Below are 144,179 nucleotides of genomic sequence, written 5' to 3'. Positions count from 1 at the left end.
GAAACGGGAGTTCTTAGCAGCATTCAGAAATACAAGAAATAGGTAATTTTCCATTTAAAAAAAAAACAACAAACCGTTTTGTTCTTCAGTTAGCAGTTTGGGCCGTATGCCTCAATAGGCTATACAAATGTTATAGACACTAAGGTAATTGATTTAGGTTTCAATTTCATCTATGGTGAGTTAGATGATGATGATGACAGACACACAAAATCTGCATTTTATAATTGGCCTGCTCCCTGAATTCCTCTGTAGATATATTGCATATTGCTTTGGGTTCTAAAGAGGAAGTGGAGAAGCACCATGGCTTTCTTCAGTTATAGCTTTAAGATGTCCCTTCATCTGGATTTTTACCATGCTGTTCATAATTCAACCTAAGATGGTACTTGTGCAGTAAAGAAAGTATTACTTAAAGAAGACAGAAGTTGCTATACTAAAATGCTGTGTTAATTGCCCATGTTCTTGTTGAAGAAGATAGAGAATCCTTGATGGGGAGACAGTAAATTAAGCTTAAGTTAACCGTGGTTCTTGTGTTCTTGAAAAGCTGCAACAGGCTTTAATAATTAAAAGCTTTCTTATGTAACATGTCCAGTTTAGGCATTGAAGGCAATTTATCTTGATGTGATCTTTGAACTTTTCCCTCTTAATGCCTCAGATCAATCAACAGTTTTCCCTTAATATCAGTAATGAAATTAATGTCTAAAAGCTTTATGTGAAAACAAGGCAATAGCCTTCCATACAAAAACATACAAGGATGGAACTGGTGGTGTGCGGCCTTTGTTTTGGTGGTGATGGTGGTGGTTGTTGGGTTGGGGGTGGGGGGAAGTCAGTTTTTCAAAGAGAGAGAAATCCTCCTTATCCAGGAGAATATGGGGAATACAGGCTTCTTGATCCATAGCTCAAAGACCAGTCCTGGTACTGGTGAAGGATTAATTAGAACATTGTGGTCTGAGTTGACAAGGAAGTGCAAGGTATGGTTTAGCTACTGTTACTTAGTATTATCATGGGTTGACAGAAGTTAGGCATTTTCTGACTTATACTGCTGTTCTGCAGTATACTAGTGAAACTGCGTTAATGAATTGCCTTGTGATATGTTTTATATCACCATATGGAGATCAGGCCTGTAATGAGTCAGAGCAGCTAGCTTAACAGTAGAACCCTTGATTTTAACGACAGTCTAAAATTAGGTTGCTTTATTTATTTATTTAACTGTGTGAGCAGTAGATTTTGGTCTCCCCAAGGTTCTGGGGAGTCATCTTGGAAATTCTTGCATTTGCACAATTGCTCCTAATCACATATAATGATGGAAATATGGTTTGTATGCTGAAATGAATTTCAAAGTAAAAATGAAGATCTTTATTCTTTCTGCTTTCATAATTTTAGTAAAATTATAATCTAGGCTTATAACTTTCTTTTTTCTAAAGCATACTCTTCTGTGAAAGATGACAGAAATAAATTTTCGTACATCTTGCTGCAGGAGGCATGAACATACCTGTGAGTAGGTCTATGGATGAGCTACAACTTGGCACCTGCACTATGGAGAAGATAATGTTGCTTTTTTTTTCGAAGCTGGGATTTTTCACAAGGGTTTCCCATTACTTGCAATTTGAGAATATTGCCTTAATAAAGTAGTTTGTCTGTTTTCTTGAGTGCATCACTTTGTTTTCCATTGAAAACAGTAGTTTTTGGTAATTTTGCTTGACAAAGATAGGTGAAATGTCTGTTAAAGTAGTCCTGAAAACTTGACATCCACTGCTGTTACTTTACAAAAGTCAAACTTAGTGCCTTTGTGAGAAGATTTAGTCAGTGCAGCCCTTAAAATGTCATGGCTTAAAAATATGTACGCATGATCCAGAAATTGTAAGACCTAAGATGTCATTTTTATATCCTGAGCTGGAAGAGTTCAGACATGAGTCAGGTGTATTGTTGGAGGGAATTGTCTGAATAAGAGAATAGAAAGCTGACAGCACTGTTCTGTATTATGCTTTTTTGCTTCTGGCAAATTTCATAGGAGAAGACAAAAAAACTACAAGTACAGCCCTTTTGCTCATCTGCCCAAAATCTAATACTGTCTCTTGCATATAATCTAGCCTTGTCCCTTTATCCCTTGAAACTACATCTTGGTGGAACTGAGAGTCCTGATGGTGGTTCTGGTGAAGTTCCACTTCCAGTGAAACTTCTGTTTCAGAAATTGTACTTTCATAGAATCATAGAATGTTTTGGTTTGGAAGGGATGTTAAGGACCATTTAGATCCTCCTGTGGCATAGAGGTTGGAACACCTTCCACTAGACCAGGTTGCTCCAAGGTCCATCTAACCTGGCTTTGAACACTTCCAGGGATGGGACAGCCACAACTTCTCAAGGCAACCTCTGTTAGTGTCTCACCAACCTCACAGTAAAGAATTCCTTCCTTATATCTAATCTCTACCTCCTTTCAGTTTGAACCCATTATCCTTTGTCCTGTCACTAAAGTCCCTGATGAAGGGTCCCTCTCTGGCAAACTTGTAGGCCCCCTTCCAATATTGGAAGGCTGCTGTGAGGTCTCTATGCAGCCTTCTCTTCTCTGAGCTGAGCAAGCTCAACTGTCTGTTTCCATAGAAGTGCTCCAGCCCTTGGAGCATCTTTGTGGCCTCTTCTGGACTCACTCCAAGTACACATCCTTCTCATGTTGGGAGCCCCAGAGCTGAACACAGGACTGCAGGTGGGGTCTCACAAAAGCAGAGTAAAGGGGGAGAATCCCCTCTGACCTGCTGGTGATGCAGCCCAGCCCACGATTGTTTTCTGGGCTCAAGCATACACTGCTGGGTCATGTTTTGCTTCTTACTGACCAACACCCACCTCAGGGCTTCTCCTCAGGGCTGTTCTCAATCCGAGCTGCTGCCCAGCCTGTATTTGTGCCTGGGATTGTCCCAACTCAGGTGCAGAACCTTGCACTTGGACTTATTGAACTTCATGAGGTTCACATGATCCCACTTCTCCAGGCTGCCCAGGTTCCTCTGGATGACATCCCTTCCCTCCAGTGTGTCAACTGCACTGCACAGCTTGAGCTTGGTTTCTTCAGAAAATTTGCTGAGGGTGCTCAATCACAGAATCATAGAATAGTTAGGGTTGGAAAGGACCTTACCATCATCTAGCTCCAACCTGTCTGCCACAGACAGGGACACCACACACTAAACCATGTCACCCAAGACTCCCGCTATCCATGTTCCTAACAAAAGTGGTTGAACTGTCGCATTACTGACCCCTGAGGAGCAGCACTGGTCACTGGTCTCCACTTGGACATGGAGCCGTTGACCGCAACTCTGAGCACAACTGTCCAGACAGTTCTTATCTGCTGATCCATCCGTCAGTTCCGTGCCTTTCCAGTTTAGAGGCGAGGATGTCACGTGGTATAGTGTCAAAACTTTGCACAAGTCCAAGTAGGCGATGTCAGTTGCTCTTCCCTCTTACCAGTGCTGTAGTCCTATCACTGTAGGCCACAGTAGGTTTTTGTTTTGCCTTTAATGAAGCCATGTTGGCTGTCACTAGTTACCCCCTTATTGTTCATGTGCCTTAGAACAGTTTCCAGGAGGATCTGCTCTGTGATCTTGCCAGGCACTGAAGTGAGACTGACCGGCCTGTAGTTCCGTCTTCCTTTATTCCTTTCTTAAAAATGGGGGTTGTATTTCCCCCTTTCCAGTCAGTGGGAACTTCACCAGCGTGCCGTGACTGGATAGTGGCTTGGCAGCTTCATCCACCAGTTCCCTCAGGACCCATGGATGCATCTCATGAGGTCCCATGGACTTGTGCACCTTCAGGTTCCTTAGATGGTCTCAAACTCCTCTTCCTTCCAGGTCTTTACCCCATGTCAGTCCGCGAAGCAGATCTACCAAGAGGCCAGTTTGCTCTCCTGACGTCCAGGGTAGTGAGCTTGCTGCACACGCATCTTGTCACTCTAAGGATCTAAAACTCTGCCAAACTCTACTCTGCATTTTGTGGTCACTGCAGCCAAGTCTGCCCTTGGACTTCACAATCGACACAGCCCCCCTGCATTGGTAAGAACAAGGTCCAGCATAACCCCTCTTATTGTCTCTTAGTCTCCTTTATTACTTGGCGAATGAATTTATCAGTGCATTACAGGAACCTCCTGGGCTCATGCTGTGCTGTGTTATCCCTCCAACAGATATTGGGGTGGTTGAAGTCTCCTTCATGAAGAACAGAGCTTGTGAATATGAGTCTCTGCATATCTGCCTATAGAGGGCCTCATTCACTCAGTCTTCCTCGTTGGGTGGCCTGTAGCAGACGCCCTCCCCTGTGATGTTGCCTGCGCCTGCCCTTACTGTAATCCTGACCCCTAAGCTCTTGGTAGACTCCTCATCCATCCCCAGGCAGAGATCTATGCACTCCAGCTGGTCATTGACACCCCGTCCTCATCTCCCCAGCCTGTCTTCCCTGAAGAGCCTCTATCCTTGTTGATGTTCTGGTCGAGAGACTATTTGTCTTTCAGTAAATAAATAAAAATATGAGTAGCCTGGCATAGTGAAAGGTGCACCTGCCCATGGCAGGTGTTTGGAACTGGATGATCTTTAAGGTCCCTTCCAACGCAAACCGTTTTGTGATTCTATGATATAAAATTGTTAATCACTCTTAATGAAATTTTGTTTGAGATGTTTTGGTTTCTTTAGAGCACCTCACAAGTTTAACTGCTGTAACACCTTCTGTTAGCATCCTTTGAAAGACAGTATTTCAACATACGATTTCCAACCAAAAATTCTTTGGCTTGAAGGTGTTCTATGCCAAACTGTCAGGTTGAAGTAATTTTGCAGGATGTTAGCAAATACTATAGTGATTCATAGGTTTTTATGCGATTCTAAAAATAAAGGTTTTGTGCTATTTTCCTGCTTCAGAAGGACAACAGAGACAAAAAAAAGACTTGTTTCCATAGGTACCTGATCGTACAGACTTCTGAAAGTGAAGTGGATAGTATGTACTTAATTCTCTGTTCGTATTTTGTATACAGAATTAATATTGGAGCTTTGGGGAACAGATTTTCTTCAGGCTGTGTACTTTGTGTCTAAATTATGTCACCAGCTTGCTTTACTCTTACTGTGGGCTTTCCAGGCTGCAGCGCCCATGGAAGAGAGACTTCTTAAAGGAAATACCAAACTGTCAAACTGAGAGTCTCAGCCTGAGAAATTACGCAAGTAATTGTGTTCAACACTAGAGATGAATCATAGAATAGTTTGGGCTGGAAGGGATCTTAAAGATAATCTAATTCCAGCCCCCTGCTATGGGCAGGGACATCTTCCACTAGGCCAGGTTGCTCCAAGGCTCATCCAGTCTGGCCTTGAACACTACCAGGGACAGTCACAGCTTCTCTGGGCAATCTGTGCCAGTGCCTCACCAGCCTCACAGGGAAGAACTTATTTCTAATATCTAATCTGTCAGTTTAAAGTCATTACTCCTTGTCCTTTGCATACATGCTCTTGTAAAAAGGCTCTCTCCAGCATTCTTGTAGGCCCCGTTGAATACTGGAAGCTGCTCTAAGGTGTCCGTTGACCCTTTTCCAGGCTGATCAAACCCAGCTCTTAGCCTGTTAATAATCTTCTTACTAAATGAGATTGAGGTATGGGAAATATGCTGTTGATAACTTCTATGACATATATGTGTCATAATGCACATGCATTCTTTTATAACTGTATTGTCTTACTGTTCACTGTTACAGTAAACAGTCACATAAAGCAGGAATGATCATGCAGAACGGTCATGGTGCAATGAGGAAATGCAATAGAGAGGGCACTAAATTACGATGGTGCTTCAAATCCTGTTCTTTCTGTTCTTGGCTTTGTCACTGGTTGTTTACATAACCTTCAGTATATTCATTTAGTTGTCTGTACTTTTCGTTTCCCAAGCTTCATATCATTTGCAGGCATGACCTTTCATTAGTTGGTATGGAGCTTCATGCTAGTGGTTTCAACCAAACACTGTAGTAATACTTAAAAAAAGAACAAACACAAAACAACAAAAAAGTGCCATGGAAATCATGGGCTAAGAAGTGAAAACTTTTTTTTCCCTCCTCTTTGGGTAAAGTAGTTTTGAAGGAGGTTTTTGTGGTAGGAGATTGGAAATGCATCACACCTGAAAGATATGCCAATGACACCAAGCTGTGTGGTTCAGTTGATACGCTGGAGGGAAGGAATGCCATGAGAGGGACCTTGACATGCTTGTGAGGTGGGCTGATGCCAACCTCATGAAGTTTAACCATGCCAAGTGCAAGGTCCTGCGCCTGGGTTGGAGCAATCCCAGGCACAGCTATAGGTTGGGCAGAGAAGAGATTCAGAGCAGCCCTGTGGAGAAAGACTTGGGGGTGTTGGTTGATGAGAAAAATGAACATGAGCCGGCAGTGTGCGCTTGCAGCCCAGAAAGCCAACCGTATCCTGGGCTGCATCAAAAGGAGCGTGACCAGCAGGTCGAAGGAGGTCATCCTGTCCCTTTACTCTGCTCTTGTGAGACCTCACCTGGAGTATTGTGTGCAGTTCTGGTGTCCTCAACATAAAAAGGACATGGAACTGTTTGAACAAGTCCAGAGAAGGGCCACGAGGATGATCAGGGGGCTGGAGCACCTCCTGTATGAAGACAGGCTGAGGAAATTGGGGCTGTTCAGCCTGGAGAAGAGAAGGCTGCATGGAGACCTCATAGCAGCCTTCCAGTATCTGAAGGGGGCCTATAGGGATGCTGGGGAGGGACTATTCATTAGAGACTGTAGTGAAAGGACAAGGGGTAATGGGTTAAAACTTAAACAAGGGAAGTTTAGATTGGATATAAGGAGGAAATTCTTTCCTGTTAGGGTGGTGAGGCACTGGAATGGGTTGCCCAGGGAGGTTGTGAATGCTCCATCCCTGGCAGTGTTCAAGTCCAGGTTGGACGAGGCCTTGAGTGATATGATTTAGCGTGAGGTGTCCCTGCCCATGGCAGGGGGATTGGAACTAGATGATCTTAAGGTCCTTTCCAACCCTAACTATTCTATGATTCTATGATTCCATATTCCTGGCTCTGGAAAATTAGCTTACTTCAGAGTTGTCATTCTCTTATCACATGCTGCTGTCAACGCATTTTACAAATGTATGTATTCATTCAAGTGAAGTTGGAGACCTGACTGGTTTCTCTCTGACTTATTTTTAATTGCTATAATGCTTTTTGGAGAAAAATATTGGACTACCTGGAAACCATAAAAATTTACATCTCCAAGAGGACAATGGCATGGTATTTTTCTCTTTGAGATCAGTTACAAGTGAAAACACTTCCTTATAGAAATGAAGTGATTTAACTACAGTTGGTAATTGACATTTCCTCATCCCATTGATGGCAAATCTAATCTACAGTGTATTCACATAGTCATAGTCTGTTCTTTTACACATAGATAATGGGAGAGTGAGACATAGGCAAGGATATTTGAGTTCTGTTTTCTTCTGGAATGGATTGTTGCTGAAGATGCTGAGTTAGCTTTCCTGTTAGAAAATATGGAAATTCAATTATTTTCCACTTAAGTTGGAAGGCATGAAGAATTGTTAGTGGTAAGAGTAGGAAGGGGGCTGAAGAATTTTTTAATGTTGTTGATTTTTTATTTATTTTTAAGAGTGTGCCCACTAGAGAGCAGCAGAAACCTGTATTCCTAGAAGCTTTGGTTATTCATCTGATTAGGTATTGTTTTCTCCTTTTAAGGCAGCGGGAGAGTAGCTTCAGAAGGAAGTAAGGATACATTTGTGCTGAGGAAACTATTCAGTTGTGTGTGACAGTGTACTGTGTTCTGACAGGAGATTAGAAGGTACTGGCATCAAGGTGGAGCAGAAGTACAAATTGTATCAAATTACATTCATTGGGAATTCTGTAGCAAAAGAGAGGTGGGAACAAAATGAATGAGGAAGATAAGACACCAAATGCTTATTTAGTCATAGTGGTATCAGTGTGTCTCTATAACTTCACCAGGTCAGGAATATGAGTAAGTGTAACAAGGTCAACCCAAACCTCATTTGTCACTTCAAGTAACTTGGTCTTTGTACAGTGACCCAATGTAAATATATCTTACTGAATAATGTCTCTTACTGTAGGCATTCAGATGCATGTGCTGTTATGATGAGCCAAGAATATTATTTAAATAGGAAAAAAAGTCATGGAGGATGCAGTGAGATAAAGTCATGCTTGTTAAGAAAGTTGAAAGAAATATCAATGTGTGAATATTTTAGGAAACTTTAATGCTTTAACGGGTTTAAAAATAAAGTGTAAATTACCAAAGGGACACTGACAGGAAAATAACTGTTTAATTTTCTCATAGTTAAACTCAGAATAAGACTTGCCTTACTACTCTGATGGGGGTGTGCGAAATTATATCTTCAAGAAGTGGTACTCTAAAGAAGCTTTACCTTCCCATGTGCCAGTTCTCATTTTATATATATTCTAATTATTTTTTCAGTAATCTTAATACTAAATAATTTTGCAATTCCATTTCTGCCTCCCTCCCCTCCTTTTTTTTTCTGACTGGTCTGTGGGCTGATGAATCTCTCAGAAACACGGGGTTTCGTTCTGTTCCGTATACTTTATGCTACAGCATAAAGCAGATACTTTACCATGTTTTTACTCTAACAGTAGAGGATGATTGTCAGTAATATGTTTTGACTCAAGATCTGAGGGGAAGGAGGTATTTTCAGAGAAATGGAATCAAGACTTTGAGATGGAATGTGTATTTGAGATTAGATTGCCATTTATTTAAATCTGTGATATCCAGTGATTGAGGAGAGTGTAAAATCAGAGACAGTTCAGGTGATTACCTTAAACTCGTGAATTTAAGTAAAGCACACAAATTGCAGATTTTGGGGCATCTTTTGCTTTGCCACCAGTTAATCCTCACACCCTTGAGAGAGGCTTGTTTATGGCTCAGCACATTTTTGTATTTGGGGCGTGGATGTTTAAGATTGTAAATTTGTCTAAATTTCTGTATTTTAATCTTTCTGTGTGCATGTACACAAGCTCTAGGCAAACCTTTGGTGTCCGCCGATGAACAAGTCAGTGTATTGATATTTTTATTGTTGCTACTGCACCATTCCCTATCTGGCTTTGGTCCTATAAATGCAGGAAGAAATATGGAGAAAGAAAGCTGAAATAGTAAACTTCCATCTCCAACAACTTCTGCAATGTAAAGAATGTAACCTGATCATCTTAGATGTGATTAGTCTGTCATTCCTGCTTCCCTACCCATGCCTTCTCCTTTCCTAGTGCAATTGATAGCTTTAGTAAACCAGCAACTTGAGTAATGCAAAGCAGTGTTTTCCTGTGGCTTCATAAATAGCAAGTCTAAACCATTTTCTGCTTGCATGAAAGCATATGTTCTTTGGTCATTCAGGGTTTGTATTTTTAATGAGGATTAAGCCTTTATATGACCTTTCCTTGGTGCAAAGTTGAAGCCATCAAGTCATGTGTAAAGTATTAATCTTAGGTAGCCAGCAGCATTCTTATTTGTCACTTACTGAAGCTATTCCCCTGATTGTTGTGGAAAAAAAAAAAAAAAAGGCATTATTTGTATTCAGTATGAAAACAGCAAATTGACATGTTGTAGAGGATGTGGTGGTGTTAAAAAGTCCAGAACTTTACTATGAGGATCTGTAATGAAACTCCTTTACCTGGAGGAACATCTAGGATTGCAGCCTTTCTCTGTTACTACATAATTGTATAAGGAGAGATTATGTCCGCTATAAATTTTACTTTCATCTGATCATCTCCTAATTTTGTTTTTTGTCCTGCTAAAAAGCCTTGTGTTGTTCTTCAATGTTGCAGTTCTGTGTTTACGCAACCAAAAAGATCATAGGCCTCATGGTGGTTTGAACTCTATTTCTTTAGTCCTTCAAGTTATTTCTTGGCTCAGAACATGTACCAATACTAACATTCATGTTTTTTTTCAACACAGAATTACGGTGTTACTGCCACCTATGCGCGAAAGACAACTTTACATGTGTGACAAATGGGCTGTGTTTTACCTCAGTAACACGAACTGCAGACAAAGTAATACACAATAGTATGTGTATAGCAGAGATTGATCTGATTCCCCGAGACAGACCATTTGTTTGTGCCCACTCCTCCAGAGATGGAGTCTTTACTTTCCCTCATTGCTGTGACAGAGACTACTGCAATAAAATAGAACTTCCAATTCCAACACCAGGTAAGGGGTTTTAACTTATTTGGGGGGGGTATTTTTTTTTTAAATAGAAAATTCTGTAAGAGTAGAAGCTTCAGTTTTGAAGTTGGAGGTGAGTTTGAAGGCCTAAAATACACCTTAGATTCTGCAAATAAAATTTAAAGATATTTGGAACAAGAAATTTAATCTTCTGGATAGGGATGTTAGGGACAGTGTTGAAGACCTATATGCAAAGTAAATGGAAACTGTGAGTAAGCACATAGTTGCTTTTGTGCCTTTGTAATACTTATTTTGATTCTTGAAAAAGTTATTGTGCAAAAGTTATAAACAATACATTGAAATAATTTGCAGATTACTGCAAAATACAGTCAATTTAGTATCATAAAAAGAAAGAAGTGGTTTTACTATTTTCTTTTGTTTTTACTGTCAGGCCCTACTCCAGGAAAACCAGCTTCTAATCTAGGACCCGTGGAACTGGCTGCTGTCATTGCTGGACCTGTGTGCTTTGTCTGCATTTCACTAATGTTGATTCTGTATCTTTGTCATAATCGTACTGTAATTCATCATCGTGTGCCAAGTGAAGAAGATCCTTCATTGGATCGTCCCTTTATATCGGAAGGAACTACTTTAAAGGATTTGATTTATGATATGACAACTTCAGGCTCTGGGTCAGGTAATGTCGCACTTCTAGTAGTAATTGTTCTGGTTTTAAGAAACTTATAAGGCATCGATTTTTTTATATTGTCAAATCTACTTAAACTTGCAATTAACTGGAGAAATTACTAGAAAAGCTACTTCCATGCAGATTCATTCAGTATCAGTGGAAATTCAAAGTATGGAAATAAGTGAAATAAAAGATACTGAGTTGCTGCTAGTGTTTCTCTTTCTGAGATTGCAGTCTGATATGCAGGGACTGTCAAGCTATTGTAAATGTTTTGTTTTCTCTATTAGTAAGATCAGTCATTCACCTTTTTGTTCTGCATGGCATATATATATTACTGTCTTCTGTGGTTTTGAGATAATTTGTGAAGTTTTTATCTTTAACCTGAAAATTCATTTATATCTGTAGCTATCGGTATATGAATAATATTCTGAATTCTGAGTTAATATTTTAGCCAGTTCTCTCCTTACTGAAGATCTTCTTTGAGTTGCAAGTAGCAGTAGCTATGTGTATAGAATGGATGGAGTATGCAGACCATGTCTGAACAATTTCTGTCCCTCGATTTCATGAATTTTTGTTCTAATTCTGACTTTAACATGTGTTGCTCTGGAAGATGATGTAATAGTCTGTTCACTGCATATAGTCTTTGCTGTCATAATCTTGACATTGTTGCCTATAGGATTGTGGTGGTCTGTGTCACAGAAATATGGCTTAATAGGTGTTGATAGGGGATGATGTGTCATATAAATAATTTTATAAATTATATAATTTCTGGTCCACGTTAAGGAGAGAGACATCAGATTGTGTACTGCAACCTCTTATCAACTTTCTACTATATAGAAAGATTAAATAATACTGAAAATTATTCCAACTACTTGCAAATGTATGTGCTGAATTATACATGCCCTTTCAGCATACTTTCTGCAAAGAAATATCGGTGTTTGATTCTCAATTGATGTATTTTTTAATTTTCCAGAACTGAAAAGATTTATATCAACAAAACCTAAGCATCTAGGTTGTGTTTCTTTCTCAAAGGCAGTAACTGGTAAAACTGTTCAGAGTCCATTGCTCTATCAGGTAAAATCAATGTAACTTAGCTGAGCATATTTAGAATATAGTTTAAATAAAGAGTAATCTTCAGCCATATCTTCACTGAAGAAGGTTAGGTTGCGCTGAGTGTGTAAGGGGGTTGTTTCAATTGAGAAAGTGTCCAAATAAGATTTGATAGGAGTAAGCTGCTCTCTGGTTAGAACTGGAGCTTTAGTAGTTTGTGGTAATCTTAAATTTTTCATTTACTAATAGCGATAACTACTCAAATAATGAAAGTGATTATAGATTAAATGAAATAGGTGTTGCAATATATTGGGCTAGAACTTGATAAATGCAAACACTGGACCTACTCCTCCAGTTATGTCCTTTCTAGGAGGGGTATACAGAATTAAGAGACTTGGAGAATGTGAAGGAGTTGGCGATTTACATTTCTTGGAATGCAAGAACCTATGATATATAGTTGTTACATTATTAGGAGCATAAAACTCTTAATATCTGCAGGTACAGACTTTTCTTAAAGAAAGCTGAAAAGAAATGTAATGGAGAGAGGGGAACCCAAACAAACAACTTAAAAGAGCAGGTGTATGTTGTTTTAAAGTACTGTCTAGTTGATAGTTCCCTTTTAACTTCTCAGATAATCACAGCACTTCTGCCACTTTCTGCACTGCTGCTTTCCCACACTTCTTTGTATCAGAAATCAGGCCTATGATAATGTTAATTCAGACTTAGTTGTCAATTGGTCTTTCTGCTTGTTATCAGGAATATTCCTTCCTTTTCCTCTGGCCTTCCTCCCTGTGGTGTTTCTGAGCCTCTCTTCGTGTTTGAAGACTCTGGAAGTGCTCCTTCAAAATACGCTCTTGAAAAGTGGGGAATCCCAGTTAGAAGAAACTTAGGATTCTTCCTCCAGAGCACATGGTTAGAAACTACTGACTCTTCCCTTGCCTATTTGTGAATTACATTTTAAGTAAAAGCAGCATGCTGGAGAATTACTTTGTTTTCAGATCTTCAAGACACTCAAGCTGGTCTAGACTCCCAGAGCACCTTACCTGCTGCAGTATTTGAGCACTAGCTAATGATGAAAGAGAAGGTTGTGTTCCCTGTAAAACAAAACTGGATGTTTCCTTAGAAGTGATCTCTTAAGTTAAGCTGCAACAAGTTCCATGTTGTGAATCTGTTTGTAAGAGAAGTATTAGCTTTATTTAGCAATCTGTAGTTCCCTTTTATTATCCTAGAATGGTTTGGGTTGGAAGGGACTTTAAAGATGATCTAGTTTCAACCCCCTGCCAGAGGCAGGGACACCTTCCACTAGACCAGGTTGCTCAAAGCCCCATCCAGCCTGGCCTTCAACACTGCCAGGGATGGGGCAGCCACGACTTCTCTGGGCAACCTGTGCCAGTGCCTCACCACCCTCACAGTAAAGAATTCCTTGCTTATATCTAATTTCTGTCTACCCTCTTTCAGCTTGAACCCATTACCCCTTGTCCTATCACTACAGCCCCTGATGAGGAGTCCCTCTCTGGCATCCTTGTAGGCTCCCTTCAGATATTGGAAGGCTGCTATGAGGTCTCCATGCAGCCTTCTCCAAGCTGAACAAGCCCAGCTCTCAGCCTCTCTCTAGGAGAGGTGCTCCAGCCCTTGGAGCATCTTTGTGGCTTCCTCTGGACTCACTCAAACAGGTCCGTGTCCTTCTCATGTTGGGTGCTGTGGAATTATGGCAGTGGGATAGGAGGTGCTTCAAGTACTTTTCTGTACTGTTGGCAGCGTATGTATTTGCAATGACTTTTATCACCTTGTTTCAAAATTAGTCAGTCAGTGACTATCTAAATTCACAGTGCCTTAGCACTTGCACTGTTAATTTTCTTGTGTTCTGTAATATGCCTGCAGCAGTTGAATCTCGTTGAGAAGACTGTACATTTATGGGATAAACTGGGGTGAGGGGCATGGTCACTGGAGGGAGAAAATTCAGAGCTGCTAGTTATCATAGTGCTTAACCCTGTCAAACTTAACTGTGTGAAAGGAATGCTGCTAGGCAAGAGGTTGCAAGAAACATAATGGAAATGTACAGAACAGACAAAATAATCCAGACCTAAGAGGCACAGCTGAGGAAGTGTTTAGTCTAGTGACCTAAAGTAGATGTTCTACTTTAAAATTCACGCTGAGGGACCAGAAGGGATTGAAGTCAAATAAAAAGGATTCTGCCAGTTTTGGTTTGTGGTATTGTCGAAGAAAAGCATATAAAATAGAACTGAACAAAACTCTAAAAATGAGGTTCCTACTCAAAACGGAAGTAGGATTCATTTTCTGCAATGATGGAGAGTAAGCTGTTATTCAGTCTTGACTTGTGTTAGTATTGCCTTGTTTCATGACAAGACCTGAAAGAGCTAGAGGCTTGATGAAAGGAATTGATGAAACACCAGAAATGCATTCTTCTGCTGAACCTACAGCTTTTAAGAGAAGGATTTCGAAGTCTTTTGGAGCTGAGAACAATTTTCAGATCATGATGGAAATCTCTTTAAGTATCAGCTACATACTATATAGATAGATTGGGATGGTCAGCTGTTACTTTCCAACTTACAAATGACAACTGTTAAACTGTCAGAAGGTTTGATTGAGGGTACTTTGTTACGATGTATGAAGGTAATGATAAAGGCTTCAGGGATAAATTGGGTGACTATGGCTGAAGAAAAGGTGCTAAATGTTCTGAGCTGCTGTTGAATTTAACAGGGTCTTGACTAGCAAACTGACCGTCATCTTCATGCACAGTTAAAAGAAGCGGTACTTCAAGAGCTTGCAGTACAGTTGTGCCCAATGTGTATGTCAAAGGCTGGTGTTGTAGCTATTGCCAGTTAGCTCCTTTTCAGGCAGTCTGGTTTGCAGTAAAGCAGTTGCTCAAGTTCTTGGTGATACAGGGCTGTGTTTCCTCTATAGCAAAATGAAGAGACTGCTCAGTTACAACAAAGTCTGTAAGGAATTCTTATGGATGTAAGATAAATATGGATTGCAGTCTTACAATTTTGTTTAGCAGCAGTAGTAGGAGAAAGCACAGTTGCAAAACAGGCGAGTTGAATCTTGTAAATACTGCAAAAATAACTATAGGAGCACAGTGGGTAGATCAGTTAGCAGGGAGTTTGTTGTACTGTGACATGTTAATGTGATGTTTGGGCACTTGTAACGTGAAGTTGAAGTGCTTCATGTCTGGAAGGTTTAGAGCTTAGTAGCTATCTGTTTAGAGGTTCACTGATACCCTTTGACATCTTTTTTAAGCAAGAAGGGATGTCTGTAAATGGCACAGCAACTCTGAAAAAATACATTTGAAACTCAAAATGTACAGTTTACTGAAACAGCCGTAGAACAAATATTAGGCATCTTGCCCATTTCACTTGTAGGAAATAGGCTTGTTTTTACCATTTCTCAGTGGAATTTGCCATAGCACATAAGTACTAAGCAGAAAGCTTTCTCTGGCCAACAAAGTCAAATTATACATTTTTAGGGTTTGGTTTGGTCCCGTGTTTTTTCTAGTCTGTTTTTTTCTACATTTCAAGAGTTTGTCTATAAGGAATGCAAGTTAGGCTTCACAGATGAGCCTTTACAGTTTGGGCACACAGCACAGTGAACCTGAGGCCAGCTGTTACAGCAAAAAAAAAATTAACTTTCTCAGTAGGAATTATCACAGCACCTGACAATAATTAATCACTGGCATGGTGTCCATTTTTTCCCCTTATTTCATGTAGTTATGTTGTCAGCACAGGTCATACAGAAAATTCCTGTAGGTCTGTAAGTCTTGAAGAATTGCTCTGTACACTGCTGTGTTTTAGGTTGCACTCCTCAGACTGAGATACAAGCATGGCAATGCTGCTTACCAGATCAGATGTCCTTTCAGTGCTGTTACTAGCAAAGAATGACCCGAGATGGACTCAAAGTAGTTATTTGAGCTATTAGTTGGTATTTATTTTCTATAGCATATGCAGATGTTCTTCTGTCAGCTATTGTAACAGTGATTATGGAGTAATAGATTACTTTGTGAAGTGTTTTATTTAAGTGAAATAATCCTATACCAAAAGAGCTTATTGTGAGCAGATAACCTGGCTGCATTCATCCTGCAGCTTAGTATCACCACAGATTCGTGTGATAAGCTTTGCAGTTACAACAGGAAGGGTTTAAAATAAACCAGCTATGGTTGGGGGATGCCAGTGCTCCTTGTTTCTTGTATAAACTTACTGAAGCATGGTATGAGGTGCTGTGAGTTGGAAGCATGTAGATATTCCAAAGCTATACAACCTTCATGAATGTAAGTATTTTTCTCAAGTATAATTACAGTGAGGTTTACTAGAATGGCCTGTGAAATGGGAAGCTTGTGTTACAAGAATGTTTTCCTATTTTACGCTGGCTTGAGAGTGCTGACAGGCTGCTGGTGTACTTGGGCATGAGCGTAAACTTTTGACAGTATTTCTGATAAGCATGGTTTAATTTTAACTTAGAAGTGCTCTTGAACTGCAAGTTATGGGCAGATCCAATTGCCCTCCTGCCCTACCCCCCCCCCCCCCCCTCCAGTTAAAAAAACCCAAACCCCTAAACCTCAATCCTGATCCCAATTGCTTCATGGTTTGAATTAAACCATCAAAATTCTGAACTGAAAGGAATTTTGTATCTTCTTCTGTAGAGGCAGTTTGTAGTATAACGTCTTGTTTTGCTGGCCGTTAAGGTTGAAGGCAGCATCATACTAGTTAGCAGTTCACAAGAAGCTCTTAAAATCTTAAAGAGAGTTTATGTACCTTCTAAGAGAAATATGGCTGGATCTTACATTTAATACTTACCGTGTTTATTTTGTTAGAATGCTTTTTAATGTTAAATCTTCTTTTTAGGTTTACCTTTACTTGTGCAAAGAACAATTGCAAGAACTATAGTACTTCAAGAAAGCATTGGTAAGGGTCGTTTCGGAGAAGTCTGGCGAGGGAAGTGGAGAGGAGAAGAAGTTGCTGTGAAGATCTTCTCTTCAAGAGAGGAACGCTCATGGTTTCGCGAAGCAGAAATTTATCAAACAGTTATGCTAAGGCATGAAAACATTCTTGGATTTATAGCTGCAGACAACAAAGGTTAGTGATACTATGAATTCATTTTGCTGATTGTGTATTCAGAATAGATGGTAAATGGAGCGGAAAATAAAGTTGTGAGGGTCCAATTAAGAGTAGAAAAAAAAATCTTGTTACTGGAGATTTCAGGTTTTGACAGGGTTTTCATAGCCTTTATGAAGGAAAAAAATACATTTTCCTTTTTCTGGAAAACATGCTTTGTTTAATTTTTAACTTTTATTGCATATTTAATATGATTTCTGCAAGCAGGTTAAACTACTGGCTAAGATTGGTACCAAAAAGGAAATGCCTTGTCCTGTCAGCCCACACATCTGCTGAATACATGTACCTGTACTTCCCTTATAGCCTAATAAGATAGATTTGTGGGACCGAAAGAGGTGATGTCTAATCCTGTTGTCCTAATAGAAAATAGGAGTTAGAGAATTTGTTTTAAGGCTGAGATGTGAGAAGTTATTAATTAAGAACTCCAGCTAGAAGAGAATTTGGAAAAGGGGAATTACTGGTTTGTTCCTAGTATGAAAAATTATACCTGTTTCCTGAAGCTCTCCTTATAAGCTTTTAAGCATCCACTAAGAGGAACAGTTTAAACATTTTTTTTTTTTTTTTAACTTGATTTGTTGAAGTTTCAATCAGATGAGTTTCCTGGGTTTTCCTGCTGTCCAGTTTTAGACAGAAGAATTTGTCAAAACCAACAGAAGTTTTGAATTTCTTACATTAAGAGGAGCTAAAATGTTATACTGTTTCATTCAGTTGTTTTAATCTGAAATTACATGTTTCACCATAAGTGGCTTTTGACTTTTTTTGCAGAGAAAGCACTGACAGAAAATTCTGTCGTGCTAGGGGGAAGTCAAGAATCCACAGACATCCTTGGCTTCTAAAAGGGCTCTCAGTTTTGTGGGAAATTCCTAAATAGTTTAGCGTAGTTGAAATACACACAGAAATAGAGTTATTTTTAATTATCAGTAGATTAATGTCAAGTTTCTACATCTCTACAGATCTCTAGAATTGGAACAGAACCAAAGAGGTTGTGTGTAACACTTCCCTTCTCCAGGAAAGGGCTAGCTCCTACCAAATCTCCAACAGCTTGCAGATCTGTAGCATACCAGGCAATGTTTTCCTGCAATTTATTATGCTTACCATTAGAAACTATCTTACTTTCATGCCTAAGGTTGGATTGGATATTACTAGCACCTGTGAGAGCTTGAATTTTTCTGATGGACCTAATGGAGTTTCTTCAGCCTGGGTTTAAAATTAATAGAGCAGTTGCATTAAAGACATAAATGGAAATCTGCCTCTGCAGAAGCCTTAGATACTATGTCTCACTGAAAAGCTTAAAGGATATATTGCAATACCTTAGCTATGACTTTTAACAAAATCTCTCTGTGGTTAAGCATACCAGGCTCCCATTTTGCCCCAAACCCGTAGATAGTTTGTCTAAAAAATATATTTGACTACTGTGTGGAAGAGTTACAAGGAAGATTTCCAGAATAAGTAGGTTCCTAAAATAATTTCTTGAGTGCTGGTGCAGGTTTCAGATGCAATAGGAAGAAATTCCATTTGGCTTAGTCATCTTTAGGTTCCTTGTGATATAATATAGTTTGATATAACATTATTCCTTGATTCTGTTGTTGATATGCTGTACACACAAAGAAAAAATCCTTAGTTGATAGGTCATGCCATTATTTGAGGCTTTAGGGGTTATGGCAAGACTCCCGTTTTCTTGAGAATTAATTGAGAAATGAGTAAAGACATGTTTTGAAAATGCTGCTGTTCTTGGCTATATTTTCTAACAGCATTGCTCTCTGAACAGATGTGGAAAGCTGGATTATTATTTTTAACCCACTGATGCAGAATTCTGAGTATAACCACCTGCATCCTCTCAGTGAGGAAAGATATACACACCATTCTCTCTCTAGGTTAAGCATTTGGAAGTCCTGAATATTGAAGTTAATACTTCAGCTCTTGTTAGAATACTTTAGGCCACCTGTATCCCATTAAATTGGAGAACATAGTGGAGAGGGACCATTATGGAAGTAGTTCTTCGAGTTTGTCAGGCGTGCACTGTCAGGGTACTCTGAAAGGAGCAAGTGTATCACAGTATGTCTTTAGAGACCACTGGCTTAAAACCCACCTATTTTCTTCCACTATAGATGCTGGTTCTAACTGCTAAATGCTTATTAGGTGCCAGGGGCAAGATGAAGTATTAGTTCACAGCAATAATAGCTTTAATGGATTTGCATCCATTTCATAGAATCATCGAATAGTTAGGGTTGGAAAGGACCTTAAGATCATCTAGTTCCAACCTCCCTGCCATGGGTAGGGACACCTCCCACTAAGCCATGTCACCCAAGACTGTCCAACCCTGCCTTGAACACTGCCAGGGATGGAGCATTCACAACTTCCTTGGGAAACCCATTCCAGTGCCTCACCACCTTTACAGTAAAGAACTTCTTCCTTATATCCAATATAAACTTCCCCTGTTTAAGTTTTAACCTGTTAACTCTTGTCCTATCACTACAGTCCCTAATGAAGAGTCCCTCCCCAGCAGCCTTACAGCCCCCTTTCAGATACTGAAAGGCTGCTGTGAGGTCTCTGTGCAGCCTTCTCTTCACTAGGCTGAGCAGCTCCAACTTTCTCAGCCTGTCTTCATACAGGAGGTGCTCCAGCCCCCTGATCATCCTCATGGCCCTCCTTTGGGCTTGTTCAAACAGTTTCATATCCTTTTTCTGTTGAGGACACCAGAACTGTACACAGTACTCGAAGTGGGGTCTCACGAGAGCAGAGTAGAGGGGCAGGATCATCTCCTTCGACCTGCTGGTCACTCTTCTTTTGATGCGCCTTCTGATTTCTCCATAAGGTGTACTGTTGAATGCATTCAGGAGTTACTACAGCCTAGCTGGAATGCACAAAGTCATGAGACTAAGAATCTCACTGTGTGTCTGAGACTTTGCAAAGTTAACTACAGAGATGGAGCAGTAAAGTGGTTACTTTCGCAATCCCAGCTCAGTGTTTGCTGAAGGCTTTGGTGATGCATGTAGAATTCTCAGGAGCAGGTTCTCATGTATCCATTATGAATGCTTAGGACTCTTGCCTCCTGGCATGTAGCTTGTGCTGTAAGTTTGGGCCAGTGTTAATGCTGCAAATCTTTCTACCAGCAAAGGCATTAATTAGGTCTCTCCTCTTCACACAACAGCTTATTTTTCACAGCTGCTGGGGGACATCTGGCTGGCCATTGTAGTTGTAAAATTGTGGGGGTTCCTTCAAGTAGAAAGGTGCATGTATAAGATTAGGAAGTGTTTACAAGTGCAGGTAGATTAGCTAAGTCGGTGGTGTTCAGCTCAGATGGTGGAGTCAAAGCTTGTGACTGAACTGCTGTCTTGACTCCTTGTTATGCTACACTGTTCAATCTTTCCATATGCCTTAATGGCACATTCTCACATCTCATTCTCTACCTCCGCTTGATTATATGTATTCAGAAGGCTACAGGTGCTGGTCCTGTCTGCTTTCCCATCCCAAAATTCACTGGGGTAGGTGCTGCTGGAAATCAGTAAATTATTTTAACTGCAGTTGTGTTCTGTCTGGCTAGCATGTTTGTGTTCTGGTTAGCTCTTTACTTATCCAAGAGTGTATACTAACTTTCAAATACTGCTGGGTCATGGAAATTACTTCCTGGACCATGTGTTGCCTTGTTTTGAAACATCTAAGAAGATAGTCTGGGTTTTGGGTGGGTTTTTTGTTTTGTTCTTTTTAACCTAGATACTTAATTGTAAAGTGTATCGGGGACTACTTATCTGCAATATTCTACTAGCAGAAGAGGAGTGGCAGCAGGCAGCAACCTCTGTTTACAGTACTAAAGGCTTCCCTTGATTAGTTGTCTGTAATCATACCTGTCTGTAGTCATGTTACAAGTAAGGTGAAGTCTTGTACTGCACACTTTCAGATAATTTTGTGCACTAAAATACTTAAGCCTCTCCATACATTCCCCTTAATTGAAAGCTGCCCTTGACTAACTGAAAGTTTTGTTCAGACTACCTTATGTGATAAGTAGATCCCCAAGAATATCAGGCAGTATGCTTTGGAGAAATGAGCAGAATTCCTTTATCTTGAGAAAAGTGATATTTACTCTTTCTAAAGCTCTGGTTTAGCCTTAGCAGTTTGCCTGGAAGATCTTGCTAATCTACACAGCTCAAGCACTTTTCATTAATTTGATCATATGACTATCACATTGAGATAGTCAAACTGTTCACTGACAAAATATCAGCCCTCTTTCAGCCACAGACAAAAGTATTTTCCCTGACATCTCCTTGAGTACCTCATTTCTAAGAGTTTTCTAGTTATAGATCCTATCTCTGTCTGATCTTTTCAATCCTTCTCCTTTGGTTTTTGGTTGGTATTTTTCTTTTTACTTTATCTGCATGCTAAAAAAGGCTATTGTATCTCACTGTCTGCTTTGAAACACTTTTTACTATATGACACTGGAGAGCACATACAATTAGGCAGTTTTCATAACTTCTTTTGAAAATTCAAGTTGGAACATAAGTCTGGGGTTCGAAACTCTTGTATCAAGCAATACTATTACATCTTAAAACCTAGTATTTGGTTTGAAAACAAGCATATGATATGCCAAGTCCTAATTCTTGTTTTGCTAATACTAATGTGAAAAAAGTGTCTTAAGTAAATTCAGTCCATTCAATTTTAATTCAAACACGATTATATATTTTATAGAGCATTTGTTATAAATCCCTTTCTTCAAGAGGCAGCTTGTCTAAGATGAATGTTGCTTCAAGTGCACTAATGTTTCTCTGAAACTAACCAGTCTTCTACCAAATCTGAAAGCTTCTTTACGCATAATTTCAAATTTTGTTAGAACTGCAAAAGAAAAACCTGTTACTTCTGAGTGATTTTGATAATCTAAAATGCTTTCATGTTTCATGCAAATAAATGAAATAACCTTAATTAATCTCATTACAGAAATTAAACAGGTTTCCAAGAACATATGTAATGTTTTTGAATGTTCTGAAATTGCTTGAGATTCTTGATCAGGGTGTGTATATGAATTAAATTAGGTTATCTTGTTATGGAAGGCTGTGCTACTGTATGTAATTACTACTTAATGTAATTACTTTTTATTACTTGATAATGCATATCCTGTAATTGAAAGCTTCATGGCAGATGCTGTTTACTGTGCAGCCAAAAATACTCAGGGTCAGGTTAATTATTACTTGGTAATAATTAACTGCTGTCAACAGTATAAGAAGACTTAAGTTCATCAGAATGTGTTCTTAGATAGCTGAACAAATGCATAGCTTTTCAGATATAGCAAGGTAAAGAAAATGTAGTATGTCTCACCTAATAGCTGGACACCATATTTATTACTTCATTTCATCTTGTCTGTAAGTAATACTATTCATGTAAGCTTGGATGTAACACTGTCCCTCTTAAAATCTGGTTGAAGGGCCACAAGTAAGACATACAATAGGGAAGAACTGTGACAGGATTGTTTTTTTCTGGGTATATTTCTAATTCTTAGGTAACAAAAAAAAAAACAAAAAAACCCACCAAACTTTTACCCCATCCTGATTGACTGTTCCTTTAATAGTCAGGAAAGTCTCTCTGTGGCTTAAACTTCAAGGTATTTTGTGTCCACTAGTTTAATAATGAACAGTTTAGTTCTTACCTGTCATTTGTGTTTCTTGGGATATCTGCATATATATTATGGCCTGTCTTGTTCTTCATAGTTATGTGTAGTCTGGACAATATTGTACTAGACCAACAGTGACAGGGTTAATTTCGCATCATGCATTCAGCACTGTTCCCCCCAAGCAGAAAAGTTAAGAGCGGGCAGGGCCTGGCTAATGCTACAAAATAGTTCTCTTCAGAATCATAGTGACATCAGATTTCTATGATCTGTGTTTTAGCCTAAATAAAATAATACTCACTAAGGTATTTGGAAAATCTTGCATGGTAGTCCCAGCCCTTATATGGGCATTTAAATGTTACAGGGATAGAAGTAAAGATTTTAGAGTCTAATTGGCTGAAGTTACTTGCAAATCATAATTCGTATTTCATAAGCATTGTATTAAAGTGGCGTATATGGTTTGCTTGTCGTTTTGTGTGTGTATGTGTGGTATTCATGCCAGTGTTGTTTTGCAGACAATGGTACATGGACTCAGCTGTGGTTGGTGTCTGACTATCATGAGCATGGATCACTCTTTGATTACCTGAACAGGTATACAGTAACAGTGGAAGGAATGATAAAATTAGCTTTGTCCACTGCTAGTGGTCTTGCTCATCTTCACATGGAAATTGTTGGCACACAAGGTAATCTTACCACTATTCAGCCTGTCATGTGCGTAGTATTGGATTTTTTAAGAAATTATACATGCTCTTTCTACTGTAATTCTTTTCTTTAATTAGAACATTCTCAACCTGTAGTTGCTTTGCACACAGCTACTTATGTGATGATAAGACAGCTAAACTCAGTGCAGGTACTCAGGTTAATCCCTTGTGGAGCTGAGGGAATTGAAAAATGTCTGTTTGGGGCCTGTCATAATATCTGAACAAATAGAACTTCTTAATTTGGATTTTTTTTTATCTTTCTGTGGTGTATCCAGGTTTTGTGATGTGACAGTCCTTCCTACAAAATGCCTATTAAAAGGCAGTAGGTAATGGTGCCTTTAGAATCTTCTTTGATTTGAGACAGCACTGTGTGTCTGTTTCCAAAGACATTAGAAACTTTTCTGTGGCAAGTAGTATTGGGTACACAGTAAGTACTTGCAAGAAGAGGAATAGGAGCAGTAGAGTGGCGTAATATGGCAGGCATTTAAGGTACTTTTCTGGACAGACAGCCAGTCCACAGTGAATGGTTTCAGGAGTTACCTTAATGTACATGAAGCAGCAGAACTGGAAGGAATTCTGTAACATAAAACAAAATCTGCACCCATTTTAGAACAGTAGCAGTTATTTTTTTACAGATGTGTTATTTCTGTTTTGGTTTTTGTTTTGTTTCCTTACAGGCAAACCAGCGATTGCTCATAGAGATTTGAAATCAAAAAATATATTGGTAAAAAAGAATGGAACATGCTGCATTGCAGACCTAGGATTGGCAGTTAGGCACGATTCAGCTACAGACACAATTGATATTGCCCCAAACCACAGAGTGGGAACAAAAAGGTAAAATCATTAATGTGATGTGTCAGGTGATATTTACAGTAAAATGCTTTGGATTTTCTTGCCCCATATAAAAGATTTACATGTGTACAAACACAAGCAGCAGGAAAATGTAAACAATGGCAGGTAGCGTTCCTAGGCACTTCTTTGCCAGCTGGTTTTCAGTTAGACAGTAGGTGCTTAAAAAGCATATTGAATCTTGGCATCTTCTACTAGTATGTGTAAAATACAGAAAACTTTCAAAATATTGTACAGTGCAAGTATATCCTAAAACACTTAGGAGACTATGAGTGACAGTCTTGAAATTTCACTGCTGAATCTTTATTCTTTGTGCCTTGTGTTGCACGGAAATGATTGCAGCTCAATCTGGAGTGTAAAACAGGATATTGACAGTGAAAGTTAAAAGCTGGATTTTTTTTCAGTGTGAAGCCTATGTGGTAGATCATACAAGGTACAGTCTTGGATACGGGCTATCATAGGATCGTATTTTTGAGAGAAATATGAGAATGTAAAACAGCATTCATCTTTGTTATCTAATACATAAGTAGAATTATCAGTACATGAGTCAGTATACTACCTTTCCTAAGTGTACTTCTGAATTTAGAAATGCAGATCTGTTTTTTTGTCCTCAAAAGAACTTGGAGTTTTTAACTCCATTGACACTAGTGCAGTTTGTTATTGGCTGTAATTTAGCATTGCTGAACCTTCAGAGAATAATAATTGGAAGATGTTCTGAAGAGAAGATTAATTTTCTTTAGCAATCTGTGCAGCTATACAGCATACGGAGATGACAGCACTAACAGTGAACCACAGCAACAGAGTTATGTGATACAGACAACATTTTGTCCTTTTCATGCCTATAGGTCCAGTACTATGCCATACTAAAGTTTGTATGCCTATCAGAAATGTGTGGAAGCCCAAGTGGTTCCGGGCTGTATGCGATTAACTTCAGCATATGCCCTAGCAGGTTTTCAGTTATGTATCTCTTTAGTGATACTGCAAGGGGACTTTAGGGATGAGCATAAAGGATGAACTGGGATGGACCTGTAGCACTGTCTTTTTGGAAGAAAAAAACAAACTTCTTTTTTAAGGCCCAGTGAACAAAAGTTTTTAGAACATCTACTGAAAATTTACTGACAATTATATTGCTGACATTACTTTATTCTAAAGCTCTTCTGTACTAGTCCTTTGCCAACTTTAGAAATACCACACAAACGGCCAGATGAAATTTACTTTTGAAATGCTACTGGGTTACAAAGTACTGGGTGTTATTCCTTCTCAAAGTCTCCAGGAATCATTGATAGTAAAACAGCAGACTGCTTTGGGATTTGTCATTGCAGACTTACCTGTGTGCAGGGTGCATTTTGTGTCACGGCATTTTTTACTATACCTACATGCGAAAAAAAAAAAGTGCAAATCTGTCACTTTCTTTAGTCTTTGGAGGAAGCGTCCTTTCAGCTGTGTCTGTAAATCCCACTTACAAGCTCTATTCTTGTGAAGGCGCTATTAAATCTGTATCTGAATGAAGATGCAGCTGCCTTATGCTTCTTTGCAATGGTAATGCTGTAGTAACTCTTGCTTGCTGCAGTGGGCAGCAGCAAGACCAAGTTCATTTCCCACTTCGAAGACATTAGTCACTTCTACCTTTCTGAAAACTGTTCATTCTCATAAAAGTCTTGGTCTCCTCTTCCTCCCTCCTGTGCGTTCTTGGTAAGTAATGCTGCACCTGTGGCTAATTTTTCATAATACAGTTCAGATCTTACCTTAACTCCCATTGATTACTGCTGCTGGTACCTTTTCTGCACATGGACACTCTGTGTGCAGGTTGAGGGAGATTTGGCTAAGTTTATATTTTTCTAATGATTGTCTGTTGTAAGGATGTATGGCCTAGAAAGCAAGCAAGACTCATTCTTGTTTGTGTGATGTAGGTGCTGAGTCAGACTGATGATCCTTCTTTCTGAATGAATCTTTATTTCTTTTCTGTTCAGAGGCTTAGCTTTATCCCAGAGGGTGTGAACTGTGTGCTTTCACAGCTCAGCCTGCAGTATAAAGCAGAGAATATGAGCTTTAAACTGAGAAGAAAATACAATTCCTCTCTTACTCCCTAAGGCTCAAATTCCACTTTAACATGGGGGCTTTTCTGTAGTTTATCCAAGCCAAATATGAACAGAATCCTAGTTATGCTTGTTCAGAAGATGGAAATGTCATACTCAACTTGTTGTGTATGCTTCCTGTTTGATGACACCAGCCCTATATGTGCAAGAAGTTTAGGCAACTAATACAGAGTTTTCAGACTAAAAGAGGCGGGGACGTCAGTAGGCACCCAGAGTGCCAAATGTGACCCATGCTCAGCATTTTTAAACTTCTTTGTAGACTTTGCCTGTCAGTCTTGGAGGGTATTGAATTGTAGACCTAGTTCAGAAGGGTATTGAATTGCAGACCTAGTTATGGTCTGTGTAGAGTAATTCTCTCCAAAACCCAAAATACTGTTTCTGACAAGCAGTGCATTTCTAATATATAAACTGTAAAGGAGATGTATGTTTCTCTCTCTTTTGTCTGATAGCCATTAAATGGCTAGTCTGCTGACTTCACTAGATGACCTACTTGCCTTTCGCCTCTCTTGTTCCAGCAATAATCTCTCAGACTTTTTGATCAGTCATTTACCATTCTATGTTATGGACACCAAAGCCAATCTAAATCCATTGATGGAAGATCATGGTAAGAGGTCAATTTGCCAATAAATTCGGTCAAAGTCACTTTTGGAAAATGTGGGGGGTTTTTATTTTCTTTTGAGGGTATGAATTCAGCTCCATTGACACATGGAGCCTCTTTCAGTATTTCCTGTGAAAACCTATGTCCTTAGGCCAATATACAGAAACTGATACAATCTCCTTTACTGCTTGTATAAGTGATTTTGGCTGACAGTCTCGCAGCGTGGTTGGGGGTTTTGGTTTGGTGGCTTTCCACCTTTATTACACTTCACATCCCCATGTGATCTTAAGACAGCTCAAATACTCTTCCTTCTAAACCCAAAGCTGATCACTATACTGTCAAGTGCATTAAGATTATCCAATAATGCAAAATCCGTGGAGAGCATTAAAACGCTCATCACAGTCTTGCATTCTTGATTAAAAAGTTTTTGATACAGGTGGCCCAGAATAATTTGAGTCTTGATTATGTTAAAGATTGTGACATATATAAACTTAACTTAGAATTCTGCTTCCATTCAATTAATACTGTCAAACCTTATGTTCCTCTTTAAACAGTTGTCCTCTGCTTGTGCTGTGTTTATCAGTTGTGGGGAATTTCTGTGTCTGTACAGTGCTTAGGAGAACTCTCATGACAGCAGCCCTTGTTGAAGTTCTGGATAGTCCAGAACGAACACAACTACTGGGTACATTTTTGCTCTTTTGTTTATAGCCCATGCTTCCTTGAATGTATGGCACTTCTGTAAGACAGTAGTGCTGAGTGTTGTTGAAGGTCTCATAGTCATGAAATTTAAGTACTGTGTCTTGTGTTCTGCCTCACATCCCTATGGAAAGAAAACCCTGGTATTATGTTGATAAAATGAAACTCTGCATAGGCTTCTGTGGCTATTCAAGGTTCAGCTATCACCTGACATTGTATTCCATTCCAGTAATCTATGTGTGTTGCTTTTTTACCAGTTATCTGTGCTTTCCAAAGCCCTAGTGGTGGTTCTCCCTGCTTCATTAGTATGGCAGCTTGAGATTGACAAGACTGAACTCTGTTAAACATTACATATTGGATTTAGTAGCCAGAGCTATACCAGATTGAGAAAGCAGAAGTACAGCTGATGTTGACTGCAGCAAATACCATTCGTTCCTTCCAGCAGCCAGTGAGGATGCTGCTAACTTTCACAGTGCAGTCCACACTGACATTTTGCTTGATGTTCCCACACTGGGCTTAGTCGCTAAACAAGGTAACAATGCCACGACCTGTTTTCAGTCTTTCTTTCTCAGTTGAAAGTCTACTGAAACCAGGAAAGTCTGTCACAGATTTTTCTGTTGCAGGAAATGCTGATAAGATATTCTATTAAAAAAAAAAAAATCTTTGTGATTTATAATGGAATAATCAGTTACTGTAATGGCAGGGAGCCTTTGTTCCCAAGGGATCCTTATCAGTGCTGCTTTTTTAATCAGCTCTTCATGTCTGTTCCCTCTGTGGTCTTGCTAAGGGATGTTGTAAGTGGCTGCTGTATGTTGGCAGATTCCAGGAGCTCGGGCTTCCCTCTGCCTGGCTTCTGCCAGCCTGGTGTGTCCTAAGGGCTGGGCTCTGTCCATTCCAGGTCCATGGATATAGCTGCTGCTTTCTTTCTTGGGCTTCAACCAGTAGTGAGGCTACGCATATACAGACACATACAATACTGACTACAGACACATACAATACTGACAGGGCTGGTTACACAGATTGCTATATACCATGTGCTGTCTTCAACACCCACATAAAACACTGTCAGAACTTGTATAAAATATAAGTGTTAACAGCCAAGTCTTCTTCCTTCAGCTGGTGAGGATTGAACTTCATTAGTTAAAATGCAAACTCCCTGCTGTAGCCTGACAAGCCCATGTATGCTTATGAATTCCTCCCATGTGAATGCAACCTTTGGTCTGTCTAATGCCCTCTTCTGTGCTCTGCATGTCTCCTACTAACCAGCTGGGCTAGGTTAATGCACAGTAGCAAACAGATGCATATACCTGTATGCACACCTATATGCATGGTTTCCCTTTAATACCAGTGTATACTTGTGTGGTATTCCCTCGAATACCATCCCTGCGTGGGTCAGCTCTTTGCTTGCTAGACTAGCTTGAAATTAGCTAGTGAATGACACATATGCACACCTGCCATGCACGCCAGGTTTGGGGGAGGTACACCCCAGCAGCTGACATATAGATCTTATGACCTGTTATTCCCACTCCAGTTGCTGCTGTTGAGAGCTTCTTACTCTGCTTCTGTCATCTTAGTTCTTCCGTGTAGCGGTTATCTTTAAGCTGGTGACTGTGAAGCCTGTGACATGTGGTCCTACTTCAGTGGCTGAAGCAGAGACCCTCATTTGCTCCAGTTGCTGGCACCAGAGGTATCTTCACGCACTGTCTGATTGCAGTTGCTGGTACCCCCACAGCAGCTCCAGATACATAGTTCTAAGACCTTCGGACATTTGCTTGCAGGATCTGCAGTTCCCTTCCAGTTGCTGGCACACCAGGCCCAAGGGCAACTTAATCCCTTGTCTGACTCCAGTTGCTACCCCTGAACTCCCTCATGCCTGGCTCCAGTTGCTGGCATGTAGTCCTTAAAGCACACGTGCACATGGGGTTGAGAGTGAGATTGCATAAAAAGATAGTTAAGATTTAGTAAGAAGAGAAGGTACACTGCAGCAAGCCTTTGGAGGTCTTGGTCAAACAAGCATAGTTACTGGCAAGTGTTTATGCAAGTGGCTCCTTGCATAAACCTTACTGTCTTTTGCTCACTTTTGTTCCTCTCAGTTACCCTTCTCCTGAACATTCCTTGATAGGCATTGCATTGTCCTACAGGCCTCCCTCGAATATTGACAGTCCTCATGTTCCTCTTGCTTCCCACGTATCAGCAGTTACAGCATGCAGGCTGGCCCTCCCTAAAGCTATGCCTGGAGTTTTTTAATAGCACATCAGTTAGCAACTGAGACTTTGGGTCTTTGTTATTGTCTCTGTTATCCCGTGTTTGTCAGGCTTATGGCTCTATTTGGTCATTATTTCCCCTTATTCCACTATTGCTTTGCTTGTTTCTCTCAGTTTACTTATCCCCCTTGCATTGGAGGTCTTTGATTAATGAAGCAGATTTTCCTTTGTCTCATACTTACATTTGGTTTTGAGCAGCTCAATAGCATTGAAGTTTTCTCTACAGTACGTATTTATGAAATTAAATGTTCTGTTGTTTATTTGGTGTTTTTTTTTGTTTCATTATTGCAAATAGGTACATGGCTCCAGAAGTTCTAGATGATTCCATAAATATGAAACATTTTGAGTCATTCAAAAGAGCAGACATCTATGCCATGGGATTAGTGTTTTGGGAAATAGCTCGGCGATGTTCAATTGGTGGTATGTAGCACTCTTTACAAAAGTGGAGATACTAAGGAATTGTAGCTTACAGAACCGGAATAAGTTTTTGTAAAGTCTGTTCTAAAAATGGTACAAGGTAGTAATATCTAATGTTTTTCAGACTTTTTAACTGCTAATCCTTTAGATGATGGTGGGTTTATTTAGCCTGTTTTTAAATTGATGAACCATACCTTTTGAAAAAAATATGAAATGTCCCTGTCTATGTTTGGTGGGGTCTTTTTTCCCTAAAACCTTTACATACATGGGAGAAAAGGGTGAAGCTAAATGTCCTTGAGAGCAAGGGGCAAACACCACAAGTAAGTGTTAGGTATAATGTGTTCAGGTAACATCCATACTGTATTTAAAATAAAACATGCTATTACAAATCATACACTTCCAAGAAGCATGTCTTCAGTATAGCATGTGGAAGATTCAGCATAGCTTTCACCTTTTCCAAATACATAAATCTAAAAATTGAAAATTCCTCAAGGGTAATATGAACATACCAAAGGTATGGTTAAGGTGGTGTTCGGGTTTTTTTTAATATTAGTCATTGTAATGTAGTTTTTAAAAATGAAAACCAAAAAAAAAGAAAATGATAGGGTACTGATAAGGAACACAGTAAAATGTGAAGAGTATGTAATTTAGTGTTACCTAAATTAAGCCATTTGCAATCTGTTACAGGAATCCACGAAGATTACCAGTTGCCATACTATGACCTTGTTCCTTCAGACCCTTCTGTTGAAGAAATGAGGAAAGTTGTGTGTGAGCAGAAGTTAAGGCCCAATATTCCAAACAGATGGCAGAGCTGTGAGGTATTAACTAACCTTGCTAAAGCTGCTTTAATGGACACTGAAGCTTTTATTGATTTCAATGGCTTATAAATTGTGCTTGTTGTTGAAGGGAGAAGGGTTGCTTCGAGACCTTAATTACATTCTGATCGTTGTAGCTTTATTGAATGCCATTGATCCTTGGGTATACACTAATATTTAATGTATTTTCATGCACATTAATAGCTAACCTTGTGTGGAGCATTCTGTAATCTGTTCCTGTGCAGTATAGGTGATACTAATGTAAATTAAAGCTAGTCTAAATTACATTGATGGCTTGGCTTCGCAAGTGAAGATTTGGAAAGGGCTTTACCCACGCTTACTACAAGCACGGTGACCAAGGGCATGTGGGATAGGCAAATCTGTTTGGAAAAAAGGCTGCTTAGGCAATCAGGAAGTTTCCGAACAGAACTGACATCTCCTGAGGCAATCTCAAGCATACAGGAATCATCACTGCAAATAAATTGTGCAGCTGGGGTTGTACTGCAGCTGCCTGGGGTTGAGTTTTGTGACCAAAACAGATAGCACACCAGTGTCTTATGTAATGCTGAACAGTGTTTATGGACCTTGAAGGCTTTCTCCATTTCTCATTCTCTCCCCGCCCCCCAGCACGTATTGCTGAGTAAGCTGGGGGTAAACAGGATGCTGAGAAGGAACACAGCTGGGACAGCTGACCCAAATCAGTCAGATATTCTATATCATGTAGTGTCATGCTCAGCAGTACAACTGAGGGAGGGGGAAGTTTTGCAGGGGTTGCTCTTGCTCATGGACAGGCTAGGCCTCAGTTGGATGGTGGTAAGCAATTGGGTTTGTATCGTTTATAGAATCATAGAATAGTTGGGGTTGGAAAGGATCTTAAGATCATCTAGTTCCAATCCCCCTGCCATGGGCAGGGACACCTCCCACTAAACCATGTCACCCAAGGCTCTGTCCAACCTGGCCTTGAACACTGCCAGGGATGGAGCATTCACAACTTCCTTGGGAAACCCATTCCAGTGCCTCACCACCCTTACAGTAAAGAACTTCCTCCTTATATCCAATCTAAACTTCCCCTGTTCAAGTTTTAACCCATTACCCCTTGTCCTGTCACTACAGTCCCTAATGAAGAGTCCCTCTCCAGCATCCTTGTAGGCCCCCTTCAGATACTGGAAGGCTGCTATGAGGTCTCCATGCAGCCTCTTCTTCTCCAGGCTGAACAGCCCCAACTTTCTCAACTTACCTTCATACGGGAGGTGCTCCAGTCCCCTGATCATCCTCGTGGCCCTCCTCTGGACTTGTTCCTTTGTCCTTTTTCTGTTGAGGACACCAGAACTGCACACAGTACTCCAAGTGAGGTCTCACGAGAGCAGAGTAGAGGGGCAGGATTTGTTTTGGCTTGTTTTTTCCCCTTTACCTATTAAACTGTCTTCATCTCAACCCGCAAGTTTTCTCACTTTGCCCTTGTGATTCTCTCTCCCATCCCACTGGGCGGGGAGTGAGTGAGTGGCTCTGTGGGGCTTAACTGCCTACTGGGGTTAACCCACAACAAGGGTAGTAAACATACATGATGTAATCAGGTCTGTGCCAGTTGGTTTGTAACTAGGCTGGTTATCTCTTTCAAGAGTGCTGTGTTGCCTCATGTAAATGCTTGCTTGGAACTCACTCAAGGGTTTTTGCCCTGTCATTGTGTAATGAAGAGGTATACTACAGACCGGCCAAAATAGGAATTTTTCTTTAAAAAAAAAAAAAGTTTTAAGAATTTTCACCCAAAACTGTGATGGCCTTAGTACTTTGTACATCTCGGAATTTGTACTTTATGCACTTACTGAAAGATGAGCGCTGTTATTAGGATGCTGAAGCTCTAGTAAGCCAAAGACTTAGAACTGCTGTGTACATGTGGTGGTGACTACTGACCATGCCTCTCTAGAAGCGTTTACCTGATTCTGGGGTGAGTTCATTATTCTGGTAGTCGCTGCACAGGCATTAGTATGCACAGCAGTGAGCTCTTTCCTTTCCAGCCACCTTTGTTCATATTGCTTACTGTAGGAACCCATCTAGGGCTAGAACCAATGCTTTCTGATTCAGACCTTAAGAGAATAGCTGTGGTAGTCTACAGTAGGAATGAGAAATTGATAAGATATGATGGAAGAGAGAACTGGGTTGTAACGTGTGAAATGAATACGTGGGTAATAATAGACTTCAGAAACAGATGAAGAGGATAAGGTAGGACAGAGGCTACCTCATCTGTGCTGGAACTGCAGTACGTATAATTGCTTCTCTTTCCTTTACAGGCATTACGAGTAATGGCAAAAATTATGCGGGAATGCTGGTATGCCAATGGAGCTGCTAGGCTAACAGCTTTGCGCATTAAGAAAACATTATCACAACTTAGTCAACAGGAGGGGATAAAGATGTAATCCTGGATTTGCTACCGAAGAATACTGTAAAAATCCATGTCTGCACCAGAGTGGCGTGTTAAGAAGGTTAATTGTTCTACCTCACTGGGGGAACAGAAGGATATTGCAGCCTTTTAGTGCTTCATAGGAACGTCACTTACTAGGATTTTTGTGGACGTGCTGAACAGTTGTGTTGGGTCCTTTCTGTGCACTATGAACCTCTTTCCCAGGTTACTTACAAAACATTGTGTAGTCTAGTTTTCTTTTCATTAACCTATTATTTTTTATTTTGATAGCTGGTCTTCTAGTTAACTGTGCTAAAAACAGGAGGTCACTTTTAAAATTGAACTGGTTCACTAATTTGTTCTAGAGTGCATTGATGGCTCTGTAAGCAACTTTATTCCTGGCTGGTACATTGACTATTCTGAACCACTGTTAAGGTTCTTTGATTCAGATTGTGAATGTACTGTTGGAGTACACTTTGCTAGCTATGAAGGTAGTACATCGTTTGGACTCTTTGATTTACAAATTGACCTCATTCAGTTGTGGGAACATAATTTATGCAACTGTACTTTATACATGATCACTGGGGGTTTTTTCCACTTTCTCAGAACATTGCATTGCCTTCAAAATAGATTGTATTATACCAGTAAGTGCCGCTTTTGAGTCTTTTAATGCAAAACAGTAGGAGCGTACAAACCCTAAGGTACTTTTGGTTTCAAAAAACAGATTAATGATCAACTGTTCCTTTGCCTAGCTAAGATCTAATTCACACTCATTTCAGCAAGTGAGTACATAATTCATGGAATACCTTTAATTTTACCAAAATCTGACCCTTTAAACCACTGTGGGAGTTTTAAATAGTGTAAGATAGTTAATTCACTGTCGTAATTGTCAAGTCATGAGTCATAATTATATTTAAGGGAGTTTTTTTGTTTTTTATCAAGTGGTACTTCTAAAATGCTTGAAGTACCTATCTACTTCAGAAAAGTAGCATGAGGAGTAAAATGCTCTTAAGGGAGATTTTGCTCCATTAAATCAAATATGAAAAGCATATTTTCTGTGCTGTTCTGCAGGGTCTTAAGGCTCAAAGAACAGTGTTTGCAATTAAACAAGGATTAAGTGCACCTGTAATTAGGGAGAAGTTATTTGGGCTTTTGTATGAGAAAGTTCAAAGCTGCTTATAAATTTTATGTGCATGTATTTTGTGTGTGCCTCATACACAGAAACCGGTGAGCTGCAGAAAGTGCTGAGCTGCAGGTCTTTGGATACAAATACCAGAGGATTTCAGCAATTCTCTTCATAGTTACAAGAACAAAGCTTATGATGGCTTGTGTTGTCATAAGAACACAGAAGAATATGCATAGCTTTAGTCAAGATTTGCCCAAGATTTTAAGGGTATTGCAAGATTTTTGCAAACTTCTTTAGAAATTGAATTGCTTCTTTGCCCAGATGTACAACTTCTGGAGGGGATGGGGAAAAATTAATTTCTCTTTAAAAAATTGCTGTTAACAGGAAATTTTGTTTATTGCCACTTCAGGAAGAGCCTGGTTGTCCTTTGCTTTTATTAATACCCAAAACACTTGGTAGTATTTCAGTATTTAAAAGTGGTAATTAATATGCCACCTAAGTTCCTACTCTTCAGAGCACATCAGTATCCATCCTGTTATCAACAAACGCAGCAACCTTAACTCTGCTTCCATTTCATTCTTCAGCATATAGTCACAAGAGAGTTTTTTATAGGGATAACTGGATCTTTACCATAGATACAAATGGTATAGTTCGTACTTCAGAATCATCAGGCTACCGGCGTGCTTCAGATCTCTGTAGTAATCTTGATGGTAACATCAGAGAGCTTCCAATGAAGTTCATCAAATAATTTCATTAGGGGCTTATTTTAGCACCTACAAAGCTTTATTACTATAATGGTTAGTTTCCTAAAATGTAAGGATAGTTCTGTTGCATTTAAAAGAGAATCTAAGGCAGCTGAGCAACGTCACAGCATGCAGACTTTTCAGTCAACTCTACAGTGGTTTGTTACATACATGTCATCTCAAACACCTAGTAGTCTTCATTCTCCTGAATTACTAGCAACTATTCTTAAATTGTTCTAATTTTTCATTTTGTAATAGAAGCTTGCAAAAACAAAGCACAGGAAGGATGCTTGATACAGTGTGTGATGTTAGGAATGTTATTTTGGGACACATTCATATTGGAATTCAGAACAGGGAAATTCTGAATAAGGCTGTATGTATCCTCAGTTCTGACACCACAACTTCAAGCTTTGTTCTTCTTTTCCATTATATAAACTGAACACCTTTTACAAAGGCTGTGTCTGTATATATTATGTAACTTTAAATGTTACCTGTGTAAGATCATATCTTATATATATGGACACAGGTATACATAAGTATTTTTTAAATTAAGATTGTAATATCACCAGATTTGCTCTTGGAAATCCAGGGGGACCAAAATATTTTAGCATTCAGAATATTAATTTTGTATCATTTCAAGTATATACCAAAACATTTTCTGATGAATACTGATGCAAATGTTTATTGTAAATATTTCATACATTATACATTCACTTAACTTTTGTGGATTTAATCAATTTGACATTCTAGTAGCATTGAAGCCTCAGTTTGGTTTACAGACTTGTGACCACGTGGATATGGATGTGGAAAATAAAGAGCATTGGAAATGGTCCGATGCTGAAAAGCCCAAAATGTTGATTTTTGGAATGCTGGAATTCTTCAGGGACCTTCCAACCTTAAAAGCTGGAATTCTGGGATGTTTCTCAAGCTGACTTTCCAAGTATGACACACTGTCACCTTCCAATGGTTCCACTTACAATCCTAAGAGAGACTTTGTGTGCAGGTAAAGACATTGGGATTGATTATATGGGGACATGAAGGTGTCAAATAAAGAGGCTATTTTTTTTTTTCCAGTAATCATTCTGAGTGTGATTGCCATGAAATTCACCTTTTAGTTAGTTCCTTGTTTATATAGTGCCATTGAAAGGATTGCAAGGTGTTAATCATTTTGTGGTTTGGTTTGGTTTTGGTTTTGTGAGTTTTTGTTTTGTTTTTTTTTTAAAAAAACCCTCACCATATCAGTTGCTTTAAACTCAAATTACCTCTTAAAAGACCAAGGTACATTTACCTCGTGTATATAATGTTTAATATTTTTCAGAACATTCTCTGGGTTTGCAGTTACATGTTTCTAGAAATATGGGTATTACTAAATTTACAACTTCAGCGGTACTAAATGTGTTATCTGGTGCCCCAAAACACTTTAATTTTCTGTATTTTATTGTATTAGCAAGTTTGCTGCTTTGTCACTGTAGCACCTGCCTTTACATAGCTGTGTGCATACTGCTTTGTAAATTTTACTTTTTTGGATGATTTGAGAATCCTGTACAGATGAGTGTAACTTTTTTAAACCCTACAAAATTGTGTATTTCCCATACATTTCTGAAAATATGTATTGTATTTGTAGAGTATACATTTCAATGGATTGTAAATAGAACAGTAGAAGAGTGGATGCTTCTGTTAAGTGCTAACACTACAGTAGAGAGATTAAAGCAGTGAAAATAAATAAATTTTTTCAAAATGCATGCGTTGTCTTTCAGAGGAAGAAGTTTCAGGTAGGTATGGGTTTGGGTGTGATACTCTTACCTGGCAAAAAATGGGTTTACAACAAATTCCTTTCATCAGAAGGAGTTTCTGCTCGTATAAAAATGATAAAGTGGTCTGCTAATGCTGAGGCAATCAGTCTCATATATGCTATACAGATACCGATTAAGTGCCTGAGCTTCTGTGTGTCTTACAATGTAAATACCAAGTAAATACCTTGCTTGGTATTCACAAGTGAAGTAAGTAACTTCACTAGACTGCAGATGCAGTGTCCAGTAGTCCCTGCGAAACCCACAGTCTCGAATCTTCCCGAGAGTTTTCTGAAAATAAGATTGCAGTCCCTAGTCTATGCGATGTAATGGTACCTGCAATTGTTACCTCTCTTTTGAAGAGAAAAAAGAGCAAGACATGCAGATATTGTCCCAGGTGCAAATTTGCAGTGTTTGCTGGTATTAAAATAGGTATATGGAGATGAAGATTAAACATCCTTGATGTGTTTCTAATTAGCTCAATTATGAAACTGAAAAGAGCTCTCCAATTGCCAGTAGTTGGAAATTTGTGGAAGCCGTTGAAGAATTGGGCACAGGAGTTGATATTAATTTTTAATTTAATATCAGATACATTTGTGTAGGTATTTAAATGAGGGGAGAGGAGGTTTTTTTGAATGCTCTCTCTGACCTAGGGAAAGTCTGAGCCCCACACTGCATGCCTCATCTTGGCCAAAATATTTCTTCCTTTTGGTTATTTGCTTAGACTGGGACCGGGGACTGGTACATAGAGCGTGTATATGCTGGTTCAGTGGCAACCCATGGTGCAGGTATTGCACCGTATTCCTTGGTTTTAATATTTCTTTTTAGTAAAATCAGGCATTTCATTTTCAACCGCAAGGAAGGGGTGGAAAACCTGCTAGCCTTGCCAGCTAGATCCATACCTACTGAATGGATCTGGGAGATGGAGCACTGTATGTGTTGAGCTCATATCCAGGAGCTGATCCAGCTTCTCAGCTGGTGAAAGGCAATACCATGCTGTTAACTTCTTATGTTTAATGTCAAATCTTGCCATTTTTTATTTTTTCCTTAAATCCTAGTTGTAGGAATAAAATAGTTCACTGAAATACTTCCAATTTTATCCTGTATAAAAGCTTTTCCAAAAAATGGTGGAAAATACTGATTGCACTCTTTCTCAGAAACCAGAAGGAAAAGTCAATCTGATTCATTCAAATAAAGAATGTCTCTTTGTTTGTAGGATTATTTTGAGGGCTTTTAGCTTATGGTTAAGAGAGAGAGACATAAAGCTTCCAAGGACTGCACATAAGTAGTAGATTTCTCAGCTTTCCCTTCCCACGTTGCATTGAAGAGTTTCTGAAGCGTGTTTGTGTGTGTTGGTGCAGGGTAGACCTGCACAGGAAACCAAAAATGCCATGTTTTGATTGATGAAGTTAAAGGTAAAACACACACGAAAACCCACATAAGAGATTAAATGTGCATTTGAAGTTTACACTCATCATCATCTCTTGCAGAGGTATATTTTAATTGCTAATGGCTGAATTGGGAGAAGTTACCAGCATTTCCAAAGCAATGGCTTATTATGTGGTGATGAGCACCAAAGGAAAGCACAAATGAATTAGCCTGCCTTAACACTGCGTTCCCTTCTCATTCTGCACTTTTTATTCCTCAGATGCCAGTAGTAGTCTCCTTGTCAATGATCCCATGTTTTTCGCTTACACATCCTATACATGTAATTTCTAGGATGCTGGCAAACATGCCGAGCAGTGGGGCCAGTTCCACACACACTGTGCCTCACCTAAAAAAATCCACTGTGCAGGCCAGAAGGGTTTACTCACACTTGTCTTGCAGTAAGCGTGGGTAAAGGCCTATCCCAAATCTTTCGCAAAGTCAAGCCATCATCACCTGTATATGCAGAAGAAAGTCTCTCTTGTCAAATATTGAGAGGAATGCAAATGTGTCCCCCACCACAACAGACTGACTGTCATGTAAAGGCTTCTTAAACAAGAAAAAGAAACCTTCACAAAATTATGCGTAATTTCCTGAAACCAGAGTTGTGGGTATTTGGTAAGGATTCGGCAAAGACTAGACAAGCAACGTTTTCTTGGTGAAGATAAATGAAAAGGTTATGAAGATTGCTTCCTGACTACTTTAAATGTAAGTGGAAAGACTGACTCGATCAAGAAGGAAGTTTGAAACTCTGTTTTCTCTTTCTTTTTTTTTTTTTTTTTGGCTGTTGTCTATACCAGTTCCCTTTCCCATTCATCTCCATTTTTAGGTGTTTCTCACAAAGCACCTGTACAGTCCAAGATTTGTACTTATTTTTAAATCAACTCCTTTCTGAAATGCCACCTTACTTCACTTTGTGCTGTGTAAATCATCTTACCCCTCTTTTTATGGGAAAGTAATTTTCACTTTAATTTTCTCTTCTGTAAAATGCGATAAAGGTTTTCACAAACTCCCTCAGGTTTCATGGGGTCAGCTGTGCTGCTGTCTCCCTCCTCTCATGCTGGAAAGCTTTTTCAGTTAATCCTGGCAACATCTCTTCCTTTTCTGAGTACTTCTACCTCTTAGCCTGGCCTGCGCAGTCCTTCAGGCCACAGACTTTTGATACGAGAGATGCTGGAGACCTGGGTACATGTGTGGAGATAGAAAAGAGCAAAGATGACCTTCTTGCTCTGTTCTGAAGGCTCTTTCATTAACATTCCCAGGGTATGTCCTGATTAGCATATTCATGGCTTTAGGCTTCTTGTGTCCATTATAGCCTTCTAAAGACAGTGGTAAAACTTTATACATTGTATTAGGAGAACATTACATGCCCAGTTGTTTCAGGAAGTTCAGAACAAATCTTGTTTTGTGAGCATTATGTAAAGATCAAAGCCAACACCACAGCTAGTGAAATCAGGCATGGGAAACTTGGATTGACTAATGCTGCCAACGTCCAGTTGACCAAGATTCTGAGCAATGTGATTTAGGTTACTCACAGAGGGCATGGGGATGGATAGAGAGATGTTGGGCTCTCTTGTCCACCAGAAATTTTTTGGCCACCTACTGGATGGAGTAGACTCTGTCTCCTTGAAGAACCTGGTAAGGAGAGAGCAGGGAGGACACTGTGCCTGTCCACACATGAAAATTTTCGTGTTATCTCTCGAGATGATCTTTTACCATGCCTAAGCTGGAGTACAGTAACTTTATAAGTTATTACAGATGTCTTATGTATAAGAAACACATGGAGCTGTTAGAGCAAGTCCAGAGGAGGCCCACAAGGACTATAAGGGGGCTGGAGCACCTCCCATATAAAGACAGGCTGAGGAAGTTGGGGCTGTTCAGCCTGGAGAAGAGAAGGCTGCGTGGAGACCACATAGCAGCCTAACAGTATCTGAAGGGGGGCTATAGGGATGCTGGGGAGGGACTCTTCATCAGGGACTGTAGTGATAGGACAAGGGGTAACGGGTTAAAACTTAAACAGGGGAAGTTTAGATTGGATATAAGGAGGAAGTTCTTTACCGTGAGGGTGGTGAGGCACTGGAACAGGCTACCCAAAAAAGTGGTAAATGCTCCATCCCTGGCAGTGTTCAAGGACAGAGCCTTGGGTGACATGGTCTAGTGTGAGGTGCCCCTGCCCATGGCAGGGAGTTGGAATTAGATGATCTTAAGGTCCTTTCCAAACCAAACCATTCTGTGATTCTCTGATTCTATGACTGATCAGGTTATGAATCACCCACATACAGATGTGGTTTTTCTGGCTCCATGGCAGCCTCTTTCAAACTGTCTCCCTAGATGAATCCTGACACTTGGTAAGTAGGAGCTACAAGTCCTAGCACTGCATCTGACTGTGGGCTTGAAAGAGGCCAGGCTGAATGCACATTGTCTAATCCAGTTTTCACAAAGGAAATACTTTGAAGAATTGATGGAAGAAATCAAAGCTGATTCTCAAGCAGTATGGACTGATGGCTTTTTACCCAGGCAAGTGTCTCCAATACCCTATTCAAAACAGCACTGAGACAGTGACACAGAGTGAGAAATGAAGTTATTCTCCTTGAGGAAGGCTTGGGAGACATCTGACAAGCCAAAAATAACTACAGAAAGCAAAGCATCATAGCAAGGAACATAATGCAGGTATTTTTGAAACTCTTAATAAAGAAATGGCTGCGCAAGACTAAAAACATGATCTCATGCAATAAAAATTCAAAAGATGTGAAAATTATGATTTATATCAATGATGAAAAATCAAGGCTAAGAAAGTGAGAAAGAAAGAGACCAAGCTGTTTCACTAGCAGTTCTCATGCCATCTGTGCATATGAGGAGGTGCTAGACAGAATTTTGCTGATGCATCCTATTTTGAAGGCGATGTTGAAGTTAACACAAGTACTGCATTGTCTGTGCTGTTATTTTTGTTCTTTCATACAGAAAATCATTCCAGTATCAATTTGTTTTCATACAGACTTTGAACAACAGCAAAAAGACCCCAAAACATGGACTGTTGCTATCTAGGCAGCTAGAACACCAAGGTGCAAAGAAAGCTCATCTCTAGCAGAGAACAGAGGAGAGAAGTGATAACCACTGAAGGAAAACATGATCCTTATATAGGAGTGGAAGTTTTATTCTGTTTCTGTATCAATCTTCTCCAGTCTAGTGAAAGGATATAAAGCAAGCTGGAAAATACTGATATAGTAGATTGTTTCTCCTGTGAATATAGAGTATAAGTTATCCCTGATTATTCCATTCTGCAAAGGGCATCTTGCTGATGGCTTAAAGGAGCCAGAAAAGGCAGTGAGCTTTGGCATCCTAGTCTGTGATTTGGCTTCATCCCTTGCTTTAAGAGGAAAGCAGCTGATAGCTTTATCCTGTAGCAAGTACTACTGGGCAGCAAACTTTTCTGTTAGCAGACACAGTCCATGTTTTAGTCTCCCACTGGATGCTCCAATTTGCAGTTACTTAGAAAAGGACCACAGTTAATTCACATGGTAAAAATACACAATGCAATTGTAGACAAGTAGCATATCATGGAATGTGAAGACCATATCTGTGGGTAGGACAGAAATTTGATGCAGTTGTGAAAATTCTAGTATTGCTAATGTTTCTAGGCTGTTCATTGTGACAGTTGTATGTTCCAGGCTGGAGAAAGTAGGTTTTCCATTCAGGTGTGGTTTTTTTGCACGTGCAGTCATGTCATGCTCTGTTAGAAAAGCTACACTGGGATCTCTTGGGAAGGGAGAGATTTTTCTGCCAGAAGCTTTACAGCTATTGATGTTTACCCTAGGTTTACAGCACAGTACTCTCCCGTCTTGTGCTAAAAGTCCAGGATTTGGGTATTTCGATTCTGGTTTTGCTGCAACTGACTGTCCTACTTAGATTGAAACAGGACATCTCCCTGCCAAAAAAAAAACCACACCCATATCTACAAAGACAGAGAATTATTCTGCGTGGAGGATCACAAGCATTCAGTTCTTGTAAAGTATTTTTGTTAGTCTCAGTCAAGTTCTTCATTGCACTATGCATGCTTAAAGTTTGGCATTTCCCACACTCAGTTTTGTATGTGTCTTATTTACTGATGCATTAAAATAAACAGTTTATAGAGAAGGAGGACTCACTTGACTGATCAAGAAATCAGGCCAGGTTGGACAGGGCACTAAGCAACCTGGCCTAGTGGAAGGTGTCCCTGCCCATGGCAGGAGAGCTTGAACTAGATGATCTTAAGGTCCTTTCCAACCCAAACCATTCTATGATTCTGTACCCAAGAAAAGTAAATATGTGCATTTTAAAGGGAAACTATTTTAATTCTCAGTTATCAAAGACAGTAAGAACTTAGCTCCGAATTTTTGAATATATAGAATGATAGACTAGTTTGGGTTGAAATGGACCTTCAAAGGCCTTCTAGTCCAATGCCCCTGCAATGAGCAGGGACATTTCAACTAGATGGTGGGGGAGCTTTAAAGTTATTCTTTAGGATCTGAAATCTGATCAAATCTGGTGTGTTTTCAAAATTAAGAGGTTATTTTGCTGTAGTGGGCATTATTTAAAGCTGCCTAATATAAAAAGTTCCATTTGATCCTCATGTCCCTGTGTCATGATGATGGTAAGGACAACTGCATATGGAGAACCCACTGGCCCACATCACAGTGTGCCTGAGCAGGTGCAGACTATGCTGCGTGTGCCCAGCTCTCTGCAGCCAAGGAGCATTCAGGCAGCACTTGCTCCTGCCAGCCCACTGCCTTATCCCAGTGCACTACTCCTTCTTATCAAAAACCATGACTCCCTCTCTCCATTCTTGTCAGATGCATGTGGCTTTTCCATTCCTAGCAAAGATATCAGTTCTCTAATAACCTCCATCACTGTTAATGTGTAAATTATGCATATATATATTTATTACAAACAGTTACAGAAGTTAGACTAAGTAAAGTACCTTTTGACATTTTTATTAAGGTATTTTGAGAAATATTCAGGATTAATTCATACTAGCCAAATTCTACCCTAATTCACTCATGTCACTCAAGTGTAGGTATAGATGGGAACAGGCTGTTCTGTAATTCATAATAACTATAATGTCATCTTGACAGAGCTTGCTAGCTAATGTATGGAATAGCAAGAAAAAAAGAATTTTATTTTAACTAAAGCTGATTAGTTTTAGTTAGCTTAAAACTGATTTAAATAGTACTACACAAACTGGTAGCAAAAAAGTGGTATTTTATGCCTTGCCCTTTCTTTTTTATCTGCCAGTCTACACTGACTTCTTTTCCTGTTTGAAACTAGAAGCAACTGCATAGTTGTCAATTAGCAGCATAAATGATTTCATACCACCCACACCCACTTTTGCAAAGCTTGCAGACTGTATTCATACGGAAATGTATGTATAGCAGTGAATGAATTACACAGAGTTCTTCAAAGATTACTAATTGAGAGAGTCTTGTAATTGCTAAAACATGGAGGAAAATGTATAAAGGACTTCGGATGCTTTAAAATATCTCAGTGTAGGTGCAGGTTATGATGCAATTTTTAACGCAATCCCATAGTACAGCAAAACATAAAAATAACCTTTGGAAAATATTCCAGCAGCAATTTGGCCCTTAAGCACCATATGGAGAAGTAACTAATCCTATATACAAGTAGATGATTCAGTAGGATAATCCACAGAAGAATTAGCATATGGCATTCTCAGTGTTCTTCAACATATCCTTTTCTATCTCCAGCCCATACTTATGATATGCTGGCAAATGCACTGCTGATACGGAAGCCTGACTTGAAAAGCAAAATGAATATCCATTCTATCTGTATTCAAAGACACAGATGTGTCATCACTTGCTAAATGCTGTTATTTGTCCTCTTGGATGGTGAGCCAAAGCCAGAAAGAAGATAGGATTTTGACTGGCCCATCTTTACTACAGTACAGGTATGACAGACTTCATATTTAGACACTTGAGTTTAGATTCAGGTTTAGGTCATTAGGATGGTTGAAGGATTTGACTGGACTGAACATGATTCTGGTTGAAGTATTGGTTTTCCACATTTTGAAGAGATCAATTTTCTGCTCTGCAAACTCTGGAACTTTCCAATATAGTTTCTCTTGTTTTCAATTTCTTAAACTGGAAAGAAAAAAAAAGCTCTATCAATCCCTCTATGTTATTCCAGAAATCAAATTGAAATTATCTTCTCTCTCATTATAGAGCTTTTCACAAGAAGGTGCTCCACATGCAAGCAACTCTGGCCTGCCCTGTGTTGAAGGCAGCAAATTGATAGTTACATTAATACATAACTCCATTATAGACAGTATAGAGTACAAAATTCTATACAGCATACAAAGCAGTATAGAGAGTAAAATGGATCTGACCAAATAGCATAAATGTAAATGTATCTTCCTGACATTTGTTAGGGTTTTTTTTTTACCATCACCTTCTCTAACATGGAAGGATAGAGTAATTAGGCTTTACTGACACAGTTTTTCTATGTCAAAGAGAATGAATTGTCTTTATGCTTCCATCAGTCAACAACATGTTTTTAAATTATCCCTTTCATAAGCTCTGTTACCAAGAAGTGTATTTTACTTCACTGAGCATTCTCATTTGAAGGGAAGCAGACATGTTTCTAATCCCATAACTGATTTCAGGGGTTTTAAATTTAGACTGACAGGCGACTTCAGTTTCAGGTTATTTGCTCTGTTGAGAAAAGTTATGAAAGGTAAAGCAGAACCAGGTTGTTTTTTTTTTTTATGGCACGTTTTATGAACATCAAGACTTCCTGTTTCAGCAAACATGAGATCTATTTTAAATTCTTTTCCAAATGATGGAATAGTTTCTTAACTTACAATGACAGAATCTTGTTTACTTTTTTACTACTTTTCTAGCAAATTATAATTAATTCTATACTCCACACTTCTTTAATCACTTTCAGTTGGCTGTCCTTCCAGACTTGATGTATGCACATTAATTGTTTGCCTGTGGCAAGATTTTATGAACTCTAATATGCACCACATGTTCGACTTGCTTAAAATTAATTGCAGACATTGTATTTAGCATTAATGTACATCTTTATTGGCTTTAATTTCACATCTGTCTTGCTTTATATACAACTTTATCAGTGTAACTGATGTGTGTAATAGCAACCACCAAACCTTGCTTTTGTATTTGTGTTTTACCTATTAATACAATTTTTGTTTCTGTGGTTTTGCAAAAAAAAGTGAAGTAAATTGAAAATAAATTAATCTTTCTTATTCGCTATTTGGAAAGTCAACTGCAAAATACTGTGTGAGATCTAGTGGTGAAAAAATAAAGCAGCTATGGTTTGCCTGTACAAAAAGGTTTGCCTGTTTAAGAACAAAATCTCTTTGAAAGAGGATTTGCTGTGGTGATCCATTCTTAGAATGAAGAAACAAGAGACCACCTCACTTACTAGCTAGCAGCTTGCTAGGGCAGTCCCACAGATGGTTCCACAATTCCTATCAGTTCATGCACAGGCAGGCACATTTCAGGTAGCTGTAAACCCCTACCTAGCTGCAACACAGAGATGAAATGGAAACAAGCCTCAGCACAGAAAAGCTACTCAACATGCACTAAAAATCTGGCATCGGCTTATCATGCAGGTATCTAGTTGCTGATACACAGATTAGACAAATTAATGCAAATTAGGGTATGTCTGCAAATTGTACGGTGTAGATATCTAAGAATCACAGCAGAGCAATTTTTAACATGTTTGTAGCTAAAACACAATGGCTTTAGTAGTTACCAAGAAGGAAAATGCTACTGGCTTCCAGAATGCAATAAGAATACAAGGTATACATGGTGAAAACAACCTTTTATCTTATATAGTACCATGTTAAAAGGGTGACTGTATATTGGTTCTTAAAGATCTTAAAAACTTGCGAAGCCAGATTTATGGTGCACAGAATTCATGTACATCTCAAACCAGATATACTAATACGTTAAATTCAAATATAGAACAATATAGAAACATATAGAGATATGCCACATTGGAGCACCTCCTGTATGAAGATAGGTTGAGGAAGTTGGGGCTGTTCAGCCTGGAGAAGAGAAGGCTGCGTGGAGACCTCATAGCAGCCTTCCAGTATCTGAAGGGGGATGCTGGGGAGGGACTCTTCATTAGGGACTGCAGTGACAGGACAAGGGGTAACAGGTTCAAACTTAAACAGGGGAAGTTTAGACTGGATATAAGGAGGAAATTCTTTCCTGTTAGGGTGGTGAGGCACTGCAATAGGTTGCCAAGGGAGGCTGTGAATGCTCCATCCCTGGCAGTGCTCAAGACCAGGTTGGATGAAGCCATGGGTGAGATAGTTTAGTGTGAGGTGTCCCTGCCCATGGCAGGGGGGTTGGAACTAGATGATCTCAAGATCCTTTTCCAACCCTAACCATTCTATGATTCTATGATAATATGGCATTGTTTTACTTTCTGAAGGGATGCTGATCAGGTCAGATCTCTTCCAGTAAAACATATGTGTGGACCAGGAATTCAGACCATGAGTACATCAAAAAGTTCACCTATTGCTGAAGGAGACTTCACATAAAATACAAAGTAGTATTCCAACCTTTTAAAGTTTCAGCAATTTTTAGGATAAGAAAGCAGGATCAAATGCTAGTCAGAACAAAATATAATGAACTAACTGTTCAAGCTAATACAAAATAATACAGATGAGGGAGCAGATTTTATTATATTCTAAGCAACAAGAAGTACAGCATATAGAAGAGAATGACAGAATCATGGAACTGTTCAGATTGGAAAGGACCTTAAGCTCATCTAGTTTCATGGGCAGGGATGCCCCACACTAGACTAGGTCACTCAAAGCCCCGTCCAGCCTGGCCTTCAACACTGCCAGGGATGGGGCAGTCACAGCTTCCTTGGGCAGCCTGTACAGGGCCTCACCACTCTCACAGCAATGAATTTCTTCCTTATATCTAACCTAAATCTCCCCTGTTTAAGTTTAATCTTGTTACTCTTTGTCCTATCACTACCGACCCTGATGAAGAGTCCCTCTCCAGCATCCTTATAGGCTCCCTTCAGTTACTGGAAGGCTGCTATGAGGTCTCCATGCAACCTTCTCTTCTCCAGGCTGAACAGCCCCAGTTTCCTGAGCCTGTCTTTTTATGAGAAGGAATAAAGTATTCCTTGTCCCTCAGCAAATGCCAGGAGCAGCAAAAAATAAAATACATTTGCAGAGGAGTTTCTGTCTTATCACCAGACTTCAAAAGCATGCTGTCAGTATACTTGCTTTACAGTGAAGTATTTACTTATTTCAAGCCCCCAAATTCCACTTCTCATTGTTCTCATTGGTTTTGTTTTAAAAAGACCAACATATACAGTTTAACAGGAAAATGGTGTGCAGATCCAACATCCAAACCCCCAACAAACGAAAGTCTTTGCTTTCTAGAACAATGAATGGGGTTAAAATTCATACTGTCCTTACTGAAAGCCAAATTTTAAAACCTTTTGTTATTTCAAAGTTCAATTCTCTTCTTTAAAGTAAAGGAAATAATTTCAGTGGTCTGTTATTTCTTCTGGAACTGACATGGTGACTTGAAGTGATAATGCAGAGCATTTATATTACCAGGCATACTTGCACCTTTCCTCTGCCTATTCATTTCTGGGGTAAATTATTGTTGATAATGACTTCACACATAAATGGCATTCAGCACATTCACAGCAGAGTCCACCCTCATCAAAATGAAGCCAAATTAAACCATTTAGCATGGGGGGGGGGGGGGGGGGGTTGGAAATTGCATCTAATCAATTCAGGCCCCTTGTATTTTCAGAGAAATGAAACCAGCCTGCAAATTTAAACATCTGGCTAATTCTGCTTTTGGATCTACTGCCACCTCGTGGACTCGTGATGAATTTTAAGTCCCGAAGTACTTGGCAGATGGAAAATTAACAAAAACTAGCCTCTGGGGCAAAAGCCCAGCTATCTAACTGACGTGTAAGCCCACTTACATAGAGGATCATTACTGTCCTGGTGTGGAAAGGCTGCTTTGTTGTTGTTTTTGTTTGAGTGTGGGGTTTTTCTGGTTGGTTGCTTGTTATTTTTATAACCAGGTTACATTTGCCACTTTTCAGCTTCTTAAATTCACAATTACAGCATCAACTTTAATTTGACTTCAGATTAAAATACAACTAAATCACAGAAGCACAGAATGGTTTGGGTTGGAGGGGAGCTTAAACCTCATTCGGTTCTAACCACTAGAGCAGGTTGCTCCAAGCCCCATCCAACCTGGCCTTGAACACTGCCAGGGATGGGGCAGCCACAGCTTCTCTGGGCAACCTGTGCCAGGGCCTCACCACCCTCACAGGGAAGAACTTCTTCCTCAGATCTCATCTCAATCTCCCCTCTGTCAGTTTAAAGCCATTCCCCTTGTCCTATCACTACCTACCCTTGTCAAAAGTCCCTCTCCAGCTTCTTGTTGGCCCTTTCAGGCACTTGAAGCTGCTCTAAGGTGTCCCCAGAGCCTTCTTCTCCAGGCTGAACAAGCCCAGCTCTCAGCCTGTCTTCATTGCAGAGCTGCTCCAGCCCTCAGAGCATCTTTGCGGCCTCCTCTGGACTTGCTCCATCAGCTCCATGTTCTTCTTATACTGGGGCCTCAGAGCTGGTGGGGTCTCATGAGAGCAGAGGGGAGATTCCCCTCCCTCGACCTGCTGGTCATGCTGCTGGTGATGCAGCCCATGACACGGTTGGTTTCTGGGCTGCAAGTGCACACTACCGGATCATGGTGAGCTGCTTGTCAGTGAATTCCCTTAGGTACTTCTCAGGGCTGTTCTCAATCCAGTCCCCCAGGCCTGTATTTGTGCTTGGGACTGCCCTCATCCATGCGCAGGACCTTGCACTTGGCCTTGTTGAACTTCATGAGGTTCACACCGACCCACCTCTCCAGCGTGCCCAAGTCCCTCTGGATCCCAGCCCTTCCCTCCAGCATGTCTGCCACACCACACAGCTCAGTGTCATCGGCAAGCTTGCTGAGGGTGCTCGATCCCACTGTCCATGTCTCCGACAAACATGTTGAAAAGGACCGATCCCAACACGGACCCCCACGGGACATCGCTCGTCACTGGTCTCCACTTGGAGACAGACCCATTGACCCGCGGCGAAGGCCCTACAGAACCGGTGCCCTCGGGGCAGCCCAGTCCCGCCATCCGCGCCGCAGCACCGGGGAGGCAGCGGCTCTGTGGCGGAGCAGGCCCCGCCGCTTTCTGCCCGGCACCTACCCCACCGAGCGGCGCAAGACACAGCCCCCCGCGGGGATGGCGGCGGCGGCGCCCGCCCGCTGGAACGTCCGCGGCGGCCACGGGGAGGAGGCGGGACCTGACGGCGGAGCCGCAGCCAATGGGGGTGTCAGGAGGCAGCGCAGGGCCGGGAGCGGGCGCTGCCGGCGTCAGAATCAGCCAGTGTGGCGGGCGGGGGGCGTGAGGCGGGGCCGCGCGGCGAGCTCGCGGCCGGGCCATGGCGGTAACGGCCGCTCAGTGGCCGTGGGGCCTGCTCTGCCTGGCGGCGGCCCCCTTACTCTTCCCTACAGTAGACGGTGAGTAGCGAGGTGCAGAGGATGGAGGGGAGGTGGTTCCGCGGGTCCCTCTTCAACAACATGGCGCAGGGACGAGGCCGCCCGCGGGGTGCCGAAGCCTTGGGGCGGTGGCGTCGACCGCGGGGATGGGGCGCGGCCCGGCGCCGCGGGTCACTCGTGTCTCGCCGCAGCTGGGGGCGGGCTGCCTGGAGCCGCGGGGTAAGGAGGGCGGCATCGTGGCATCGGCTGCCGCCCGCACCTGCCCCACGGGAGCGGGAGGGTGGTGGGCGAGGGGCCGCCAAAGGTGAGGGTGGGGGCGGCTCCTTGAGTGCCCGCGGGGCAGCGTCGCCTTCCTTGTGTCGGTCCTTTTACCGCTGCTGCTGTCTCGGCGTCGTGTCCCCCCGTGGAATGCGCCCGCCTGAAACCCTGACGTGAAGGCCGGCAGCCGGAGGGAGGAGGAGGCTTCAATAGCTGAGATAGGGAGGAATGGGGTGCAGGGGTACGGCCGTCTTGACCACATCCCGCCTGGCAGTGTCTTGGGATAGACAGACCTTTTATACCTGGTTACATGACTTGAGAGGCTGGGATTCGTGTCTTCGGCTGTTATGCTGGCAGTAGGTAAATAACCAAGATTGTGGTTTGAAATGGAGAAAAGCTGGTGTCTTGCTCCGTATCAGTAAAACCTGACTTACAGATCGCTATATGAAGTGTCAGAACAGGCCTCGTATTCCAGGGCTTGTATTCCTTGTGGTTTTGCTAACCTTTTCAATAAGAAAAATGCTATTGAACAGGGTATTGGATTTTTTATTTTTTTTTTTTAAAGTGAAGGCAAGACTTTTAATAGAGAGAAAGATGTTGGTAGAATAGTTTCCTGTGTTACAGTTGTGATAGTAGATAACTTATTGACAGGACCAAAAAATAACTAAAAGAAGGCAGCACAAGCACAGATATTGACATATAGCTTTTAATAACCAGATCATGCTGGTAATGCTGTTGGGGGAAGGGAAAATACAAAATATGTAATACTTTACAGCAGAAGACTGCAGTCATACTGAAGCATTTATGGGCATTTCATTGTTCTACGCTGATTTCTAGTGAGGCACGGTTTTAGGAAGAAGGCAGTAAAAAGCTAGTGGAGTGAAATGTGACATAATCTAGTTCAATTTTTGCTTGATAAACCTACTTATATTTCTGAAATAGCAGATCTTATCAAAGAAGGAAGCGTAGCTATTTCATAGTTTGGACATGAATAAAATTTTGAAATGAAACCTGGAAATTCTTCAGTAGAACAGGAGAAGATGGGAATAAGAAAGTAAGGGACAGACACAGAGATGTCATATAACATTTCAGAAGAGGTTAGCTGGAAAGAGGACTGAGGAAGTGTGTTTGGAATGGATATTGTTAATAACTTCCATTTCTGACTTAAGCAGGGAAGATCTCTCTGGGCGAGTTTAACTTGCTGCTTATTCAAGGTACCATCAATTGATTAGGATTTTGTATAAAAGTAATTAAATTACCATGAGGTGTAGCATATTGTTACTTCATTGTTTGGGATAATAGGTAAGACTTGAAATTCAGCAGTGGAAGTGATTGAAAAGAACTATCCTGGATGTGTGTTAACTCATCATAGAAGGATTGGAAGGCATTGAAAACTAATGGGTAAGAGGCCGCAGAGTATTAAATAATCTGTGTGAAGGAGAGTTTAATAAACATACACTGTTAAACATATGCATTGTCTCCTAAGCCAGTGTAAATTCTTTTCATAGGTTGGGAACTCCTGAATTCTTGGGTCTCTTAAACGTAGCAGTTACTCTCAATAAAAATATATATAGTGAAAAATTTCTGGGATGGTGAAACAAAACAACAAAACCATGATAGAATAGACAATGTTTCTGTTTGTAAGCCTATGCCTAAGCATGTTTGGTTGGGGTTTTTTATTTATGAAATTACTTTGCTGGGTATCTTCTTGTGAACCTGAATGTTTTACCCTGTGCTGTGTTAATATGCTTGCACTTTGCATAGGCACTGAAATTTAGAAACAAGTGCAACTGTTGCCTTAAGAAAAAGCAGTGGCTTACTGAGCATAATGCAGAAAAACCTACAGGTCCCCATATGTATCCTCAAATCAGAAAGATTTTTAAGCCATCTGTGTCATATATCTCAATCCTTTTCTGAGATTGTAGAAAACTAGCAAAAAAAAAATAAAGTAAATTTCACAATTTAATTCTTTCATCATGTTGTAAGCATGATTTTGGTGCTGTCACCATTTATTACAGGCATTTTGCTATGTTGTTTCTAGTTACTAATGGAAACATTCACCAATAGAAGAAGCCAAAGTAAGACTTTCAATTTCCTATTTGGGAATGGTAGATTTTTGCATTAAAATACAGCTTGGTCCTGTAATAGGCATTTTAAAGCATGACTATTTCAGGCAACCTTTTACATGTTTTACTTTATTCCCAGTTCTTCAGTGTTTTCAGGTTGGGGGTTTTGGTTTGTTTGTTGGGTTTGTTTGTTGGTTTTTTTTTTTCATTTTTAATAGCATTTCAGTATTGGAGAATTTTGGTGGTAATGGATTCTTCTAGGTTTTAAATTGGGTATCTTGTAACAGCTATGAGCTTTCAGATGAAAGCACTTGTATGTTGTGAAATTATCAAGGAATTCATGCCAAGATCCTCCTTAGTAGTTCAGTATCTCTTTAGTAACTAGGTACTGTGAAATACAACTTCATGTGTGATATCATTGTACAGTTGTGTTTTTTTTTCACTGTACATGTTGCTTTTATGTTGTATCAGTGTCATGTGTAGTTCAGATACAGATGAGCAAAAATCTGTAATCATTAAATGACCATGTGTGTGAAGAAGTAAAAGCTTTCAAAGAAACCTCTGCATGACTGTTTTTTTTTATACACTGCTCCAAACACTGGGCAGTGAGGATGAAAATGAATATCAAGAAGTTCTGCAGTTCATTTTGTACCGCCAAGCTTAACCCTGAAGGGATGGTAGGGGAGACAAAGCGCAACAAAGTACAATGTTAAAAATGCCACTTTAAACCTTAGTGTTTCATGAAGTCTGAGTGTTTTCAGTTCTCACTCATTTTCCTGTTGATGTGTTCGTATCTCTGTTTTGCTCTATGACTTCCATCTGGTTAGACAGAACCACTCTTGATCATCCATCACTAGTGAAACAATTTACAGTTTTGATCCAAGTTTTTAGGAAGCTAGAGTTCAGTGAACAGCTGTGTTCACCTCTGTGTGAAAAGGAGTTCTGTGAGATGATTCAGTTTACAAAGGCATATAGTTTCTATGGAGATTTAGGGGGGGGGGGGTGGGTGTTTACTTTTTAGTATTCTGTTCTTTCCTCCCTCTCTCTCCATTCCCCCCCCCCCCCCCCCCCAGTAATGAATTGCCTGATGAAGGAATCTGGCAGGTGCCAAGCTAGTTCAAGTTAAGCAGCAAAAGTGGAGCTAGAAGCAGAAGGGGAGTGAGATCTCCTTTTGGTGGCAGTTGAGTGTTCAGGGCTAATTCTGTGAGACTCCATGAATGGATCTGCAGCAGCTTTGGAACAAAAATTTCTCATGTTTTTTTTGTTTCTGGGAAGGAAAATTGCTTATGGACCAGACAAATCGTCCTGATAGGCCATCAAGTGGACACTCCTGTTCAGAAGTGACAATTAAGTGCTTCAAGTCTTTTAAATGTCTTTTTCCCTCCCCCTGCTTTTCTGTAGGCTTGTCTTGTTGTTACCATGCAAAGGACAACTTAATGTGCCGTGATGTCTGTGAACAGGTAAGCTTGTTTGAAATTTGGGTTATCCCTGAGAGTTAAAATTTTGCCTTAAACAATGATGTGGGAAGATTAGGCTTATAAACAAATGCATTCCTGTGTAAATACTATGAGTGAATTATGAGATGTAATATTATTTTTTATATATGTATAATTTTATAATGAGAAAGGTTTAAAACTATAGTCAGATTTCCTTTCATAGGTTATGGGGAAATTGACATAAATATCTGAGGTCAGGGTTTGGACAAGAAGTGCTAAGCATGTTAGGAAATGGAAGGGGTGAAGGTTTTTTACCCAGTTTCTGGATCTTGTATGTTTCCAAGTTCTGGGGAATTTAAAATGAAGAACAGGATGTTGGTCCTGTTCATTCTTCCTGTCAGTTCTTGTTTGTTACCTAAGTATCTAAGATAATCATTATGATACATGGCTTTTGAATCCAGCAAAAAACTTCTTGCTTACTCTGTTCATAAGGTGATAACAAAGGGTTGTTTGTGCTGGATTTAAGCTTGGAAAATATTTTTCCACAACTTATGTTTAGATTTCTACCTTTGGATAGTATGTTGTACAGCTGTGTATGTTTGTATTTATATAAATTTATATCCATAAAATTTTTGCATCAGTAAAGCATACATATACGTATACACAGTTTTTATCGTTACATTATACCTCCCCCATTTTCATGTCTTCGTTGCCCATTTTGGGGCTTGTCAAGCACTAAACCTGGTTATGATCAAGCTTATATTTATCTGTGATTGTACTAACAAAACTTTTAGTTTAAATTTACCTTCTCCCTCCCTAATACATTTGTAGAACACAACCAAATTCCCTTTCAGCTTTCCTACTGTTAGGCCAAACAAGGAAAAGTCTTACGTTTCCTTTGCATAAGATATTCTCTGAATTCCTATAATTATTGTTGCAGCCCTTCCAGTGTAATTTTCTCTTTGAATACAGGTAAGCAAAACTGTACATGGTATTAAAACCAGAAGTATAGCACTCCGTCTTAAAACCTGTGTTACAACATACGTGTAAGTAAGAGCAAGATATCCACATACAAATTTAACTGGCAAGTTTAGTAGCTGGATTTGGAATAATCTGACCAATTGTTTCTTCTGTTCCATTGGTTTGAAATTCCCAGTTTATCACTTGAATGCCTGTTAGTTTTTAGCCCTTCACGAAAGGCCTTTAGCTTTTTACTGTCAAATTTCATCTCATTTCTGTTATATTGGTTCTAATTATTGCGTAGAATTTTATGTGTGTTTTGTAAGATATTCAGATCTTTCCTCATCTGAATGATTCCTCTGTACTCATATAATCAGCATATTCAGAGTCTTTGTGGTGAGAGGTCTAGAACAAGTCTAAAGCAAGACTGGTATCCCAGAAATTGTTCTATAAGGAGCTGTCTTACTGACCTCGCGTCAGGCTGTTGGTAGCATCATTTTCTGAATGTTTCTTTGATGTAGGCCCACAGACTGGCTGTCTGGTATTTTTCTGCTTATTTTCATGTTCTGTAGCTTAACCATTTTGTGCAGCACAACTGCAATGCTTTGTCTTTGTTGAATCCATTTTGGAACGTATTATTTGATAGCTATGCCCTTGTCTTAAACATAGAATTTGTAGATTTACATACATGGGAGGGTGACTGTGAGGGGACAGAGTTGGCTGAATGATTTACTGTTTTCATTCTTTCTTTCTAAATACCTTTTCTAAAATATTTGCTATGTACTTGTTGTCATGTCTGTACCACCACACTGTACCATCCTGGCATAATTTATTTAATAATTAAATAAAAAAATGTTTTCTTTCTAGACTTGGTAGTTTGAGCCATAAAACACAGAAATTGCTTGCCAGGGACATCAAGGAAAGAGAGCAGGCTTGTGCCCCATACCTCTGTTTAATGCTTAGGGAATGCCAGGGACCAGGGTGCACAGACAGGAATTTGGGTGTTAACAGAGCTGATTCTTGTGAAGCGGGCCAAGCAGGAAGTGCAGATGTACTGCTTGAGACTGTGTGAACCTATTAAGTCCAGGAAGACAGTCTGTGTCACTGGCTCACGACATGTTGGAGGTCTTGACCCAGAAGGAGCTCTTGAAGAAGAATATGTCCATCCAAGTCTTGGGCTGCAGTGAAGGGATTGCCAGGTCTCTCCCTGAATCAGTGGTGGTTGTGAGAGTCGTGCTCTGATCAGCTTCTTGAACTGTCAAAGAAGCTGAGGTTAGAAGGATTGCCTCAGTGTAAACAGGAGCCAGACAGGCTCCTTTTGGAGAACCTGGAAAGCCAATAGCCTGAATTATGCATTGCATGGAAAGAAGGATGGCTAGAGGCTATGCTTAGTGGAGACTGAAAGTCTGTGGCCCCTGACAGCGGGAGGAAGTTTCTTGGCCTATCTTTGGATATGCCCTTTCAGAATAGATTTGGAGCCTCAGAAAGGTGAAGGGGAACAAAATCCATCAGGGAGCCATATTGGCCTAATCGGTTGATTGTAAACAGTGCCCCCAGGAGAAAGAATCCCTTCTGCAAAGAATGGAAGCACTCATCTACAAATGGGACTTGCTGTCTGGGATGATTTGGTTTTCAGGGGCTCAGATCTAGAATGTTGCTGAAATTGCAAGGTTTTTTTGACCCTCAGATTATCACCCATTGGCTGCTCATCTACATGGACACATGTACTGTTGAGTGAAGCCTTGCATGGGTAAAAGGGTGAAGGGCACAGGAGAACTAGATGATGTTTTCCTTGATCATGTCAGTTAAGGAAAAAAGCTTGATAAGGAGTAAGGATTTCTACTAACTTTAAATTACTTTCAGATACTTTAAGCCCTTTGAAAAGGAAAACTTGGATTACGGATTTGTTTGTCACTAAGATGATACAAACATCTAATTATTTTGCATTCTTTGTAAATATTATTCCAAGCTTAGTTTCAGTGTCATCTCCTTTTTGTGATTATTTGATTAAGGCTGTCAGATACTGTAGAAGGAATAAGTGGAACTGTTTTTCTTTAATTGATGTTTATTTCTGGGAAGTTACACAATGGTAAGGTTCCTGGAAGCATTCATCTCTGTACCACGCCAAAGATCTCTATCCAGATCCTCCTCCAAGCGTAAGAATAGTCCATCCTGGTCCTCAGGAAAACATATTAATGTTTCAGAAGGCTGGTTTGGCTAAACAGAGAAATCATGAACAAGCTTCAGTGCAGAAAGGCAGTATAGAGAAGGTAGAAGGAGGGAAGGGTTATAAAAGAAGAATTTACAAACTTTTCATAGGGGGAGGACAAGAGAGAGCAGCCATAAATTAAAACTAGAGATTTCTAGTTGACTATACAGAGGAACTTTTCCACCATGAAAACAGAGAAGCTGTGCATTCTCCATGTGCAGGGGTTTTCATGACCTGACTGGATAAAACCATGAGCAGTATGGCCTGCCTTCACAGTTGATCCTGCTTTGAGCAGGAGGTTGCAATCAATGATCTTCTGTGATCACTTCCTAACCAAATTATTTTCATATTCTATGACTGCAGAAGACCCCAAATACTACTGCAGTTCTTTTCTTGCTCTCTTCTCTAAAACCAGTACTCTTGATCTCTTGTTTTCAGTCCATGAATTTATCATGTTCCAAATTCAGAATAGAACCGTAATGTATTTCTGCTTTTGAGAGATCAAATGCATCCACGACTTAGTTATTCCTGTAATTTGTGGTTTCATATCCCACATTAATAGGTCTGTTTCCATCCCTTTTGTTGTCCAGTTTCTTGTTTTAATTAGTAAGTGTTTTACTTAATTGAGCTGCTAAAGGAACAAGAACTAACAACATTCGTGTGGGACCAGGAAATCATTTCAGTTGTGCTGAGAGCTCAATTTAACATGAACACTTCTGTGAAACTTTAAAAACCAAAACAACAAAAACGACACCAGAAAGATTGATGAGGTAAAGGTATCTTGTAGTAAGCTGTAAAGAAATTGCTACTCTTGTAAGGAACTGAGATGAGCAACACTACAAAATGGCCTAAAGGACACCTGGGAAAAAAAGATAAGTTTACATGATTCAGAATTGTGTATGAAAGTCGATGAGGTAAAGCAAGATTTCTTCCTAAGTATAGCTGTGTAAAGTAAGTTGGAAGAGTCATTTTGTCTAACTTCCTGCTCAGAGAGGTACTAGCTTCAAAATTAAATCAGGTTGATCAGAATCTTGTTAGTCATATTTTGAATATCCTCCGGAATGGGCTTTCCACAGTGGCTCAGGGGAGTCTGTTCCAGCATTAACTTACTCTCATGGTGGTTTGTTTTTTTTCCTTTGCATCCAGTTAGAATTTGTCTTGCTGCACCGTGTTACTTTTGCAGCTTGTGCTCCACTGTGCGCCTCTGAGAACAGTCTGAATTGTCTTTTGTATCATCCATCAATTCCTGGAAGACAGGAATTTAGTGTGCCTCCCCACCCTTAACCATTTAGTTTGAACTGATTTTCTTATCTTGGCCTGTCTTGATATATCATAAAGTCCAGCATCTTTTGTGGCCTTCTGCTGGACTCTCTGCAATTCATCAGTAACATTCCTTGCACAGTGGTGGCACAAAACTGGGTTTGATATTATAGTAGCCTCATCAGTGCCTAATATTTAACTTGCTGGTAGTGCAACTGCTAATGAAGAGCAATACTCTCTTAGCTCTCAGTGCTGCGCCGGTGCACTGCTGACCCATGTTCAACTTGTCACCCACCAGGACCCAATACCCTTTGTTCCAAAGCTGGTTTCTACCCAGAGAGCACCCAGCCTATACTGTTGCATAGGATTATTCCATTTCAGCTGCAAAATTCTGTGTTTGCCTTTGCTGAACTGGTTGAGTTTCCTGTCAGCCCATTGCTGCAGCTGGTTAAAACCCATCTGAATGGCAGCTCCAGCCTCTAGTATATGAATAGCAGATCCCAGTTTAGGCTCATTTATGCTCAGGATTTTTCCTGTCCTGTTCTGCAACTCACTAGTAAAGCCTTTTACAGTGTTGGTTTGTCTCCTATATTATACCACTTCTAAGTGGCCAACACTTAGACACTGAACTGCTAACTGCTAATCTTTGAGCCCTATTGCTCAATCAGTTTGTTGTCCACCTTGTAGTCCACCCATCCCATTCATGTTTCACCAGTTTGGCTCTGAAAGATATGGTGTGCGACCATGCAAAAACCTTTTTAAAGTCAAAGTAGGTAACATACAGTCTTCTCCATTTTTACTAAACCAGTATTTTAGTTATGGAAAGCTATCAGACTAAGTCTGCCCTTGATATGGCTGTGCTGACTGCTCCCAGTCACCTCCCGTCCTTCTTGTGCCTTGACATGACTTCTGTGAGGATTTGTGCCACAATCTTCCTGCAGGGCAAGGTTAGGCTGAACAGCCTGTCGTTCTGAAAATTGTCTTTCTCATCTTTCTAATGGATATGATGTTTGTCTCTTCTTTAGTCATCTGGAACCTCATCCAATCGCCATGGTCTTCCAAAAATGGCAGTAAAGCTTCCTTGCGATAACAGTGTCAAGCTTCTCAACATCCTCAGTTGCATCCCATCCAGTCTCATGAATTTTTGAGTGTTCAGTTTGCTTAGGTGGTGCTTAACTTAATCTTGGTTAGCTGTGGTGTCAAGGTTTAAGTCCCGCCCGTAACTGAACCCAAGATGTGGTAGTATTCATGCCCCTGTTAATTTTGGTTATCTCTTTAACTAGTCTAGGTTTTGTTTCTTTGTTCCACAAAATTTTCTTGTTTCAGGGTTTGTTTTGGAAGGAGTTGAGTTGCCTGAGGTGGTGTAGCATGTAGCAGAAGATTAATAAAGAGTTGTATAATATTTTGGTATGTGGGACAAAAATCCACTATGTTTTTCACGCTACCTGTTCAACAGAAACTCTGATTGAAGTATTGGAGGAGGAAATTCTCATTCACTTCTAAATATAGAAATTCTTTTCTTCATTGAAAAATGCAACATATTTGAAAGAATATAGATACATAAAAGAGATTATTAACTTTGCATTGTTCGTATATTATCTGTTAGCCAAAGTTGTGGAAGGGTAGATAGTAGTGTAACTAAAAATCACTGAATCAATTGAAAAAAGTATCCAATGTATAGATATAGTCTATGTGGTTTAAGGTGTGGGTTTTTTTCCCAACAGATTTTGTCTTCTAAAAGTGATTCCCGCTTGAAGCACTTACTGCAGCGAGCACCTGAGTATTGCCCAGAATCAATGGTAAGGCTTGCTAGTTTTTAATTAAAGAAACCAATCTTAAGTTTTGCTTGCAAAAGTAAAGTTTTAAAATTATTTGCTTCTATTTACTCACTGAGTCTTGAGCTCATAGAACATGTATGTATGTCTGCAAGCTTTTTCTTCCTTGTTATGACTAGAAAAATTCTTATAATGAGATTTGATCCTTGAAGTAGGACTTACTTTTACGGTAAGCTTGCAACAATACGGGACTTGACAATTTTCTAGGTGCCCTGGTTGTGTAGGCTAAGAAATGCCTTAAAAATCTGACCTATGTTGTAAAAAAAAAAATACGCTGGGTGGTTGACACTTGAATGTTGATGGCTGGGACTAAAATTAGGTAACATGTTCCAGTTTGTGTATGGGACAAAGCTGTAAGGTCTTGTTTGGGCTAAAGCAAGGAGAACCTCATAGCTGCTCTGAATGGTTTATGGCCATATCTGACAAACTGAATTAATGCTTTTATTGGTTAGGTAAGATATTATTTGGTTAAGTAATATTATAGTTTCCTAAAAGTGCTGTAGTGTGTCACTAAAAAAAATAAAAATGAAGTAATCTGCTCCCTGTCTTAAAGATTATCTAATGGGGAAAGAGATAGGTGCTGTTACTCAGACTGTAAATTCTGACGGTTTTATCTCTTGGCAGCTTAGAATCTCTCAACACACTTGCTCTCAGAAAGGTCTGCTTTTTTCTTGTAATTTTGTTATTTCTAAACAGTATCAATACTGTTTCCAGCTAGCTCAAAACACATACTCAGCTCAAATGGGCACTACGTATAAACAGTAAATCTGAGAATAACAGAATAACAATTTATTAGCAACTTTGAAAGAGTGTCTTTGCTTGTAGATCCTTTCCTCCTGTGTGTCAGAAGCATGTTTTTTCAGTGTTTTGTTTCTTTCAATCATCGGCTCTAAGGCCTTGGAAGGTTACAGACAGCCATGAGTAGGAGTAAAACCGATGACATGAAAACATACTGAAGTGGTGAATAGACTTTGTTTTGGTACTATATCTTTTATTTCCTTATAAGAAGAGTAGAATTTATCTGTATAGTAGAGGAGTGCATTTTTAGATGACAGGATTGAAGAGTATCTGAAAGGGGAAAAATGCTTGACACAATGATTTTTTTATTATTTTTTTTTTAAACTCCAATTACCATCTCTATAAATGGCAAGTTTACTGTCCAGTGATTGTTATATTAAATTAATATCACTGAACTGGTAATATTTATAAACTTTTGGAAAAGACATCTAGATACTGATTCAGAGAAAACTCCAGGAACAAACTTGCCAGCAGAATTTCAAGTTGACAAGCAGGTATTCTTTATTGCGGTGCCGGGAGACACGGGGGATAGCTCCTCCTAACGTGTGTCCCCGAATTGCTATACAGGTCATCCTTATATGGTCACTGAGCATATTACATCATTTTCCAAAAAGTTTCCGGCATGCATACAAAAATGTGGTGGCCTTTAAGGGTCATTTACTTTTCCCAACAAGCTTAATTAACATTACACACATAGCAATCATCCTGGCCTTCTATTTATCAGTTAGTTTAACTGCTCTCATCCTGGACATCTGCTAGTCCCAGGTACTCCCCATCCCCAGGTCCTGTCCTTCTATTCTGCTTTTCTCATACCTTTTGTACTGAGGTCCTGAGGGCCTGAAACTACCTTCAAGCACCGCAGTTATTTTCCATTACAAAGCCATCAAACTTAACATTACTTAGAACTGATTACATTTTGTATTTTTGTGCCTCCTTGTCTCAATATGGAATAGTTAAGAGTTCAACCTAATACCATATTTGCTCTTTTCAGATACCACCTGTCTTAGGAGAAGTGTTACAGTGACATTCCATGGATAAGCAGATAGATTATAAATTTAATCAGATGGTCTATTTTCTCAAGCACTACTTACAGACATCGTGTTGTCTATATTCCTTCAAGTAACATGATGGAAAGGGTATCGCCTGGTGTAAGTAGTACAGTAACTGTCAGCTGAATCAATGGGGCAGAACTAGTAGAAGTAGCAGCTTTTTACTCTTTTCTTTTGAGCTGACTTTGACTCTTACTTAAGTGGGAAACCACTGCAGATGCAGAGGAGGACAGTTTTAGATCATTAGATACACATTCATTACAACTTTAGAAAGCTCCAGGTAATCACATGATGTTCTACACCTCCAAAACCACTTCTGTTGATTCCATACTCTTTTGATGGCAGTCTTCTCATCAAAGCAAGTGGTACTCAACTTACATCTCATAGCACTTCTTCAAAAGATGTTTAGGTGTAATTCTTCCAGTAGGATATTTAAAACCCAGGGCAAAAATGCTAAAGATGGTGTTTTGTGTCTGCTAGAAATTCTTTTCTTCTCTAGACTTACTTTTGCTTACTTGCATTTTACTTTTCAGGGAGAAGTGTGGGGTTGTATAAATTCTTCTTTGCCAGGTAAGAAATACTAGTTTAATATTGAGTCATGTTGCTTTTTCACCATATGCATGTTTTATACCACCTGCACCATTTCATGGTAACTTTCATTATGCTTCCATTATAAACAGTTTGGTGTCTAGTTTACTTTAGTAGAAACTGAGTTACCTGTGCATTTTTTAACACTTCTTTTTCTAGTTAGAAAATATTTAATATGTTTGTATGATTAAACACATGTGGTTCTGTTACACATCCAAGAAACATCCAAGCTTCTTTCCTTCTAAAGTTTTCTGTTGGTTTTAGTTTTAGTATACTTTAGCCTGGATTATTGCAACTTTGCTGCAGATGCAGTGTAATTTGGAAGAAAACTGAGTAACAAGGGGAAATAGTAAGAACTAGACAAAGAGTGAAGGAGGTGCAGAGGATCACATCAAGAACCAAACTGCTTGGTACAGGTGGATTTAGAAAGCTAAAGCATAAATAGCAAGGCAGGACTGTTACATTAGAAGGAGAGAGCAAGAATAGATTAAACTGGATTTAACTAGTACTAATTGTATCATATGTGATTGCTAAAAGACTTAGAGTGAAATTAGCATGCTATGGTTGGAAAAGTGGTAGTGAGGAAAGAGGAGGCTGTGACAGTTTTATGGCATCTGCTCAGACTCCCCCCGACCCTGGCGTCAGAGACAAGCTGTTGATTCCACTGTATGCAAAGAGTTTTGCTGTCTTGTATTTTTGCTAGTTTTACTTGACCAATAATATCTTTTGGAGTGCAGTGCTTCTGTTTCATCTAAAAGTTTCTTTATGATCATGCACACATGACACTCTTCAAGAGACTGCTTACAAAATATGACTGAGGGACCCACCAATCTATAATTCAGGATGATAACTAAGTTCTGATTTTAGGCTTTATTATTTTCTGTAAGCAGACTGTAGGAGACTTCAAAAAGACAACAAAATTCTGACTTGGGCTTTCTTGCACCCTTCTTGACAAATGCAGGACTGGAACATAAGAAGCTGAGTTAGTTTTCACTTTCTTCTTTTTCTTCTTTTACCATCTTTTTCTTTTGCTCCTGCTTCCTTGGGATCACGGTAATAAATGTATCAGAGATGACATTCTAATTTTTCATGTTTATGCAGCTTTTTACTTCTGTTTCTGACTTCAGTATTCTTGTGGAGACTGCAGTGAAAGTTTATAATAAGAAAGGTGTGTGTGTGTGTGTTCGCGCATGTGTATGTTGTAAGTCAGCTTGCTAATGTGACGTGGCTTTTGGAAACTTTTTGGAGATATGGGAGGAGAGTCTGTGTTATGCAACTAGATGATCTTCTATAGTTCATAGATCTGTATTGTACTTCTGTCAGTTAATTTGGTGAATAATCAGAACTATGGACTCAGTTCAATTAATTGTGCACTAAAGGTATAACATACATTTTAATTACCTTGACTACAAAATTAATTTATAAGTTGCTGTATGAAAGTTGCAGTTTAAATCTTTTGAGGATGTGACACCAATTTTTTGTCAGGAAGCTTGTCTGCTACTCATAAATAATCTGGGGACATGGCCACTTGACAAGATACTAATTATGGCTGAAACTTACCAGCATTCTTATTGGTCTGTATTTGTAGCTTGTTTCATTCTTTTAGCACAGTTCCAGTAAAAGTGTTTCTGAAAACCACAGGCTCTGTATTGCACAAAATATGGATGTTTGATTATTCAGTGGTGATTCACTGGTGACTATTCAGTGGTGACATTGTCCCTAAAGCGCTACAGCTGTATTTATCATGTGTTTCTCCTGGATATAGCTGGTTATTGCAGCAGACATTTATGGAAATCTTGTTTTTCTACTGCACATTGTATTTCTTTTGGGTTTTAGATTGCTTGTACCCTAAAACATCACTCCTACTAAATAAATATTCTACTGAACATAGCTGTTTTGCTTGAAAGAAGTCTCTGTATGGCTTCATGTATGAAAGTTGTGCAGAAACAACTGCTACATTATTTTAAGCCTAAAATAAAATATAGTGAGAAGTTGATTTAGCAATTAACTGTACGTATGTATTTAAGCATATGTGCATGACTTCCATGTAGACAGCTTTTGCTGTTGGAATTAGTTTAAAACAATGCATCAATTTCTGCATTTTTTGACATTGATTACAAACTACTGGTGTTTGCACAACAGCCATCTCTTTAACACATTCAAAAAGATGCTCAATCTCTAAAAACCATAACTCTGTACCCACTTATGGAAGTAGAGGGTGAGCAGAATTTGCTCATGGCCTTCACAGTTTCTTTGAACTAGTTTAAATCACTGGCCTACAGTACTTCCAGAAGGTCTGAACCACTCAGATGGTACATGAACACTTTGGACTAACAGGATGCAGCCTGCAGCCAAAAGCTGTTCTTCACCTTTGCCTCTCTTCTCCTTCAGCCCTCTGTACAATCCTGCTACCTTACATGTGTCAAATGTTAAGGTTTTAATTTGCATTTTAATAAATGTAACTAATATTTTAATTTGCTAGGGAAATGTGTTAATTTAGTTAAAGACTTTGTTCCTTTATAAATTTATTATTAGTGTTTTCTTAATTTGCCCATCAGAGTGTCATGAAAGCCTCATACTTTTGAGACTTTCTATGCCATCTGTCTTTATAAAGCTAACAAAGTATATTTTAAAGGCAATTTTGTTCATGATAAATACCTACTAGTGATTGTTTTCAGTTCCTTGCAGTGATTTTTAGTTACTTTTTTCCACCACTTTCTTAGCATTTGTATTTAAGCTCACTGGTCTCATTCCTAGCTCTTTCACTTTACTTTTTTTAAAGCTTGACTTTCCTGAATAGGTATTGCTACTAGGCTTAAGAGCATTAAGTGGTTGATTCTTTTACTTCATACTTATTATTTCTATGTAAAGGATATAATTTGTGCATGTCCTAAAAGTATTTCTTTTTTAAATATTCATAACAAAAATGAGCAGTTCATTCGAGCTAAAGAATTCCACCTCCTGCCCTAAGAAAAAAGTGTTACAAATTTTCCACAGCTGCTGGGCAGCTGCATAGGTTAAACTTTCCCTTTAATTATTTCCACATTTAAAGAGAAATAGGTACAGGCATGCATTCTTTTACTTGCTTTCTGATGTCTTGAAAACATCAGAAGTTCTGTATTCATGAATAGATTAAGAGGGTGAAACAACTTAGGGCAGCAATTTGCTTTTCTGTGTAACTTTATGTTAAGAAATTAGGATAATGGGAATAGTGAAATAAAGGGGGGGGGGGAAGAAACGGGGACATTGGAAGATTTTATTCAAGGTAATTCTGGTTATGAAAGTGTTATTATGGGGGACAAACTACAGGGGAAGTGTCGTAGTTTAACCACAGAGGCTGCTAAGCACCCCACAGCCACTTGCTTACTCCCCGTCAGTGGGAAAGGGGGAAGAATCAAAAGTGTAAAAGTGAGAAAGAAAACTCATGGGTTGAGATAAAAACAGTTGATAATTAAAAAATATTAGAAAGGGAAAAAAAAAAAACACCAACAAAATAAACCACCACAACAAAAAAATCCTCCAAAGAAAACAATTGCTTGCCACCAATCAACCACTGCCCAGCCAGTCCACAAGTGACAGCAGCTCCCAGCAACCTGCACCCTTGGTTATATTACTGAGCATGATGTCTGATAGTCTGGGATCTCTTGGGTCAGCTGTCCCGGCTGTGCTGCCTCCCAGCTTGTGCATCCTGAGGCTGCTCACTGGTGGGGTGATGTGAGACGCAAGGAACAGCCTTGACTCTGCATAAGCACCGCTCAGCAGTAATAAAGACATCTGTGTATTATCAACACTTGTTTCATCACAAATCCAAAACATAGCACCATACCAGCTACTATGAAGAAATTTAACTACATCCCAACAGAAACCAGTACAGGAAAAAGTGAGAAACATATTCTGCATTGAAAAATTTTGTAGGAAAATATACTGTTGAAACCAAGAAGAGGATGTGTTTGTGGGAGACAGACTTTAATTTCAGATAAGATAGATCATATTATCAAACTTTTGATACTTCCAGTGAACATATAAAACAGTTTGCATAAAGCATCTTTAAACTCAGTGTATAGAAGTTGTTTCATAATTGCCAAGTTCAGCTCTTTTCTTTTTAAAAGTTGGTTTGGAATGACTTCATAAATTCCAGTTAAAGTTAATCTGTAAATAGGCTTCTTGAATGAGAGCAGGATTATCAAATTTGACTCCTGGGGAGGGAAGGGAAAATGATGACGTAGTTTCTCTTTCTACTCTTATATGTACTGTCATCTTATTTTCAAAGGAGTATTGAAGAAGTCTGATGGGTGGGTTGGTCTAGGTTGCTGTGAGCTAGCTATTGCTGTGGAATGTCGGCAAGCATGTAAACAGGTAAGGCTTTCTCATTGTTTTTCTGTGGTTAATGTCAAATGATGCCATGTTGAATTAATTTCTGTATTACTGTTTATGAACTTCAGCCTTAATGTAATTTTTACATCGAAATTGAATTATCACAGGAACTCCAAAATTACAAGCTGTGACCATATACTGCCCAGAAGTACTACTGGTGAGAAATGCTAGCAACCAAATTCCTAAATCCAAAACAAATAATTTATGTTTTTAAAGGGAATTTTTGGTTAAAAAGAAAAAAAAGTGGAAGTTAAGTTTACTGAAATGAAAGTCTAATTTAAAACTGGGGGGCGGGGCTTGGGAGTATATATTTTCAGCTGTGCTGAAGGACTAGGCTGCTTGCTGTGACTTGATGAGCCTGAAGAAGAAATTTAAATACCTTAGAGTTAGCTGTGCCTTTTTTGTACATTTTGATGCCACATTTACTCACTCAGTAATGAAGATAAGATGAAATCTTACTGTATTTATAACTTTGACAGCACAAAAGTTCCAGTGTGTGAGCCAGCAACCTGGCTGCAGTCCTGTCCTACCACTACTGCACTTGGCAAATGGAGCTAATCCACTTCCTGTCTGCGAGTAGTAGGCATGTGATTATTGCTGATGTGCTCTAGTTTCTTACTTTGCAGTAATTTATTGAATGAATCAATAAAGATTCTGAAGCTTTCTTTGGTTATGCTGAACTTAATTTCTTGAAATTTTTTTGGTCACAATCTCTACATGAAAGTTGTTATTTTAAAATAATACTGAGTGAAAGACAACGTGTGGCTGTTTCTAAGCTTTCTTTCGTTGCAGTTTAGTGATGCAGCATTGTGGTTACAGCCCCAAATACATTTTTGTGCCTCTTCACAGAGGTTTTTAATCATCAAATGGAGCAAAGTTGGTATTAGTCTCGGTATATCACTGTTCTGTCAAGTGACAATTGAAGTGTAACATATAAATTTATTAATGAGCTTTTTATTAAAAAATCTGTGAAGCATTTTGTGATATTTTTTTCTTTTCTTTTTGCCCCCATCCTCTCCCCCCCCAAAATGGCTTGTAACCTAAAAATCATCTTCAAATTCAAAAAGCATGTAATTATTTATCATCATCCTTGTAACTCAGTTCTGGAGCACAGATGTACTTAATGTTCAGTGCTGTATCTTGCATATTACCTGTGTAATCTTGATGTTGGACCACCAGCCTACTGCACATTGTTGTCATGCAAAAAAATAAAGATGCTACCTGCACCCGAAAGCATGTGGTTTAGACTATTTGACAAGAGATGAGCTATGACTACACAAACTGAGTAATGTGGAAAAGAGATAAGTGAGTAAGCACACTGTACTTTTGGTCTTCTGAAAAGAAGGAACATGTATCTGTTCCCAAATGGAATTCTAGCAAGTTTTCAGATTTATTCTAATATTTAAGTGTTTTCCAGACCTGAAGTAAGACTTCCACTTACTGTAGTGTCCTATGAAATTCTGTTTATTTAATCTTATGATTGTTACATCATTTCTCATTATTCTTAGACTCGGCTGTATTTTTGATTGCAGACTCTGCTGTCTCAGAATCTTGGCTGTATTTTGTACATTAGCCGACTCTGGTTGATATATTTCATATGATTTTCATTTAAACTAAAATATAGGTACTTGCCAAACATTAGGGATTATGAGAAATCTTTGGGTTTTAATTTTGATTCGTGAAACTTGAGAGTTTTTGGAGGCATTTTGAGGAAGGTAATATGATAGGTCCAAGGTCAGATTTTTATCCTGGTGTTTTTAAATGACTGGAGGTGAAGATACCTAATGTTAGTAGTCATAATAATTTTGAGCATCTGTCATATGAAAAAAGAACAAGAGTTTCTTGACAGAAGAAACTGATCTGTAGTTTGAAGGGAGAATTTCTGCAGCTCTGTTTGACAACAGGAACTGTAGGACTGTATGTGCGATAGGGAGGAGAAGCAACAGGCACGTAAGTGGTACCGAGCACACAAAATAGGGAGATGTTTATGCTCAAGTTCTCCCATTTAGTAAATGTTTCCTGTATTCTGCTCTGTGTGGTAAAACTTTGATGAAAATAAAGTTGCTTTGTGTGCTTCTGGTATCAACTAACTTGGTGTGGAAATGTGAGGTTTTGTTTTTTAATTTAGTGTAGTGTAGATGAAGCCCTTGGTGACATTGTTTAGTGGTGAACTTGGCAGTCCTGCAGTAACAGTGGTACTTGATTGTCTTAAAGGTCTTTTTCAATGTAGTTGGTTCTGTGATTAATGGTCATGGTTTCTGCTTTTTCTTCGTTCAGTTTTGAATGCATTCTTTAGGTTCTTGAAAAGGAAAATGTAAATAGATCATTAATCCTGATTATCACATTTAATATGTTTAATATACTTAATGTATAATGTATTAAATAATATACATAAATGTATACTGTATTAAATAATATATTTAATATATAATCACATAATACGTCCAATATAAAGATAGAATCATCTTTGTTTTGCAACGTGATTATATTATTTTCCACTACAAATACAGAAATCTATCTGTCTTTCAGGCTTCTGCAAAAAATGATGTTATAAAGGTCTGCAGGAAGGAATATGAGGTATGTGTATGTGTGTCTGGATATATATTACTAAGAATCAACTGGTTTAGAAATTCTGTAAAAAGTATCCTGAGAAGAGGGAAAGCCAGTCATCTTACTCATGTTTCTGGATATACTCATTCTCATCCAAATATGAGTTACCTCTCTCTACGATTTTTGTAAAAGTATAATTGTTTTCTGCAAAAATATAGTATATTTTTTTTAGGCTTTCATATATCTTAATTTGAATTAAACTTTAAAAATGAAGACATAAATTCCAAAAAACTTTGTTTCATGAAAGTTGGTATATGAGCACCTCTGTGCTTCTACAGTGGAAGAGTCAGCTTAAAAGTGACCTAAAGACATAAACCTAGGAAAGAATAACCTTTTAAGTATTCTATCCTAATGTCAATAATATTAAATGAATAGATTCTGTAACATCAGTGAACCTATTGGTGCTTGCAGTTATTGTTGCTGTTCTGGTCTTAAATCAACCATCAGGATGTTTTCAGGAATTTGCCTTTACCTGTACTTTTTTTAACACAGTTTGTAGAAAAGCTGTTCTGCTAGGGCTTCTTTTATTTCAATCTGTTTCTTAATTAAAAGTCAGATTCCTCCTCCCCCTTTCATCTTATTTCCTCCTGTCCTGAATTAGGTAGTCGTGCATAAATTCTGATCAACTGTTCAGGATATTGGACAATTCTCTGTTCTCTTGATTTGGGCAGAAGTGTATCGGGTTTCCTGTTTTTCCAGGAAGCATTAAATTCCGGTTTTCTCTTTCTTTGGTCCTGTTATCTAAACAATCTAGATAGTATTTTCCTGGACTCTTCACTGTTGAATTTACCATAGCTTGTTCTCTTAAAAAATGAATTTTCATTTTCAGTAGTTCTGTTTCCTTTCATGCTATAATATGCTCTACTGTCAACATCTGTAAGCTTCTCCTCTATTATGCTGGTCTGTTTCCTTCTTTTTTTCTGGATTTCTGCATTGCTGTAGGAAGTTGGCCAATATGGGTTGAAGGAGAACTGGAGAGGAAAGGTAAGAGATCAAAGAATGACAACAAAATGGTGATAGTCATTTATGTTAACTAATTCTTCTCTTTCTGATTTTTATCTGGAATTTTGGAAAGTGAGTCCTTCACTCTTACTCAAGAGTGATCTTACTGTACAGAACTCTTAACACTTTTTCTGTCTATGCCAACACTAAAAGAGGAAAGGGAGAGAAATGATGGAAGAAGGAATCAGTCTTCTGATTGATGAAGAAGGAAAGAACTTTTTAAACGAGATCTTGGAGTAGTAGATACAGATACAGTGTTAGAGATAGAAATTAAGCATCTGACATGATAGATCTTCAGTTATTACAGATTTTTGTATGACAGGTTTTCCTATGTATCAAGGCTTACAGGTACTCAAAAAATAGTACTTACAATGCTATCAAGAGACCCATTGGTTATGCAAAATTCAAGGACTTTTTGTATAAATAGGAGATTCCAAAAAGACTTCTGGAGGGAGTCTGTAGGTAGTTTCTGTGTCTGTGACCTGTACCATACATTGTATTCAGTTGGGTTGGCTGGAGAAAAAACTGAGTAACTGGGGAGGGAGTGGTTAGTTAAAACTGAAAGAGGTGACATAAGATCAAAACCAGCCTGTGAATCACATAAATGCAATATCATACTTACTGTGTTTACCTTTTAAGAATTCACACCTCATTTACTAAAAATGAGGATCCAATTTGAGAATTAGTTTACAATATAGATTACAGCACTTGTTCATCAGCTCTGTTATTGAGATCTTGAATATATAAGTACATGACATGTAAGTAAAAACTAGATGAATCAAGAATATAAAAGTATAATTCCCATTTTGTAAATACTCTAGTAGCTTACCGACTTTCATAGCTTGCTTAGTATACTTACCTAAGGATTTCCCAGAGGATTTTCACAAGCTTCATACAGTATTTGACTGTACTGTGCGTAGTATTTTTCTTTAATCCTTTGAGACTGGGGAAGCAATTTCACAAGTTACCCTTCAGCTTCCCACTAAGTTAGTGAGTATGAAGAAAAAGGTAAGCCTTCAAGGGTAGGGCGTAGTTGTTCAGAGCAGTGAAAAAAACCCCAAACTCCAGTCGGGAGGTGTCACAAAGTTTGAAGTTGCTAAGCGGAGTCTCGGGTTTGTAAGGTAGTAAAATCACTTCAGCATTGATGTGCCAGCTTTTCACAAGGTTAATTGAAGGTGCTTTTTCTGCTCATCATATATTTCTGCATTACTTTTACTATAAATATTTATGAAGTTTGATGCTTCTAATTTAGAGATTTTACACATCTTATAAATTAATCATGTTGTAATAACCCATTCATTTTTGATCACTCCATTGAAGATGCGTGTCCTGTTAAATACTCTTTATCTTCAAATAGCACTGCATACAGAAATTAAAACAATAACGTAACTAGCTCAGTGGTTTTGAGTGTTACTGAAATGTACTCCACTTGCCTTCTTTTGAAATATTTTTATTCTGGTAGTCCTTTTTCCCGTCTTCTGCTTCTCAGGTACTCATTTTGTCATCCTCATTTTTTTTCTCTACTTCTATGCATCTCGACTCATATCTTTCACTACTTCTTTCAGCTTTCTGCTATCCTATTCATCTTCCTCTAAAAAGAAGGTAGGTAATAGTCAAAGAAGGAAGAAAAAAGAAGTGGAGACTGTGTGGATTGTATGTAGGATTTACTTATTTTTAAGTTTGGTGTAAAGTTGAGGTTCATTTTTTGTTAAAAGGCTGCATGGAATATATGCTCGGAGGGGTAACTGAGAATAGTTTATAAAGCTTAATACAAGCTGCAAATGCTTTATTATTGAAACATCACTATTCTTTCTTCTGTGCATGGAAAGGGTAGTACTGAAATTTCCACTAGATTGAAGCTCATCACTTTCTACACTGTGTACCTCTCTGCACATTAAGAACTCCAGTTCTTACCCTCGTGTATTGAATAAGACATTCAGACTTCTCTGGTTAATTGATATTGAGAGCTTTGCTACAGCTGAGCACTATTAACATCTGCCATGTGGTCAAAATGTAATTGGAAATGGTGCCAGTTACTTAGCTTCCGCTCTGAAAACTGTTTTTGACACACAGTAGGAAACACTTTTGATGTCCCTGGACTGCTTACACGTATTTTTGCTCTCGCAGATTTGAGCACTGATTAGCTTAATCTGCCTTTGTTTTCTTACAGTTTTTACATACCAAAACTTCAAATGCAGTGCCTGCAGCTTAAAGTGCTGTAGAAGGGATTCAGAAAAATATTCACTGTGCTTCAGTATTGGCTTGGTTTATCTTCTAGGGTTATACGATCTTGCTTTGTGCTGAGGTTTTAGTGAATGCTGGCTACTAATTACCCCTTTTGAAAAATGTGGTCAGCGGCTTTTAGCTCCTGTCTAGTTGTGTAGATTACTCAGAGACAGTAGACTATAACTCAAGATTCTGTTTAGGAGAAGTTTACAAAACAGTTTCAGTTAACTCCTAAGGAACATGGCTGTATGTGGCCTCTAGAAATACTACTTAATAAATTCAGGGTGGACTCTGTCCATGTAATACACATTGTAGCTAATATTATTGGCATCTTATCCAGTGGTGCTTTTTGTCTCTATTCTGTTCAAAGAAGGCTGATGGAACACTCAAAGATCTTGCCAGAATTGAAGTTGCAGTAATTTTATTCTACCTTACTGTGCAAGTATTATCACTTCTTTTCTGGTTTATGTAACTGAGGATAATTTTGGCCTCAATTAAACAATTGCAGTTGTTAATTACTGCAAGTTTTAAAGTTCTTAACAGATGTCCACTGTCATTTGAAACTTCGTCTGACCCCACTAAACCTTAGTGTGTTACCTTCTGACTTTACCTTCTGCTGACAAATTTAAAGATTAAATGAAGTCTAGTGTGATGTGTCCCCGCCCATGGCAGGCGGGGGTTGGAACTAGATGATCTTAAGGTCCTTTCCAATCCTAAATATTCTATGATTCTGTGAAGTCAAGGAGAGACTAACAGGACTTTTGTTGTGTAGAGTGAAGCATTTTATATCCTAGTGTATTTGCTAGCTGTGGTAATACTTCTAAATTAAGATGGGCAGGATCTGTATTCAAATATTAAATGTGGTTAGGTTGCCAAAGGTGACAGTACTAAACTTATTTTTCTGCCAAAGTTAGTAGAATACCAATACCATGGTAGTTTTTAGGGAGGAAAACAATCTTTGATTTTTAGCAAAATACTCTTAATTTCTGGTGTGAAAACAGCTTCCGTCGCTTTTCATTGAAGGCACAAGAGGCAGCCATTTAGGAAAAAATCCTTATAATTTAAATAATTTAAAATATATATAATATATATATAAAATATATATAAATATAATTAAATATAATGCAGAAGACTTACTCCTTTAGCAAAATATTCTGCTTTATTAGTATTTGTGTGCATGCATTTTGGGTTTTGAGCCGTTACCTGCAGCTGATGAGCTCCAAAAAGAGCGAAACCAGTTAGGTCCTGCAGTACTGGCTGAAATCTTTCTTCAAGGAACTTCTGGTGAGGGAAACTGGACAGTGTGCTCTGCTGGGTAAACTTCACCTGCCTGTTTCAATTTCCGTAACACCAAAGATCTTTGAGCCAGTTTTCTTCAAGGCATACGCGGTTGTGTTGCCTGTGTCTGCCTGCCACTTTCCATTCCCTCTTCTTGTAGTCTCACTGTCTCTAATCACCAGTTTTGGCAACATTTGGTTTTTAAAAAAGAGAAGTCTGAAAGATGAGAATAATGCACAAATAAAATCAGTGTTTTATAGATTTCAGTGTTGCCATCTTTGTTCGCTTAGTATTTTATTCACAAGTTTATAAATGGAGTATCAGATTCTGTGCAGGTACGCTGTATTGCCTTTTTATTCTCATTTTCCCAGATCTTGATGACTTAGTTCTTCCTTTAAAGAGAACAGGCTTATTTGCTCTTCTGGTTTGGTTTTTTTTTGTGCGTGTTTTGGTTTGTTTCGGTTTTTCTTAGCTATATTACTGTTTCATGTTTTGCTTTGTTTTCTGTGTCTTTCTCTTCTGCCAGTTCCCTAGCAGGTTCATAAGGTAAGCTTGAGTGGGCAGAAAAGCTGCTGATTTCTTAAACACGAGTGCTACTTCAGCAGAGATGGGCATTAACCCTGTGTTCTGAAATGAAATTATAGTTAATAATTCAGATCAGACTGACTGCTTAATGCTTTTATGAGCTTTATTTATGAGCAAATGTCTAAGATTCTCTCATGTCTGTTTAGCTACACTCCCCACATATTTTCTGGGAAACTGAACAATTATCCAGACCTACAGATGGACAGAGCGAAGTCAGCACCCTGACTAGCACTGTATTCTCTGGTGGCTGCAGGTACTACAATTTCTTGAAATACAGGGAGTTGCTTCAACAACTTGGTGCAGCTGAAGTTCTTCCTGTTGCTTCTTGCAGCTGCCCTTTTTCTGCACACAGTCCCTCTCACTGATAGCCAGACAATATCTAAAAGATTGTTCTGTTTCATTTCTGTCCTGTTCTTTCTGTTCAGTTCTGTCCTGTCCTGTTCTATTCAAACTTAGTACTATATGCTGATTTAAATTCCTAGGAAGAGTTTTCATCAGGGTTATTGAAAAAAATCAGGTCATGAGAAGATGCTCAGTGCCAGAGCTCATGTAAAGGCATACACAAGACTATACAACTAGGAACAGGGAGAGAAGAGTTGAAAAAAAGGTGGAAACAAGAAGACCACCTCCTCTTAACAGAAACACAAGATTCAGCAATCTGTGAAACTGTAGTTTCAAAGTACAGAAAGATTTATTACCTGGTTAGAGCATTCTGCCTGTATAAGATTGGTGTGTAAATTTGCTACAATACAAGATAATTTTGTCTGAACTTGAGCCCATCTATAGGGGAGAAATGCTGGTAGACATAATTTTTTCAATATTCTTTTCTGTTTCATGCACAGTTATAAACTGTGATTTGAGCTAACACAGCCAGTGACACTGTTATCCCTGAACTGCTTTTTAATAACTTTTTTGTAACATTCAACTTTTAAGTAACATGACAATTTTTAGCTGAGTTTATAGCAGCATGACATCATGATTCTAAGTATTGTTTGTACTAACAGAATGGTCAAGTACTTAAATATAACCATGATGGACAGACTTCAGCTTTTTCAGGAGCCTCTACTGTCTCAGTGCATGAATTAATGAAGTTAGTGTCACCTTCTACCTGGCTGGTTTTTATGTCACCAGAGTGGCTGTGGAGAAGTCTAATTTCAGCAGCTTCTGAGGACAGTCAATTTTGAATCAGAGTGGTGTTGTATATGACAATTACTATTTGATAGTTGTTTCTTTTTTCATACATGGAAGGTCCCAGAGAAACCAGGTGGCCATGTTGAAACAATGACTTTCTGATTATCATTTTCTGGCATCCATAGAGAAGAATATGTGGTGCTATAAAAACTACCTGAGCCTTTAGGCACCAGTAGAAATCTCTTCTTTATGAATGTAGGATGGTGGCTCTGTCTGCGTGCTCTTTTCCTGTAAATTCTCTTGTTTCTCATCAGTGTTACACAGATGAATGAGTGACAGGATTTGCTTGGTGGGTATGATACGCGGACAGACTCCACAACTCGTTAGAGTTGTAAAGTAGGTATGCTTTTATTCAGCGCCGAGGCACATAGGGATTGCTTCTCCAAAAGCATGTGCACCCCATTATATTACATATAATGATTACCTAAACATGAGATTGCTTCACGCCTAATACATATGCAAAATCTATTCCCGTCTAGTATTATAAGTAGTTTTCTGGCATTCATCCCATTGGTGCGTCTGTGCAGTTCCTCCTGGTGGTGGTTGTTAGGGGGTCGTGAGGATGAAGGCCTGTAGTTCCTCTTCATCACCGCAAGTAACCTCTTGCTTTCACGCAGACTCAGTAGGGTTTTGGCTCCTATCCAAACCTCAAGTTCGGTACAAGCCGGTTTTATGTATCTTAAAGTAGAAAGTGGTCAAGTTTTCAAATTTTGTTACTCTGGCTATCTTTTGTTCCTTTTCTTTCTAAAGATACTATTTAAACAAGAATGTTTTAAATATTAAGTTATAAATCTTATCTACTACAATTCTGCCTAGCAGCTGTAACTCCTACAATTCTGCTTCACCATTCTAGCAGCTTTGACTGCTATGGTTCTGCTTCACCAAGCACAGTGACTGCTTAAGCAAGCAGGCACAATGTTAACCCTTTATTTCCCAGTATCAGGTAGTAAAGAGGGAAAATCTGAAGTGAATCAGATTCAGACTTCCTGCTTGGATTAGGAATGTTGCTGCAAATTCATTCTCACTCTCGGAGAAATTACGCAGTATCTGTGCTCTTCTGAGAAAAGATCTAAAATTTGGTAGAGGATATTGGAAGAATGAAAATGTCTGAATTTGTGAGGTTTGGGCATAGTTTTATGTAAGACAGACTTTCAAATTTTTGTATGATGTGTTCTCACTAGACCTGTGCTTTTATTCATGATCAGTAAAATCATACATAGCTGGTGTTCATGGGAAATTAACTTACATTTTCAGGTTAGATTTGTGTTTATTCTCATAGGGTCATTTTTCAGTGCTACATCTGCTATGGTTTACCCGCGGTTTAAATTCATTTCTGACTATAAATAGAAGAAAGTGATGCTGCTTTCTACAGTATTGAGACTGTCCTATTTAAAAACTTGTGTTTGACTGTTAACGTACTTCACAATCCAAGAAGATATTATCCAAAAGATATAATTGTGAGACTGTTTAAAACAGGATTATAGCACTATGCTTTACATGACATAAAGAGTAATTGACAAGTTGGAACTTTTGATTTAAGTTACAGCATAACAAAATCATTAATGGCATGATACAAACTGAAACATCAGGGCTTGGGGCTTTTAAAGTCCATGTTAAAATGTGAGTCTTCCATCTTTTGGTACAGTAAATAATTCTTTTGGCTCTTCAGATATTTATCAGAACTGTCTATGCAGGAATGCTAATTCATTTGATTGCCAATTCGCATAGGGAGAGCTGTTCTGATCTGCTTCTGACGTGCTCACTCTTAAATGAATAACAGAAAAGAGGATGAAAATAGCTATGAAAATGAAAAACAGCATTTTGAAAAATAGTGGTTTTATTTGGGTATTTACAAAACTTTCATGAGGAAAAAAAATAATAAAGTAAAAATGGGATTGTGGAATTCTCCAGTTATCCAGTGGAATATATGAGTTGCACTTCAATAAATAAGAAATTGGGCCTCTATAATGTGTACTGATTCAGATGTAGGATTTGAGATGTCTGAGGGTGAGTAGGTAAAGGAAGGGGTAGGTTATGTACCAAAGTTATCTAGTAGAAATGAGGCTGCCTGTTCGTGCTGCTCTATGAAGAGGTATGTTCTGTATTCACCCTTCCCTCTTCAGCATAACCAAGCACAAGCAAGCTGCTCAAAAAGAAAGCCTCAGAATTCAGATGTTGTAGTTATTGGTATTTTTATGAGTTAGCCACTGAGAGATTTGATCACTTTGGTATTTACTTCGCTTTTCTTTGTAGTCTTACCCAGAATGTAGGGCGGAAAACAAGGATACTGCCAGAACAGATTGACTTACATGATCTCTCAGAAGAAAGCAAGTAGAGAATGTGAATTGAAAAACAAATGCCTGCAGGCTAAACAATCTCTAAGACAAAAGGAAAAATAAAACCATCAAGATGATCCCTAACACATTTCTACTTTCACTTCAAAAATGTAACACTTCCATCTGTTTGCAGCAGCACACATTTTCACAAGAATACCCCAAAGATTCTTGGGTATACCCATTTCTCTGCAATGCAGTAAATACCAGTAACTAACACAGATGAAGAATCTTGTGAACTACTGAGCTTACGTTAGGTCTGTAGTTTGCGATCTCTTCTTTTTCTCATTTAGAGGTTGTAGCACATCTGATACTTTGCTGTAGTGAAGCAAGGTTTAATCCCACATTATGTTTGTGAATCAGTATGATGGTGTTTCTGTTTGCTTCCTAGATGCTGTGTAAAATACATATTTGTTTAATGATGGGGATAGGGGAAATGAAGATCAGAAACTTCATGAAGATAGGGATTGTGTTTTGTCACGATGTTAAAGTATTTGATCACTTGTTATAATCTGGTGTTCTGACAAGTGTGGAGATCAGGCATGCAGGGGCTTCAGATTCTCTTCCCCACCCCCTCCCCTTTGATAATTGGCAACTGCATTTGAATTTCAACCTCATTGACTTCATCATCTTGAGTCCCAGAAAGCTTACATGTAGTATCTGTTGGGTTTTGGTTTCGTTTTTTTTGTTTGTCTCCTCTCTGGTGACAGGCTGAGAGAGTTGGGGTTGTTCAGCTCAACACAATAAGGCTCCAGGAGACCTTATTGTGGCTTTCAGTATTTAAAGGGGACTTGTAAGAAAGATGGGGAAAGGCTTTTTAGTACCGCCTGTTGCAATAGAACAAAGAGCTATAGTTGTAAAAAAAGTGTAGGTTCAGGCTATACAAAGAAGAATTTTTTTCTGATGAATGTGACAAAACACTGGGTCAGTGTTGAAACCTGGAACGGGTTGCCCAGAGAGGTGGTAGATGCACCATCCCTGGAGACATTCTAGGCCAAGCTGAATGTGGTCCTGAGCAACCTGATCTAGGTGAAGATGTCCCTGCTTATTGCAGAGGGTTGGACTAGATGACCTTTGAAGGTTCCAACCAAACTACGTTGATACTCTGTGGGTTAGTGTCCTTTGAAATGAAACAGCAGGTGTGTATATTTCCCTTCTTCTGTCATTGAACATGTTGGCTATCCCCCAGCTGTACTTTCTGGCAGCAGTTTGAAGGAGTTGATAGCATCTTTTGGCTTTTAAGAGACATTGGTTTTGAGTTAGTATGTAGAAATTTTCTATTTGTATGTGTTCATCTGTCAGAGTTCAGGATTTTTTTCCCCCCCCCGTATGGAATCTTTGGAATTGTTGTCATTAAAAAAGTAACATTTTGGGACAGTCTATTATAGCATGCTGTTCATAAGTTACTCCAGGCAAGTCTTCTTATACACTTGGCTTGAATATTTAACTATTTTACTACAAGTGCACACAAAACTCAGATGGCCCCTGATCTTCTCATTTCCTGCTTTCAGTGATTTTGTATAGTGTTTTTGTTTTAATCCAATCTAATTTGAACAAATAATAACAAAGTTATTAGCTCATTCTAAGAAGTAACTGGATACTTGAATATTCATCTGAAGTTTTCTGGCTTATAACACTATTTTTGTTTTGATTTCAGAATGCTCTCTTTAGTTGTATTAACAGAAATGAAAGTAAGTATGTAATGAATGGATTGTCTTCTTGTTTTTCTTTTATATCGTTCTGTCCTTTTTTCTCTAAAATGTGGGAAATCGCATGGATTCAGTTCCATAGACGAACAACCCACAAGCATAACTTTCCTTGCTCAAGTGATAAGGGGATTGGGCTGCTCGTACAATTTATATCAGTTTTTAATTTGTGTATCTGTATTTGATTTTTTTCTGTCCTATTTTGATGATTGCTTAGAAGCTCATTTTCTCCTTCTGCTTCATTTAATGAGTGTTAAGTGCATAGATGAAGTCTTGCAAGTGTTTTGTTGCCTGTTGTCTGGCTACGTAAAATGAAATCAGTGAACTTGAGTTCAAGACAACTTTAGGGACTTTTTTCTCCAGCCAAACAAACAAATGTAATTTGGCTAGTTACAGATATTCCCAGTCATTCTGTAGACAGAGGTTATATGACCTTAATCATTGTGTGTGATACAGACATGCTTGTTTCTTCACTCCTCTGTGTAGGAGCCCATAAGATTTTTCTGTTGTTTGTTTCCCCAGTGGGGTCAGTCTGTTGCAGTTATGCAGGTCATCATACAAACTGTCGGGAATATTGTCAAGCAATTTTTCGGACAGACTCTTCTCCCGGTCCTTCACAAATTAAAGCAGTTGAAAATTACTGTGCATCTATTAGCCCTCAGCTTATACATTGTGTGAACAACTATACACAGTCATACCCAATGAGAAATCCTACAGATAGTAAGTATAAAAAAATCCTTCTGTACTTAAAGTTATGAAAATACTGAAAATGTTTGAGCATTGTATATACTTTTATATAAAATATGTTGTTGTATTAGTCTGTTGTATAAATTGTATTAATGTATTTCTGTTTTCTAATAGCAATTATATGAATTTAAATAATGGTAACTTTTGGTTGTAGGTGCATTACTGATACATAGTTTATTTTAATTCTGCATATTGGTGCTGGTTTTTCCAGAGTTGATTCTCTTTGCATTTAAAAGAAGCAACATTATTTGAGATTAGTTGGGAGGGAACCTCCTTATAACATTTTTTTTTTTTAATCAGAGGGCTATTATATCTTGCATCCTGATTGTTATTATGTGTTCAATTATGAACTACTTTTAATTTTTCAATAGGTTTGTATTGCTGTGATAGAGCAGAAGACTATACATGTCAGACTGCTTGTAAAAGAATTCTGATGTCAATGAAAACAGAGCTTGAAATTGTTGATGGACTTATAGAAGGCTGTAAAACAATGCCTCTCCCTCAGGATCCTCTTTGGCAATGTTTTCTTGAAAGTTCAAGATCTGTTCACCCAGGAGTCACTGTGCACCCTCCACCTTCAACAGGCCTTGATGGAGCTAAGCTCCATTGCTGTTCTAAGGCAAATTCTTCCACATGTAGGTCAGTATCTCCCTACCCTTGTTTCCAATTGTGAAAATGCCTCAGAATTTGTCTTGTACCAGGTCTTTGCCCGAATCTTGCTTTATAGATGAAATAGAGTCCTATTCTCTTCCAGATTTTGTGGGCGCTAACACAATATTCTACACTGAGCGCAGGCTGTTGCCATCAGCTAAGAAACAATGGGCTTTGCTATATCTGAATGGCTGCTGTTCTTCTAATTTTATTTTCTTCATTTGGTTTTATTTGTTTTTTTTTTTTCCCCAGAGAGCTCTGCACTAAACTTTATAGCACGAGCTGGGGCAATTCACAGAGCTGGCAAGAATTTGATCGTTTTTGTGAGTATAATGCAGTTGAAGTTTCCATGTTGACCTGTTTAGCAGATGTACGAGAACCTTGTCAGCTGGGCTGTAGAAATCTTACTTACTGCACTAATTTTAATAACAGGTAGGAGAGAGACACTGAATATTTTATAAAGGAATACCTGTGCTTTGATTTTAAAAATTAAATAAAATGTTTTTCAGGCCTGTTTTAAAATCATTTGTAGCTGTCTTTCTGCAAATTTAATTTTTTTAAAATACTTTGAAAAATAAATAGCTCTTCTTTAGAATAAACTTTTGGAAATGTACTTAACAACAGACATAACAAAACTTACAAGAATAAAAGCTAACCCATGAACTTGTAAAATGTCATAATGTATTAGCAGCATATTTCTGACTTACTGTACAGACAAGTAAGCCACGATTGGTGGAATGTTGTGTATTATAAATAAGGTTTAAATGCTTGTTAAATTTACATGTTACTCTTTGTCAAAATTTCTTTCATAGATATTTCTGTGGCTTTATACTCAATAGGGTAAAATGAATGATTTAAAAGTGGTATCTGAATTAGTAATTACAAGGTTACAAATTAAATAGTTTGAGTTTAAAAAAGATTTCTGGCTTCTGTTTGAAATAGTACACAGTGATATGAGTGTTATATGAGTAGTAGAATCACACATGTGATAGATGCAGCCTGGGCAGATATGAATGATAAACCACCTTGTGTTACTTATTCACGAGGAGACATTTGCACAGATATTCAGTATATGTAAGATACTTGCTTCTAAAGCAACTTTCTTCAGGTAAGAAAAATTTAAGTGATGCTTGATTTAAGAGGTATGGTGAGAAGCGAGTTTCAGCCTTAATTTTTAAAGAGCTTATTTTCCTTAAAGACAGAATTCAAGTTGATTTTGATCTTACTTGAATGTGGAAGGAATTCATTTCATTTATGCCACAAAAAGCAAGCTGTATACAGGTTACAGAATTGATACGGTGAAAGGTAGAATGTGTGGTCTTTTCTTCTTCGTATATACATGCCATATCCTAACTTCTTCTTTTAAGACCAACAGAACTTTTTAGGAGCTGCAATACTCAGTCAGACCAGGGAGCCATGAATGACATGAAGCTATGGGAAAAAGGGAGTATTAAGATGCCATTTATAAATATTCCTGTGCTTGATATAAAAAAATGCCAACCAGAAATGTGGAAGGCAATCGCCTGCTCACTGCAAATTAAACCTTGCCACAGCAAATCCAGAGGAAGTATTATCTGCAAGTAAGTACTGGGGGGTGGAGGGAGGAAGGTTTAGAGATTCTGCTAAGAATATTAATGAGAAGTAAAAAGCAGCTGTAGGACTGTGTTTGACTTACGTTAGGAAAACATGGCGAGGCAAACACAGGAGTATGAGCTTAGTTGCCATTGCTTGAATCTCCATCACTGTAAATGGAAGATGATTACCAGTTAATGAGATGGATGCGTATTCTTCCATTGTAAAGTTGATTTATTGTTGGTGGGATTTTGGCTTTCTATGGTGTCTATAAAACCTTTCCTATTTTTTGGCTTTGGGACCTACTGATGATTCTCAGTTGACAGAAAGGTCTGGGGGAAAAGAAAGTTTGGTTTTTTGATTCTTTTAAATAAATTTGAAAGTAAGTGATGGGGTAGAGAAAAGCCAGTTAATAGTACAGAGATAGATTTCAACCCATATTAGACATCAGTAAATCAAGGAAATGCTTGGTCTTGAAAGATACATACATACGATGCCACAGACAATAAAGATCACCAAGCCCAAAGCAGAAGTAGCATAAGCAATAGTTCCTGTCTGTGTCACAAATTTGTTCCTCCCCGTGTATGTAGAATGTAGCATGTACATATATATATATATAAACACTCTTTGTAAGGCCGAAGGAGAAAGTTGTGGATTCAAGTAAAGTTCATGAAGTTCTGTTTGTTTATTTATCTGAAGATCAGATTGTGTGGAAATACTGAAGAAATGTGGAGATCATAGTAAATTCCCTGAAGGCCACTCAGCTGAAAGTATTTGTGAGCTCTTATCTCCAACAGATGATCTGGAGAATTGTATCCCATTGGATACATACTTGAGTAAGTATCAACATGCCTATGAAACAAAATGAGAAACAAAGATACTTCGAATGCTTGCAATTGCTTTTAATAACTGTTGCTATTTCTTTTAAAATAGTAGAGAAAATTCTAATTGTCATAGCTCATTGCATTTCTTCCTTCTTGTATTGAGTGTATGTGGCAAGGTTGTTTTGGTAGTGGTAAAAAAAATATGTGACAGAATTGTTAAAAATGCTATTTTACTATTAGAAATGCCGTGCTTTACTGAAGAAAAATAAACCTCATTTAAGCCTATATAGAATGCTGTATACTCTCTTTTCAGGCCCAAGTTCTTTAGGTAACATTGTAGAAGATGTTACACATCCGTGTAATCCGAATCCATGTGCAGCTAATCAGTTATGTGAAGTAAACAGAAAAGGATGTCAGTCTGGAGAACTGTGTCTTCCGTACTTGTGTGTGCCAGGTAAGGGGTTTTGGATTTCTATTTACCAGAGTTTTGCTGGTAAACATGTGTTACCTACCTTTTTTTTTGAAAGTTTGAAAGTGAATTGCTAATAACTCAAGGAAACTGTTATCACGATTACCAAGTGTTTTCAAAAGCTGTAGCCTACCTATTTGCCCTTTTCATTTCTCAATGTATTTCTGGTTTTATTGCCCACTGAAACATAACACCTTTATTAGAAAAAGCATTATTACTATAGAGGTTGTATTGTCTTCACTTGCTGAAAAAGTCATTCAAAGTGATTTGAAAACAAGCTCACCCAGGGCTTTTGAAGAGACAGTTTACTTCCTCCAGAGGTTGGAGGGTGACTTTTATGTTTGAATCCAATCTTGTTGTTGGTTGAGAGCTGTGGGGAATTTGTTGCAGTTCATCACTTCTAGGGTAATTTTAATCTACTATTTCGTTTATGTGGGGTTTTTTTCCTTGCAGTTTTTAAAACCAATTTTTAAATTCTTTTTTCTTTTTCTTTAACCTAGTTTTTGTGCTTTTTCTCACTTTCTCCTTTCTTCATCTTTCGGTGTTCACGTAAGAGGTAGAAGTAGGGAAGGAAGATACAATAAAATACATGAAACGGGAAATGGCTGGGGTTTGCTTGTGAGACCCTTTAATTTACACCCTGTATTTGAGAGAGTGAAGCATATGTGGTATTTGTTATATCACATATGTTTCATACTACTACAGAACTGTGGAAAATGAAATTGCTTCAGAATTGTTGGAATTACCAGTCTCTCTTTCAAAAGTGACATTTTTACACGTATTTCAGAACATTGTCTCAAGCAAGTATCTTCTATTTGTGCTACATCTTGCCTCTATGAAATGTGTGAATTTGTCTAATAGGCAAGAGTAAGGCTGCTTTAGGAACACCTTAACTTTTTCACAAGTCGAAGAGCAGTAGTTATTTTTGGTAGTGGTGCTTGTCACAGTATTTACTAAATATGAGTTAAAATTTCTCATTTTATCAAGGTTGCAAACTGGGAGAAGCCTCAGATTTTATAGTCCGTCAAGGTACACTTATTCAGGTTCCATCCTCAGCTGGTGATGTTGGTTGTTACAAGATTTGCACATGTGGACACAGTGGATTGCTAGAAAACTGCATGGAAATGCGTTGTGTTGACCTCCAAAAATCATGCATTGTTGGAGGACAGAGAAAAAGTAAGTATTAGAACTTAATAATAATGAATTATGAGGTACATGTAAAGACCTAGAGGATCTGAATGAAGAGTGTCAGAAAATAGAAAAGTTAATGTTTGCATTCCTGTACATAGTATTTGTTTAATTCTAATGGAGAGCTCCATTATTTAAATCAATACTGAACCTGTATCTCAACCAATATAAGTCCTGTGTGAAGAGTGTCCCTGTTGCAGCATTTTTTAACCAGAAGGTCACTGACTCACCTCACATCCACTGCATTTTATGGTACTTGATAATAGGTAGCTTCCTTTCTGGTAGGACTAGGCTGGTGGGAGCTCTAGGGATCGAGGATGGAAAAAGTTCTGGGAGGAGCCAGTAGGCACCACGGATGAAGCAACAGTTTTTGTGGTTTAAACCCAGCCAGACAGCTCATTCACTCACTTCCCCCACTTCTTGCCTTCCCCCTGCTCCCGGAGGAACGGAGAGGAGAATCAAAAAGAATGCAACTCCCCCGGGGTTGAGATAAGAACAGTCCAGTAACTCAGGTACAACACAGATCACTACTGCTACCACCAATAATAACAATGATAAAGGAAATAACAAGGGAAGAGAATACAGCACCTCACCACCTGCCGACCGATAACTCACCCCCCCTCCAGCCCGAGCAAGCACCGACCGATACCTCCTCCAGCCCTGCAGTGCACCAGCCCTTTCGGGTAACTCTCAGTTACATCCTGGGCATGACGTGCTGTGGTATGGAATACCTCTTTGGTCAGTTTGGGTCAGGTGTCCTGTCTCTGCTTCCTCCTGGCTTCCCTGCCTCCCTGGCAGAGCGTGAGACTCAAAGTCCTTGGCCAAGCCAAAACATCATCGTTATCAGCTCTGTTCCCAGGCCGAAAGTCAGCACACTGCACTGCACCGCACCAGCTACCAAGAAGTAGAAAAATGACTGCTGCTGCTGAACCCAGGACAAACAATAAACCAAATAGATCTGCTCTAAGCATGCTGTAGTTTTGAGCTTTAAGCATAGTGTAACTAACTATAAATGGTTGCCCATTTCCTCAGTTCCAACTTTGTGGGTACTCTTAGTCTATTTTTAATAGCATCGGATGTCCAGAGACTGTGCTGAGGATTTTCCTTGTGCCCCTGCAATATTTCTCAAATATTCTAATCCTTAATCTCAACCCTTTTAAAGAAGATTAAAGAGAATTGCCTTATTTTGTAAGGCACGGCTACTCTTCTATTTCCTTGAAGAGCTGTGTGTTTGTTGGTAGTCTTTAATAACTGATTCGGTTATGGATCAATCAGCTGACACCAACATGAATGATTTTACATGAAGGGCAGTCATATGGACAGTTCACAAAACCAAACTGGAATGGCTAAATTGAACAAATATTCCCAAAGTTTACAGTTTGAATCTTTGAGTCATGTATGAAAAAGTTACTAACTTATAAAAAGCAAAAATTGGGCAGACTGCTCCATCCTTGAAAAGCAACTCTGGCGGTATAAGTTGCATTATTAAGAACTCATTTCCAAAAGCCAGTAGGTGAACATAGACCTCTCTGTATTTGTGTGTGTTTTGAGCTGAATCTAGATCTGGGTTTCTGTTCAGCTTTGCTACAATCTTTCTCGTTCCCTGCTTTGGACAAAGCTGCATTATAACTTGTACTGCTTGTTGAGGCTGAAATTACGGCTTTAATGGATATTGCAAAACAACGAAGACTGGAATGAAGCATTGGCAGTCTTCACCTCTTGACAAAAAGTACACAGAAAGGAAAGAAATGAGCACTACCATGCATTATGTATGAGACTATGATTGAAAGTTTAGCAGTGTTATATAAAATTAATTTAGGAGAAGAATGCATCCTTATAAAAGCTTTACCTTTAAAAAAAATATGGAGCTTGCTAGCCAGAATTTATCTAGCACTTTTGTCTTCTGAGTGTATTTCTTTTTGCAGCTTTAAACTGTTCTTGAAAAAGAAAGAGAAAACCTAACTTACACAAGCTTTGAAAGGATAAAGTGCTTCCTTGTTTAATGAAAACCACCTGAGAACAAACTTTAAATGAATGAAGTAAAACTTGAAATAAAAGAAAAAAAAAGAAATTGCAGGAGTAAAATAAACTGAATAAGGGAAATCCCATGAACAATTAACAATGAAAACGTAATATCTATGTAATACATATGAGTATATAGTCTTCTGGTGTATTTGTATTAATTGTATGCATTTACTTAATTTCTTTTAAGGCCATGGAACGTCCTTTAATATAGATTGTAATGTCTGTTCATGTTTTGCTGGAAACTTGATATGTTCTACACGTCAGTGTCTGACTGAGCATAGTTCAGAAGATGAACGTCGGAAGTTCACAGGTAACTTTCCAAACTATGGAAACTGTAATCTTAATATTCTTAGAGCAAGGATTAGCTTCTAAATTCTATCTACAGTATTAATGGAAAATACCTGATAACTTACTATTATGATGTTCTCTTAACTGTTTGTTTTCCTCATGTCCAACCTGCACTGCAGAAAAAAATGCATACATTTAAAAAAAAAAAAACAAAAAAACAACAGTACTGAAAAACAAAATACATCAAAATATCTAAAAAATAGAGACAGCGTAATGCCACTCAGGACAAGAGATAAGGAGTTTGGAGAGAAAATGGAGAAAGCTGACTAGAATCAGCAGGAAGGCAGGGCACAGACTTCCCTTGCAACTACTTATAAGCTTGTATAGCATTGCTAAAATACAGGAGGGAGAAACTGGCTGAAGATATGGCACATCCTTCCATTTGCTGGAAGATGTCTTAATGACCCTTTATGTACCTTATGTCACAGAAAATAAGCGTGAATGAAATTCCTGTTTTGTGTGTTGCTTTTACAGGTTTACCGTGTAACTGCGTAGATCAGTTTGTACCAGTATGTGGTCAGAATGGACGCACGTATCCAAGTGCATGTATAGCTCGTTGTGTTGGGCTCCAAGACAATCAGTTTGAGTTTGGATCGTGTATTTCCAAGGATCCTTGTAACCCTAACCCTTGTAATAAAAATCAGAGGTAAAAACAGAATGGTTTTAATCTTTTCTTTGGCATCTTCTACTTGCAAAACAGGTTTACTTTTTATTTCAATGTGTTGTATATTATAGTAACATTCTATTTTTGGGATACTCCAATAAAAAACTGTTTGAAGTAGCTTCTTTATGTTCATCACAGTTAGTAATGGACTGTAATGACTGACAGTTTTTGGTTCCGTTTCTGTAGTGTTATATCATTTAAATTCATTATGCAGATACCAGCTATAGGAAGATAATTGAGGCATCCTTTCAAAAGTGGGAGAATCAAATTTTGTTGAACTGGATGTGTATTTTTTACTCCTTTGGTTCACATCTTCTTCTAAACAAAAAAAAAACCCCACACCTGACTTGGAGTACATGCTTCTGGTTTCTAAAATAGGAAAATACCAATCATTCTGGAATGCTTGAGTTTCTTTTAATTAGATTGAACCTTCTGAAAATTATGTCTGTATAGCTTCTTGTTTTTTGATGTCAGAAAAAGTCAAATGCATATAGACATGCTAAAACAAAATGCTCTGTACTAGTGTCTCCTAATGTACTTTGAGAAAAGAAAGTATGACCTTTCTTACAGAAATCAGAGTCTGTGGCTCATAATCTTGGTCTCTGTCTTCAATTTTCTCAGTGTTGTGCAATACTGCAGTCTCCTTTGAATTTGTACATTTTTCTGTTTTGAAAGCAAGCCACCATAAGAAGTTGTGTAATACTGTGCTTTCATGAAAACCGATTATAGCAAATTTTTTTCCTCTTTCTGCACTTTAAATTCTTTGGTGCAGAAAACTGTAGCAAATCCACTGTAGTTTTGTAGCTGTAGTAGCCATTACGGCATTAAAAATTGGAATTTCAAAGCTGCATTGTGGATATATACTTTTTTATCTTTTATATTTTTAATTTGGAAAATACAGAGAAGATTTTCAGTCGCAGAATACCATTTTGCTTAGAACCACATTTTGTGGTTTCAGTAAGGGACTGTACAAGTTTTCTGGGTCAGTCTGATAACATAGTGTAAACTAAACATGCTCATTTTAAAGTGTCTCTGAAGCACTTGGAATGTAAGATCTTAAATAGATTCTACTTGTAAAATGTTTAAATCTCAGAATTTCTGAGTCTTCTCTAATATAAAAGGAATATGTGTAATACAGAGGCCAGCAGTGCTTGGAAAAAGTAATCCAGTGGTAGCATTGTTGTTACACACAGGAGAAGGAGATTGTTAAAAATGCCATTTGGCCTTTCATCAGTCTATTCATCAAACACTATTGGCTGGCATTTCTCTAGCAGGGGGACGTCTTCCAGGGCATATGGCAATTTTTTTGCAGATAAGACTATGGAAGGTACATTTTCAATATAAAGGGGAAAGAATTTCTACTGTTTATTGCTCTTATCTGTGAAGGCTTGAGAGGGATGACATGCCAAATAAAAGAAAATGGTGTTAATACTAGATTTTTCCATTTGTTTGCAGTCATCCCCAACATTGGATGTGATGTAATGTACTTAACCTACAAAGCCAGAATCCAATTAATATTTGTAATTGAAAGCATATGATCTTGTCTTGTTTTCACTACCTTCTCAAGGAAGGGTGAAACCTGACCTCTGCAATATAATGTCCTTCTCTTGCAATTCAGTTTTTATGTTTTCTCTAATTTTCCTTAAATATGCATTTACAAAATGAAACTTAGGAGTAGGAAAAGAAGTTTATCCAAGCCTTTTCAAAAAGTCCTTTGAAAAATACTTGGTATGAAAGTTAAATTTTAGAGGAATCTGCAGTTGTGTTCACATACATTGACTAAACATGGTGTGAACCATTTCCAGCTTTGTGATGGGACCTGAAATTGGCCTTTCAGAATGTTTTATGAATGTTTTATGTTTAGATGAAGTTATTATTACTTTATGCAGGTGCATACCAAAGAAGCAAGTTTGCCTGACTAGTTTTGGAAAGTTTGAATGTAGCCAGCATGAATGTGTGCCAAGGCAGTTAAATTGTGACCAGACACGGGATCCTGTTTGTGACACAGACAATGTGGAATACAATAACTTGTGTACTTTGTACCAAAAAGGAAAAACTTTAGCATACCGAGGACCATGCCAGGTAGGAAGCGGTTCTAGCAAAAAATATCTAATCATCTGTTCTTTAATGTTCAAAATATGCTGTGTTTTATACGTTACAAAAATGTTTTCATTGAAAGTAGTCTTTAAAAATGTAATCTTGACTAGTACCAAAAAAAAAAAAAAAAAATTCAGAATTTTGTCAGCTGTTTCTCTGCTTTAGTTAACAGTTATCTCAAAACCAGTCACAAGCTTTACGTAATTTTTCTGGGGAATAATACTCTGATATTTATATTGTCTTCCTGTATTTTTCACTATTAAAGTTTGCATTGAGATACATTAGCAGTAATTGGAACAGTTCCTTGGTTAGTTAAATGCTAGTTTTTACCAATTCGAACTTGTTTTAAATAAATACTAATGCCCAGTCATAGACAGGCTTTAGCGTTATGTGTGATTGTGCCCCAGGTTTACCAAGGTCATTGTTCAGGATCTGTTTACACCTAAGTTTTGCTGGAAACTAAGCATTCTGTAATACTTTCTTTACTTTGTCTGGATTGGATTAGTCTTCATATTAATCCCTGAGACAGATTAGGATTAGATTTACTTCTTCTATCCCACCACTTCCTACACCGTTAGTAGACAAGCTAGTTCTGTCACTTTACAAGTCAGGAGCTACTCTTTCAAAGTTACTGGCTTTACCATTGATAGGTGATGTGTCTCCAGGTTTTTCTCAAATTATGGAGATTAATTTGAAATGTTCTCTTGTTCTCAGCTGATGGATATTCTTTTAAGTACAGAACATTTTTTCAGGCTTTTTCTGTATTATAAATGCTGTTGTTCTTTTAACCCACTTTTAGTTTCTGCTTTTCTGTCTTTATACCTTCTTTTTCTTGCCCTTTTTCAGCAACCTCGTTAAGTACAGATAATTCTTCTCATTGCACATCAGATATCTCATGAGATACTCAGAGAATGTTCAGCCCTTGAACAGTAAGAATCAAAGGAATATTGCATGGCTGTGTGTTTTCTCCAGCAGCTGTATGTCTAGTTGTATCCATGTTCACGAAGTTTTTGGCACCAGTAGCTTTAAGTTTTCACTCTTGCTTTTATAGGAAAGATGACTGCAAGATGAAAGTATTTGAGTGCTCACAGTTACTTGTCCTCTGTATGTTTTGTTGTTAGCTTAGGTGTGTAACATAGAAACTGTAACTGTCTTACTATTTTAGAGGATATACAGTAATTGTATAGCTATGGTGACTTACTGAAATATTAGTTTAATAAAATATTTAGACCTTAGCAAGAAATTATGGAATGAGTTCTGTCATTTCACAAGACTTTGGACAAAAGAACTAGACATACCTTGTCTGCAAAGAGTCAACAATTCTGTCTGCTTTTGTCCATATTCAAAAGCTTAAGTTTATTGGCATTTGACCTAATCAATGTGTTGAACTAATATATATGCACAGGCAGGATGGGAAGAAACTATATGACTATTTTCTAAGATTTTTACATGTGTGCGAGTTGAATGACATGCTAGATATCTTTTTCTGAGAGAAAAAGGACATAACAAGTGTATTTTTTAGCTGTAAAGGTCTTAATAAGAAATATTTTGACAGAGGTATCTTACAATGGATCTTACTCTTTTGAAGTAAATATAGCTTCTCAATGTCTTAGAAATACATGCACACACTAGATTTTAAGAACACAAAAACACATGGAGAGGAAGGCATAAGTAAGTTATTAATAAGACATTAAAATATTAATAATGTTTTACTGGTACATGAATAAAATATACTTTATTGCATAATCAAATTATAATAATCTCTGATTAACTTAAGTGAATGTAGATTAAATGGTCATTTTATTTAAGCAGAAACACAGAAAAAAATTGTTGTTTCCCAAAACATGTCTTACTGTACGTTTCACAGATTCCAACTTACATTTTTCTGTCACCTCCTTTAAGTACTTACTCTTTGCATTTATTACCCATTCATAAACTGGCACATTATTTATGCTAATTTCCTACTTTTTTGAACGCTTGACAGACATCTTAGCAGCAAATTCCCATTAACTTTGTTTTTCCTAATTTTGAAACTACTCTGAAGTTTCTATAGCATGAATAAATTGATCTTTGAAACATTTCTGTGTTTTTCAGCCATTTTGCAAATCAGTGGAACCTGTATGTGGACATAATGGCGAAACCTACAGCAGCGTCTGTGCTGCCTATTCTGACCGTGTGGCTGTTGACTATTATGGACACTGTCAGGCTGTAGGTGTTCTCTCAGACTACAGTTTTCATACAGAGTGTGCCTTTGTTAAATGTCCCCAGCTTTCTGCTACTGGCTGCAAACCAGTTATTGCACCAGGTATGTTAATTTGTTGTTGAAGTTTACTGCAGGTAGGAGTCTCCAGGCTATGTGTATAAACAGGTGTATATTTGGAACAAAACTTATGCTTTAAAATATTATGTTCCATAATGTCTTTGAGACTTCTAAGAGAAAGGATGAAATAGAGATCTTCACTTACAGCTAGAACAAGCCAGTATAAGGACTCATCCAAGTAATTCTGAGGGGAAAAGGCCCTGGCTTTAGGAGCCATGCTCCTTCAGCCTAGAAACTTGCAGCTGTACCCATAGGAATGGTTTGGGGGAAAACAAATGACGTCTGTAGTGTCTAGGGTAAAATGTCACTGGGAATCAAATGAGTAATTTTTAATAAGTGGCAGCAGAGATACCACACTGGAATGCCAAACTGTCATCACAATACAGTTCCCAGAAGAACAAAGATGATAGTTAATTAGAAGACAGAGTAAGATACCATATGTATTTACAGTGCTGTGAAAGAGGAACAGTATGAATAGTTCTGCAGTTGTGCTCTTCTGAACTGTGGGGTTTTTTGTTATCACAAATACTTCCTTTGTGAAACAGTAACTATCAACACATAATACACAGAGCAAAGCAAGCTTAGTTTTTGAAGAGTTTTATGCATTTTTCTCATTTACAGGCTTGAAAAGGGATGTTCATGCTTTGGTATTATGTTTAATATCGTAAAAATCACTGTGAATGTTAATTACATATAAGTGGGGAGTGCAAATTAAATACACAGTTATGGTAGAAAGTTGAAATACTAGCCCTTTGGTTTCTGAAAGGGTGAGAAGGACAGTAGAAGAAATAGGACATGCTTCTGTGTTAAACACAAATCTGTCAGACAAGACATTTTTCCCTCCTTATTTTATAAATATTCTGATCACCAACATGGTATCATTACGTAAATTAATGTTTGCAATGTGCATAATTGTTGCTGTCATGTCCTAGCTATTTCAGCTCTTGAATTATTTCTGTAGGTGCATTTGCATGCATCCATACAAATCCCTGTCTTGTTGCACACAAAGTGCCTGTGGTTCTTAGCTTACAGTAACGTATCCTCTTTGAACAAATGCAAATTCACCCTGTTGCTTCATGTTGATAGTCGTAACTGTGTTGAAAGGTGATTGCTTTTGCGTTATGTTTTCAATGTTAAAAAAAAAATCTTAGAAATAGCACAATTCTGCTGTCAAATTGAAACATTTACTTTGCATTGGTAGTTTTGCTATTTCCATTCTCAGTTAACATTTAATTATTGACCTCTGTTTACCTGAAAGAGAAGTCTGTTTCCTTTTTTTTTTTTTTCCTGATATTTTTGTTTATTCACATAGGAGCCTGCTGTCCACTCTGTGCTGGAATGCTGAGAATCTTATATGACAAAGACAAGCTGGATACTTTTGCAAGGGTAAGTAGTTTATCATGCCCCATGTTAAATGGTACATGGAAAAGCCAAGTTACTGTATACTCTCTCCTGAACAGCTAACACATTATAAAACCAATTATTTTTCAGCAGGTAGTGTGTGATTTGCTGTTTGGGTTTTTTTTTCTTTATACTGTTTATACTTTATTTCACAATTTGAGGTGTAGAAATTGAATTAGAATGCAAAGCAAAACAAGAGTAGGCACAAACAAGCACATTCAAGTTTGCAATTTAAATGTCTTCTAGTAGTAAAGACAAACGAGATGGGAAATGAATCTATCCCATGGCTGTAAAAGACAGCGTATACTTGTTATTTATGGCCTTTCTGTTAAGATTATTTTGCTAGTTCACTATTTCCTAATGTAGGGAACTTAGTTCTGACATTGTCTATGTTTTAAATTGGATTGGTTTACATTCTTTGGGTTACCTTGATAGCTGTGACTGATTTTGCTGCTCATCAACTAAAATGCTCGATTTTAATTTAACATCTCCTTAAGTTAGACACAGCATCCCTTCATTGCTGCTTTCTGAAAACCTCTCATGTTGATAAGTGAATACAACATGCTACACAACAGACTCCCCATATGGTGTATAAAAGGATTGCACTTCACTGACCCCTGCTTTTATGATTCAGTATATGGAACAGAGCAGAATGCTTGATTTTTGGCATGCGATCACAACAAAATAGAGTAATATGATCATGCCTAGTAAAGCAAAATAACTCATGCTTGCATCTGCACAATTTACAATTTTTAAATATCAAGAAAGAATTTCACCAAAACAGCATAAAATCACATTAATTTGTATCTTTAGAAGTAGAGATAACTGTCAAAACATAGAGTAATTTAACCTGAGCATGACCCCTGGAGATATTTTAGTCCTGCCCCCTGCTCAAAGCAAGTTAGCTCCCATTCAAGCAGCTTGCTCAGCTGACTTGTAACACCCCCAGGAGTGTAGTTTCCACCAGCTGAATGCTGCTGGACTCTCTAGTTCAGGGAGGAGAGGCAGGGCAGTCTTGCTGACTTCCTCGTCTTGCTCATCTAACACCACAATACAGTCTTCAAGTTTTCAGAACTCCTATAAACGTATGTATCTCTTTACATGTAAAATATGTGATCTCTCATTCAAGTCAGCATTCTCTTAGCAAATACTAGAAGTTACTGAAGTTTGATTGAAGCCTTCTCCTTTGAAAACTTCATTCAGGGGTCATCCAGTAAGCCCCCAGAGACCATCTCTAACTTGGTCACAGCCACCTAGAGACTGCCTGGTGTGACACTACCCTGAGCTTAGAGAGTTAGAAGCTCTGTGCCTTTGTTATTCTAGCCAGCTAATATCTCCTAATAATACCATAGAAAATACTCAGCTGTGTATTTGAGTAGATTCGATACTTTTTTTGTCTACATTAATTTAATGTTACTAACATTGATCTCCTCTGATTTCATCAATAAAGCTACAGGACTGGTGTGCAGCTCTTTCTTTTGACAGTGTATGTATATATAGCATATGCATCCATCCTACTGGAGATGTTTAAGTCTCAGATAGATGAAATCATTGCTAGGAATGCTAACACACACTTTAACCAAACCAAGAAGGCAAGGAGTAGTGCTGTATGCCTATCTTAGTTCAGACAGGTGGTTCATATGAGAAAAAACTTGAGAAAAAAAGTTCTACAAATTGACGTTTTTCCCTTCCCTCCCCCCTCCTTTACATAACCTTCCCCCTTCTGGCCTTTTTTGTAAAGACAGCAGGAAACAAAAGACAGCATCTATACAGAGAAAAAAAAATAGAGATTGCTGAAATGCTAATATGATCTACTAGATTTCTGACCTAAGACATTAAAATCTAAGTTTGACATTACCCATCACCCTTGAAGTATCCATGTGCTTCTGTTCTAAGACTGAACAGGATTTGCTAATCAGTCAGAGTGTCAGACTACGTTTTAATGGGGCTATGACGCACAAATCCCTCAAAGATCTGGTAAAAATGTAAGTGTTGTGTGACAGCTTGCAAATTTGATTCATGTAGTCTTAATAGGATTTCCCAGTTTTCCATTTGTTAAGGTCCTGTACCAGGGGTCTTAAAAGAAACAAAGTTGCAGTAGGGTAAGAAGGATGGATTTCTTGAAGCTAGAAAACAGAACACAACAGGATGACAGGAAGTCACAAGTATTTGTGTTGATGTCTATCTATATTGTTAAACACATCCAGAAGTGACCTGGAGTAAAGGTGTGGCATTCCTTTAACAGACTGAGCGTCTACAATCAAACTGTCAGATACAGACAGCAGAACAGAGATGAGAATTTTAAGAAAAAAATGTGTTTACCCAGTAGTTACGTAGTGATGTTGAAATGTCCCATGTTTCCATATTTATAGATGTATCTATGTCTTCACAAAACCACAGCTCTTCATTTCTGGTGGCTCTTGGAATGGGTTCTTGTGATGGTAAAGGAGTGCCAGCTGGTAGGGCTGCTCTGCCTCTTGTTTCCCAGCATGGGAGTACAAGCTGCTGTAACGGATACCATGCATGAAGTAGTTTGTTTTGTTCCAGGTAACAAATAAAAAGCCTATAACAGTACTTGACATACTTGAAAAAATCCGCCTGCATGTCTCGGTGCCACAGTGTGATGTGTTTGGATACTTAAGTATAGAATCTGAAATTGTGATTCTCATCATTCCTGTGGATCAGAACCCCAAACCACTGCAGGTAAACAATGTTATTTTATTCACCCAGCATGGACTTCATTTTCATGTGTGTACACTTCACAATTTTTCAATATAGCAGGTTTTAAATTGTGTGGGGTTTTGTGTACTGAATCTGAGGGGATTTCTCTGTTGACCCAAATCTGAGTGGCTACTGTTACGGGTGGTAAAATGTGTCTTGAGAATTCTGCTTTTCTCATAAGAGGCTTTTGAGTGTGGGTAATTATAGGGGAGAGGTGAAGGAAGGCCAAGGGTAAAGTAGTATCATTTTTGTTTTAAAATCAATAAATGCAGAACCCTCAACTTTCTATGGCAAAAACAACAGAAAACATAAACTGATAAAAATAAAATATCTTTACTGGCCTCTTCCATGAATATTAATTATGTTAAATGTATACTTGCATATGAAATGGTTGTCTCTGGTGTCAAGGTTAAAGTAGATTGAAGCATGTGTGATATTAGGCTGAAGCACATCATGTATACTGATCTTATTAATATGTTGTAAGCATCTTGATGTCAAGCAGTTGTTCATACCAGAGAGGATCTGTTAATACTACTCTGAGACCATCCTGGATTTAATATTCCTTTCCATTTTACGGTAAAAAGTGCTGGGAGATCCCAAAATGCTATTACGACACTAAAAAGGAAATAACATTCTGATAAGCTGCCCAGCTTGCTGTGTCATAGCTAGTTCATGCTAGCAAACAAAAACCTAATGCTCACGCTACTCAAGTCTAGAGGTAAGCCAATAAATGCAGCTCAGAGTTCTTACAGTATTATTTTAAGAGCAGTTACGAGCAATAGAACGAAGGCCTTACCTATGTGTTGCATTATTATCATCTTGGAACTGTTGATTAATTTTTTACTTTCTGCTTGTTAACCTGTGCAAAACCAGTGAGGATATGTTCTTCCATGGCAAAAAGAGAAATAATAACCTTTTCTTTGTTTCCTTAGATTGAAGCCTGCAATAAAGAAGCAGAAAAGATAGAGTCACTGATAAATTCAGACAGTCCAACATTAGCATCACATGTGCCACTGTCAGCTCTAATTGCATCTCAAGTACAAGTTTCATTTAGCATTTCTTCTCCTTCTGTTAAAGTGGTGCCAGTTCTGCACTCCCTGTTCATAAGCCTTTTATTCACTTTGTCAGCATTAATATATTATATGTAACTGCTTAATGCATGAATATGGCAGTTTTTTGTATTGTGAAGGACTTTCAGAATTGTTGGTCACTAAACCAGGAAACAAAAATTGTAGAAGATTTCATGAACTAATATTTTTCAATGAAGAACTATTGTATTTGGAATAATGTTGAAAAGATTATTCTTTTATTGGTTACTAGTCAGATGGCTGTTTCAGCACAATCAGATTGTTTTCCATTCATCTTGGAAGCAAAAATACTTTGGAAGGTTCTGATACTACGGACTTATGATTTGTGCAAGAAGGGATCTTACAGGGGTTTTTCTCAGCAATGAAGAAAACAGTGTTTTGAGTTTATTGAAGAATGTTAATTCTATATTATTTAGATGCGTAACAGTGACAACAAAGAACATGCACCTATTTTAAACATCATTTTTTGGAAGAAACAAGTTGCTGCTACTTACTTACCAAAATTTAAGAGTTTGTTCTCATGTAAATATGTTTTCATATTTTATAATGAAGAAAACTAATGAGCAGTGGGCCTATTTCAGTAGACGTCTTTACCTGGACTGGTGAAGATTTACAGGACATTGGGCTCAGTGCTCATAAAATGACAATCAAGCTCTATACTAGTACCTGACTTCAGTGAAGAAGTATGTTCTTTTTATAGTTTTGTACATTTCAGAAACTCATATTGGATGCAAAATTATAAAGAATCTCAGTATCTATATTTAAGTGCCATTTAAAATATTGCAGTATTTGCATGTTATCTAATGAAATTTATACTTTAAATGTTTATACAAACAGTATGTTTTATTACTTACTGTATTTTATGCACCTGACCTTAGTCTACATGAAGTATTTTATATCAGTATTATGATAGCCAACTTTTGAAGTATATACAGAAAAACTTATTTTTACCAAAATGCTGAACTTTGAAAGAAAGCACTGAAAACTTTTTGAAAGTGTATGTCGTTGTAGCATGTTTGTAGCAGTTATTTTCTGCTAAATCTTAAATGCGAAAGTATTAAAGCTTTTTATTTTAATAAAACACTTTGTTATGTATCCTTGTATATTAATGTAAGCAGTTTTGGAGAATTCTGCAATACACTTAAAACTAACTGCAGTTACATACATGTGTGACACACAGTTTAATGTTTTCAAATAAAGTACATTTCAAAGGGGAGGGGGGCTTAGGGTTTTGTTGATTTGCTTGTTTGTATAACCAGATCTGTGTCACATGCAAGTAAGTTTATGCTACCTGTGTCAGACTCTACTTAGAAGAAGAACATACCTGTCTTTATGCAACCCTCTTGGGTAAGATAACAAGTCATCCTCAGTTTTGATTTGGAAGATAGATACTTCTCTCATCTACAGCTGGAAATCTGCACAAACGTTACGGAGAGAATTACTACCTTGTTTGTACCTAGACTTTAAGGCTCAACCTTCTCCAAAGCAAACTGAGAGACTAGATGTGTGTAACTGCAAGGTGACAGACTGAGTTTCCTTGAAACCTCCATCAGTTGCTTTTCTAAGCATAGCTCTGTTGTTTGTTGTCTCTTAGTGAGTCGAGCAGTTTTATATTTTAGGTACAGTTGTACTCTGTGTATAGTTTGAGTGCTTTTGGTAGGAGAATACAAATGCAGACAATCTTTGGAAGTGTACTTGCCAAATAACTCCAGGAGGACTCACGTACATTCTCATCAAAGTCTAGATAGAAAAAACTTTTGTTGAATATGTTGATAATCCATCTGTTTCTGAATTTTCCTCTGTGAATTCTTTAGAAACCTGGATACAAGAGTATAATGAATGCATCAGAAAAGCTTTTTGAGCTGAAATGGCTTAGATCATTTCTCAGAAACTGCAAGCAATTCAGATGGTTTATTGAATTCCTTATTTTTTTCCAGTCATTAGCAAATATGTAGCCAATGTACATAGCTTCAACATGTTGTTAGCTTGCTTAGCATTTAGCTAAAATTAGATATGTACAGAACCAGTGAGATTTTTGTATATTCCTAATTTCTTGGACACAAATCCAGCATCCACAGTGCAGAAGGCTTAAGTTCTTCTTGCTGGATGAACAGAAGTACTTCAGTGTTTTCTAGGTTTTATCAAGACCTTGGACCACCTCAAAGGAGTTTTACTTGCAACGTATGAAATTTGAACCAAATGGTGGCAAAATTTGATAGAGGTTCCAGATGTGCTTTTCCTTTAAGTGCTAATGATGTTCTATCACCATCTGTGTGTAAATCTGGGTTCACTTAAGAAGGAATGAAGACAGCACAAGGGCACTTCAAAGCAGCACAAGCCTGTTTGTTGCTTTTATAAAAGGACCCAGCTGAAACATTTACAAAACATTACTTTCTTGTCTACTGAAAACCAGAGTTCGCGTCAATAACTGGCTCCAGAGAGATGCTTCAGTTTGTTTAGTTTGGCTCTTTTCAACAGGGTGACAGCAAAGCGGAGATGCCGGCAGTGCCTGCGTGTACGCCCCTAGGAGTAGATCAGCCACAGGGGCAAATGTCAGAGCAAATAAGAACAAGAGATTTCTGGCTTATGCTTTCTGCTCATGTGATGATAGTCATTTCTGTAAGAGGCCATGAAATCATCACTTTGAATCAACCACACAGTCACTTCATAGCCCACTCTTCTTTCATGCTCTAGTTTTATGCTACTTTACCCAGGGTCATAATGTGGAGATTTGCATGTATGTATCTTGACTGAAAAGGAAAGTGTTCTTTATACATCTTTACTCAGTTTATGACACTTTTTTACTACAGTAAAAATGATACCCTTTTATCATTAAGTAAGTAGTACCTCAGCTTTTGCCAAAGATTCAGTTATTATACTTGAAGCTGATCAGTCTATACAAATATAATACTACCAACATTTGCATTACTGGAGACTGGTTGAGTATGACCAGTATGGTATGAAAGCAAAGGTGACATTAATAGTGCAAAACATGTCTTAACTTTAATGGGCTTTGTACATACACTGCTAAATGGAGAAAAGGATGTGCACTTCATCTTAAGAAATGAACTTTATACAGTGAGAACAATCAATCACCAGGGATGTGGTGAAGTCCCCCATAACTGGCCGTTTTCATGATGCGACTGGACAAAGTTCTAGATAAAGCACTGAAAGGTTGGACCAGATGCCCTGAGGTCCCTTCCAACCTCAGCTAAGGTTCTATGATTAAAGAAATACTTCTAATTGCAGTACATGGAAATTTTTAGCTTATTAAATCATTTTCAGATCTTACAAACACTGATTCATTTGTTCTCAAAATGACATATAAAATAACTAATATTTCCCATTTCAGACAACCTTTTTCATAACATATACATTAAATCCTTTAGAATATATTTAAATACACTAAGTTTTATTTAAATTTTGAATGATTTAAAATAAGATTTCTGCAAGCATAACATAGCAACAGCTTTTATGATCAATAAGTTCTTTATCTTCTACTTAGAGTCTCCAGTGCTCTCTGGGAGAGAGTGGAGGAGGTCAAACCTTTACATTAGTCCATTATTCTCAAACTATGGGCTACTGTTACTTAGAAATAGATCCATGTTATTTTTAGTACATGTAGCTTTAGCACATCGCTGCTACAAACTGCTATACAGTGACATTCCCCCTTCTGCATTCTTCAACATGAACAAAGTTACATATTCAAACACATATTCATGCTAGGTATCGTGAAGGAGACTTACCCAAAGGGCAGCAGTAAAATGCTTAAAAGTGAGAGCTCACATAAAAGGGTGGGTTTCTCCTTGCAGTTTCTGGGACATAAAGGAGAATAAAACATAAAGGATAGCCTTTTCCTGAGGATGCAAGAACTCATGAAATAATGCAGAAACCTTATCGTTTATATAAAGAAAGATTGTTACCTTAAATTTTTCATTAGATGATCAGAACTGTGCTGATTATTTCTAGCTATATATAACATATCTATGAACCTTTAAATGACTTCCCAATTTGCTGTATTACTACCTGTTCCATCTTAAAACAAAATGTATTTATTCTCCCCCAAGAATATTTTCTGATTTGCCTTCCTTAAAATCTAGGTTCTGTTTCATTTGGCCAGGTCCAGTAAGAAGAGGAACCTGAGCCAAAGGCTTTTGATGGTTATGTAGCTCTGACAGTACTTAATAACCCTATAGATTCTTGCTGTAAAGAACCACCCTTCTGTTTTGGCACAGGCTTTCCATTGTATTTGGCAGGGTTCTTCAGTTTGCAACTTTGTGGTTGGATTGCAGCATCAGCTGCAATATATGCATAGGTTTTCAATTTGTTTTTTTTTCAGTTCCGATTCTCCTTCTAAGCTAGCAGTCTTCTAAAACACTTCTGAATAATCCTAGAGAGTAATAATAGTTTTAAATTTAGATTCCAAGTACAAATTGCAATTAAAGATGCAGGATCAAACTGTTTGATTTGTTATGCTGTGTATATGTGGCATTGTTTAGCTATAGGAGTGCAAAAAGATGAAACAGATGTCTCTGGGTTTCTGTGTTCTGAGGTGCACCCATTAGCAGCAGCTCATTTTGCTCTGAGTTAGCTACACTCCAGTCCCTCCTGGTCAGGATAATTAGAGCCGCTTCCAAGTACCAGCATGAGTGCTGACATTGGTCAGGAACAGCTATCAGCCCCCAGAAGTTCAGTTCCTCTGCCATAAGAAAGTAAGTTTAACTATTTGCAGCCATTAACTCCGTACAGAAATGGAGCTGCTGCCAGCAAGGCTGTGGCTGTACTGTCATTAGCAATGGCTGGGTGTACCCCCAGCTGATCTGAGCACCAACTTCATCCAGATCAGAAGTAGGCACATCAGAAGTGGCCACAATACAAGATACAGGGAGCAGCCTGTCTGGTTTTTATGCTGGAAAACAAATGCTGTCATAATCACATTCTCTGAGCATGTGTTAAATCTGTTAGGCTGCGTGCATTTTGATTTTTTAACACATTTGAAGTGGCAATGTAAACTCTGGATCAGTACCTCGCAGCTGAATGTTTTCTTAAATGCTGCTCATACCCATAACGACAGACTTCTCGTGACCCTGAACCACAGCTTTAAGACCTAGGTCAAGACCTAGATGAATCAAAAAGAAGATGTGAGAAATGCAAATCACATTTCAAAACTAGAGAAAAAAAACAAACCACTATGGTATTTTTAACTCATACTAGAACAGTCAGGAAGACAAAGTAACTTGGAGTGAAATTGTGGCTTTGATCTCTGAATGTTTCTAGTATTGTCCAAGACAACATGGATCCTTAATTCCAGTGCTGTGCTACACAGATTTTTATCAACAGTAGCACCCTCTGCAGTTCTCAGCACAGGAACTGTCAGTGGCGAAGTAACCACAGTGTTGGACAGAATATTGTCTTTAAAATATTATCGGATCTGGCCTTCTCTAGATGTGTTGGGGGAGGGGGGCATCATTCCATCCCAACACACCCAATCAGTTGCCAGAACCTATAATAAATGCTCAGAGCAATGTGGAGATATCCCAGCCGCTCCACCCAATGAGCTGGCTTCAGTTGGAGCTCGGCTCAGATGCCTCTATACAAATGCCCGTAGCATGGGGAACAAACAAGAGGAATTAGAGATGTGTGCATGTCTAAGGGGTATGATATAATGGGAATCACAGAAACACGGTGGGATGGCTCCTATGACTGGAGTGTTGGAATGGAAGGTTACAGGCTCTTTAGGAAAGGCAGGCCTGGCAGAGAGGGAGGGGGAGTTGCCCTTTATGTTAGGGATAGGCTGGAGAGTATGGAACTCTGTCTGGGGACAGGTGAGCAGTCCACAAAGAGTTTGTGGGTCAGGGTCAAAGGGAGAACAGAGATGGGAGACATTACTGTGGGGATCTGTTACAGACCGCCGGACCAAGGAGAACCTGTGGATGAAGCACTCCATAGACAGATAGGAAAAGCCTCACGCTCACAGGGCCTTGTTCTCATGGGTGACTTCAACCACCCTGACATCTGTTGGAAGGACGGTACGGCCCGGCACAAGCAATCCAGGAGGTTCCTCGATTGTGTGGAAGACAACTTCCTTCTGCAAGTAATAGAGGAGCCGACAAGGAGAGGTGCCGTGCTTGACCTTGTGCTCACCAACAGGGAAGGGCTCATTGGAAATGTGACGCTCCAGGGCAGCCTTGGATGCAGCGATCACGAGATGCTCGAATTTGAGATCCTCAGGACAGTGAGAAGAGCGTGCAGCAAGCTCACTGCCCTGGACTTCAAAAGAGCAGACTCTGGCCTCTTCAGGAACCTGCTTAGTAAGGTTCAATGTCCAGCTGGAGACCAGTAATGAGTGGTGTCCTTCAGGGATCGGCGTTCGGGCCGGTGTTGTTCAACATCTTCGTCGCTGACATGGACAGTGGGATTGAGTGCACCCTCAGCAAGTTCGCCGGTAACACCAAGCTGTGTGGTTCGGTTGATACGCTGGAGGGAAGGAATGCCATCCAGAGGGACCTTGACACACTTGTGAGGTGGGCTGATGCCAACCTCATGAAGTTTAACCATGACAAGTGCAAGGTCCCACACCCAGGCACAGCTACAGGTTGGGCAGAGAAGAGATTCAGAGCAGTCCTGCAGAGAAGGACTTGGGGGTGTTGGTTGATGAGAAAATGAACATGAGCCGGCTTCAGTGTGTGCTCACAGCCCAGAAAGCCAACCGTATCCTGGGCTGCATCAAAAGGAGCATGACCAGCAGGTCAAAGGAGGTGATCCTGCCCCTTTACTCTGCTCTTGTGAGACCTCACCTGGAGTATTGTGTGCAGTTCTGGTGTCCTCAACAGAAAAAGGGCATGGGACTCTTGGAACAAGTCCAGAGGAGGGCCACGAGGATGATCAGGGGACTGGAGCACCTCCCGTATGAAGACAGGCTGAGGAAGTTGGGGCTGTTCAGCCTGGAGAAGAAGAGGCTGCTTGGAGACCTCACAGCAGCCTTCCAGTATCTGAAGGGGGCCTATAGGGATGCTGGGGAGGGACTCTTCATTAGGGACTGTAGTGAAAGGACAAGGGGTAACGGGTTCAAACTTAAACAGGCGAAGTTTAGATTGGATATAAGGAGGAAATTCTTTCCTGTTAGGATGGTGAGGCCCTGGAATGGGTTGCCCAGGGAGGTTGTGAATGCTCCATCCTTGGCAGTGTTCAAGGCCAGGTTGGACGAGGCCTTGGGTGATATGATTTAGCGTAAGGTGTCCCTGCCCATGGCAGGGGGTTGGAATTCGATGATCTTAAGGTCCCTTCCAACCCTAACTATTCTATGATTCTATGATTCTCTGTGCAATGGAAAACCAGTAGGTTTAGTTTCCCTGTTTTCACAAATCTCATTGGATTGAAACTTGATTCTCCTAAAGGCACAGGATACCACCACAGAAACATAAACTGGCATTTACAAAGCTTTTATAACTGAATTTTCTAGGATAGTCTGCCAATTCTTTTATTTCCTAAAAGAAAAATATTACTTGGAATTGCTGAGTGTTCCTTTGGCTTATGGTGAACACCGAGTTGTGCACTTGGCGCTGCTAAGTGGAAGTAAATCATATGCCACGTTCCTTAACCGCGCCTCCTTGTTGCTGTGTGTTTTGTTGCAGCATAGGAAAGACTATGGGCACAGCTGGAAAAGTCTGGAGACTTTTTCTTAGGGTTCATTACAGTCATTTTAAGAATATGAAAATTGATGGCTATCTCTTTTTCATATTCTTCAAAGCTTTCCACAACTTCCATCATCACACAGCTCCCCACCATCATTTCCACCTTTCATTCTTTCATTAATTGCAGCAGCTGCAACTTGAACATCTATTTGCCAGTACAAACGAACCTTTCTCACACAGCACTAATAATTACAAAAACTTTGGCTATGTGGTTTTAATAACAATTTAGAAAAAAATGTTCTTTAAAAACAGAGGTTGCTGATCTCCTCTCCTCAACAGAGTGCACTCCTCTGATGAGCATACATCTGTGTGCTCCATTACTTTGTCTTACATGAGTTAACTAACCTGATGCTACAGCATAATTAATGGACATCGCTTATGTATGTGCCATGTATGAGTGCTACCTTTTTAATTGTGCACACACTAGTGTATACAGAAGTGTTGTGTTACTGCAGCAGCTCTCTTCCTATGATGTCCCATTAAACTGATTTGAAAACTGCAGAATATTAAACTGGAAGGAAAATACCTGTCTTACCTCCAAACTGCAATGTAAGTTAGCATTGTTAAGGTATCTGGTTGCATGTTACGGCATATTCTACTGTGGAATCCCACATCTGAAGTCACAAATGAAGTTCTCCAAGTTTTGCCTTTCTGTTGTTGGGGCTTTTTTTCCCTTCCTCCAAGTGAAACAACTGCCGTGGTTTCACAACATTGTTTGAATTCTGATCCCAGATGTAGACTTCCCGTGCTTACCATACTCTGTGAAGAAAAAAAAAAAAAGGAATTCAGTTAGATATCCAAACTCTCTTCCAGAGTTTAGCTCAACCGAGCCATCAAGCTGTAATGTATATAAAACATGGTATTGCAGTCACAGATACCTACTTCTTGTGTTGTAGTATAAGGTTTGCTCTCACTATTTTACAACTAATGACCACCATGCTACTAACAGGGAATAGAGAGTTATGACCCTGTCTAAGCACCCCAATCACAATCTCACCCATGTTTACCTCTTCAGCCAAAGCAAGTGTAATTATGGTCTATAATCATACCTCAAAACATACTAATTATGAAATATTGCCTTCCTAGCTTTAAAGCTGTACAGGCAGAAAAAGTCAGAGTAATAAAACCATTAAACAGAATGCCCGCAGGAGAGAGAGATAGGAACTATCTCCATCCATATGCGATGTGATGGGGGTGCACCATCACCAGCAAGCTCAAGCAAGGACTTCTCACCCATTTTCTGGGAGATGGAAGAGTGAGGCAGCACCAATGACAACAGAATTTTGTAGCTTTAGTAACACGGCAAGTAATAGGATGCAGTGGGGAGCTGTGTTACAAGTTTCTCAGGTTAGTTAGTTGTGATGCAAAAACTGCTAGCAGTCTTGACTGTACGATACCAAATTATGTTACCCCATTATTTTGTCATTACTTTTCTTTCATAACGGTTGCCATTCTGCAAGTCTGAGGTGAACTTCTCTTTCAGTCATCAAATGCTTTCTAGTAGCATAGTTGAACCTGAAGTTGGGTTAACCTGCTTACTGTTTAGCTATACAAATCATAACGGCCTGTGGCTGAATGAACCACCTATGGCTCCAATACTGCTCATGGAGAGAAATAAGCATTTTCAGGATGAGTCATCTGATGTATTTTGAAAATGCATTACAGGGTAAGAAAGATGGAATGCCTGTCTGGTCACCTGGTCAAAGGAGAGCTGCTCTCATTGACCTCAGAAATAGCGTATCTCCAGTGCATGTCTGTCTGCCTATCTACCTAATCTACCACAATGCTTTTCACTATTCTTAGACCAATTTTTAGCCAGGCTTAAGCATACTCAAAAATAGGCAAGGGCCTGATTGCAACCTGATAATATGCTTCCGTGATATTCATGGAGAGCAGTTACTCTTGGCAAGTGTTTAAAAAACTTCACAAACAACAAGGGTGTGTGCAAGGGCCAGACAATCAGAAATTCTCTTTGAACTCCTCGTATCGTTGCTGCCACACCACGGATATGCGTAGAACAGAAGCACTGCTTGAAGCACAAAATGTTACCAGTTACTGTGACCCTTCCTGCTCCGATGGTGTAACTCATGATCCATTATGCTTCTTACTCATTTTCTGTTACACAGTTAGAAGACACACACTGATAATGGCACTCAACAAAGAAAAACTATAAAATACCCACATTAATAGGAGACTGAGTTAACATCACTTGGAACAAACTCTGGAAATGAACTAATTATTCAGTACTTGTTCTCAAAGCCATAACAGCATTTCCAAAACTGAACAGGTCACCTGAGTTTCGTTTGTACAGTAGTGATGTACGTCAGACACGAACTGATCCAGATGAAGGCAATGGCAGCATGATCTGAAGAAGTCTCTTCCCACCTCAACTATTCAATGATTCTGTAATAAAGCTCTGAGTAGCTGAAAAGTAGCACTATATATGCTAACCATTTTCCTGGTCTCCTCGATTATTCTGCTTTTTTTAAATGTGGCTATCTCCAGTATTTGAAGTTCTAATCCATGCCATATCTTCTCTTTGCAAGTTAATTCCAGATCAATTAATCCCATTGCAGCAACACGTATCACTTAATCAATACATCTTTGACATGTTTTACTTTGTGCATCCCATCTACCTGCAGCCACCCCACTGTGCTGTGGGATCCACCAGGCAGGTATTTGACACCTTAGGGAAAAAAAAATGTCACTCAGCAAGAAGGTTGAATTTGTGCAGTCCCTACTTGCCGGAATAAAAGCTGCTAAATATCCAGTAGTGCTCGACTTGAACAGGAGCTCTGTGTATCACTTCGGGAATGCAAGCCAAAATTTAGCAACATTTCTTCTGTGACTGAAGAAAGTGTGTTGCAAACGTGTTACAAAAATGATACGGAAATCCTCTCCAAAACATGCATCAGATTCACAGGTTCAGAATTCCTGCCGGTTTGGCTTCAGTAACTCAAAAGATTTTTTGTAGATTGTACTAACTTGATGATTTATTTTTTTTAACAAAACATCTAGTATGTGCTAAGGGTCTTTTTAGAAATGCTTCTGTGGACTGTTAACAGGACTGAAAGCCATTCATAAGCTGTATGAGGTGTTTGGCTCAGGTTGGTATTTGCTGAAGGCAGTATACCAGAGTTTCTGAGAAGGAATATAACTTTCCTGAAATTACGTACAGAAATAGCTAGGTACAGCGTGGCAAACATTTATTTTGGTAGACTCTGGGGGACACTGTGTCCTTGTGGTTTTAAAACCAAACTGCAACCGTAAGATTAAAAACATAAACACTGTGGCTAGGGCTCCCCACAGAAGTCCCATAGGTGGCATCACAGCATAAGCTTCTGCTTTTAATTTAGAAGGAATGCAACTGTTCAGGGAAGTTCTTTCCTAACCTAGCGCTTTGCTACAGCTTCAGCTCTGCCTTCTGTGACACTTCATTCTCAAAATCAAACCTGCACAGGCCTGACAAGTCTCCCTTGCTTGACACAAGTACACTTTCTCCTGCAGATGCCCACAGGGAAGTATTCAGGACTGCCCCAAGAATGTAATTCTCCAGTACCTAAACTAGCCTGTTGCTTTTGAATGCATTTTGAGAAGCACATCTGACATCAAGGACATGTATGGATGTGTTCAACTGTTGGCATTGAAGTCAGCCAAATGTATATCAGTAATTTTTGTCACTAGGCATCTACGAAGTTAACTATTCATTTCAAGAGGCTTATCAGACATAGACACACACTCTCTCAAGGCTCCAATCCTTCTGAGCAAAAGAGTATCTCTAAGATTTTTTAAGGAAACCTTGGTTGTTAATCATGTGCGCAGACATGAAAATATCATAAATTACAGTAAATTCTATCATCTTAATTTAGAAGAGGGAAAACCAGCAAATTAGGAAACCAAGTTATAGCTGGAGATGCCACCAATAAAGACCAGGAAAGACAAGAGAAGCTAAACCTTGCAGTGCGTTTGATGATGTTGAGAGCTGTTGGACCATTTGTCTATCGTTCAGAAAGGACATTATGTGCTACTGGTATACCAGCATCTGAGTAATAACCAGCAGATGTCAGCACCATTTCTTCTCTGGTATCCTGGGGCCTCCACAAGTGGAGGACTGGGAAGACCGGTGAGGAGCCAAGGTGCACAGGATCCAGCCCCAGTTCAGAAACTGAACATCCCTGATGGCTGATGACCATCAGGGCACAGCACCTCTCACTCCAGCAACAGCAATGCTGAACTGTTTGATGCACAGCCACCTGCGCACAACGTATGTGATCTGCGGCTGAAAAGAAAAAGGATTGAGGTATAGACATTCCTGGGCTGAGCCTCAACTGGGTGCCTGACCCCAAACCTTTGCTTCTCCTTCACAGCCCTCTATGTGGTTTCTGGGGCTGCCTGCACTGGCTGCAACGTGAGTGCTAGCCCTGAACCCACCCCACACCCCCCACCACCACCTTCTACATGCACATTGAGTCTTGGATTAAAACAGCGCCTAGTATAGCTTCCACCTGCTCTTCAGGCATGTTCTCCAGAGGTGGCTCCTCTGACCCAACTTCAGGAGGCCTCAGACTGCACACCTCGAGTGTCACAGACTGCTGCTCACAACCTGCACACACACAGGGCAGGTGAGGCAAAGCTGACTTGTCATGCAAGCACAAATAGTGTATTTTTATTTAGCAGTATGAGGGGAAAGCAAGCTTAAAAATTCACCCTTGCAGGGTTTATTGCCCTGCTCAGGGCTTGCCACCAACGTAGTATTTCCTGTACAACTCAACCCTCCTATCCCAGCTGCTTCTGCAAGTCTTTGCCTTTCTAATTCCTTTAAAAATCCACCTCCCATCTACAGAGGGAACAGGGCTGGCCCCAGCAGCTAAACATCTTGTAACAGTAACATCACTGTAACCAAATGTTTTTATAGCTGCAGATTCCAAAAGAGAAATCTACTTCTCAGCATGATGCAAATACTCCATCTACAGCATGAAAAGCTGGCCCGCAAAAGCACAAGTAGACCTAACAGTGCCCAGTCACAAAGTAATGCAAAGCAACAGTTTTGTGGAAATAACAGACCTGGCAGAGTTACCACTTCTCTTCTGCCAACTCCAAACCAAACAGAAAGTGGACACCAAGCGTGAAACCCACAGCAATACTTTCCGGTATTTCTATGAGCAGTTGACCTCATTACCCCGAGATACATGTGGCTCAGGGCAACAGAAAACGTGAGAAGCACACAGAAGTATCTGCTATGGAGAAAATGCAGACTTTTTTTTAATACATCTTTTTGCTAAGTTCTATTCCCTCAGGAGCCTTGCGAGTATTAAAAGGAGTTCACTGCTCTTGTGGCTGTTCTAGGTCATCCCCTCCTTCCCCAAACTAAAGCATTCAGAATTGTATCTGCAATTTTTTTTAATAATTTTTATTGGAACATTTTTAAGTTTTATATTTAATAAATATTTCACATTTTATTTCTTAGAAGCATAATATTTCAGAGTAATTCTTATTAGAAAGCCTCTAGTCCAAGCTTTCCAATACACCTGATAAGGAACAGAAATGGTATCAGAAAAATCTGGTGGCAGAGGTCTCTCTTGCAAGAAGGGCCTGAGAAGACATGGTCTTCTGACAGCCCAAGGCCCCTTCAGTACAGCAGCACTGACTACATCAGCCTCATGCCTCAGAGGGGCTCTGAAGAAGCTCCCCCATGGCATCTAGGGCCCCAGCCCTCTTCACACTCCTCACTTCTGCAGGGACCTGTTTGAACCTGCCTCCAGTCAAGGCCACATCCAGCAAAACCCAGGCCCTTCCAAACACACCCCAGAAAGAAAAAGCATGTGTGAGGCACAGCCGCCCACCCTCACAGACAAACCTTTCGGAAATTCCCTGGCAATAGCCATCCCTCACACGGCTTTTACCAGGGAGCTCCCGCTCTACTTCAAAACCACCATGGCAAGTGCCCTGCCCTCATCAGCTGCCCTTTCAGCCTGCCACCAGGACCCTTCTTCAGAAATGAGCAGTTATCCCTATGGAGACTGCCCAGCACTGTGCTGTGATTGCTCCCAGATGACACCTTTCACTAGAGCAGGTCTCTCCAAGCCCCATCCAACCTGCCCTTGAACACTGCCAGGGATGGGGCATGCTCTTGCTAGTGCTACCACTGGCAACTCTCACCCACCAAAAGACAAGGAGCCAGGTCCCGAGCCCTGTGCGGCCATCCTCCTTCTACCAGGGGCAGCCACCTCACACACAGTTCCCCTCAGCTGAAGTGCTTGTGTTTACCTCAAAACTGGCTTTTTGTCCAGCTGCACTCATTGTTTCTGAATCTCATGGCCCTACCCCTAGCAATGGTTTTGTATGATCCCACACTCAACACAGATGTGGTCACATTCCAACCTCTGTTTGTGCCAAGGTTACTGGCCTTGAGCAGCAGCAGCCGCCAAGCAGGAAAATTTATGCTGGCTAACCTTTATGCATGTGTGTTTATAAATCATGATGTTGTATTAAGCCCCAACACTCATGTTCTTCAAATATGATACTGCCTCTTCTCTACACCAATGCTGCCTGATAGCTTCTCTTCCATTAACAAGTCTGGTTAATAGACTTGCATTTTTCATATAATTTGTAACATTAAGATCACAGTCCCAACAGCTACCTTAAAATGAGTGCTCACTCCAAAATATGCACGCCAAGACAGAGCAGATTCATCTGTACTTCTTACACTCTGCCTTCTGCCTCTGCTAACAGTGTTATATGGCAGGATCATTTCTAACCAGCCCACCTTACACATTTAGCTTTGTTGAGGGCTACATGAGGCCACTGTCGCATTAATGAGAATCTGAACACACGCATGGTCACACACACAGCAGACTGACAATGCCTTCAAAGGTAACTGTTTTCAACTAAGTAATGCCCTTGCAACCATAATTCTCTGCCCAGTTCAGGAGAGGAGACTGTTCCAAGAGCTCTGAAAAGCTTGTAATCCAGTCCTCTGTCTCTAGTATAGAGAGTCAGTCCTTACAGCAGATGGATGGTGTAGCATGTATTTGCTATGCAAGATGACTTAATAAATGAAGTTACTATGGCGCTTGTCCTTCATGACCTAGAAATGATTTCACAACGCATGCTCTGGAAGTAGGTCCTTATGTGCCAAAGACAGCATTTCAAAGAGGCTCCACTAGCATCGTTTCTGCATCACTTTTTCCAACTGCTGGCATACCATATGCATGACAGGACAGCTAACAAGCCCAGTCCACAAGAGACGGTCTTCCACATGTCATATACGTTTTGGGATCTGGTACCCAAGTAAAATGAGAAACTGTCCCTGTCAAGTCAGAACAGCTGAAATGAGATACACAGGCACTAAACCGAAGTGCTAAACTTCAAATGCCACACCACAAAGATCTGCTTTGCTCATAAATACCCCATATTTATCTTTTTCGCATGTTTTGCAGAGGAAGGAGATAAAATTCTTCCAACCCTTAACACAAGCTATGCACATTTTCTGAAGGCTTTTTTGGTCTTTTTTTCTCTTGCTACTAGACTGCAGTTTTTATCCATGTATCTGTACTTTGCTACTTAGCATTGATTATCTTTCCTAGAAAAGCATGTCCACAGTTAAGTTTGACAAACTTATTTTTGAAAATGGCACAGCCAGCTGCAGTAGAATTATAGTTTTATAGAAATATTTGTTGGGAATTGCACACCCAAAACTATATTCAAGAGCTACTTAAATGCCCCTGAGCTTTCCTGAACAACTTAGCACAGTGAAGGGAAAAGAAAAACCTGTCGTGATGGCAAACTGCAGTGATGTACATAAGAACACAGTACTGAAAACCAATCACAAGGGTGTTTTGGGTTTTGTCACCCTCCAGAGCATTAGTTCATCAAAGAATATTAATATAACTCCCACCACATAAATGTATACAGAAGATATATGACCAGATTACATTATAATCCTTCCTACTATATATTCAAATAATAAATTATCACACTATTCCAGAAGCACAATTTTTCTGCTCAAAAACTCAAAACACAACAACATATTTCTCAAAGGCAGAGACTTCTCCAGACCAACGGATTTCAGAAGTAGAATACATGCAGCTATTTTTAATGATTCCCATAAGGAACAAGTACTTGCTATAACTATCCTGCAAACCAACCAGTATTCCCAACCGGATTTTACAGTGGACCAGAGCTTCCCCTATAAGTTTTAAGGACTTGCATTCAGAAAGTGCAGAGAGCAGCTCCTTTGGTAGACTTGTTTTCCCCAACAGCATATACCAGGTGCGTCAGGCCCTGACCTTAGAAAAGTACCAGAGAGGCATTTACCACACTGACCACACGCAGCCATAGACAAGGGCAGCAGCATCCTTCCAGACTAACACTTCCTAACCAAGTGACTTCACACCAGAGAAGCCTACAACAAAAGCCTGATGTAGTTAAAGCCACTGATGTAACTTGCCTGTTTTCAGGCTCCTTGGCTTTCCTGAAAACCATAACCATACTATGTCTCAGTCACTATCAGATTTCAAAATTCATCTGGTTTTTGTTTATTTCTGCAGAGCAGAAGCATATAGTGACAGCAAATTAGTACCAAGATGTAAGAACACCAGTCTACAAAAACATGCAACTGTTAGTAGACATAATAAAAAATATTAATATAATGCACTAAAGTCTACCTAATGCATCTGGATCAACACTTTAAGGCCAGACTTACCTTTTGCACCTTTTAACAGCTATTTTGCACCAAAGAAGAAACTTTCACATCAAGTTGCCTGAATACATATTAAAGAGGCGGGAGGGGAGCAGTGGGATAGGTAATCATTTGCACACACATCTAAGAGAAAGTTAGGAAGTTGGTTTATTTGAAACTGTGAAATCAAAGTCCAATAAAGAAAATGCTTAACATCACCACTGGACACTATGCAGGAAAACTCTGGTAAGACTGGACTGTTCCCTTGGAGCCCCAGCATGGATGAACCCTGAAATGACTTCCCAGCTCTCTATTCCAAGCCACATTGTTACCTCAAGAACAATCTTTAACCATTCAGGGCAAGCCTTCCCCTCAAGCAGGCTGCCAAATTCCTTCCTGCTGGAGTTTCACTGATACCAGCATAAACCACCTGAAACGTGGCAGGGCTCACAGTACTGAGGCTTTAAGAGTGAAACTGAGTGCCCAGACTTCAGAACTTCTATAGAGCATTCATCCTCATTCCTCACTCATTCAAATGGATTCATGAACTATGCTACTCCCAAATATCATATATTTATTTTTAATGAGCTATTATTAAGCTAGATCACCATACTGGTTTCTTACTCACAATCACTCACTGCAGTGAGATGGGCACATTCCCAGAAATGGTGTCTGCGTCAATTCAGCACTGCTATTAACTAACTAGGTTTTTCCAAATAGCAGATTCTCTCAGTTTCAGCAACCATATATTGCATATACATCAAAACTCTCTGAAGAGATCAATATGAAAATATCAAGACTATATCCAAAATAGAATTTCAAATAGCTTATAGAACTTCAGGTGGGCAGCCACCAAATTCTGCTAAAAAATGTCATGCCCTTTTGGAAACTGCACCGAAAACATTCTGTGCCTGCTTTAAAAACTACTGCACAGGGCAAAAGTACACTTACTGCTTAAAAAACAGAAATAAGCTCGCACATCACTCTTTCCTTGTAACACTGGCACAAGTGAACTGACAGGACAGCCTGCTCTGTTTTTTCTTCTGGGAAAGATGGGTGGAGAGGGGGATGAACAGTAGGGAAAAATTAATGCATATTTTAAGTTATTTATTATATAACTGGCCAGTAATGAACACTGGAGGCACTGTCTGACAAGCAAGATGAAACCAAGCACACCCAGAAAGAAAGAACAGTACCAAACAAGGCCTCAATGTGGCCACCAGTACTACAGCTTATTCTTCAACTAAAGTGAACCTTCCCAACAGCTCTTCCATAATCTGTAAGAGGGATGGTAATTTACATTGAACAAGCTGATCTATTTGGGTTTTATGCCAATCTTACACTCTCTATAAACAACAATCACTAAGTATTGTTGGTTCAGGTACTCAACAGTTTAAAGTCTTGATGCTACCAATCTATCCAGTTGCAGTTTGTACAATTTCTGCCTCAAAAGGCTCTGAGCCAAGGTCTAACTTCCTGGGGGAGGAGGCACTGCTCAGTGCCCTCCCCCTACTAACCTCAGCTATTTAAAACAAAATCGCATTTTTCACCAAACTTTGGTGATATTTGGATAGGGCTTCTACAGATAAGCGATGTGTACAGAAGTCATCCATTCCATGTATCAGAGCAATCTGACTCCCTCCAATGCGGTTTTGCTTTTTGAAAAAGAAAATAAACCAAATGCTGCTACTACAGCTGCACAAGCTTTGAACAACAGGTACTTAAACAACCACGCTTCAACACCAATGAAAAACCACTTCTAGTTAGAAAGATTTAACGGATAACACACAACCACTTCAAGTCAGTTAATGATAACACTTCAAAGGGCACCACCAAGTTACTCAATCCCCACCAAGTTAGTACTAGTTAGATAATACAAGTCACCAGATTTAACTGGCACAGGCATTTTGGCTGAGGGAAAAAGAAGATTGCCATCTATTTTATTGCTACCAGTGCAACAGGAATTTGAAAAGGCAATGGACGTAAAGGTTACAATCACTTCTTCAGTAGCTAAAACAAAAATAGGTTAAAAAAATTAGGACTTAAACTCACAAATAATGAAATATATGTTTTTTCACGTAGTTTACCTCAGTATATTAACCAACATTGTACATTTTATTGTTTAGAAAAGACAACGACATTGCAGAAAAATAAAATAAAATTTGTTTTCAACAGGACAAATGTTTTACATGGTGGTATAAAAAGTGTTAACGGGAGCCTGGAGGCAAAAAAAGGAAACGGGAAAAGAAAAAAAAAACCTACTCCAGAAAAAGTACAAAGCTAAAACAAATTCCAGATGTGCAAGTCTGAAGGTTTTAGCTTTTCAAATACACAACTACGTGTGCCTTTCACAGTAAGTCACAACTGAACAAGACTGTTTGTACTACTGCACCCTTCAACAGGCCAGTCTGCAAGTCAAAACAAATTAATACAATAAACGGCTAAATCAATAATGATGCAATGATGGGTTCCTTTTAGCTGTTATAAAAGGCTTGTTTATATATCTAATGCTTCGTCTTTTAGGTTCAAACTGTGCTTAAGATTTTTTAGTTCAGACATACTGAAACCCAGCAGCACAGATGGTTTGCGATTATTCATCGCCTTTAAGCATATATTCCTCTTTTTTCCAAAGAATGATGCAACATCAATTTTCCATGCACACAGCAGTGAGGAAAGTAATTCCATCTCTTTCTTAGAAGGATATGGCCTCTTGTGAAAGTAGTCTGTCAAAAACTGCTTTTGAGCCTCATACGAACTGTGATCATGCTGCGTAGGATCTACTGCTAGAAGGCAAAGATCCTCACTAGAAGGAAGCTTCTTCATATCAGACCTGTTGCTAATCTTCTGTCTTTTAAAAGGCACTACCCCTGAATTCACTTCTTTTTCTGGAGACAGAGCTATGCCAGTACTTAAGCTCAGAGGCTGCTGTTCCCTATTCCTTTGGTCTTCTGCAACAAAGCAGGAATCCGACTGTTTTCTTTTCAGCGTCATAGGATCATGCTTTTCACCATTTACAAGCAGTAGCTCTTTCTTCTCAGTACGCTCAAGCTGCATCTTCACACTTGAGTTGCTGTCTTTGGGAGCACTTCTACAACGGAGCAAATGTACAGCGATAGCTGCTAGAGTCATATTTCCAGTGTACACACCACAACAGTGGATGCACTTGAAAGCAGGAGTCTTTAAAATAGTATGTACAGTTGGCATTATATGATGCCGCTCTTCCAAATGCTTTTCATAGGTTTCTTTACCAGCAAACGTACCATAGCAAAAGGGACAGGTTAACGCTTTTCTCATGCATCTGCCCTTCGTTTCTGCTGTCTGAGCTGTCACTTTGATGTAAACTGGGACAAGTGTCCTTGAATTTAGTCCAGCAAGCACAGCCAAATGTACTTCTCTTTCACCAATGTCTTCTTTTGGTAACACTGTACTGAAATCAAAGTGAGGAAATATAAGGTCACCCTGAGCATCATTACCTAGTTGAAATCCTCTGTTGCTATAATCTGCATGTAACTGCTTTTTCCCGTTGTGTGTTGTCTTATTGTGCTCTACCAGGCTTTTTAAGTCATGGAAAGTAACTGTGCAAAACAAGCAAGCTAAGCCATGCATCAAGAGATGTTTCATGAGCTCTTCCTCACACAGAAAAGACTTACAAGAGAAACACCGGACCGTCTTTTCTGTCATCCACCTCAGAAAGGGCGCACAAGCTGCAAGTTTGTCAGGTGCTGGGGTTCTGTCCACTTTTGGTTCACACTGTTTGTGGGCCACCTCCATGTGCACCTGGTAGACATTTGATGGGAAAAGTTCACTGCAAACAGGGCAAGTCTTCCACTGCTTAGCCTGTTTGGTTTCCTGACTTGTTCCAAGACCAAGAAGGGAGGCTTGAAATGATATATTCTGAGATGTAAATACCACTGGAGGAGAGGGTACACTAGCTGGTGACTGGGACAACTGAGTTATTGTCCCAGCCTGCATTAGGTGGAAGGGCACTTGTGGTGGTGTAACAGTTGCTACTCCCCCACCAGGAGGTACAGGCAAAGTAACTGAAACTGGGGAAAGCGTGTACATAGGTATCCCATTAACCTGCTTACCAGTTGGAATCAACTGCCGAACTATAGAACCTGGAGTCAAAAAAGCTGTATTCTGAGAAACTGCTGCTTGAACTGGATGATTTACTGGGATAACTGCTGGGGCAACAGGCTGATTAAGTTGAAAAAGATCAGATCTGACATTCTGCCCAACAGGAACAAGTCTAGAAGCAACAGGCTGGTTAAGCTGGAGAACACCCGAAGCAACTGTCTGTGCCACAGGAAGGACCCTGGGACTAATGGGTCTATTCACATTCCCAAACGACTGATTGACAGAGATAACTCCTGGTGCAACTGGTTGATTCACAGGGCTGACAGGCTGAGTAACAGGTAATGCTCCAGTTGCAAGCGGACCATTTATGGTACCAATGGTTTGATTAACACGGAAGATCCCAGGCCTGACAGATTGATTAAGAGGAAGAACTGAAGGGGCCACAGTCCCCACAGGCTGATTAAGGGGGAGCGTATGGGAAACAATGATAGGCTGGGAAGGTGACGGCTGAATATTCATGTTATTTTGACCTACAAAAAGATTATTAGATACAAGAGCAACATGTGGGGGGGTAGCAACTGGAGCAGAAGTTGTACGTGGAAAGCTACCAGAGGCACTTGGAACAGTCAGTGATCCAGCTGTGTTTTGAATGACATGTGGCTGCACCACACTCTGGGTTTGATTATTCTGTGGAAACGCAAGCTGGATGCAAGATGGAACTGATACAGAACCTGCTGTGGAAGTGGCAGGTGCTGCAGATAGAGAAGTCACCGCCATACTTTGGGGAGGCTTTGGAGCAATTTGCATTTGTTTCACAATTTCTGGTTTCTTAATATGCTCTGAAATCAAAGACCGAAGTTTGTTCTCCAGGTCTCTGTGTGTTTCAGCTGTCAAGACATGATACATTAAAGAATCTTCACTGTTTGCAGAAGCATTACATTTTTTACAGTAGAGCTCGGCAGAATCCCCTTTACTTCCATCAGGTTTCAGGCCAAAATACGTACTAATTAAGTTCTCGAAATGGTTCATCAGCACATGTTTCTTCATATTGTAATACAGTGTGTCTGTGAAGTGGCATTTTAGACATGTAAAGTTTATTATGTCACTCCTGAATTGTTTCATGCCATCCACAATGCTGACTGTGTAGTTCTGTATTCTTTTATTAGACGAATGAAACATCCGGATATGTTTTCCCACTATTTTTGGGTCAGAAGCAAATGCACATTTTGGGCAAGGAACCACCAGCTCTTGGTCCATTTCATCCTCATGGTAGCGGTGCAAGTGATTCTTGAATGAAGTAAGCAATTTTGATGAGAACTTGCATAAGCTACAGCAGTACGGCTTTGTTCTGTATCTCTGCAAACAAAACAAAAACATCCACTTAGAAACTGCCAGTTGATTCCTAAATCCCTGTTATCTGTTTCAAAGTAAGACTGTACTATCACCTGTCAAAAATGCCTTCATTGGATGTACAGCATGCATCTTCTCAGTTTCTTCTGTTTCTGAAAAGCAGACTTAAAGATGCCATACTTAAAGGGATAAACATTTGTGCCCTTTTTGCTTCTTTACAATTTATAAAGAAGCCTTGAGTTTGTTTCTACTCCAGCTCACAAGATGTAACTCTGAAGCCCATTTTTAAAGACAGAAATCACAGAACAAGCTAAGAATTCATATGCTACTTGTAAGCACGAGGTGAAGCCTCAACAATTAGGAATAGCAGCCCTTTAAGTATGACACTTTTAAAGCATTACTTAGGTCAGAACTGCCTATTTACTGGAGAAAAAAGAGAGAAGGGGTGAGAGGTTTTTGTGTATTTCAATACCCTACTCTTCACTGAAAGCTCTCCAAAAGCCACAGAAGATTAATTTTTTTTCCCCTGAACATTCTCTTGGAGCCAGATTAATAATAGAAAGAATTAAAAACCCCTTTTATGATACAGTAGCAGTGACCTCTTTGTATTATCTCAACATACTGGACATCCCATCACAGCAATTTCTTTAAGAAATTTCCTCTAGCACATTCACTATAAAACATACAGATTCTTCTCATAAAAATAATTTAATTGTAAAAAAATAAACCTAATTATCTTCCACTAAATAGTGGTTTGCTCCCTTGATTACGTATCACTTGACAACATTACTTTTCATATCCATATGAATATTATTTGCTCTTCCTGAAAAGCTTATAGGTCTATCAATCATTTTTTCTTACTAACTTCCTAAGAAGTTAAGCCTAGCTCCCGCCAAAACCTACAGAATCAGTCACAGCAGCATCCACGTGACAAACCTGCACTCTGAAACATGTAGAAAAACCTGTCCCTTCAGATGTGTTTTTCACCTTACTGACGCCCCTTAAGAAACACCATCCAAAGGGAACAAGCTGTTCCACCACTACAGCACCCAGCCTAGCTAGATCACCCAAGTATGTGTTAGAGGTAACACATGGAGAACTCCAGCAAAAATTTGTGCAGTTATTTTTGTCATTTCATATAGCCATGAAGGTGTCATCTACTAGCTCCTGATGAAAATCAAAATCTAACCTCCAGATTCAAAAGACTGGGTCAGACGAAGTGACTGGCTAAGACTGCTGAAGAGTACACTGTGAAACTATCAGTTAATTTTCCTCTACTTACACTCTTTAGGTGTCTGGTCTCAGCTGCTAGTAAACAGCACCACAGCAGATTAGAAGAGGCCTCAATTTTACGTTTAAAGTATACTAAGTAGAGAAAGGCCACTGGCACCACTGAACTAAAGAAGCATACACAGTATTATTGAAAGCTGCACCTCATTAGCCTTACTTCTGAAGAAGGCAGATGACAGAGTGGTGACTGCTTATTTTAATTTGTTGTCTGAGGCTTAGAAAAGCTCATATGCTTTTTAAATACTGGACCCACACACCCTTTACTTTCCCCTCCACCCCATCTCTGGATTGGCTCTTTCTATACCCATAAACTTATACCATAGTGTACTATACTGGCAGTATTACTTTGCTACCAAGTCTAAACAATGTTGTTAGGTACAGTTCTTATTCTTACACAAACAAGCATTGCAGTATATCGCTAAGAAACCACCCCGGTACCTGCATATTGTTAAGTCTAGGGGAAATGAAGTTCCATGCCTTCTTAGATCATTTATTTTTTGACAGAGGCAAGAATCATGACACTTTACAGAAATTAAAAAAAAAGGAGAAAGAAAAGTCTTGTACCTCAAATTCTATCAAATTAAGACAATTCCTAAACTCCCATTACTTAACTCAAAAAAAAAAATAAAATCCAACAACAAAAATCCCCAAAATTCTGCTAAATTCTGCTTCAACAGAAGTATGTGAAAGCCTGCTACTTTCGTCTTGTTTATGTATGAAGTAGAACTCTTCCACACAAACACATTAGAAAACAGGTATTATTAGAAAATAATTTCATCAGCATGCGCTCATTGCATAGGCTTTAAGCTCTTTTATATGTTCATAAGTGCGACTAAAAGCTTCCCAGCTTTACAGATAATTTGACAGAATTCTAGGCCACCTAGAAAACAAAAGCGGTATCTTGGAGATTGACCAACACAACCCTAAACTGTACAAACGGAATTCAAAAACGATTATTAGAGGCATTTAGGAAAACTTGATGAGTCCCGCTCCAAAGAACATACCCCGTAATGCAGCAACACTTTCCGTTGTGTAGTCTCACATTCCCCACAACCTAGAGACAAGCAGAAAGACACAACAGCCTCCAGAAATCGGAAGTTCTTCCATAATTATTAATGTCTCCCTAAAACCAGTACTAATGGTAAAACCACCAACTCATCTCAATAAACATCATCTCCAGCTTACTGAGCTTCCAATGTAGTTCAAACAACTTATTTTCCCCTATGGCAACAACTTCTAGAACATCCTCAAGGACCAACTTCTTTCTTTCCAAATCTAGGCAGCATGATAGATACCAAGATATGCGAGTGATAAATGTCAAGGAACCACAGCTGTTTAAAGAAAATAGGAACAACTTTAGTATCCACGAGACATAGCTTGGCAAATCTGTTCTGCAGCAACACATTACAAACACTATACTGAAGTTCATCATCAGAGAGATTCCAATCCTGTTTTTTTGGACACATACTACTGGTCATGCTGATTAGCTGAGTCAGGATCTGTATTTCTCTGTCATGATTTAAGCCCAGCCAGTAACTCACAACCACACAGACACTCACCCCCCCTCTTTATCTCACCCCGCACCCGGAGGGATGGAGAGAACTGAAAGAATATAAATCCCACAGGTTAAGGTAAGAACAGTCCAATAACTGAAGTATAACACAAAACCACTACTTCCACTAATAATAAGGGGAGAGAATATAAAACTAAAAGGGGAAGGGAAAAAAAAAACCAACCCAAAACAATAAACAGCAGCGATGCACAATACGAGTGCTCACCATCCACTGACCAATACCCAGATCAACCTGAACGGTGACCTGGTCCTTCCAGGTAACTCCCCCCAGTTTATATACTGGACATGATGTGCTGTGGTATGGAATACCCCTGTGGTTAGTTTGGGTCAGGTGTGCTGTCTCTGCTCCCTCATGGCTTCTTGTGCCTCTCCGCACTGGCAGAGCGTGAGAACCAGAAAAGTCCGTAACAGAGGTAAGCACTACTTAGCAACAACTAAAACATCAGTGTGTTATCAGCGTTGTTCTCAGCCTAAAGCCAAAACACAGCACTGCACCAGCTACTAAGAAGGAGAAAAATAACTATTACAGCTGAACCCAGGACATCCTCTCTTCCTGTAATAGATCAGGTCTCTCTGCCTGGTTTTTCTCCAGACAATAGGGATGAAAGATTCCCTCTAGTGCATGAATTTTAGTTCTTTTCCATTTTTAATGAAATGGCTATTTTTTTCCTAAAGGACTGTGGACAAAAAAAAAAAAACAAACAACAAAACAAACAAAAAATCAAAACAAAAACAAACCAAACCAAAAAAAAAAACACACCACCTAAAGCCCAACTTTTTGTTAAGTTTTAGACAGGAAGCTTCGTTTTCTCTGCCTTCATCCTCCTCTTCCCTCTTTTGTGTCTGGGGAAGAGGTGGAACCTATCCTGCTCATCTAACACAGGTCTCCAAACACTAAATTTCTCTGTCCACTGACTAAGGAAAAAGGCAAAAAAAAAGAATCAGCAAGGCTAGAGCTCATAAAATATGCTGACTGGAGCCAGGACACCTGATAGGAGACATTTTCCATGTGCATAAAGAAGAAATAAAAAGGGGGGAGGGAACCAATATAACCATTAACGGGATTTACTCCGTTCAGCTAAAGTTAGTCTTGACTGAAGGCAACTGTAAGCCTTATCTGAAGTGGCACTGAGAAGCTAATGCTTGGGTTTCTACAGACCCAAACAAGTCACATTTGACTCTCACCCACAGATTCATGTGAACACATTAACTTCCAATCTTAAATATGTGAAACCAAATTCAGGAAAGGAGAACTAGGAGACAAAGCAGACAAAGGTCCTAAAGGGAGCAAGAGTTGCTTTCTACTAAATGACAGACTGACAAAGACTGAATGGCTTTGTTTGATCAGCCTGTATGTTGAGGCTATTACAATACAACTATTGCATGTGGCAGCCTCTGCTTGTTTCGAAGATGGTCAAGCCAGATTTAAAAAACAAAACAAAAAAAACAGCCCAAAAATCCTGACAAACAGCCACCACACTGTTCTAAACCATAACCTTTGGATTCAGGATGAAAACTACAGACCCACTGCTCTTTACATGCTCTTGATAGGCCTTCTTCATGGAAGCAATCAGGAGCCCCAAGACTCTTCAGCAAAACTGAGAAAAGACTACCTTTTCTTCTGGATATATTCTTATGCTCTACATAGTATGTTAGAAACTTGCTAGAATGTAAAATTATATTTGTTTGTTCATCTCAACCCTGCCTTTCTTGCAGATACTAGGTTCATAGAAGTTTCCAGTCACAGAAAACTAAAAGCTTTTTCATATACACTGATCAAACTGGAACATATTTTCCACTGCAATCCTATCCCAAGCCACTTGCATCTATGCAACCATATTTGCACCCTTCCAAAGAAACAGGAAACATGTTGTATACACAAGCATGTTAAGACTACACATCAGAATAGGCTAAAAAGGCAGAACATTAGTGTGGCACCTTAAATACTCAACATTGAGGGCTGCATCCTTAAAGCAAATGGTATACACAGTCCTTATAACCAGCTGCGTTACGGAATACAGAAGAAATGAAAGATTATTCCTAATAGTACTTCGAAAACAGATGTTAAAGCTGCACTTTTTACCATAAAAAGTTGTATTGTAACTTTTCCAGGACTTCTTTTCAGAAGTGATAAAATTCAGCAACTCCACATACACATCTACCCAGAATCTCTAACACAACTATACATACCTTCCTTTTGCCCACTGACTCCCAAAGAGAGACATCACTCCATGAAGTGTTACAAAAGTGTTTTTCACCTGGGTCAAAACTTTTAAGATTCTGAAAGAGAAAAAGAAAACAAGAAATAATCTGCTTTTGCAGTCTGTTCTGAATACAAAAACAGTCTCAATACAAAGCAAGGAAAAAGAAAAAAGGAAAACCCACACAAACAGCAGATGAATGCCAAGTCCATATAGTATTTGGACCCCAAAATTCAGTTCCAAGAAATTGCTACTTTAATCTCTATTTCATTTATTTTACTTCAAATACTTGTTTGTGACTGCCTTGTAATCTAGTAGGAATTCTGAACACTTCATACTTACTGAAAATGTAGGAGTGAAAATATTTACACTTTAATTCCATTGCTTCTAGCCAAGTTCACAGTGAACACGAAAGATACTTTCTCCCTCTACCTTCCTCTTCCTAAATCTGTAATCCTCCACTATTTACTTCAATTTATTAACTTACCACTAAGGTTTACTCTGCAACAGGGTTTAGCATTAAATCTTCACAGCATTGCTCTGTTTTTAACTTGGGAAAACAAAGAGCTGCAGTATTTTTCTCAAGCTGTAAAAGTAACAGTATTATTGCATCTGGAACAACCGTGCCAGGGTAAAGAACTTTCCTTATAGCATTCTTCTAATCAGTCCCATCAGAACAGTTTATGACCCTCAAGTCAAAGCCAGCTACCACTCTAAAAATCTTAAGTTCCTCTCCAATTTTCTGAAGCCCACATATATCCAAACACAAACTTAACAAGAAAAATAACTACACTACTGTCTGCTAGGCATTTCTGAAGAACCTAGGCTTCAGAAGACCCCGTCCATTCTAATCAGCAATCCCTTCTATTCTAATCAACATCTAAGCACTGAACAAGCCATCTATCTGCCTTTCAGCCAAACCTTCTTAAAGACAGAAAAACACCTTAGAAAGAACCCCTGCATGGAGCAAGAGAAATCCCACAGCCTTAGAAAACATGATGCTTTTCTTACATATGTTTGATAGAGAAAACATATGAAGAGACTTAAGATTTACTAACAGTTCTGCAGCCAAACATACTAGAGTGAATTACAGTTATAAAAGTTCTCGAAGTTTATGGCCTACCCCAAAAATGTTCTGCTTTTGTATTAAAAAGATCACCATTTTCCAGAACAAAAAGATAAAATGCTCAGAGCTTAAATGAAGACTTAAAGATTACAATATGTTAAAGAAGCTAAAATAGTTTACTACAGGAAAGCCTCTGACATTACAAAGTACTTAAGAGTAATTGCAGAATCAAACTAGTAAAGTAGCCCAAAAGCTCATGTTTCTTCCTAGCAGAGATGAATTAAGAACTTTTAGCCTAAAAGCTAAACCATTCAGTCTCCAAGCAACAGACAGATACTAATTGTATGTGAAATTCCTTCACCTTCTTCATAAACTACTGTCCATTATCATACCTTACTAGAACAAGTTAAGACCAATTTTAAGACCAGATGGCAGGTCAAGTCTGCATCACATCATTTCCTACCGTTTCCTAAGTTGTCCAGCCTCCTCACACGAGAATGTCCAGAAATCAATCCTAATACTGGGGATGGGAGATGACGAGGAGGACACACGACTTAACGCACTTCATCTATTAAGACACCACACACCCTGTTCTACCAAAAAGAAATACCATCGTCATACGAGCCAACTACAAATTAAGTTCTAAAAACCACCTTCTTGCTGCTAAAGTTCTACCAAAACCAGCCACAGATTACCTGAAAGAAACAAACTTAAGTTATGAACTTGGTTGAGGAAGAATTATTTGCAAAAAAAAAAAAAAGCTGTATCTTTATAGCCTACATCTCACAGAACGTTTTCCAGAATGGAAATGTTTGCTGGGATTACCACCACCACCATTTATTAAAAGTGAGACACCACCAAATAAACACACACCACCACCACCCCCCAAGAGAACAAAAAAAAACAAAAAACAACACCTTATTCCCCATTCACCATTAAAACCCATACTGCAATCAAAAAGTTAAACTGCAGTCAATTTCATAGCAAAAAAGAATAGCACCATCAACACATTTCTACTTCAAAGGGTCAAGACAGAACAGCTTCTCAGAGGTTTAATTACAAAACAATATACAACACAATTAAAACAGTATGAAAATTTAAATTAAACAAATACACTTTTCCCTCAGCTCTTATGACATATTTAGATAAATCAAACATTTTTAAATGCAATAGCCAAAAATGATCCAGAATTAGTTATGCATGTAGGTCTTAATCATTTACATACACAGTTCAGAAAAAACACCACAAAAGACACAACAGCACTCCTACAGAGTTAACTTAGTTTAGCACCATCGTCCAGAGTTAATCCAAATCATTGATTCAATGTAAAGACATAAACACACTAAACTGCCAAAAAAACCCTGTGGACCAGCTGGCTGGAATACACTACTGTGTAGTCATTGAGTTGCATTACTCAAGTGTTTGCACTTTTTCTGGCATTAGTCTTGCCAATCTGATGGTGTGAATCCATCCTGATTGTTCCACAATACTTCATCCTGAAAGGGGCAACAATAGTACTAGGTCTTCTTGATCGCTCCAGTGCACTTGCATATACATTTTAAAAATGCAGAACTGAATACAACTCAGTAAGACAAGTTTCATAGTTTCCCCTGGACATAAAGCTTAAAGGCCTGCAATGAGAATACTGGGTCTAACTGATTGTTTGTTTTCAGAAATACTGAAAATCTGTATATCCTTCAGAGGCTTGCCCTTGATGTATGTCAGGATATCCCTGAATAGTCAGGTCTTCGTTTTCTGATGTTTTTAAAAGAATGCAAAGAAAGTTGCTGGGAAATATTTTGTTAGTCTGCAGTGTTTTTCCTAAAGCTGTACTGTTTCCTTTTGCTGAAGAATACTTCAATACTAGCAGAGAATATGCATCACCATCTATAACATACCTTGTTCCGAAACTGAGTTTCTGTCAACATTATGTTCTAAAACAGTAAATTCTATCCCTGGCATATGAGTGGTCAGTCATAAGTAAAGATCCCCACCATAAATATCTATGCCAGATATAATATACACACAAAAAGTGAAATATGTTTCAGATTGGTTTCATTATTTCAAATGCTTTACCTTCAACAATTCCCTGCAGCTGTCAAGCCCAAAATCCACAAGAATGCCCTTCACCTTTTTTCGAGCCTTCCTAATATTATCAAGATTTTGAACAGGAACTTGAAACATTTTGCACTTTTCCTGAAAAAGAAATTAAAAAAAAAAAAAGAATGGAATATTTGAACATAGACACTTGCATTTAAAAGTATTAAAGTCTTAAAAATGTATTCTTCAATATGAAAATGCAAAAGCCTTAAGCCAAAGAACTGGTCTCATTAATATTTCCCAGTAGATAAGTTGCTTCCTTTTAAAGGAAACAGAATTTTTTTTTTTTTGGGGGGGGGGGGTTGGGGGTGATCCTTTACATTTCTTCTATTTAAACAAAGTCACAAGTTTTTCTTTCAGATTTCTTTGTGTGAATATGGCAGTTATTCCATGTTTTGTCTTTTTTTTGTAAGAGAACATGAACACCAGTTAGTTTCAGCTCATTTAGGAAGGAGGAATTCAGCACCTTTCTGCTTGAATGTTAGTGTCAAGAGCTTCTTTGATAATCTGGTTTGTAGTCAGGTATGTACATGTTTAAAATATAACTGATGACAAAATCTAGATTTCCTGCAGACAGGAAATTTATGCTATTAAAATCTGTTATGCTGGACCTTTCATAAAACAAGGTAATACAATATTAATTCAGTAGAAATAAAATGTAATTAATGTATGGCACTGATAGCTAAATACACTGAGTGTGGGACAAATTTCTGTCACACCCACATGCTTTTAGGTCTCCTCCTTTATCAGCTTCTCCTACTCCAGAATTTGCATTTATAACCTACCCTACTCTCTCCAGCAAGCTGGAGTCCAGTTTACAGAGAGACAGATTATCTGCTATGGGTCATCCATCTGAAGGGTTGCGCACAGCATGGTTGCCCATTTGTCTAGGGCATAACCACCAGGAATCCCTAGCATTTCCACAACAGCTAGTCTTTCATCATTCCCCATGCAGCTGGGCTATGGATGCATCAGTTGTTTATCTTCAGCTCCCAGTATATCATAAAGTATTCCCATGGGTTTAGGTTATCTTTAGCTCCCAGTACATCACAAGGTACACTCTTGGTCTTAGAAGCATGTGCCTTTATCACCTCTTTTTTTATTACAGCACAATGCATTTTGGACTGAGATTTAAGAAACTTAATTTGGCACAAAATGGAAAGGAACTAACCTACACTGAAAATGGTCACTCGGAGCTTCACAGGTATTTCTTTGTTCTTAGTTAGCTGGACCTAACAGAGTTTAAAAGATCTCAGTCCTTATTGCTAAACGATTCATCCATCTAAGACAAGTTTTAGCAAGGAAAAGAAAAAAAAAAAAATCCCCAAACAGTACTTGAAGGTCCTTAAGGTCTTAAAAAGCTATACTTTAACAAAAAAAAAAAAAAGGAAAAATCAGTGTTAACATGAAATCTTTGCATTAAAATGCAAGACTTTCTTGTAAACAGTAGCAAAAAACCCTCCCATGTAAGACAGAATCCACAAGCAGAGCCTCACCAAAAACAAATAAATGCCAAAAAAACCCATAAACAAAACCCCACTTTTTCTACTCTGTATGTCATCATTCAACAAGACAAAAAGAACAAACCTTAAGTAAAAACATGCAACTGAGTGTTTTTTAATTAAAGCTCAAATAACTCACATGCTATTCTCCTTTTCTTCTCCCCCCAAAGGAAAGCTATGCAGAAAGAAATGGAGAGGGAGCCCCATTTGACAGATGCTAGTCTTGTTTTCTAATGGTTTTTATCCCTAAGAAGTCTGGAAGACATTCTGATACCATTGGGGTAGGTGTGGAACAGGAACCTAGACAGAATAGAACAAATCAGAGTAAACAGTCTGACACTATCAAAATCCAAGGAGTAAAATAAAGCTGTAAAATCCTCTTTTTAAAGTGAAGTCAACTAGGAATTTGTATAGTCTCTGGTTAAAGCTTTATGATCAGTCCCTCTATGATAGAAGGTTATGTGCACCAACCCCATGGCCCACTGAAGGTAACAACGGAGTTGACAGGATGTCACCATGCTCAGATCAGCCAAAAGGATATGTGGTTCAGTGTGTTAGGCTCCACTGGAAACACTTCCTCCATCTCAGTCCTTTAACTGATACATTGATGCTACCGAAGACAGGAAGCAGACATTTCTTGAGGCATGTCTATCTCATAAAAAAAGAAACATTAGTCTACAAAGGTGGTATAGTAATGCAACATCCATGTATCTCAAGTTTTCTTAACCAGCAATCTTTCTGAAATGGAAGTCATTAATAATTCATTTTCCAAGTAGTTCATCTTCAATCCAAAAATATGTGTATTTCTGTATCGTGTGCAACATTATTCAGTTGGTACTTCCACAAACTGTTTCGGACCAAGACTATTTTACTCATCTAACGTTCTGTATCCGTTAGACCAGCAATGCCCCATCACAAAGGTCACTGAAATTTCATCATTCTAAGCTTATTCCCTCAAGATGCCAGTTTAATTCCCTGATTACTACAGAGTTTATTATCCATACTTGTTTAGTACTATTTATTTCTCTTGCATTTTTGACATTCTTCAAGCTTTGGCTTGCACTGTTTCCACGCATAACTACAGTCAATCTTTTGTTGATATGCAACCCATTCTTAACCAGCAAATTCAGTATGAAGGCACTACAGTCAAATTAAACCTGAGCTACTCTAGCACCCAAGAGTCTTGATCTTTTCACCATGTTGGCTAACTACAAGACAAATTTATCTTAAGCTACTTTTAATTTCATGAACGTACTTTTACATGAACAGAACAAAGGCAAGTTAGAATAAAATAAAATAATTGTAGCAGCTGATGCCCCAAACTCAATTCTAAAAAGGTCATTCAACCCTTGCTCGGGCATTTTATCCATCAATTTATTGCTGCATTTACAGTTCATTTAGATAGCACCTCTCCAATGATACAGCAAACTTGGGTTCTGTGCAACACTAAAGGTTCCCTTCATTTCTACAACACCTGCATTCCATATAACATCCAACTACATTCAGCTGTTCAACAAAGTTCACAAATGCAACTCTGCCAATATTATTATAGTATTTTAATACTAATCTAAAAAACGAGGTAGCAGTCTGGGCAGTACCTTATTAGCCAAATACTTCTACTCTGCCAAGTAACTACACTTGACTATAAAATATCTTTGCATTAAAAAAGAAAAAGCAAAAATGCTAACATTTCACCTCTTCAAAGTGAGAAGTCCCACAGAATAGAAAGTTTCTTTTTGCTTTCCTTTTAGCCTACTTCTTAGAACAATATTCATTCACCTTGGAAGGGAACTCAAGAAGGCACCTATTCCAGTCTCCTAGTCAAAGCAGGCTCTGCAACGAATTGAAAACCTCCATAGACAGAGGTATGACAGCCTCTCTGGGCAACTTTTCACTGATAGACTCCAGTAAGAGTGAAAGGTTTTTTTCCTTAACAGCACCATTTGTGGTCCTAAGGAAACATATACAATAGAATTAAATATGAAGTTGGTATGGAGCTGGAGCAGGGCAGATGCACAGATGTGCTTTCCATGAGCATACAGGTATGTCCTGCAAAATCCATCAGTAAACAAGATAATCAGGTATTTCTAGAGATTTCATGAGAACAGGCAATTAGAGAGAAATCCTATTAGAAGGTCCACAGAGAAAAAGGCTGCAGTGTAACCCTTTTTAGAGGCCAGACAACCTACACAGAAGCCAGATCTCCAGATGTGTCCCTAGGAAGCTGGCCTTCACTAGGCCACTGCTCACAGAATCACTTGTAGTAGGGAAATTAAGAAAGGCTTGTGAAATTTTGTCCTTTCATATTTAGAAATGCTTTAGAAATTCAATTATTCTTGTTTTGTTTTCTGATAAGCTTACAAGCCATCCAAGAAGTCATACCTGGACATCTGCTCAACCGTGTTATTACGCAGATGGTTGGTTCCATTCCCTGGACTGTTATCTGTGCCTTCTGAAAGAGACCTAACTGGATTTACGGGTATGTTGGCACCATCAAAGCTTATCCAGCCTTTCGAGGGAGAGGAAAGAAACATGTATAGTTGCCTAACAATATCTCTAGGTGTTTTAACAGCATTGAGAGATTTTATTCCTGGAAAGAAAAAGAGTCATTTAATTAGAATGAATATTTTTCTAAATATTTCATTTACTGTCAATTATATTAGACTAATAAAACTTACTGGGAGTAGTTCTGGTCAACAAAATAACTCTACCTTATCTTGACAGAAAACCCAGGGTAAAAAAAAAAATAAATGAATAAACAATTCCTTTTGGTGCAACTAAATTGGAAACTTTTGGGAGTCTCAAATTACAGATCTCTTATAGTCACAATAATTCTGCTCTTTCTTAGCTAGTAATCACACACCTGTTAAAACGGCCATTTAATCCAACATAAAGATTGCCATCATTCAGTAGTTGCTAACACAGTAAAAAGCATTACGGTACGTGATTACATGGATAAAAATACAGTGCATCAACCTGCATCTTACTTAAAATGTCCAATCAAAACAAACTTAGATCACTACTTTTGCTGTTGTGGCTTAAATAACTATTGTGACACTTCATTAACACACAGTCAAGCCTCCACTATCCAAGATTAGACAGAAGAAAGGGCTATACCATTCAAATTCATGGAGCCTTCCTAGAGCACTGTGACTCATAGGAGAGCTAGACTCCCTTAGGGATCATCATCAGCCTGAAACTGAACCCAGCAGGACCTAAGCTCACTCCGTTTAACTTAAACACCTACATGGAGCCTACTCAAATGAGCCACACACCAACCCCAGCAACTTTAGGGAGAAGTACAACTTCATTTGTATTGCATTAGTCAGCCTGATATGACCCAAAGACATTCCACGTAGATGCACATAACAGATAGCAGATAACCTACGGTCTGAAATTCAGCAATGGGACAACTGAAAAAACATAAAGCTGCACTACAGGTGTCATCAGAAAGATTGTTTAAACACAAGTCAGCTTTTCCAGCATTCAGTAAAACTTAACACAAACCAAGGAGCTCTCAGGGGTAACGCATAAAGCACTATGAAACTGTTTCTGTGCTCTTCATTGTGTCTGAAGATTTGCTACATCTTCAGGGAGGGCTGTTGCTTTTTGAACAAAACTTTAATAAAATTTCATTAATAAATGAACTATGAGAACTCCAGTTTTTATTACAGCTTCTAATATATTTGTTACATACATGGTTAAATATTGCCCTAAAACAAAATCCGTTTTCTTGTTCAAAATTACTAAAATATCACTAAGATTTCTAGAATATAGACTGGACTGGAGATCCCAAGACTGAGTCTTTCCCTTGTATTTTTTAAGTATTTAAAACTTTAAGGGGCTCAAACATGTATTTTTTAATTATAGAACACAGTTAAGGAAAATAACCAGTTCTCCCCAAATAGTTTACTGGTCCAAACTTCAGTATTTATCAGTTGAAAGGGAGTTGTTCATAATTTTGACAGTACAGTACTATGAACCATTGCAGCAAAAGTCAAATATCTATCCTTTATTCCATTTACAATGCAGGACCAAAAGAACTTCCCACTGCTTGCTCTCAAGTGCAAGGCACACATATTCAAATGGCTTTAATGATTTGCATTGTACAGGATATGTTTGCTCATTCATAAGCTTTTTATTTTTATTTATGTATTGCTGAAGTACCACCAGAATATGTAATGCAATTTTGTATTCCATTAACATTTTTGTTCTAATTCTGCATGCAAACTACTTCCGTGCACCTTACAGTTTTCCATGAACTGTTTCAGACAACCCTATTGTCTAAAATCATGCACAGACTTCGAGACAACTTGTCAAGTTGGCTTCTTACACGCTCCACTGCCTATGTATTGACAGAAGTTAGAAGAATAAAAAGAAGTGATCCAAACCAACTGCTCAGTAAACATCACTCAAAGCAGAGACAACTCCCTGTTAGACTTGTCTCATTAGGCTAATTTCTACTTCCGACCACGGGCACACCCGGAAGTCCCTCCCCTGCTCGTGTGCGCTGCGGACCAGGGAGGGGGGTTATTCCCACTGAAGCCCACGAGGGCCGCCTTGGAGGGAACAGGGCGCACTCTGTCGTACTTTAGCAAACTTAGTTACGGCCGGCACGGCCCGCCAGACACCGGCGGTCACCACCGCGCAGGGAGATGAGGCTGGGCGCCAACAGCCCTGCGCCATCTGCGCCCCTTTAGCCGGCCGCAACGAGCATCGGCACAGCCCGGCGGTACTCGCAACGCACATGACAGCCCGGGGCCGACACCTCCGGGACGTCTGGAGCCATCCAGCTACCGCGTGGGCTTCAGCACAGATGCCTCCGGCGCCCCCAGGTGCCTCCCGGGCAGGGAGACGGAGGATCTCCACCGCTGCGAAGGTTCAACACACCCTGGCAGCGACCAGATCCCACGGCTTGGCGGACCGGCTCCCAGCGAGGCGAGATCTGCGATCTGAGCGCCTTGCCACGGCGAGCAGAGCCAGTAGGTGGGCTAAAGTCGCCGTTAACAGACGGCCGCCAGCATTGCGCCTCGCACCCACTGGTGTGCCCGCTCTGCCCACGCCGCTCACCTCCCGCTCCGCCTCCCCCGCGCTCCTCGGGGCGGGTTGCCTGCGGGCGCAGCCGGCTTACCCCACTGCACCTACCCGGCTGGGCTGCAGGGGGCGCCCGCCGCCGCTGCCGCTCTCACTGCTGCCGCCGTCGCCACCTGTGGGGTTGCGGTCCCGCGCCGCAGCCTCCGCCTCCCGCTCCTCACAGCGCCGGCCCCGCCGCCGACTCGGCCGCCCCGCCGCGCCCCACCCGTGTCGTGCCCGCCGCCCCGCCCCGCGGCTCCTCCTCCTCCTGCTTGTCGCGCTCTACTCCGCGCGCCGCGAGGGCGGCTGCGGCGGCACCAGCATCGCCGGAGTCCGGGCCCGACCTTGGCTCAACCCACGCGAGCAGCTCCCGCCGCCCCGCTCCCACCCTTCAGCCTCCACCCGCTCCCCATCGAGAGCCAGAAAGAGAAAATGGCGCTCGATTTATCCCAGGAAGTGACGTAGAGGCTCATTTGCATGACGTCCAATGGGAAGAGATATGGGTCAGTGAGCCCATTGGCTCCCCGGAGGGAGATGGGCGGGGCTTGATGTGGGAGGGGCTCACCTGCTCCCCTGCCACCTGCCCCTCCCGCCTTCGTCCTGTGAGGGGCACCACTGAGACCTCTCGCGAGATCTGGAGGCGTGACGTCAGCCTCGATGGGGACGGAGCCTGATAACGCGGTGATCATCACGTGAGGTCACCATGTGACCACCCAGTAGCACTCCTGATTTGTTAGGAGGTGTAGCCTCATTTACATCAGCTGGGGGCTGGAGGCCCCGCCCACCTCAGCCAGCCAATAGGGCAAGGAGAGGCCTGGCAGCCATGATTCCCATTGGAGGAGGCCCTGCCACATAGCTCCACACGTGGCTCACACCTCCCCACCTTGGTGCTCCATTGCCAGGCCTGGAGGCTGTGGTAGGGATGGGGCTCCAGCAGGATCTGTGGGATCCTCAGGTGCTGGTCCTGGGCAGACAAGACCCACCGGGTGCACCTCTGGTGATGTTGTGTGGGAGCATGGTGGTATCACACCCATGGCACTGGAAGGCACCTCAGTGTGATGAAAGGTGCATCTCTGTAGGTCAGTCCATTGAATTGTATTTACCAGGTATTTCCATATCAAGCAGCAAGCTTGTCAGGCACAGTTCTTACTCCTGCCACAACAGAATCGCAGAATGGTTTGGGTTGGAAAAGACCTTAAGATCATCTAGATCCAACCCGCCTGCAATGGGCAGGGACACCATGGTGGCAGATGGTTTCTAGTGAACGCAAGATGGAAACAGAACTGATCCCCTGTGCTGGTGGGTAACACCCACACCACAAGGACCAGGACAACGGGCCACGTCAGCAGCATGTATGGGTTTCAACTACTGAGATGCCAGGTATGGTTCTGCGGCTGGAGCAGGCAGGAGGCAAGAGGTGCATTGTAATAGAGGTGTGTGGGGCCATCCCAGATCCCCTCCCCAGCACACCAGGATCAGCCACCTTCCTGGGACAGCTTTTAGTCTTTGTCTTCCCCACAAGGTTATCCTGGCTTAGCTTAGGCCATCTCTGATTGCAAACTAATTACTTCAACTTGAGTTTCTTTAAGCGTCCACCATGTGAATGAAATGCTTATCACATTGAAGCCAAGGGCTATTTTGCCATTGACCTCGGTAGCCATACATTTGCACTGCTTCTCTACATATGGCTCATATGTAGCTCAATTTGTTGGCCAGCTCCTGTTAAAGGCTGTGAAGGCCACATCAGTAGACTGACTGGTATCTTGTCAAAAGGTAATACTAATAAAATATTCACACTGGCAGAAAATTGTGCTCTATTTTTACTGTAGTGGCCACAAAAATTATTTGCCTTTGTAGTCCACACTCTCATAAGTACATTGAAACATAATTAGTTCTAAGTTTTTGGGGGTGATAACTTTCTATTGCTAAAAATTCATATGATAGAAATTCATTAGCTGTGTACTTTCTGCATATGCAGAATAAATGCATATACCCTTACTGGCATATACAAGTGTAAGGGTGTAGGTAAGTAAAGACTCAAAAACGATGGAATAAAAGGCAGCCACCCAGGAAAGATAACTTGTTCAGAGTAGATAGATGACTGTAGATTCAGATTGGATCTTGCAAAAAATTTCTTCCCTGAAATGGTAAAAGGCTTTGGAACAGGCTAACTATGAAAGTGGTGGAATCACCATTCCTGGAAATGTTCAAAATCTATGTAGACGAGGCCATTAATGATGTGTTTTAGCGGTGGACATGGCAGTCCTGGAGTTGGACTTGATGATCTGGGGTTTGACTTGATGGTCTTTCTCAACCTGATTGATTCTATGATTCGATAGTATAAAAAATTGTTGTTATGCAGTGGGAGAAGGGATATGCTCCAGTTAGTTAAAATGTAGCATTTAAAATAAAGCTTTTAGCTGCTGTCTGATAATTCATAAAGTAAAATAACTAAATATGGCTCTGCCAAAATGGAAATGTCCAATGGCTCCCACGTAATCAACAACATTAAACTTAATCAACAGCGGCTCCCATGTAATCAACAACGTTAAACTTCTGTTGCAACAAGGCATCAGCAAGTAAGTGCGGGGTGTTTTAATCAATGGATATGTTAACAAGCTTAAACAAAAGATTAAGAGAAAACAGTTGTGAAAGAGTCTTTCATGGCTGAACATTACAGCAAAACTGTGGAATATCTCCTGATTTTCACAGAACCACAGAGGCTGAGGGGGGAAGGGACCTCTGAAGGCCATATGGTCCAACCCCGCAGGGACCCCCAGCAGGGCCATCTAGAGCCAGTTCCCCAGGATCATGTCCAGTTAGCGCTTGAAATTTGGCCAGTGTTTTCTATCACAGTAGTCAAAACGGGAGCTTTTGATAAAGTCTGTCAATTAAATGTACCTACATAATAACTCTGTAAATCTGTTATTTGTTTATCTTCAGCTGTCAGATCATGCAGTGTGCTAAGCAAACTCAGGTGCTATTTAAATGAGGTGGAGTTAGTGCTCATTCACTTGGGAGAGGAGGTTAGATTTTCACTTGTGGGTCCATTATTAAATTGTACACGTTAGAAGTAGGTCCATTAGCCTCCAGCACACGCTTAAGACTTTCCAAAGGGAAAATGTGACTAGACTTCAAATTCCTTCCCTTGTAAAAAATGAATAGGATAGCAGCATGCAAAATTCATTTAAGAGGAGGACTTACAAGAAGAAAAATAAATAAGGTTAAAAGGGAGGAGCAATGTTTGTATTATTTTTTTTCCCATAAATCAACAATTTCAACATTCAAAAATACGTGGGTTTCAGGACAACAGAGGAAAGAAAGTCAGAAACACACAAAGTAAAGAAGAGTAAAAAGATCAGTTAGTTTTTCTTAGATAAAAGTAATAGCTTTGATCAATTAAATCCAATGGCATTAGTCATTTGCACTGGAAAGGTATTTCAAGACTTCTCCAACTAGAAGACATAAAAAAATTTGGTGATTGTGTTTTAATTACATGTTGCTGTCATATGGGAGTTAAATATTTGTTTAGTTAGTTACACCTTTTAAGTAACATTTGAATTAACATCTAACAATAACATATTAAGTAGTATTTTTGCTTAAACTGCTGGACAGTTCAGGTCTGGAGGAAGTGATGACAACAGGGAAAGTGCTTTGGCAGCTCACAATGACGTGTGAGTGCCTTAGCCCTGTCGTCTGCTTCCTGTGGGCAAGATTCACTGCTTCAGCGCTTTCCCATTAGCTCTCTCAGGGCAGAGCAGCAGAAGCAAAGACCACATACCTGCAGGTGTACAGTCAGCAGTTGGGTTGGGAGATGGGACTCCTCAGAGACTAGAAAAGTCAAGAGAATTAACTTCTATAGCTGCATTTCAGGTCCTGGAGTAAGATCCAAAACCATTATTGACCTAGATGGCTCTTCTAGGGAAGTGCAGGAAGACGGAGGAAGCTCTATCTTTTTACAGGGATTTGCAGCCAGTACATTTTCTCTTCAACTCTTCAGTACATTTTCTACACCAGCTAATATTAATGTAATGGTAGCAAAATTCTCTTTGCTTTTGAAGCAGATGCTGCAGCACATATGAGTCTTAGTGATCATTTTCAAAACTGCCTGATGAATGTTTTCATTAGTGTATTCTAAAAGTTTAAAGATTAATGTAATTACTTTACAAAATCTCTTCCCAACAAGCAGAAGTTGCAAGTTCTTCCTTTGCATAGTACATATGTTTAATTTGTCAGAAAACGAAAAGAAAAAAAGGAGTGTTTCATTGATTGTTGTAGTGTCGCCGTGATTATTGATAAGCAGAAGACTTGGGAAGACTTTCCAAAGGAGTCATGCACCAGTCTCTGTCAGCCACCAGATTCTTCTGCTCCTTGCAGGAGACCTTCTGTAATCTATCCTTCCCATGTAATAATCCCCTTCAGTTATGACTCCTGAATTCTTTAGTTCAAACAAAATTATGTATTAAGAGCTAAAGTACTTTTCACCTGAATCCAGTTAAAAGAGCAGGATATCTGCTATGCTGAGGGTTTGTTGATTCAAACTAACACAGCCTGTTTCCTTAGGTCAGCTCCAAATTCCACTGAAGTCTAGAAAGCCTCTTACTGAATACAGAAGAATTTCAAGCAAGTTTTTATCATGAATGAAGGAGCTCCTCTTCCAATAGAAGAAAATGAAGACAAGAAACAAAGCACAATGCCAGGCAAGCAGAATTTATGCAAAAAGTAACCATATTCAAAAAGTCTGGTTGTTTCTACAGCTTAAAGCACACTGCCAAGTCAGTGCCAGAGGAATTAAAAGGATGATAGAGGTAAAAAACTGAGTACCATCGTCAAATGAAAAAAAAAGAGAAGCTCTTTCCAGTGAGGCTGTTCTCTTGTTTACCGTAATAAAACTTCTAAACCAAAACTTACTGGTTTTACTCCCTGCTGTGAGACAGATAGCTTGGCATGAAACTTTCTTGAAAACTCTTCAAACTCCAAGCTCTCATTTGGAAAGTACACAATGGGTCATAATTTCTGTGCTGAAATGAGACATCAATAGCAGTAATATAGAGTGCCAATCAAGCAGTATAGAGTGCCAATCTCTAGCTTCAGCCTTCATTAGGTAATATTAACAAAAACTATAGATCATGTCATATGCCAGAATACAATAGCTGGGCCAAGTTAACTTTTCTTTGATATTTATCCCTAAATCTCTTCTATTAGTTTGGATATATAATGAAATTACCTCTTGTCATATTCTATATGAATATTTTTTTATATGAGCATAACATAAAGATTTCCAGAGGAAAAAAAATCACAATTACTTACTGATTATAGCAGGATCTTTTTTTTTTTTACTTAACAAAACTATATTTATGAAGTTGTTTTTACCAACAAAAATAGATTTAAAATTACTGCTAAATTATGTGACTTATTTGGCTAAAAGAAATATGTATCTTAAAAATCTAGGTCATATTGTAAAAAAGAATTAATAATTCAGACGAACTAAAAGTAACCAGAAAACAATGAGAAATCTTTCCAAGTTCATTCACTAATTAGTACTTAAGGCACTCAAATTAGTTTTAGAAATAATGTGATGGTTTGAATTTCAAATATTATCAGTGAATTTTCAGTTTCATTTACATTCGAAGTCTGTAAGCCAAAACTGAAAAAAGTATGTCTAGAAAGGGTAAATATATCTGGGAAAAAAAAAATCATAAAATGTGTGCAGTAAGCAGGAAATCAATTCTTCAGTAGGTGCAAATATTTTACTTTGAGAATTCCAATGGGAAACACAATTCAGTCTACTTTTCATAATTTCTGAAGTCTGGAAATACAAACAAGAAAATGTTAGAAAAAACAATCACTACCTCTTTAGCCAAAACTTTGCACATACAGTTCTGATATTTTATTTTTTAGGTGTTACCTATTTTTAGAACAGGAATTAAAAATCAGTTATAACAATGTATCAGGTGTTGCAAATCATTGCCTTTTGAATGTCAAACACCCCTTCAAGTTTGTTCCAATTTTCCCTGGGTTGTTCTGGAAGTTTATGGGTGTATGTCTACCAACATATGGATAACTGTAGGAGTACATGTTCAGTTCACACAGTAGGGCTAATAAGACTAATGAAATCTGCTAGAACTTTAGCATTTGTAGATTATTTTTACCTTTATTAAACTGAAGTATATATTCAAAGAATGAGATGGATTTTTCTCACCTGTATTTTCTCCTTGTTTAAGCTTTATCAGCAAATAAGTTTCCCATAGTGTTTGATTTCGCATGGAATGTGTGATTAAAAGTATTTATATATGCAGATTCTCATTAAACTACTCAGCCTTTCTGCTGTGTTCCACTAAAGACAATGTTTCCATAAAGCAAGTATTCTGAGAAAGCTATAAACCATATAGCTTCTTACTATATTATGTATATATTACATATTAAGTATTTTTCTGTGTTCAGAAGTAAAGTTTAGCAAATTCTTAGAATAAATGTAATTCATGAATGTATTTATTTATATAGCCACAGTATTTAGGGTGTAGTAGAAATAAAGGTAATTTACTGTGCAATAACAGAAGTCCCTCTAGACAGTTTAGCCAGTGCCCACCGCTGATGACTACCAGACTTGCTCTTGGAAATTATTCGTTTCAGCTGGGTAAGTGAAAAAAAAAATGGTTGTGGTGCAGCTCCCTCTCCCAAAGTTGACATACAGCATCACAGAATCATAGAATAGAATAGTTAGGGTTGGAAAGGACCTTAAGATCATTTAGTTCCAACCCCCTGACATGGGCAGAGTGACCTCGCACTAAACCATGCCACCCAAGACTCCATCCAGCCTGGACTTGAACACTGCCAGGGATGGAAAATTCACAACTTCTTTGAGCAACCCATTCCAGTGCCTCACTACCCTCACAGTAAAGAACTTCTTTATATCTAATCAAAACTTCCCCTGTTTAAGTTTGAACCCATTACCCCTTGTCCTATCACTATAGTCCCTAGTGAAGAGTCCCTCTCCAGCATCTCCAGCATCCATGTAGGCCCCCTTCAGATACTGGAAGGCTGCTATGAGGTCTAAATCCAATCCACAATATCCATTATACAACCCCCAACAAAGAGTCCAGAGAAGTGCCACAAAGATGACCAGGGGACTGGAAGCCTGCCCTATGAGGAAAGTCTGAGAGAACTGTTTTTTTTCGACCTAGAGAAAAGGTGGGCCAGGAGAAAGCTTATCACCATGTTCCAGTATTTAAAGGGTGGCTACAAAGAAGACAGAGACTCCCTTTTTACAAGGAGTCACATGGAAAAGACAAGGGGTTATGGGCATAAATTACTCCTGGGAGATTCTGACTGGACACAAGAGGAAATTTTTGACAATGAGAACAATCAGCCAGTGGAACCATCTCCCCAGAGAACTGGTGGATTCCCCAACAATGGACGCTTTTACAATTCCGCTCAACAGGATGCTGGGCCATGTAGTCTTGTCATGCTTGTTGAGAAAGGTTGGACCAGGTGATACCTGAGGACCCTTCCAAGCTGGTATTCTATGAACCTTTTGGATGCCTTGTCTTGACATATTCCTAAAGCAGACAGAAAAGTTTACCTTATATTTTGTGAGAGATTATGTTGAGCGTGAGAGGTACACAGTACTGTCACCTCTCACACAGTGTGAGAATTGACAGTACAGCAAGGAGATAACTTTTTGGTGGTTGATCTTGACTAGAAATACCGGGGTTGGAAAAAGAACAGATTGGTTCTGTTAGTGTGTTAAAGCAAATTGTGAATAATTTAGGTGCATACAGTTTCTTTTTTAAAATTCAAAGTAGTACTTGAAAAGCAGAAACATGAAGAGTCTCATTTTGGTGAGAGGAGATCATGAGAGGTGAGGGGAAAGAAGAGGCAGCCCTGAGGGATGAGGGGAGATTGTGAGGAGACAGGAGGGGTGGCCTTGAGAGGTGAGGGAAGATCATGAGGGGGAAGCAGGGGCAGCCATGAGAGGTGAGGGGAGGTTTTAAGGGGACAGGAGGGGCAGCCAAGAGGGGAAATCATGAGGGGAGAGCAGGGGTGGCCATGAGGGGCAAGAAGAGATTGTGAGGGGTGAAGGGAGAGCAGGGGCAGTCGTGAAGGAAGATCATGAGGTGAGAGCAGGGGAGCCATGAGAGGTGAGGGAAGCTGGTGAAGGGACAGGAGGGGTGGCCATGAGGGATGAGGGAAGATCATGAGGGGAAAGCAGGGGTGGCCATGACGGAAAATCATGAGGGGAGAGCTGGGGCAGCCATGAGGGGTGAGGGGAAATTATGAGGGCTGAGGGGATAGTAGGGGTGGCCATGAGGAGAGAGCAGGGATGGCCTTGAGAGGTGAGGGGAGTCTGTGATAGGACACTAGAGGCAGCCATGAGGGAAGATCATGAGGGGACAGGAGGGGTGGCCATGAGGGGAAATTGTGAGGGGAGAACAGAAGTGACCATGAGGGGTGACAGGAGATCGTGAGGGATGATGGGAGAGCAGAGGTGGCCATGAGGAAAGATCATGAGTGTACAGCAGGTGCGGCCATGAGAGGTGAGGGGAGATTGTGATGGGACAGGAGAGGTAGCCACGAGGGAAGAGCATGAGGGGACAGCAGGGGCAGCCATGACAGTCGAGAGGAGATGTCTAGAATTAACGCACACAGTACATTTCTAGCTTTTGTTGATGAACAAATGTTTCCTGTTTTCCAGTCCCTTTTAGCTGTAAGCAACATCATCTTTGTTACTTAACAGTAAATCTTTAGGAATCCCATCAGAGGCAAGAGGGCTGGTAGGACTTCCACTACAGAAAGTACAATCCAAGTGAAGTGAAAGTAAAGTAAAATCCAAGTAAACTTGGAGCTTTCTAGGCACTGAAAAATCCAAGTAAGAGCAAGGTATTCTGCAAACCCCAGGTGTGGAGAAAGGTGTGAGAGATGTTTTTACCTTATTAGACACTGAAACCCAATGGTAAGATCTTGTCCATAAGAAATTATTGTTTATTAATCCATCTATTCCCAAAATTATTTCATTCTTTTACTTGCATTATTCTTTCTACTCCTTTCTTCACATTTATATAGGTATCAGAAGATGTCCAGTTTGGGTGCAATGATCTTGAACTCCTCTGCATCTGACCTTGCGTTACATTAAGCTTGGAGTAACATCCATATGGAGTCAAGTTCAAAGTATGCCTGTTCACCACAATGATTCCAACATCATCATAATGGATTTCACTCCAGATATGCAAGTGCCTTGCATACAATACTCAGTTTGCTTCAATAACCATACTTTTATGTAAGGTCACAAAAAGCAGGACAGTTGCAGCCTTTACCAAAGCCCTTGGGATTGCAGGTTTGAACTCAGCAACTATTCAGTACACTACATGATTCTCTCCTCAAACCTTCTGGAACCTATTTGGTGAAGAAATGCTACCTCTTTCCATGTTTTAAGCAGAAGAAATTAAGCACTGAGTTGACTGATGGAATGAGGCAAGCACCTTTGGGTCAGTTGTCATAATTCCTGGTGAAACTCAAACCCTCCTGTTTAGAATATGTCTCGTACCCATCTAGGCTTTTTCTCATCTAGGATACTGATACCTCTTTTCATGGGAAACCAGGAAAAACAGTCCTTTAGCTCAGACATCTTG

The 144,179-nt window shown here is 39.3% G+C and overlaps 3 protein-coding genes and 1 long non-coding RNA gene across 12 annotated transcripts in view; 2 read left to right on the top strand and 2 right to left on the bottom strand.

The window, feature by feature from the left end:
- The window catches only part of TGFBR1 (transforming growth factor beta receptor 1), a 38,255-nt gene extending 1,213 nt beyond the window's left edge, over positions 1 to 37,042 (top strand). Inside the window, exons 2-9 of one of the 2 annotated variants that reach the window (XM_062618111.1) lie at positions 9,935 to 10,186; positions 10,593 to 10,835; positions 16,736 to 16,966; positions 23,117 to 23,284; positions 23,980 to 24,136; positions 30,101 to 30,225; positions 30,910 to 31,040; positions 33,326 to 37,042. In XM_062618111.1, the coding sequence (XP_062474095.1) occupies positions 9,935 to 10,186; positions 10,593 to 10,835; positions 16,736 to 16,966; positions 23,117 to 23,284; positions 23,980 to 24,136; positions 30,101 to 30,225; positions 30,910 to 31,040; positions 33,326 to 33,451 (1,433 nt within the window). In that variant the 3' untranslated portion in view covers positions 33,452 to 37,042. The remainder of the gene's footprint in view (positions 1 to 9,934; positions 10,187 to 10,592; positions 10,836 to 16,735; positions 16,967 to 23,116; positions 23,285 to 23,979; positions 24,137 to 30,100; positions 30,226 to 30,909; positions 31,041 to 33,325) is intronic. The other variant, XM_062618112.1, reaches the window with a different exon arrangement.
- A 12,880-nt stretch (positions 37,043 to 49,922) lies between these two features.
- Positions 49,923 to 99,036, top strand: RECK (reversion inducing cysteine rich protein with kazal motifs). Of its 2 annotated transcripts, XM_062618098.1 has the most exons (22): positions 49,923 to 50,086; positions 53,791 to 53,849; positions 59,979 to 60,053; positions 62,470 to 62,506; positions 66,795 to 66,880; positions 69,428 to 69,475; positions 70,451 to 70,492; positions 79,781 to 79,814; positions 80,352 to 80,549; positions 80,948 to 81,215; positions 81,480 to 81,659; positions 82,595 to 82,807; positions 83,499 to 83,635; positions 83,937 to 84,077; positions 85,080 to 85,268; positions 87,493 to 87,615; positions 88,128 to 88,299; positions 90,207 to 90,399; positions 92,509 to 92,719; positions 94,047 to 94,120; positions 96,683 to 96,838; positions 97,789 to 99,036. In XM_062618098.1, exons 1-22 carry the CDS (start codon positions 50,008 to 50,010, stop codon positions 98,002 to 98,004), a joined length of 2,931 nt encoding a protein of 976 aa, XP_062474082.1. In that variant the 5' UTR covers positions 49,923 to 50,007; the 3' UTR covers positions 98,005 to 99,036. The 2 variants fall into 2 exon arrangements, with proteins under 2 accessions (XP_062474082.1, XP_062474083.1); XM_062618099.1 differs by lacking the exon at positions 70,451 to 70,492 and having other exon boundaries at positions 49,924 to 50,086.
- Positions 96,786 to 106,522, bottom strand: LOC134163339 (uncharacterized). Its single transcript, XR_009964703.1, has 3 exons — positions 106,174 to 106,522; positions 101,691 to 101,759; positions 96,786 to 97,796 (listed from the first exon to the last, which is right to left on the bottom strand). It is a non-coding gene; the product is annotated as an uncharacterized LOC134163339 (long non-coding RNA).
- A 9,720-nt stretch (positions 106,523 to 116,242) lies between these two features.
- Positions 116,243 to 134,767, bottom strand: ADNP2 (ADNP homeobox 2). 7 transcript variants are annotated; one of them, XM_062618090.1, is made up of 5 exons: positions 134,623 to 134,767; positions 129,617 to 129,777; positions 127,952 to 128,071; positions 124,799 to 124,888; positions 116,243 to 119,751 (listed from the first exon to the last, which is right to left on the bottom strand). In XM_062618090.1, the coding sequence occupies exons 3-5, from the start codon at positions 128,057 to 128,059 to the stop codon at positions 116,815 to 116,817; spliced, it is 3,135 nt and encodes a 1,044-aa protein (XP_062474074.1). In that variant the 5' UTR covers positions 128,060 to 128,071; positions 129,617 to 129,777; positions 134,623 to 134,767; the 3' UTR covers positions 116,243 to 116,814. The 7 variants fall into 7 exon arrangements, with proteins under 7 accessions (XP_062474074.1, XP_062474073.1, XP_062474076.1 ...); XM_062618089.1 differs by lacking the exon at positions 134,623 to 134,767 and adding an exon at positions 131,860 to 132,182 and having other exon boundaries at positions 129,617 to 130,125; XM_062618092.1 differs by lacking the exon at positions 134,623 to 134,767 and adding an exon at positions 131,860 to 132,182.
- Between the last annotated feature and the right edge of the window lie 9,412 nt (positions 134,768 to 144,179).

Source organism: Pezoporus occidentalis, unplaced genomic scaffold (assembly GCF_034315485.1).
Source record: "Pezoporus occidentalis ecotype Australia unplaced genomic scaffold, CSIRO_AGI_Poc_V1 ctg2, whole genome shotgun sequence".
Lineage (NCBI taxonomy): Eukaryota > Metazoa > Chordata > Aves > Psittaciformes > Psittacidae > Pezoporus > Pezoporus occidentalis.
The sequence above is the reverse complement of the archived record's forward strand: the minus strand, read 5'-3'. Positions and strand labels throughout refer to the sequence as shown.

Coding starts and splice junctions, on each gene's coding strand:
- ADNP2 (XM_062618090.1), bottom strand. CDS start 128,059: ATGTTTCAAGTTCCTGTTCAAAATCTTGATAATATTAGGAAGGCTCGA. Junction 124,889..127,951: donor GCTGCAGGGAATTGTTGAAG/GTAAAGCATTTG, acceptor TTTCTCTTTCAG/AATCTTAAAAGTTTTGACCC. Junction 119,752..124,798: donor AGTCAGTGGGCAAAAGGAAG/GTATGTATAGTT, acceptor TTTTGTTTGCAG/AGATACAGAACAAAGCCGTA.
- RECK (XM_062618098.1), top strand. CDS start 50,008: ATGGCGGTAACGGCCGCTCAGTGGCCGTGGGGCCTGCTCTGCCTGGCG. Junction 81,660..82,594: donor TGCACTAATTTTAATAACAG/GTAGGAGAGAGA, acceptor TCTTCTTTTAAG/ACCAACAGAACTTTTTAGGA. Junction 84,078..85,079: donor TCCGTACTTGTGTGTGCCAG/GTAAGGGGTTTT, acceptor CATTTTATCAAG/GTTGCAAACTGGGAGAAGCC.